This window comes from Polypterus senegalus, chromosome 14 (genome assembly GCF_016835505.1).
Source record: "Polypterus senegalus isolate Bchr_013 chromosome 14, ASM1683550v1, whole genome shotgun sequence".
NCBI lineage: Eukaryota > Metazoa > Chordata > Cladistia > Polypteriformes > Polypteridae > Polypterus > Polypterus senegalus.
In genome coordinates, this window is record NC_053167.1 from 140896965 (window position 1) to 141018860 (window position 121896).

Consider the following 121896-nt stretch of genomic DNA (forward strand, 5'->3'; position numbering starts at 1 on the left):
AAACTGTGGCTCTTTATTGTAGTCGTTATATCGTCACAAGCACCGTGAAAACTATAAAAAAAAATATAAACGTACATTTGTTTAACATTCTACAAAGAAACCGAACAAACGAAACAACATACAATTAATTCCATACCTGCTCTGCTTACCAAGGGGTGCAACAAATCTAAAGGTTGCCATTTCAGAGATAGTGTTTGTCCTCACTGATTCTTCACACTTCTGGTATTGCATGATGTTACGTTCCCTACGTGCGGAATGATTCCACGGTCATTTACACGAGTTATTGGAGTAAGTGTGGTGTAGCGGGTCCACAGCTCAGGTCAAAAAGGCCAGTTTTAAATAGATAATCGCCGCACTCGTGGCTTAGAGACAGGGTGTGGTAGTGTGGCGGGCGGTTCTCGGGTGAATTCAGTGATGTGGGCGGTCCTCGCTTAAGTGCGCAGGTGAGGAATCGTCTGCGTCCATAATTGATGCCGAGAGCTATGGCAGGCCGTTTTAACATTTAATCTGTTTTACATGATATGAGCAGTTACAATGCTGATATTGTTGCTTTTAAATTTATATCAAGCTTTTGAAATTTGATATCACACATTTGAAACTTAATTTCAATAAAGAGAGCTTAAATGCTTCCATAGTATGGCAGGTCACTTTAACATTTAATCCATTGGTCATTTTATGAAATTTGATATCGAAGCTTCTCAAATTTGATATCAAGCTTTTGAAATTTGATATCGAGCTTCTCAAATTTGATATCAAGCAATCAATTTCAAAAGCGTGATATCAAATTTTAAAAACTCGATATCAAATTTCAGCAACTTGATATCAAATTTTAGCAACTTGATATCAAATTTCAAAAGCATGAATCAGATTTCAAAAGCTCAATATCATATTTGAAAAAGTGATATCAAATTTCAAAAGCATGATATTAAATGTTATAAACATGATATCAAAATGAGAAAATATGGTGTGAGAGTTTAAAATGCATATATATTTGCATTTCAGCTGTCATATCAAATTTCAAGAACATTATATCAATTTTCAAAAGCACAATATCAATTTTTAAAATGTTGATATCAAATTTTAAAAGCGTGATATCAAATTTATTAAGTCCATCCATCCATCCATTTCCTAACCCGCTGAATCGAATAGGGTCACGGGGTCTGCTGGAGCCAATCCCAGCCAACACAGGGCACAAGGCAGGAACCAATCCCGGGCAGGGTGCCAACCCACCGCAGGACACACACAAACACACCCACACACCAAGCACACACTAGGGCCAATTCAGAATCGCCAATCCACCTAACTTGCATGTCTTTGGATTGTGGGAGGAAACCCACGCAGACACGGGAAGAACATGCAAACTCCAGGGAGGACCGGAAGTGAACCGGTCTCCTAACTGCGAGGCAGCAGCGCTACCACTGCGCCACCGTGCCGCCATTTATTAAGTCTGATATCTAATTTCAAAGTGCTGATATCAAATTTAAAACTAATGATATTTAAGTTTTGAAAGCACATATCAAATTAAATGTTAAAACGGCTTGCCATAGAGAGCTGCTAATCGCCACACCTCAGCCGTCCCTGTAGTATATAATAGAAAGAGATTGGAGGGAGAAAAAAGCGAAAAACGCTGGTTAAAGTTGAAGAAGGTGGCAGGAAGGAGAAAGCCGGTGCGAGAGCAGACTTGCGTGATTAATAAAGGAAAAAAATGATTTAGATTAACTAAAATAAAACTGAAAAAGTCTGAAAACGAGAACTAAACAAAATCAAAACATAAATGCTAAATGCTACTAGTTTTGTCATTTTAATGTCTTTCACCATACTAGCCTTAAAGCATAATGTACATGTGTGCCAGTATATTTATTAAATAATATTTGAAATCGCTCAGTCATCATAAATTTGGTTAGAACCGAGCATTGATTAGGTGCATTCTGCATCCATCTGCAGATATCACCCTGAACTGCCGGCGTCTTTTGATTTGATGCCCAACCTCTCACGTGGCACCTTTATCAAATGCTCTCTGAAAGTCCACATCAATCATCTCATCTGCTCCTCTCTGGTCGTATCCTTTGTTGTCTCCTCATAGAATTCCAGCCTGTTAGTAAAACCGACCTCCTAACAGAACAAGATACAGAGGACAGAAAGATATGGAAGAAGATGATCGCTGTGGCAACCCCTAATGGGAGCAGCCAAAAGAAGAAGAAGAAGTAAAACACGACCTCCTCTTCTGAACCCAAGCTGACTGTCCTGTCCTTGCCAGGCGTTGCTCAATCTTATCCTTTAATAATTCCTTCCATTAATTTTCCTGTGATGCACGTTAAGCTTACTGGCCTATAGTTGATTGGAGCTGCTTGGGTCACTCTTTTATGTAATAGGATAACATTTGCCATTTTCTAGTCCTTCAGAATCTCTCAGCGCACAGTGACTTCCTAATAATATGTGTCAAGGGTTTCTATCTGCACTCGCCAGCCTCCTTAAGAACTTGAGGGTAAATGTTATCTGGTCCTGGTGATTTGTTTGATTTCAGCTTTTTAATCTGAGCAGCACTTTGCTTTATTTCTAGATAGATAGATAGATAGATACTTTATTAATCCCAAGGGTAAATTCACATAATCCAGCAGCAGTATACTGATACAAAGAAACAATATTAAATTAAATAGTAATAAAATGAAAAAATTAAAATAAAATGAATGTTGCATTTACTCCCGGGTGGAATTGAAGAGTCGCATAGTGTGGGGAGGAACGATCTCTCAGTCTGTCAGTGGAGCAGGACAGTGACAAAAGTCTGTCACTGAAGCTACTCCTCTGCCTGGAGATGACACTGTTCAGTGGATGCAGTGGATTCTTCATGATTGACAGGAGTTTGCTTAATGCCCGTCGCTCTGCCACAGATGTTAAACTGTCCAACTTTAATCCTACAATAGAGCCTGCCTTCTTAACAAGTTTGTCCAGTGAGGCGTCTTTCATCTTTATGCTGCCACCCCAGCACAACACGCATACATTGCATTCCTTTAAATATTTGTGAAGTATGCTGGGCATTTGAAAGGTGCTTTATAAATGAAATGTATTATTATTATTGTTACTATTACGTGCCATGAGTTCAGGTTTGATTACTAGCCTGGTCAGTGTCTGTGTGGAGTCTGCATGTTCTCTCCATTTGTGTATGTGGACTGAGTGAGTGTAACTTCAGTTATTGTTTAACAGCTGGATAGCTGAAGTGTGCCACTCAGTCAGGTCAGGTTGGGGACCCTGCACTGGTACAGCTCATTGCCACCTCAAACACACAATGAAACACCTCTGGATCCTGGTTGGTGATCCCCCCAGGCAGACCCTGGGAAATGACCCTCTATATGCCGCCACCGTGTTCCCATGTTTAATAACGTGCTTTAACTCCTATCATCATGAAAAGATATCACGTATACATCTCAGTATTTTAGTTATTCAGAGAGCTGTAATATCACGAATGTAATGGACTCTGTGTCCTGTCGGGGAAGAAAGCAGAAGCACATAGTGATTCACACACACAGAGCACAAAGAAGATCAAGTACAAAACAAAGCATTTAATGTGCCACTTTAGTTAAAATGGGATTTGAGAAACTAGTTAAACGATTTTAAGATGACGTTTATGATGTTCTACTTTAATGACAAAATAAACTACGTGATTAAAGTGGAAATTTCGAGATTGAAGTTGACATTTCGGCTTTTTCCCCACTGTGTGCCTATTTTTTTTTCCTCTGTACCTAATAAGATTTCATATGACACTCAGACGGTGGGCTACGCCTCAGCCTTTTCACGACTTTGATATCTGACAGCTTCTTTTTTTATTTCGGGCATTGTGCGACTTTGTGAACTTGAGCTTTCGAGTTTCTCCGACACTCTGTCATTCGATCGACTTCTTTTTCTTGTTTATCCCACTGTTTAAACCAACAAATAATACGTTTTTCTTTGCCTCCACTTGGTATTCGTTGAAATTCTTATATTTTCCCCATTGTCTTTTCACAGAAGGATGAGCTTAAGGGCTATTTATATTGATTTGCATATTCATAGAGGCGTAATTCTTGGAGGAATTGGGGGACAGCAGGCTAACACGAGCATTACTTTTCACGCTGACCGGGATTTCAAATTTTACATTTGAAACAACATAGGAATGCTGTACCAAAGTGCTTTACAATAAAAGAAGAAAAACATATAATTAACATAAATAACATAAATAGAAATAAAATAAAAGAACATAAATAAAATTCTGTAAATAAATAGAAGTAATGTTACATAATCATGTGGTATAGCGGGTCCACAGCTCACTGGGCAAAGGCCATTCGTTTTAAATAAATGATCACGGCCTTTCGCTTAGCTTAGGGACGTTATATAGTGGGCAGCGGGACTATCCGTAGGTGGGCGTTTCTCACCTAGTGCACAGGTGAGGAACTGCCCGCATTTGTGATTGTCCCGTGGCTAATGCTGCAGCTGCTGTCGCCCTCGTCATTTTAAAAGAAGCCTTGAGTCAGTTGGGAAAAATGGGAAAAAAAGATCGAGATCAAAAAAGAGAGGAAAAGAGGACGGAGGTTACAGGGCGCGAGGAAGCAGGCGTGTGGTGAGCGCGCGATCGAGCGCCCGAGGGCAGCTGTGAGGAAGCTGGGTGTAGGGCCGTCACCCGGGTGTTTGAGTGGATGTTGCTCCGCTGGCGATCAGGTAGCGAAGTGACCAGTAGAAGGCGACGAGCCGCAGAAGGCCGTGGAAAGGTCGGGAGACTTGGTGGTGGAGTCCCCAATGTGTGCGCCCTGGCCATTGGTGGAAACTAAGTCTCGGGACTGCGATGAGTGCCAGACCGAAGCCAGGGATCGGGAGGTCTCCAGTCTCATGTGTGTGTGTGTAGAAGAGGGCAGCTGCAGAGCGTCTTGCCTGCTGCTAAGCCCAAACGGGATAAGCAGGTGAGACGCTAATAGAAACGATGCACCGGATTTGTTGTTGTTTTAAAGACTGCTTCCATGAGAAGATTTTAACCTCTGGTTTTTAAGGATTGTGTTTTTTTCTATTTATTTATTTTAACCTCCATGTTCTCTTATTGGATTAGTTATTTATTGAATTTGAAACTACTGCACTTTACTGGAACACTGTTTTGATTGTTTCTTTTAATAAAAGCACTGATGCATTTTTTTTTTCCACCCTTGCTCAATTGTTTATTTGCCTCCATTGACTAGCTCACTCGGTTTCATTATCGACGGTGTTGGGTTCAAGTGCTTCCAAAAATCAGATGGGAGTGTGGAGCCAGAACCCACATAGTCACAAATCACAACATCAGTATTACTGAAGGTCACGGAATACAAGTGAATAGAAATGAGTCTTTAATCTTATTTTGAATTGTCGACGACTCCTTAATGTGATGAGGTAAAGAGTCCACAGATGAGGTGCCACAGCTGCCCCTTAGTTTGTCACTTGGTACGAGGGACAACAAGAGACAACTGACCAGAAGATCTCAGCACTCTGGATGGCTGGTGTAAAGCACACAATTCAGATAAATAGGCAGCAGCGAGCCCATGTAAAGATTTAAAAACTAGCAGCAAGATTTGAAAATCAATTTGAAAACTGACAGGCCGCCAGTATAAAGAAGCTAATATTGGAGAAACAGAATCAGACTTTCTTGCCCCAACCAGAAAGCGAGCGGCAGCATTCTGGACCAACTGTGACCTGCGTATCAGAGATTTGTTAATCCCAGAATACAGCGAGTTGCAGTAATCAGGCGAGAGAAGATAAAAGCAGGAGTAACTTTCTCAAGATCCCTAGAAGATAAAAAGGCTCGATCTGACCTAACAGACGAAGCTGGAAAAAGCGACTCTTGACTACAGAATTAAGTTGTTTCTCAAAAGAGAGGTTACTGTCAAAGGTAACACCAAGATTGCGGACTTGAGGTTTGCAAAGACAGAGAAAGAGCTGAGAAGTCCAAGACCAATTTGGGCTTCAGCTTATGGACCTGCTATAAGCACCTCCGTTTTATTTTAATTCAGATCAAGAAAATTATTTTCATCCAGGATCTTAGTTCAGAAAGACAGTTGTGGAGTTGATTCATTGCAGAGTTGCAGACAGGAATATAAACCTGAGAATCATCAGCAGAGCAGTGAAGAGAAATGTGAAATATCCTAAAAATAGGGTGAAGGTATATAGAGAATAAGACAGGACCTAAAATGGATCTCTGAGGAACACCACATTTAGGAGGAGCAGTAGACGACGAAGAGGAATTTAAAGTCACTGAAAAGTGTCTACCAGTTAGATATGACCTGAACCAGTTAAGAGCGCCCATTTAAGCCCAACAAGATGTTCAAGCCGCAACAGCAATGTCTCCTGGTCAATAGTGTCAAAGGCAGAGGACAAGTCAAGGAGGACGAGGACTGCAGAGTCACCTGAGTCAGTAATAATAGAGATGGCATTGAATACTTTCAGGAGGGCCGTCTCAGCACCATGATAACGCCTAAAGCCAGATTGGTAGATCTCAAATAAATTATTGGAGTTAAGGTGATCGACCAATTGATTTATAAATAATTCTTTCTAATATTTTAGCCAGAAATGGCAATTGGGAAATCGGGCAAAAATTGGCTAAAACTCCAGGATCTAATTCTGCCTTTTTTAGACAGGGACGCACCACAGCATGTTTTAAAAAATGAGGGCACAACTCCTCACTAATAGAACCATTGATAATGGCCAGTAAAGCCATTGATAATGGCCAGTAAAGATGGACCCAAAACATCAAGAGGACAGAGAGCTGGTTTAAGGGTGTCAATAGTTCTTTTTAACTGTGAAAGTGAGACAGGATTAAAAGATTCCAATACAATACCATGATTAACAGTAGGAAGTTCATAGCCAGTTGGAAGAATACCACAACAGATTGATCAGTTTTACTGATTTTACTGACTTATTAAAAGTAATTGAGATATCCGAGTGCCACACACCTGTTTTCCAGCGTCCTCATGACCCCACCCATCATGTGTCATTCAGCTCCCACAATTGACAAAATTTGTTTATCCTTAAATGTGTCGTTAAATGACATCCTAGCTTGAGCTGACAGGCAGCTCCTCAGATTTTGTTTGTTGCTTAGTAAGTAGATGATCTGAGATGTCGCCATAGCAGATGTTCAGTATTTAATGTAAATGGAAGGCTTGTACAAATGCGGTATATGCATGGAAGGATCAGGAGAGAGAGCATGTTCAGGGCATTATCTCCCTGGAACGCTAGAGGGCAGCCCACCTGGCTTGCAGCAGAGCCTGGAATTTTAACCCTGCCGCCAAGGGGCACGGGGCGATTTTTCAGCTCTTGGTCGCAGCACTGCTGCTGCCAGAAAAGGTAGTTGAGCACCTGGAGCACATCCGGTGTCTTATAAAGGGAGCCAACGGCTGGTACTACGAGCCAGAGTCGGTGGAAGGAAGACAGGGGATTGGAGAAAAAGGTGAAAATTGTGCTGTGTTTGCTTTGCTTGCGACTTGTGACTGTGCCATGAACATGAGAAAAATAAAATGTGTGTGCTGAAATTGTGGCCCATGTCGGGCTTTGTGCGACAGGAGTGCCCTCTAGTGGCCACAATAAAAAACTTTCATCTCAATTTCTGCTCTTATTGTTACTAACTCACTTCAAGTAGGGACTTCAATAGTATTTTAAAAAAAAATAGCAAAGTAAGAATTCCTTAGGGAAAAAATACACTTTCAAACTTTGGAAAGTGGGAGACGACATGTCGTCTGCATTAGGAGGTATCACAAATGAGATCAGATTATGCCAGCCTTGCTCCCAATGCTTACTGAGATGAGCTCCAGACTCCCTATGATCCTCTTTTGGATAAGCAAGTTTAGTTGTGATCTTCATTTTACGTTTCTTTTAATTAGTTCTTGCCAACTTAGGAATTAGAGTTCAGATTTCTGACAAATTATGTCAGACAAATGTCTCTCAGGCTTTTTTTTTCATTTTTAGCTAACATTCTGTCAAACATCTTTTCCCAATTTAAATTCACTGATGATTTTTTATTTGAAATGAGTTTAAAACAATAAAATTAGCAAAGGAAACAAAAAGGCAAAACAACTCACAAGTTTGGATTGGAGGACTGCCGATCAGTCCGACTTCTTATGTCCTGAGGGCGATCCAAAAACACTCCGATATCCCGCTTTGTGAATCAAAGACATCTGCAAGGACAGACCAACAGAAAAGGTAATTCTCAGAAATTCACATAAGGGTATTAAAATAATTACTTTTGGATCACAACAGCACATCCTGCAACATCCACCTCATGGTCACCGGCAGCCTCGGCCTGTCTTATACGTCAGTGGCAGCAAAGCAGCTTCTCCTTCATTCCTTTGTTTTCGCAAGACTTCCTCACTGCCAAGTACCATCTTATCGAAGTAGCCTTGCCCATGATCACTAACTCTGATAGGTAGATAGACAGATATGAAAGGCACTATATAATAGATAGATGTGAAAAGCTCTATGTAATAGATGTGAAAGGCACTATATAATAGATAGATGTGAAAGGCGCTATATAATAGATAGATAGAGAGATGTGAAAGGCGCTATATAATAGGATAATGAAGGCACTATATAATAGAGAGATAGATGTGAAAGGCGCTATATAATAGACAGATAGATGTGAAAGGCACTATATAATAGATAGATAGATATGAAAAGCACTTTAAAATGATAGATGTGAAAGGCACTATATAATAGATATGAAAAGCACTTTAAAATGGATAGGTAGATAGATGTGAAAGGCACTGCATAATAGATAGATCAATCAATATGAAACACTATATCATAGATAGATTAATTAATATGAAAGGCACTATATGATAGACAGTATCATCACTGGACAGATGCTTTGTTTAGTTTGTCTCCAGCGCTGAGCACCGCAGCACACCAAAGGCCTCTCATAAGGTGTCCTCTTCATATCCTGTGCTAATGGCTGCCAACTTTGTTCCACAGCTTTTTAACTCATGTGAGTCTAAAGCCTTTAGGAAGCTGAACTCTGCTGAATGTTTTCCTGGACACAAAGTGGTAGAGAACCAGTGAAACTTGACTGTGTGGAGCCGCAGGTTCTTTACAAGAACTAAAACCTTTACCAGATGCTCATTGAACTTTGAGCTCACCCTTAGTGCTTGTGCTCCAGTGATGGGCTCATCTTGCAGACTCCCGTCTTTCACGATAGTTCAGGCAGTGCTGCTACCCAGTATCTTTAAGTCCCTAAACCTTACTGGAATGAGGAGATTTAATTCTTCTAAGCTCCACTGCCAGAGTGGGGATGCCATCCATTCCACAAAGTCTCTAGGGAGTTTGTTGTGTTGTTGTGAAGTTAAGCTTCAAAGTTCTGAGATGGCAAATTTATCTGAAGTGTCTCACAGTTCCTGGCTCTGGGTGGTATTCAGAATGATGGACTGATAGATTGATCAGTCAAATCTAGAAGACTAGATGAAAAGGACACTATCTGCATAATTTAAATGAGTAGATGAATCCAAGATGAAGCCTGCAACTCTGGTGAAAGTGGTGGTAGACGCCAAGAGGGATTTGAATAGAAAATACTAATAATTCAAAATTCAGCCAACAGTTTAACATTTAATAGTACAAAACTGTCACATAACTTAAAAGGCTTAGTGGTTGTCTTTGGAATAAATTACAGTTGTGTGGCCGTGTTGGAGGTTATCTACTCACTGCTGAAACAAGGCAGTTAAATCTAAATAAATGGAGAATACATTTTCTGGTGTTAAGCCATCCTTGTGTTATTTGTGCATTTCAAAAGCATTAACGGTGGCGCAGTGGGTAGCGCTGCTGCCTCGCAGTTAGGAGAGCGGGTTGTTTCCGGTCCTCTCGTGGAGTTTGCATGGGTCTCCTCCCACAGTCCAAAGACATGCAGGTTAGGTGCATTGGCGATCCTAAATTGTCTCTAGTGTGTGTGCGTGTGTGTGTGTGCCCTGCTGTGGGCTGGCACCCTGCCCAGGGTTTGTTTCCTGCCTTGCACCCTGTGTTGGCTCCAGCAGACCCCCATGACCCTGTAGTTAGGATATAGCAGGTTGGATGATAGATGGATGTATGGATTCACTTATTAAATAAAAAATATAAGTTTCAATTGAATATAACAATGAGCGTAACACAGATTGCAGAAGAAGGGTTTTGGTCCACCTGTGGACTGGCCTTTCAAACATCCTGTTTATATTTCTTACTGGAGACTCACCAGGTCCTTGGCGTCTTCAATCACAGCAAGATGAGCCCCCATGGAGGAGCAGTTGGATTTACTTTCCTCCCAGGTTGCTTTATTAGTTGATAGATAATAACAGCTTGTATTCAGTCGCATCCATTCCTCAGGACAGCATTTGCTCGAGAGCACTCCTGTAAGTTAGACAGGTAGATATTTTTAGCAGCGTGGATGTCCAATGCTGTTCTTCACCACTAGGTGGCACTGCACAACCGCAGCTGTTTGCATTGTCAAAATTTGACTTCAGTGGATGCAAACGAAAAGGTAAAATAATTATCAGTATGGATATCGTGGAGCCTACCCTGCTAACTGTGTTTAAATAACGTTAAATTGAGTAGAAGCAACTAGAATAATTACAAGAAATACGTTGGCAATCCCAAGTCTCTTGTTGTTTATTTTTATGATCTTTAAAAATGGACAAAGGGAAGCTGATCGAGTAATTAGTCCTTCATGAGAAAATAAATATAATCAGTTTATACGCAGTGGCGGTTTTAGGCATGGGCGAACTGGGCAGCCGCCCGGGGCGCATTTTCATGACACGTGGGGCGGCACACGAACTTGGAGGAAAAAAATCATCTGTGCCGCTAAGCGGTTTCTATTATCTATGATACCTGCGCCGCCCCTGCTGCTGAAGGAGCCGCACAGAAGCTGAGCGAGCGGAGAGGAGAGGGGATGAGGGGCGGTGGGGGGTTGGGGGGGAGGAGGCGCAGAGTACAGTTCACCTCTCCCAAATGAAGCGGACAAGGAGGGGCTAAACTATGTCAGTGACACCTGACTTTCTTACAAATAACGCACATTTCATTCAAAATATTTTAAACACAGACCAATAATTGGCACATTTGTATTTATTTATTTAATTGTGTGAAATGGCTAATAACAATAGGTAATAAAAACGATTATGATGTGGAGGTGAATTGGTTTAGTCTTGACTTCTGGTCGTGAGTGACAGCGTTGGGGGATGATGGGAAATCTGTTGATTGCCGATTACTTAGTAAACACAGCGATGGAGAGAAAAAGGCCAAAGCTGTCAGGTGCCCAATTTAGGAAAAAAAGAAAAGATGATGAGGAGAAACGGGCAAAAGATAAAGGTATGCAACAATATTCTCTCTGTATGATTAAGGTATTCATGTCATTGTGTTAATTAGTGGTATAACGTTAACTCTTACTTTGTTAGCCTTCTTGCTTATGATGCATGCTATGCTTACCTTGCTAAAAAAAAAAAACACAGTAAAAGCCTAATATACAAACCATCACAGAAATTCTAATGGTTTCTATTAAATACCATTGTGAACCATTCACTTTTTCCAGTGAAACTATTACAAAATTCCTTATTGTAGTGTGTTTTGGGCACTTTTCCAATAGGATTTACCATCCCACCCATAGAATCCATCATATACCAGCAGACACTGTTATACTTACCATTAAAACCAATACAATTCCCATTATAACCATTAAATCCATTACATTTTCTGTTATTTTTGGGCAGGGTTCTATTGTTTTTTCAGCAGTGTATACAACACGAGATCTAATTAAATTTAACCACAAAATTATGCTTTGCAACAAAACTGTTGCAAGTACAGTTATTATTTATTTCCATTGTTTGTGTTGGCTACTGTAAATAGCCAGTGTAATTTACATATGTGTAGATAGTGTAAAAGACAAACATTTTCCATTTGCTATAACTCTGTTACGTGTTAACCAAGGAGCTAATTGTTCCTCCCTTAGATTAAATTATATTGTATACATGTTAGGGCATGTTTATTTAAATTTGCAATTTTAAGAGTAATATTGTAGCCAACAGTCTTTTGATGTCAATTTCAACTGTGTCCTGTTTTAGGGCACTTCTAAAATATTTTGGAGCATCCTCTGCCACTTGTCAGGATGAGCCACCTACTAATGAATGTGGAAGCTGTTTTGAAACAAAAAAGGCTTGAGGTCCACAAAGCGCCACTTCTCATATGAATCACATGATGAGCCTTTCAGTGATGCCCTTAGGAAGTTGGAGATTGGATTCTTCAATGTTGTTCTTGATGCAGCCCTGTCAGCCATCGCGGAGAGATTGACCACATTGGAAAATGTGGAAAACAAATTTGGGGTTTTGACAAATTTCCCTAGTCTTGCAGATGAGGAGCTGGCAGAGCAGTGCAATGCACTAGGTACCCCACTGCACTTCGAAGGGCATTCTGATTTGGACAGTAGAGAGCTTTTGCAGGAAATCAAGAACTTCCCTCACCTGCCATCAAAAACCATGAGCCTCCTTGAGCTTATCACTTTCATGCACGATAAGGATCTATCGGAGATCTACCCCAACTTTTGGACTGCTCTCAGGATTGCACTTACCCTGCCAGTGACTGTGGCTCAAGCAGAGAGGAGCTTTTCCAAACTGAAGTTAATCAAGACATAACTGAGGTCAACCTTATGTCTCAGGAACGGCTCACTGGCCTTGCTGTCATAAGCATTAATCATTCAGTAGGGAGCATATCTCATATGATGCCATTATTGATGACTTTGCATCTAGAAAGGCCAGAAATGTCAGATTTTAGTTTCAGTTTGTGTTTTCTCTTCTGCAGTGAAATAATTTAATTTTCTTTAGTGTGATTTATTCTATATTTATTTGTATATTATTCTTAATAATTTAAAATATTTTTTCTTAAATAATATTGGTTTGTACAGAGTATAATTAAGTTATGAGCAGTTTATTTATTTTTTGCAAAAATTGGTCTGTTACGGAATGACGGAATTACTACAATAAAACGTGTGGTGTGTACAAAATGTGTAGTTTTGTCATGTTATTTTTTTTGCCGGAAGGGAGTCTCGCCCGGGAGCAATTTAATGTAGAACCGCCACTGTTTATACAGCATGCATCAGTTGCACGGCTCATAATAACTAGTATAGCACTTAAAGCAGTTGAGATCTTTAAAAAGATGCTGCGACACGAGAAGTGCTGTGTATGTATTCTTTTTTTAAAAAATTCTTGAATCCACTGACTGCAGGCAGAAACCTTATTTTCAAAATGAATGGTCTTCTTATATTTTAGATGAAGTGTGCTCAAATGAGACCATTTCTCAAAACGTATGACCTGTATAACTTACTGTGTGCCAGGAAGACAATTACTGCTGTAGTTGCTAGTAGAAGGCAAATCCCAAATCCCAAAATGAAAATCATTTTTGGCTTCTTCTTATCTAATGAAGGAAAAATAAATAAAGAACAAAATAACACCTTGAATGTCTTATTTTAGTTTTTACTTGAAGTTACATGTCTTGAACCCTTGCTATATTCAGAATTATTACATAAAACCCTGCCATGGGCTCCTAGGTAGAACTGTTCTTAAGGAGAATGCATGGAATTCTGTGTAACCTGCGACGTTTGACTCGGACCCCGTCCTGGGGCTTCACATTCATGTTTACAAAGGAGTGGATGTGCAAATACAAATGAAGGAGCTTTCATAACTGCTTTCTATCCAAAAGAGCTCTGTCTGCCCGTAGTCACTTTCAGAGCAGTAAGCCATAACTGCAGTGCTTGGGGACTCTCATTGTGAAAATGACCGACTGACCTCCTGCTTGGTGACCCCCCTGGGATATGCAGTAATCCATCCATTGTCCAACCCGCTATATCCTAACTGCAGGGTCATGGTGGTCTGTTGGAGTCAATCCCAGCCAACACAGGGTGCAAGGCAGGAAACCAACCCCGGGCTGGGTGCAGCCCACCGCCGAGCACACGCACACACATACACACACCAAGGACAATTTAGAATCGCCAATGTACCTAACCTGAATGTCTTTGGACTGTGGGAGGAAACCCACGCAGACACGGGGAGAACATGCAAACTCCATGCATGGAGGACCTGGGAAGCAAACCCACAGGTCTCCTAACTGTGAGGCAGGAGCGCTACCCTCTGCGCCACTGTGCTGCCATATGCAGTAATATATGGATCAATTTCTCTTTAACTTTTAATGTCTAAATATCATTTATTTATTTAAACACCTTCTGCAAAATGCCAAATTCCCCCCGAGACAAAATAAAGTTTATCTATCTATCTATCTATCTATCTATCTATCTATCTATCTATCTATCTATCTATCTATCTATCTATCTATCTATCTATCTATCTATCTATCTATCTATCTATCTATCTATCTGTCTGTCTGTCTGTCTGTCTGTCTGTCTGTCTGTCTGCCTGCCTGCCTGCCTGCCTGCCTGCAGTGGAGGATTCTACATGTAGCAGTAGCCACCGATTCATTCTTAAAACCATTGGCGCCAGTGCAACAGATCAGTGTCCATTTTGACTTCAGAAAGAAACATTTTATCATTTATTTCTCTGTTGTACCAGATTACAACCTCTGCTGCATTTCCTTGCTTTATTGTTGATGGATTTGTGAATTGTATTTAATGAACTCATTTACATTTTGGAATATCGGTGGCAAGAATTTTTAAAAGGGAATGTTTACTTTGCAATTTTTGTTAGGCCAGGCCAAGATGGCAGCTTTAAAAACAAGAAGAAATAGATATAAAGATCTGAAAACCACTGATGCTCTATTAATGTTTAAGGTCCTCTTTCAAAGGAGATTGAAGATTGAATTTGCATATTTTAAACTAATTAATCAATTAGATGTATTTAGAGAAATCTGGGCTGTAAATGATGTTTTATGTTCCACAGAAAATTAATGTCTAGTACTAAAGTATGAGTAGGAAAACTTTGTTTTAAATGTTGTCGAATTGTGGCTGTTAATTTGACTGCAATTGTGTTATAATTGTTAATAAGGGGCTGTTTAAAATAAAAAAAATATCTATCTATCTTGTAGTGCCCTTCATATCTATCTATCTATCTATCTATCTATCTATCTATCTATCTATCTATCTATCTATCTATCTATCTATCTATCTATTATATAGTGCCTTTCATATCTATCTATCTATCTATCTATCTATCTATCTATCTATCTATCTATCTATCTATCTATCTATCTATCTATCTATCTATCATATAGTGCCTTTCACTTCTATCTATCTATCTATCTATCTATCTATCTATCTATCTATCTATCTATCTATCTATCTATCTATCTATCTATCTATGGAGCAGAAGTTGCAGAATAACAGCATGAAAGAAGTGAGGGATGGGATGAAGATCATCACTGCCTGTATAACATACATACGGGGTGCCGCCATCGAGAGAGATGTGGAGAGAGCAAACCAGATGAACAACTTCTTTAACAGGTCTGACCACCCTAACCCACTCTCACCTCGAGTACTGCACCCTGCACCATCCTTCTGCTGATACCAGCATAGGAGAGAGTTTCCCCTAACCAACAATTCCAATTACAGCAGCCCAGGTGAGCAGAGAGCTGAGGAGACTTCGTGCCAGCAAAGCAGCGGGTCCAGATGTAGTATCGCCATGACTGCTGAAGGCCTGTGCATTGGAACTGGGGAGTCATCTACAGCACATCTTCAACCTGAGCCTGGAACAGGGGAGAGTCCTGAGGCTTTGGAAAACATCTTGCATCACCCCTGTCCCAAAGGTATCACGTCCTAGTGAGCTGAATGACTTCCGGCCTGTCGCTCTGACGTCACATGTGATGAAGACCATGGAGCGGCTGCTGCTTCACCACCTGAGGCCACAGGTCCGCCACGCCTCGACCCTCTGCTGCTTTCTTATAGGGAAGAATTAAAAGCTCACAAAAGAGGCATTACCCCAGATTGTTAGAGATATCAATAATTAAGAGACACGCTCACGTTTCAAGTTGCATTTCCCAGCATGCACGAGAGCACTTATTATGGGATGTTAGCAAAGCAAAGAGATGCACATGTACTACTGTAGTCATTTCCGCATAGAGACACATTTGTCTGTGATATCTAAGAGTCAGTAGTGTCCTGAATTACTAAGAAGTGTGCATTAATGACCAGAGGTGGGTTCATTTGTGTTTTACTTGTATTGTAGTTTTTATGCGTTAAGATGCAAGTTATTTAAGCATACTGCTTAGCGTTTATATGTTAGGAATGTGCCTTAGTGTTATTTACATGCAGCAATATTATTTAATAATAGTTTATGGTATCACATCAATGCACTTTACTATAAGTTTGTTAATATTATTTACTGATACTTGATTGATTTGAATTCCATATTGTCGATAAGCTAGTGCCTAATTTGAATAATACTGCCATCTAGTGGAGTTTGTGTAATTTACCAAGAAGTTTTATGTATTCTTTTTTATTGTAGACCACACATATACACCTGTACTTGAATAGGTATATATGTGTATCTTGAAATAAATAAGGCAATTTCTTTCTGAGCTGCTTTGTGGAATTCTCTGCATCATTTACCAGTGTCGGACCGACTCTATAAGTCCTGAATCCACTACAGTAGTCCTTTGCTACACAGATAGTTACCAGAATTTAACCTCAGAAAGCTCTTGACTAGTAAAGTTCATCCATTGTTCAGCTAATTTCTAGTAAGGTGAACCTAAAGAGACATAAAAGGAGAGGAAAGTGAATCTCAGGTGGCTCCAGTTCTGCCACGACTCAGAAAGGGAAGTGAGCCTTAGCACAGATGGGACTCACTTGTGAGACTGAGACTTTGAACTAATCGACATACTGCATGTAGCAGGAGCTGCAAATCACCAGAGGTGAGACTGTTTGAGGTATCTGAGTGGGCTGCGGTCTGAGCTCTTATTTAAGATGGATTGTCAGTTCTTTTACAACAACTTGTGAGTATTTTGAACCAAAAGGATGTGTAAAATACTAAATAATGGGTGGTGTTGGTTTCTTTCACATATTTAATTAACCGCCTATCTGTTTTCTTAATCACTTTTCACAATCAAACACATCACCAATTTTTTACCTGATGGTCAATGGAAAACCCAAAAATGCCGAAGAAGGAGAAGAAGAAGAAGGGGGAGACGTTTCCGAAGGAAGGAGGAGAGGAGGAAGGTAAAGAGAGTGGAACTGAGGGTAGGAACTTTGAATGTTGGCAGTATGACTGGTAAGGGAGAGAGTTAGCAGATATGATGGAGAGAAGGAAGGTTGATATATTGTGAGACTAAATGGAAGGGGAGTAAGGCCGGGGGGATCAGAGGTGGATTCAAATTGTTCTATCATGGTGTGGATGGGAGGAGAAATGGAGAGGAGTTATTCTGAAGGAACAGCATGTCAAGAGTGTTTTGGAGGTGAAAAGAGTGTCAGACAGAGTGATGATTATGAAGCTGGAAATTGAAGGTGTGATGATGAATGTTGTTAGTGCATATACACCGCAAGTTGGGTGTGCGATGGATGAGAAAGAAGATTTTTGGAGTGAGTTGGATGAAGTGATGAACAGTGTACCCAAGGGACAAAAAGTGGTGATTGTAGCAGATTTCAATGGACATGTTGGTGAAGAGAACAGAGGAGACAAGGAGGTGATGGGTAGGTATGGTGTCAAGGAGAGGAATGAAGAAGGTCAGAGGATAGTGGATTTTGCCAAAAGGATGGACATGGCTGTGGTGAATACGTATTTTAAGAAGAGGGAGGAACATAGGGTGATGTACAAGAGTGGAGGAAGATGCACACAGGTAGATTACATCCTATGCAGAAGAGCTGATCTGAAGGAGATTGAAGACTGCAAAGTGGTGGCAGGGGAAAGTGTAGTTAGCAGCATAGGATGGTGGTCTGTAGGATGACATTGGAGATCAAGAAGAGGAAGAGAGTGAGGGCAGAGCCAAGGATCAAATGGTGGAAGTTGAAAAAGGAAGACTGCAAGGTTGAGTTTAGGGAGAAGGTGAGACAGGCACTGGGTGGTAGTGAAGAGTTACCAGACAGCTGGGAAACTACAGCAGATGTAGTAAGGGTGACAGCAAGAAGGGTGCTTGCGTGACATCTGGACAGAGGAAGGAGGAAAAGGAAACCTGGTGGTGGAATGAGGAAATACAGGAGAGTATACAGAGGAAGAGGATGGCAAAGAAGAAGTGGTATAGTCAGAGTGATGCAGAAAGTAGACAAGAGTACAAGGAGATAAGGCACAAGGTGAAGAGAGAGGAGGTGAAGGCTAAAAAAAAGGCGTATGATGACTTGTATGAGAGGTTGGACACTAAGGAGGGAGAAAAGGACCAATGGGATAGACAGAGGAACCAAGCTGGGAAAGATGAGCAGCAGGTTAGGGTGATAAAGGATAAAGATGGAAACGTACTCACAAGTGAGGAGAGTGTGTTGAGCAGATGGAAAGAGTACTTTGAGAGGCTGATGAATGAAGAGAAGAGAGAGAGAGAAGAGGTTGGATGATGTGGAGATAGTGAATCAGGAAGTGCAACGGATTAGCAAGGAGGAAGTAAGGACAGCTATGAAGAGGATGAAGAATGGAAAGGCCGTTGGTCCAGATGACATACCTGTGGAAGCATGGAGGTGTTTAGGAGAGATGGCAGTGGAGTTTTAACCAGATTGTTTAATGGAATCTTGGAAAGTGAGAGGATGCCTGAGGAGTGGAGAAGAATTGTACTGGTGCCGATATTTAAGAATAAGGGGGATGTGCAGGACTGCAGTAACTACAGGGGGATAAAATTGATGAGCCACAGCATGAAGTTATGGGAAAGAGTAGTGGAAGCTCAGTTAAGAAGTGAGGTGATGATTAGTGAGCAGCAGGATGGTTTCATGCCAAGAAAGAGCACCACAGATGTGATGTTTGCTCTGAGGATGTTGATGGAGAAGTTTAGAGAAGGCCAGAAGGAGTTGCATTGCATCTTTGTGGACCTGGAGAAAGCATATGACAGGTTGACTGAGAGGAGCTGTGGTATTGTATGAGGAAGTCGGGAGTGGCAGAGAAGTACGTAAGAGTTGTACAGGATATGAACGATGGGAGTGTGACCGTGGTGAGGTCTGTGGTAGGAGTGACGGAGGTGGGATTACATCAGGGATCGACTCTGAGACCTTTCTTATGTGCAATGGTGATGGACAGGTTGACAGGTGAGATTAGACAGGAGTCCCCATGGACTGTGATGTTTGTTGATGACATTGTGATCTGTAGAGAGAGTAGGGAGCAGGTTGAGGAGACCCTGGAGAGGTGAAGATAAGAGAGAAGAGAGGAGAGGAAGGAAGGTCAGTAGGACCACCAAGACTGAATACATGTGTGTGAATGAGAGGGAAGTCAGTGGAATGGTGAGGATGAGGGGAGTAGAGTTGGCGAAGGTGGATGAGTTTAAATACTTGGGATCAGCAGTACAGAGTAATGGAGATTGTGGAAGGGAAGTGAAGAAGAGAGTGGAGGCAGGGTGGAGTGGGTGGAGAAGAGTGTCAGGAGTGATCTGTGACAGACGGGTATCAGCAAGAGTCTACAGGATGGTAGTGAGACCAGCTATGTTATATGGGCTGGAGACGATGGCACTGACCAGAAAGTAGGAGACAGAGCTGGAGGTGTCAGAGTTAAAGATGCCAAGATTTGCATTGGGTGTGATGAGGATGGACAGGATTAGAAATGAGGACATTAGAGGGTCAGCTCAAGTTGGACGGTTGGGAGACAAAGTCAGAGAGGTGAGATTGTGTTGGTTTGGACATGTGCAGAGGAGAGATGAGGGGTATACTGGGAGAAGGATGCTAAGGATAGAGCTGGCAGGGAATAGGAAAATAGGAAGGCCTAAGAGAAGTTTTATGGATGTGGTGAGAGAGGACATGCAGGTGATGGGGGCGACAGAGTAAGATGACGAGGACAGAAAAGATATGGAAGAAGATGATCCACTGTGGCAACCCCTAACGGGAGCAGCCAAACAAAGAAGATTTAGCATTTCTTGTCAGTAAACACAAATTATCCATTTTCAAAATGTCTTTGCAGTCTTCTACCTAAAATGGATGGCAATTCTAGGAAAAGTATAACAATTTATGGAAAATTCTCTGGCCATCAATCAAAATGAGACTTTGTTTTAGTTATTTGCTTCTTATTAAAATATTGCATTAGTTTTCTCTTAGAGAAAAAAATCTGAGCATTGCACCGGGTACAGAAGACATTCTTTTCTATGTTAATTAATGTTGACTTATGTTTATTTTTATTGTGTCTTCTATTTCTCTATTCATTTTGTAAAGCACTTTGAGCTACATTTTTGTATGAATATGTGCTATATAAATAAATGTTGATTGATTGATTGATTCTGGTTAGATGGTGACTACTTACTTACTCGTTTCAATGTCACTCGTGTAAAATTAGACAGTTATGAGCTGAGTGCATTTAAAGAGTCTGTGCTTGCATGAGGTAAAAATAAACGTGCATGTGCTGAAAGGTGTGAAAGCCTTACATTACACACTTCCTGTGTTTTTATAGAAACAGTCAAAGGCCATTATCAGTAACTTCTGAGATTTCTGATTGAGCTGTAAGGCAAGCATATAAACTGCGTGAGAACTGCCGTCATCTGAAGACACAGAAGCTGCCGCCTCTTCCTTTATGTTGGGAGACTGTACAGTACAGAGGTACTCATACCAGCAGCTTGCACATTTTTTTAAACTAAGTGTGATATTATACATAGAGAGGACTTTATTTGTCCCCAGGGGGAAATTTAGCTTGTTTACAAAAGCTTTTAAAATAAATAAACACATAAAAGGTCAATAAATAAATGAATACATTTGAACTAAACCTTTAAAGTGTCTAAAATTCACGTAAATTCACCCGAGCTTCACATAGACATCTCTGGTGTAAAGAGCTACCAGGGCTTCAGTTTACGGCCTTATTACTCACTTGCAATTAGTTAATAGGAGATTTATAATTTGCTGTGCAATTGTGCAATTTAATATTTAGCATAACTTAATATAGGAAACACCTACAGTTGTGCTTGAAAGTTTGTGAGCCCTTTAGAATTTTCTATATTTCTGCATAAATACGACCTAAAACATCATCAGATCTTCACTCAAGTCTTAAAAGGAGATAAAGAGAAACCAGATAAACAAATGAGACAAAAATATTATACTCGGTCATTTATTTATTGAGGAAAATAATTGAATATTACATATTTGTGAGTGGCAAAAGTATGTGACCCTTTGCTTTCAGTATCTGCTGTGATCCCCTTTACTAAACGTTTCCGGTAACTTCTGATCATTCCTGCACACCGGCTTGGAGGAATTTTCGCCCATTCCTCCGTACAGAACAGCATCACCTCTGGGATGTTGGTGGGTTTCCTCACATGAACTGCTCACTTCAGGTCCTTCACAACATTTCGATTGGATTAAGGTCAGGACTTTGATTTGGCCATTCCATAACATTCACTTTATTCTTCTTTAACCATTCTTTGGTAGAACGACTTGTGTGCTTAGGGTCGTTGTCTTGCTGCATGACCCACCTTCTCTTGAGATTCACTTCATGGACAGATGTCCTGACATTTTCCTTTAGAATTCTCTGATATCATTCAGAATTCGTTGTTCCATCCATCCTGGCCAGATGCGATGACCCATGCATACCACTTTAGTGATTTTTCGTATTATTTAAATGGGTCAATTTTTAAAAATGTTGTTTTTTAATCCATAAGAATGTCAGTTTAGACGAATGGATCGTTAATTTAGTCTCGTATAAATACTCATCGAGCATAGTGGACCTCCGTTTAACAGGAATACTCCAATCGGGAAGAGAGATATTTTATTCTCATTTCATGATTTTTACTCAGTTAAATAATATTTTTTTTCTTTTACATATTTATAGAATTTCGTGATTCTGACTCCAATAAATAATAATTTTTCTTTTGTACATTTACAGGTTTTACTATTCTGGCCGCAACGGGGGGTTGTGCGCCGAGTAACAATATATTTTAAAAAGTATTTTAAACGTATTTCATTTGTATAAAGGTATGGAGAGTCCTCCGTGTACATTTTGTGTGGTGATTTCAGGTTAAAGAATTATTCGGTATGAGTTTCTGACGCTGAACTTTTTTTTTTTTGGTCATTTGTCATTTTGGCTTGACGACAGATTGTTTTGACTTTGTGGCTTACAAATGCAGTTCACCTTCTTCTTGCTCCTCTTTAAATCCTACGTGCTGTCTACCCAGACAGAACTCACTCACCCCAGTGTATTTTTCAGGCTATGTATTTGTGTGTGAGAGCCTTTGCTGATGGCACATTACTGTTCTGAGGAGACCTGCAAGTACGGAACAGTAAACCTGAACTTGAGTCACTCTCAGGGTTTATGTTTTCTATATTAACAAAATGTATACACTTTATTATTATGATTGCATGAATCTCATTTTGACAAAACAGCTTCTCCGGGGACCCGTGGTTAGTGCTGCTGCCTTGAAGATCGAGCAGTTCGAACGCTTTGTCTGCGCACGGCGACACTCCGCAGGGCTAATCTGTGATCGGCAACTAAAGTCAACGTACACCTCTTTAGGAACGCGAGAGGAACTCTGGAATAAAACACGCAGAAAACGTTCAGTCTCCACGTAGAAGGGGTCAGGCGTGCCATTTGGATATGTTTAATGTTCTTAGGAGTAATTGATATTCTTGTTCGTCACTTCCATAAGAGTTCGTCTGAAGATACTGACGGGAGACTTTACAAAATGTATGGCAGTGATTAGTGAGCGCATGGTAAGAATGCACACTGACTGTAGAGGACATATGTAAATTAGTTTTTCTACGAATCAATCACAAACTAATGAAAACAATCGAAACCTCATGTAACTAAAACACAATGTTTGTGTGTACCATGAGTCTCCATTTTCTTAAATGTGCTGCAGCTTTCAGAAGAGCCTATAGGTTTAGAGCTCGGCCATTACGTTATAGGAATTTATGTCAAAGGGTTATAACGAAAATTACACTAATGCTTTTGATTCTCCTTTTGTTTTTGTTTTTTCTTTAATATATTAAGAAATTCTTTTCAGCAAAAAAAAACACAAATAAAGATAGTAAAGCTTGTCAATCTACACATAGATTTTAAGGAGACCCAATGGAATCCATATAAGAATTGAGATGATATTCATTAGGAGTAACTTTTTCAAGAAATTATTGTCCCTCTTCCTAAAAAGAAAGCATATTTACCAATCAATACATTTTCTTATTGGTTAATTAAACAGAAGCCGTCTTAAAGGTAGATAAAATAATACTGCTTTATATTCTGCAGCCTGCCTAATTTAATTCAGGTTCCCTGGAGCCCATCTGAGCAGGTTTGGGTGAAAAGGAAGAAATAACTCTGAATAAGAGAGCAGTCCACCGTAATGTCCAGTCACACACACACACACACACACACGTGCCTAATTAAGAATTCCAAATTAATGCAACAACATGTATTTTTTGGAAAATCTTCAAAATAAAATTAACAAATTAATTTTTAATATTATTTTTGAAGAAATAAAAAAACAAATGCTTTCATAGGTGTAACACAGAATTCATTTAATTATAATTATTTCATAAAAACATTATAAATGTCATATGAGAGTTCTGTGATTTGACATATAGGGTTACAGTGTCCATATTCTCATATGCACAGAGTCCAGTGAAATTATAATTTACTTGAGCTTATCAACATCCAATGCATTGTGTCTCTCTGCTACCTGGATTAGTAAAAAATATAAAATATGCTATATAATATATAGGTAGATGTGAAAAACGCTACAGTATGTAAATAGATTTATAGGAAAATAGATATGACTGGAACTATATAATAGAGAGTTGTGTAAGTTGCTATATAATAGATAAATAGATACTGTATGACACGCATTGTATACCAGATAGATACATATGAATGGCATTATGTGATGGAGAGATAGAGAAATAGATAGATATATGAAAGGCACTATATAATAGAAAGAAATGAAAGGACTATATAACATAGAAAGAAATGAAAGGCACTATATAATAGATAGAAAGAAAGAAATGTAAGGTACTATATAACATAGATAGATAGAAAGAAATGAAAGGCACTATATAATAGATAGATAAGAGAAATGTAAGGTACTATATAATAGATAGAAAGAAATGAAAGGCACTATATAACATAGAAAGAAATGAAAGGCACTATATAACATAGATAGATAGAAAGAAATGTAAGGTACTATATAATAGATAGAAAGAAATGAAAGGCACTATATAACATAGAAAGAAATGAAAGGCACTATATAATAGATAGAAAGAAATGAAAGGCACTATATAATAGATAGAAAGAAATGAAAGGCACTATATAACATAGAAAGAAATGAAAGGCACTATATAAGAGATAGATAGAAAGAAATGAAAGGCACTATATAACATAGATAGATAGAAAGAAATGAAAGGCTCTGTATAATAGATAGAGATATGAAGGCACTATATGCTAGATCGATAGATGTGTAAGGTGCTCTTTCTTCATTTAATATTCACTGAGAACTTTCTTACGTGATTATATTAATTTTAAGCAAACTGCCTTTGTGAACGTTTCTAATAAATCATTCTCCTGCTAAACCAGCAGGTAGTTTGCCCCGAGTGAACCTTAATGTCAGTGTGACTACGGAGTGACGTAACGTACTTTAAACTGAAATATTTCACGGTATTTACAAGACGAGTTTGTAGATGAACTTCCCGCCCTGAAGGTTTCCAGCCTGATGTCATGTTTTTTATGTTCTTGTTCCCCATTAATGTATAAATCAACCTTAGAAATGAATGGATGAACATTTATAAAAAGTTGGTAGACATCCAAAGCTTTGCGTATTTTTGATGGCTAATTATTCATATTTTTGTTTTTTTTTCATAGTAAATTGTATAACGACATTAAAAATAAAGTCATGTTTTAGTATTAGCAAGTATTTCATGCTAAGCAATTTTATAGATTTTTTATTTTAGGGAAAAAATCAAACTTTTTACTAACCATTAGGGTCAGTTATATTTTAAACTAATGCCATGTCACACATTTCATTGCACAAATTAAAAGATTACTCAGTTAACACAACACAGAATGCAAAAATTTAGAGCAGAAAAAATTGTAATGCCGCTTTTTAAACTGTCTTCTGAGAAAACGTCTGTGTGATGTCATTCTATTATGTTTGTATGTCGTTTTTCATTTCTTGTAATTGCATTTCAAATCAGTGCCCAGACCCAATAAGTGATAAAGATGTCAAAGGGTACCTGGCTGCTGATCTTTGATCCCAGGTCTCCTGCTATTTTGAAAGTTGATCTCCACATAAGTAACTGAATCTTCACATTCTGTGGATGAGTTCATTGTGAGAGTGGCGTGAGAGAAATGTCAAGGAGGTAACCTTCACAACCGGCACTTTAACTACGCAGCTCAGGAAATGCGGTCAGAAACACGCGGAGGTCTTTCTTCATGTCAGAGCTGAATTATCACAGTAGGCTTGCAGCCTGTTGGCAACACACTCACTAAACTACACTTTCCTCACTTGTTCAGATGCTTTATGAATGTTTCTATACAATAAGAGAATTTCACATTGAATTTGTTTTAAGGGAGCACAGTTTTCTTTCTTCATGTTGATAATAAGCTACCTGAAAGGGCAGGCTGAGTTGCGGGACACACACTGAGGACCTTCTGGAGGTCGTAGTGGAGGAGAGGATGAAAACAAAACTGACAGCCATTATGAACAACGCCGCACAACCTCTCTGTGACGCACCAACACGGCCACCTCATTATTGAGCAGAAACGCGACCCTGCCTTTCGTTCCGACAACAATATGCCTACATAGCGCCTCACTGGGACTGGGACTGGTAAGGTAGAGGTCTTCTTCCTTTTTAGTTATTGTGGTGTATATTCACATCATAGTATGAGTGTGTGTTTATTTCATTTATTTATTTACTTACTTACTTATCTGCTGCAGAGGGTGGAAGGATCAGGAGTACCAAAGAAAATTGGGGTGCCAACTGGGACACCCCGTTTAGTGCAATCGCACACAAAACAGATCAAAGACGAGTGTTCGATGGCACAACTGAAAACAGTCGTGATAACTGCTGTTTTACTTTCTCATATACAAATAATAGGGAAAGTATTGTAATCAACCAAAGATTCAATGTCGAGATTTTAATGAATCTCGATGTTTTACACCTTCCTGACTTTCTCGTATACAAAGGATAGGGAAAGTGTTGGAATCATCCAAAACTTCCATTTCGAGATTTTGATGAATCTCGATGTTTCAGACATCCCTGGGTCTGAAAATACCACTTAAGGAATTATGTCTGTCTGTCTGTCTGTGTGTGTCTGTATGTAAACACAATAACTTGAGTACGCTTTCGCTTAGGTGAACCAAATTTTGTGTACAAGTATTAGGTACAAAATGTAGATTTCCATCCACTTTTAGGCTATTTTTACTTTTTATTTATGCGCTGCAGAGTCCGATTTATTCAACTTTACTTTTATAATTATTGATCATTATATTATCAATTTGATTTGATTTGTTGCTGATGGTTCTTTCATGTACATAATATAAAAATAGTATCATTGTCTTGCAGTTTACTCCTCAAATATTCATCCCCATATCTGAGTACACGAGAAAGTCTACGGGCGACCACTTCCTGATTTTTAGCCTTAATGGCTTTATTTATTTATTTATTTTTTAGCATTTTATTGATTTTATTAAAATCAAATAACATTCCTTACAAGAAAGTCAAGTTTAACAAAACTAGGTTCGAAACAAATCAACCCCCACCCATGAGAAAGAGATCTAGACCAACAGAGTAAAAGTAGGAAAAATAAGTAAATAAATAGAATTAAAAAAAAGGAAGAGAACCTGCTTCCTCAATTGTAATGCTTATTCTAAAATGTTATTGATTAGACTCTGCGAGGTTTTGTACAGACCCTTAATGACTTTTCTGCTTCAGGAGGCTCATGCATTCTGTCACCTAAGACTCCATCCTCCATTTAGCCCTCAACTTTATGCCGTCCCGACCTTAAGGGGCGTGTCTGAGTTGACTTCCATGGGTGGTTTCTGTGAGATAGGGAATACAACACAGTTAGCTTTGGCGCCCTCTCATGTCCTGGAGGGTTATTGCATACCTTGTATGAGCCCGGAAGGTGATCATCAGGCACCCCTGAAAAACCACCTGTTTATATATTTTTTTATATAAAGAGCTTTTGTAAAAAGCCAAATTTCATCCTGGGGACAAATAAATGAAGTTCTGTCCATTAGGAGAATGACTCAAACACTGACGCTCTTTAAACAGAGATGGACATTCTTTGAGCTGTTTGTTTTTAAAGGCATTTTGGCTGTTTAGGGGCGTCAGTGAGTTCGCCTATTTGGATTTGAGCAGCAGGATCTGGTACTTTTAGGCAAGATGAAGACTCGTACATCGATTGGAAAAGCATTGACAAGTTATAACTGGACTTGTTGTCCAGAACTGACTCAAGCGCTGCTGTGAGTGGCAGCCTTTCCAGCAGCTCTGTGTATGACTTTATCTTTTTACCTTATTTCTCTATTTTTCTCTATTTCAATGTTAACTCCTACCACTTTCTTTTATGTGGACTCGTTCCCTGGACATTTTTTAGTACTGTGAATTTCCCCTTGGGATTAATAAAGTATCTATCTATCTATCTATCTATCTATCTATCTATCTATATCTATCTATCTATCTATCTATCTATCTATCTATCTATTATATAGTGCCTTTTATCTATCTATCTATCTATCTATTATATTGTGCCTTTACTATCTATCTATCTATTTATTATACAGTGCCTTTAATATCTATCTATCTATCTATCTATTATATTGTGCCTTTAATATCTATCTATCTATCTATCTATTATATAGTGCCTTTAATATCTATCTATCTATCTATCTATCTATCTATCTATTTATCTATCTATCTATCTATTATATAGTGCCTTTAATATCTATCTATCTGTCTATCTATCTGTCTATCTATCTATCTATCTGTCTATCTATCTGTCTATCTATCTATCTGTCTATCTATCTATCTGTGTTGGAGGGGCCCTTTGAATTTTCTTCCGGTCGAACTTTCCAATGTTCTGGCTTTCCATCTGCCAAAAAAGAAGAAGACTTTCCCGAGTGGAGTGGACGTGGCGATACAGGTCTGGTCATTTTCATCAGCAGACTTTTATAGCGGAGGATTTCTGGCAAGTAACCCTGTTTCTCAACTGTTACTTTTAAGTATAAGAACTATATTTTCAAGAAAGCTCTAGAAACATTTAATCATTTTTTGTTGTATATTTAAGATTTACACTACAAAATGCTTGTGTATTTGCACTAGATTTTTAAATAAATGTAAAAAGTACAGCATTGGAATGTGTTATGTTCATAATATTTCTAATAGCATAAAAACAGGTTATGACCAATAAACCATTTTAAATTGTAAAATCTTCAAAAATAGATTTACTTCAATATAAAACAAGAGAATTACACCCAATCACTCTAAATGATTTGCCTCAACTTTAAAATTGTGGGTTCAATAAGCTAAAAATAATTCTATTGGTTCAGATTGAAAATGTTAAGTGTGAATCATTACCTTAATTATTTTAAGCTGAATGGAGGTTATACTTTTTTCAGTGCAGCAGAATCAGACTTTATTGTACGGCGGACTTACAGACTCAGTTCAGATGACTTGAGCCCCCCAGTGATGAGCAAACCTTATTTATCAAAATGTTTACCTTATTCAGTACATGTGACAATCCTACCTGACTCCAATTTCCCGTTACATTGGTTCTGCTCAAATTAGTTCTACTAATTTCCTTGCCTAATGAGTAATCACACTTTATCTTATCCATTATGGCCACCTGTCAGGCCTTCTACTCTCCTTAAACCCGACCATTTCCTGCCACCATTACCTCTAAGTTCTCAGCTCAGGCTCGCCACCTGGATTAGAGGGGGGCTTGCTTATTAGTCCCTCTCATCACACTTGACCTCAAAACATGGAAAACTGGTAGTTTTCCGGCTTGTTAAGAAAAAATTAAGCATACTTGTGATACATTCTTGCTGGATATCATGGCCGGCCTGTACACTGGTACTGTGAGTGCTGTGCAGAGTGGAGGCAGACCCTCTGTGTTTTTTCCAGTTGATTCTGGGGTTCGTCAGCAGTGTGTTCTGCTCCTACTCTGTTCAATGCTTGCATGGATTGGGTGGTGGGCAAGGTCGTGGGGTCCAGTGGCTGTGGGGCATCTGTTGGTGAAGAAATCATCACTGGTCTTGACTTTGCTGACGATGCTGTGATCTTCGCGGAGTCAATGGAGGCTCTGATCGGGGCTCTCAAGAGACTGAGCGAGGAGTCTGACTGTCTGGGCTTGCGATTGTCCCGATAAAAACCAAAGAGCCAGGCCTTTAATGACCTCTTGGGCACGGCCATCAGCAGTGTGTCTGTTTGCAGAGAGAGTGTTGACCTCATCAAGAGGTTTACTGACCCCGGCAGTGACATTCATGTGACTCTGGTGAACCTTTCTTGTGAAGTCAGCAGACACATTGGGAGAGCATGAAGGATCATGAGGTCACTGGAAAGGGGTGTGTGGCGCTCCCAATATCTCTGCAAAAGGACGAAGGTCCCAGTCTTTAGAGTCCTGGTGCTTCCTGTCTTACTATATGGTTGCGAGACACGGATGTTATCCAGTGACCTGAGACGAAGACTGGACTCCTTTGATACTGTGTCTCTCTGGAAAATCCTTGGATCTCGCTGGTATGACTTTGTGTTGCTCATGGAGTCCCGAATGAGGCACATGACCTGCATTGTAAGGGAGTGTCAGTTATGGCACTACGGCCATGTGGCGCATTTCCCCGAGGGTGATCCGACTCGTAAGATCCTCATTGTTGAGGACCCGAGTGGCTGGACCAGGCCAAGGGGTCGCCCACGTAACACTTGGCTGCGGCAGATAGAGGGTCATTTCCGGAGGGTAGGACTGGAGCACGTGTCTGTCTGGTGGGTTGCAAACCGGGATCCTGAGTTGTTTCGCCGTTTAGTGGGTGCATGCTCCTCAATTTGACTTGACTTGACTTGACTGCAGCGGCTTTACTTTCAGTTGCTGTTTGTTTGTGGGCCTTTCTGTCTGAAGTTTAGTCTTCAACAAGTGAAATGCCTGCTCAGTTGGGTTAAGATCAGGTGACTGACTTGGCCATTCAAGAATTTTCCACTTCTTTGCTTTAATAAACTCCTGGGTTGCTTTGGCTGTATATTTTCGGTCATTGTCCATCTGTATAATGAATCAATGTGACGTCATTTCACTGGATTTGAGCAGACAGTATGTCTGTGAACACCTCAGAATTCATTTGGCTGCTTCTGTCCTGTGTCTCCTCATCAATAAACACAAGTGTCCCAGTGCCACTGGTGGCCATGTACGTCCAAGCCATCACACTGCCTGACTCCACCGTGTTTTACAGATGATGTGCTATGCTTTGGATAATGAGCTGTTCCACGCCTTCTCCATATTTTCTTCTTGCCTTCATCATTCTGGTAGAGGTTGATCTTGGTCTTCATCTGTTTTTCCAGAACTCTGCTGGCTTTTTTAGATGTTCTTTAGCAAAGTCCAATCTAGCCTTTCTATTCTTGAGGCTTATGAGTGGCTCACACCTTGCAGTGCACCCTCTGTATTTACTGTCATGCAGTCTTCTCTTTATGGTAGACTTGGATATCGATACGCCGACCAAGCCCTGGAGAGTGTTGTTCACTTGGTTGGCTGTTGTGAAGGGGTTTCTCTTCACCATGGAAATGATTCTGCGATCATCCACCACTGTTGTCTTCCGTGGACATCCAGATCTTTTTGCGTTGTTGAGTTCACCAGTGTTCTCTTTCTTTCTCACGATGTACCAAACTGTAGATTTTGTCACTCGTGATATTGCAGCAATTTCTCAGATGGGTTTTTTCTGTTTTCGCAGCTTAAGGATGGCTTCTGTCACCTGCATGGAGAGCTCCTTTGACCGCATGTTGTCTGTTCACAGCAAAATCTTCCAGATGCGAGCACCACACCTCAAATCAACTCCAGGCCTTTTATCTGCTTAATCGATAAGACATAACGACGGACTTGAACACACCTGCCCATCAAATAGCCTTTGAGTCAATTGTCCAGTTACTTTGGAGCCCCTGAAATGAAGGGATTGTGTTCAAAAATTGCTTTAGTCGCCTCACATTTTTATGCAATCATTTTGTTCAACTCACTGAATTAAAGCTGAAAGTCTGCACTTTAACTCATCTGAGTTGTTTTATTTCAAATTCATTGTGGTGACGAACAGAACTGAAATGAGAAAAGAGTTGTCTCTGTCCAAATATTTATGGACCTGACTGTATTTTAATAGCAATGGTATCCATTTAAAGGCTAAAACTGTAAAAATGTGTATATGTATTGTTCATTTATTAACCTAAATAAATGTTCAGCAGACCAGTGAAATTTTTATTTTTTGGAGGGCATGTGGTTTTGGGCACATCATAATGACTTGAGTGGAAAATTCACTTTCAACACAGAGGTTTGACAGAAGCCACGCGGTGGTTTGAAACTCTTTTATATTTGTAACTAAACAGACCAAAGCGTGAAACTGACTCAGAGGTGTAAGCTGATCAGCCCATCTTGCAATTTCATATAAAACGCAAATGACTGCCATTGCATCAAATGTGTCTTTGGTGGCCTTGTGGATGCTCGTCTTTTTATTTTTAAGCTTCCTGAATTTGTTTTCATTTTATATGTGCATTTGAGAAAACAACAAAATACAACTGAATAACTAAATAAACCAACTTCGGACTTCCTTCGTTCATTGATAGTGACGCAGAGGGTCTAAGATTTATTTTGGTTACTTCGGGATCAAGTGCACTGGAGCGGGCCGTTTATTTTTATTTTTTGTTCCGACTGACTGCCAAAGTGGAAGATCATGACCTTTAAAACTAAGGGGGATTTTTACAAGAAATTGACGGAGATTTCCGTGAAGAAAAACAGGCGCATGGACTCCATTTACAAATAAAGGTACGACCATAAACGGTTTTCAGTTTTAATAAAAAATGGGATCAGACTAAGAAAAAGAAACAATCCAATATTTGAAAACTTCATTTTACCATTAAATAAAACATTCTTTTGTTTTTCTTGTTATGCTTTTGTTGAATAGTCTGTATTAAAATTGATTAAAGAGTCAAAACTAAAAGCTTTTAAAAAAACAACTAAATATTTCAATTAAGGTCAAAATTGAAATCCGTTTTAATTTTTGTACACCACTCTATACTTTCATTTGTACTGAATGAGTGTGAATTGTGGAATTGCAGCGGCAAATTAGAACACATGGAGGGTGAGGAGCAAATGCGCTCTCTATCGCTATAAACATAAAACGTTCTTTCTTCGCCAAATATGCGCCTTACCTGTGTGTGTAAAGCAGCGTTTCTCAACCTTTAAGTATTTGTGTTCCAAGTTTTCATAACAGTTTTAATCGTGCCCCCCCTAACGTTTTTTTGAAACCCTAATAAAATTTATCCCTATATTTTTTGCTGCCGATACACCGCTACAAGATTAAAATTTCCCTACAAATAGTGAAATTGTGCCACAGCTAGCAACACTGCCCACCTCTTCTTATTTTTCGCGCTTTTACGGAAAGTTTCAATTTTTGCAGAATTTACTAGGGATGCACCTGCGAGTATAGGTGTGAACTTCGTCTCGCTGAGGCCATATTTCAGCCTGGTTGTTTGACTTAAGTACTCGATAGTGTTCGTAGCAACTCAAATATTTGTTGTAAAACCAAAAATTTTTAAGCTCACCACCATAGATAAATTTTTAATTGGGCGCAAACAAGCATCGGAAAATTGTGAAGCATCAACAAGCGTGGAGAAGAGCGTCGTTCCGAAGGTTACATCAAGAAAATATACTGAAAAGTATTTAAATCTAATTCTATATTTATTTTCTAGTATCAGAGTGTAGTTGAAGTTCATTTTTTTTGGTTTCAATAGATGTATTTTTCATATTTTCGATTCTTGTTTTCTGTTTTTCACATCTTCACGCCCCCTTTTTTGTTACTTCAGGGGTGCACCCCACCGGTGTAAAGAATGCTGGTGAGATATGAAACATAACCGGTAGTCAACGTGCCAATTGAATAGTGAATAAGTTACTCTTTTGGGTTCATATATTTGTAAATCTGGCTCTGAAGGAGTCAGCGCCTCACCAGCCATGAACCTCACCGCACGTCACTGCCCTGAGGCCATTTAAAGCTTTGCAGGTTATTAGTAGAATTTCACTTTCAGTCCTGTCAGACACAGGGTGCCAGTGGTGGCAAAGCAGCATGGCTATGATGAACTCGCTGTTGCTGTCCCGTGTTCTCTCTTTCACCACCTTTGGGGTTCTTGGTTTTTGGACTTTTGTTCACTTTGATTCCCTTTTGTGCTCTTCGGGGCTTTATGGTGTAAGAAAACAAGACTTTTTTTCTACAAAAATCCTGTGTTTGCCCTTTTTGGCAGTAACTCCCCCCCAACTGGACATCATTGGAAATGTTTTTAGGACTGTAGGGACTCTTTAGTACTTTGGGTCTACGTGACAACACAGATAGAACATACAACATACTGTGCCTGTGTCTCGTGTCATTTTCACTGCACGGGCTTTGAATACAAGGCGCCATATCCCTGCAGTCCTTGTGCAGCACAAGGTGACGTTTTCAGGAACCTTTCGCAATGCCTTTATTTATTAAATTTTGTCTGAAACATTCCTCCATACTCTTTATAAAATGTCCCTTTTCAATTTACCTTTTAAAGGTATTACATAGTAGTACTAGGGTGTTGTACCGTGTCAGTTATAATGGATGCAATGAGAAGTCAAGCAAAATGACCCCTTTTATTGGCTACAATTAGGTCCATAAATATCTCGACAGAGACAACTTTTTTCTCATTTTGGTTCTGTACATCACCACAATGGAATTTAAATGAAACAACTCCGATGCAGTTGAAGTGCAGACTTTCAGCTTTAATTCAGTGGGATGAACAAAACAACTGCATAAAAACGTGAGGCAACTAAAGTATTCCTTCATTTCAGGGGCTCAAAAGTAACTGGACAAATTAAATAACTGGAAATCAAATGTTCATTTCTAATACTTGGTTGAAAACCCTTTGCTGGCAATGCCAGCCTGAAGTCTTGAACTCCTGGACATCACCAGATGCTGGGTTTCCTCCTTTTTAATGCTCTGCCAGGCCTTTACTTTCAGTTGCTGTTTGTTTGTGGGCCTTTCTGTCTGAAGTTTAGTCTTCAACAAGTGAAATGCCTGCTCAGTTGGGTTACGATCAGGTGACTGACTTGGCCATTCAAGAATTTTCCACTTCTTTGCTTTAATAAATTCCTGGGTTGCAAAGCATACAATTATACAACTCAAAATTATATATCGAGCACATCTGTCTCGACTAAAACTCTCCAAAATGTTTCCAGGGCATGATCCAACCTGCGAACGTTGCAACCAAGCCCCAGCCTCACTAGGTCACATGTTCTGGGCCTGCTCCAAATTAACATTATTCTGGACAAAAATTTTTAATTACCTCTCAGACAGTCTTGGACTCACAATCCCTCCTAACCCATTATCAGCTGTGTTTGGGGTTCTTCCAGAGGGTCTTAAAGTGGAGAAAGACAAACAAACTGTGATTGCATTCACTACACTGTTGGCACGCAGACTTATTCTGATAAACTGGAAGAACCCAAACTCTCCTCTTTTAAGTCAGTGGGAAACTGATGTGTTATATTATTTAAAATTGGAAAAAATCAAATACTCAGTTAGAGGATCTGTGCAGACGTTTTTCAAAACATGGCAGGATCTAATCAGTAATATTTTGAAATGATTTCATAAAGCACATAGAATTTGTTGATTTAGGTATTTTTAAAAGCCTTAAATTTTACACCGTTTGGCTTGCTCTCTCTCTCAAGGGTGGGGATCGATCTGTTCTTAGCATAATTCTTTTTTTTTTTTTTGTTAAAACTTGATTGCTATGTATTGATTGTAATAAAATTAATAAATAAATAAAAAAAAAAAAAGATCAGGTGACTGACTTGGCCATTCAAGAATTTTCCACTTCTTTGCTTTAATAAACTCCTGGGTTGCTTTGGCTGTATGTTTTGGGTCATTGTCCATCTGTATCATGAATCAATGTGACGTCATTTCACTGGATTTGAGCAGACAGTATGTCTCTGAAGACCTCAGAATTCATTTGGCTGCTTCTGTCCTGTGTCACATCATCAATAAACACGAGTGTCCCAGTGCCACTGGCGGCCATCACACTGCCTGACTCCACTGTGTTTTACAGATGATGTGCTATGCTTTGGATAATGAGCTGTTCCACGCCTTCTCCATACTTTCTTCTTGCCTTCATCATTCTGGTGGAGGTTGATCTTGGTTTCATCTGTTTGTCCAGAACTCTGCTGGCTTTTTTAGATGTTCTTTAGCAAAGTCCAATCTAGCCTTTCTATTCTTGAGGCTTATGAGTGGCTGGCACCTTGCAGTGCACCCTCTGTGTTTACTGTCATGCAGTCTTCTCTTTATGGTAGACTTGGATATCGATACGCCGACCAAGCCCTGGAGAGTGTTGTTCACTTGGCTGGCTGTTGTGAAGGGGTTTCTCTTCACCATGGAAATGATTCTGCGATCATCCACCACTGTTGTCTTCCGTTGACGTCCAGGTCTTGTTGCGTTGCTGAGTTCACCAGTGCTCTCTTTCTTTCTCACGATGTACCAAACTGTAGATTTTGTCACTCGTGATATTGTAGCAATTTCTCAGATGAGTTTTTTCTGTTTTCGCAGCTTAAGGATGGCTTCTGTCACCTGCATGGAGAGCTCCTTTGACCGCATGTTGTCTGTTCACAGCAAAATCTTCACATGCGAGCACCACACCTCAAATCAACTGCAGGCCTTTTATCTGCTTAATTAATAAGACATAACGACAGACTTGAACACACCTGCCCATCAAATAGCCTTTGAGTCAATTGTCCAGTTACTTTTGAGCCCTTGAAATGAAGGGATTGTGTTCAATAAATACTTTAGTTGCCTCACATTTTTATGCAATCATTTTGTTCACCTCACTGAATTAAAGCTGAAAGTCTGCACTTCAACTGCATCTGAGTTGTTTTATTTCAAATTCATTGTGGTGACGTACAGAACTGAAATTAGAAAAGAGTTATCTCTGTCCAAATATTTATGGACCGAACTGTAACTAAAAAGATTACAATATGCAGGTTTTCGAGACAACTTAGGCCCTTTCTTCTTCTTGCCTGAAGGGGGCGCCTGAGTTGCCTCGAAAGCCTGCATATTGTAATCTTTTTAGTTAGCCAATAAAAAGGGTCATTTTGCCTGACTTCTCTCATATTACATATAAAAGTGTAACAGTAATAAAAACTGAACAGGAAAATGAATCTAAAGTATCGACAAACTAACAAACAATAGAAAGTACAACTAAAATTGAAACATCATAAGCCATAAACTCTGGATACCCCACCAAGCCTGCTTGTCTCACTTAACTGGTGCCATGCCTTGCCAGCTTGCCCACACCGTACACCAACATACTGTAAGAGCTTCGCCTTATAATGTCAGGGACTGATCACTAACTGTGTGTCACCTGCATTAGAAACTCCTTAATAAAGTAAGTCAAGTCAACTTCATTTATAAAGCCCCTATAAAAAAAACACAAACGTGTTTACCAAAGTGATGTACAGTAAATAATAGTATTAATAGAAAGACAATAAATGACATATAGCATAACAGAAAAACATTCCATAATTACTGTCAACATATATAAAAATACAAACCAACAACCCCTTAAATCTGAATTTTAATTTTAATCTGACCTCTTGGGCACGGCCATCAGCAGTGTGTCTGTCTGCTTAGAGAGTGTCGACCTCGTCTCTCTCTCAGGGGTGGGGATCAATCTGTTCTTAACTCAATTTTTCTTTTTGTAAAAACTTGATTGCTTTGTATGGATTATAATAAAATTAATTTAAAAAAAATAAAAAAAAAATGACACCCTAATTAGCTGATGATGTCCATAACTGTACTTTTAATAGACTGCCCTCTTGTGGCCTGTGATTCCATTGAACACTCCAGGCCTTACCTTTGTACCTTCGGTGCCTTGTCTATCTATTTATCATATATTGCCTTTCATATCTATCTATCTATCTATCTATCTGTTATATAGTGCCTTCCATATCTATCTATCTATCTATCTATACAATACAATACAATTTATTTTTATATATCCCAAAATCACACAAGAAGTGTCACAATAGGCTTTAACAGGCCCTGCCTTTTGACAGCCACCCAGCCTTGACCCTCTAAGAAGACAAGGAAGAACTTCCAAAAATAAACCCTTGTAGGGAAAAACTAATGGAAGAAACCTCCGGAAAGACAGTTCAAAGAGAGACTCCTTTCCAGGTAGTATGTGTGTGCAGTGCGTGTCAAAAAAGGGGAGAACACAAGTAATATTCAATACAATATAATAGTGCAATAGAAATATTACAGGTACCGAGCAGAATTCAACTTCTTCTTCTTTCGGCTGCTCCCATTAGGGGTCGCCACAGCAGATCATCTTCTTCCCTATCTTAAAAGATTTCAATAGTAGATTTATATTACATAATACAATTTGGATTTGTTCAGAGAGACCTCGGCCATCAAGCTGCCACCCCTATTGGCCATTCCACAGCTGAGTCAGTGCTGGGCCAGCCAATCTTATCTATCTATCTATCTATCTATCTATCTATCTATCTATCTATCTATCTATCTATCTATTTATCTATTATATAGTGCCTTATCTATCTATCTATCTATCTATCTATCTATCTATCTATCTATCTATCTATCTATCTATCTATCTATCTATCTATCTATCTATCTATCTAATATTATAGTGCCTATCTATCTATCTTTTGTATTATTTTATGTTTTGAAAAACTATTTTCCTACTTCTTGATTTTTCTCTACTACTTCAAATTATTCCTACCGACTGTTTTCTTATCGGCATCTACATTTTGATGAAGAGACTTGAGTGAGTAAATGACACACGTTCCACTTATTTTATTTCTCCAGTGAACAACAACACCAACTGACACTTCGTGTAAAAGTAACTCTTGGAATCTGCACAATAAAAGTCTGAACTCAGCCAAGCATTCAGCACTCAGTTATTTTGACGCCTCATTTAATACTTCATTGCGACTTAATTTATTTTCCTCTCGGTCTCCTTGCCAAAATAGTTGCAATCATTAAGCGGTCATGTTACAGATTGTTCTTTAATTTACTGTTTGCGACATCTTGGCCAAGTTCCGTCTCCCCGCTCTGACCTTTTCTCGCCAAACCCCCCAGCAAACATCACAACTACGTACGGCATTTAAAGTGAATTACAAAGCACCGCATGTGTATGTCCCTTTTTTAACTTGGGGTTTCATCGGTCATGCTGTGTGTGACGAACCTGATTCTACTCCAGTTTATTTTTCAGTACCTACCGGGCTACCCGTAGTCGTGAAGCTGCTTTTAAGGGCTTTAGCTATGCTATTTATTTCACGATTTGTTTTCGGTATTAACAGACGTGAACGACCAGACAGACGAGACGCAGGTGTCTGTAGCGCCGCGCTGCGGGGAATAAACAAACTGCAGCGCTCCACCCGCGTTTGTCCCGACGGATGCAGGCTTAACGACCCCTGTAACGGACACTTCTTTTCTCACTCTCTCTGACACTCACGTTCGTTTATTATCTTGTCGTAATGTGGGCCGTACAACCAGTTGCGGGTGTAAACCTCTGGACGAGACTCCGCATAGTTGGATTACTTTTAATCTCGTTAGGGGTCAGGATTCGTCCATTTTTAAATCAGATTTCATTGCGTTGCATGGAGACCCATATTGTTCTCCACCCCTCCCCATTGGGTTCGTGCAAACCCGACGTCACAGGCTGTGCCCGATCCACGTCTGCTGCACAAAGTCCGTCCGTCCTCATCAAGTTAAAGGCAGCCTGACAGCCCAGCGGTGCGCATTTCAGTCCGAAATGTCGGTTTGGTGGCTGTGGGAGCAGCTGGACGCCTGGAGCGCCCTCATCTTCATCGTGGTGCTGTTGTTTGTCTCCGATTACCTGAAGCACAGGGATGGCAAAAACTTTCCACCGGGTCCTTTCTGGGTGCCGTTTGTGGGCGACTTGTTCAAAATGGCTTCAGATCACCCGCATCTCTACATGGCAAAGGTAAGTCTGAACCTCTAACTCCAAATGATGTGCGAGCGCGCATGGGTTAAAAGAACATGAGTACAATTTAAAAACGCCACTAACATCATGGCATGTCGCCCATTACAACATCTCTTGTTTCTGATTTAAATTATCCTGACCATGGAAAAATGGGGCATATCAATATGTAGCCACAATAGCCCACCCGAAAAACTCCGACATGTGGCACTCGGAGAAGCGCGGGCTTTGCAAGTTGAGATCCTGGCATATGCCACCCGAGCCAATTGGCAATCAGCCAGCACTTATACGTGACGCGTTGCAAATCCAAGAAGAATAAGCGGCGCCAATGGAGTACTGGGAGTCGGAAACGAAAGTAAACCTGTCTGCTGGAGTACAGCAACTGTGAGAAGTAGCAAAGCTAACAAATGAAAAGTGTGCCAGTTGTAACAAAGGGCGTCAGCAAGCGCTTTCCGCTGCATTTCCGTCTCATCCAGTCCAGGGGCATCGTTTTTAAAACTTGAAGTGGTTTTCTCAAAAAACGGCAAAATTAAGCTTAAAAATAAACAGAATCTCGTTTTAAATCATAATCATCATGTAAGTGCGCGCCCGTGAACGCACCTCCATGCTAATTCAAACTTGTACATATGCAATCGCGATGATGCAGAAGCTCATTGGTTAGTAGAGCAACCACCTGACGCATCGATACCTCGCCCCCTGCATTGACGAGTATCTGGTCGTGATGGACGATACTGCTCATTTTCTTTGATCCGATACCGGGTGGCCGGCGTTGCCAATACCGATCCCAAAACTGATTCAGCCAGAGTGATGTCTTGCAAGAATGGTTAGTTGCTCTTCTGTAAAAACTTTCAGTATCTGTGAACATCAAAAAGTCACATTTCAAAGACTTTGCATTAGATAGTGCCAAATATTGGACTTCTTTGTCTGCAAGAACTGAACACGTTTAATAATTTATATTAATAAGCAAGCAATCTGTGGAACAACAATAAGCATTAGGATTCATTTTTTCCCCGAAAAATAAAACATGTTAAAAAAAATTTTTTTACTGTAAAACGTGCAAAGTATGCAGTCAGAAGTGTAAAAAAGTATGATCATGATGCGAGCGTCACTTTCGGATACATCAGACTTACTTTCTGTTCAACTGTCTGTTTCAATTTCAGTGACTGAAGACGATTCTCTTCGTCAGTATGTGAATTTCCCCTTGGGATTCATAAAGTATCTATCTATCTATCTATCTATCTATCTATCTATCTATCTATCTATCTATCTATCTATCATTACTGCTGATGAGAGGCTCCTCGACATCACTGTTCATATTACTGTCAAGAGCGCGCAACACACGTTATTATTACTATGCACGCCTACCGGTGAGAGGAGAAGACGCCGCTATACCGTTGCCTGGGTAACGCTCGGAACTTCTGCTTTTAGTACTGTTTTTACAGCCCATGTGACACTTGGGTCTAATGTTAGGGAATGGGATCTTCTTCTTCTTTTGGCTGCTCCCCTTAGGGGTCGTCACAGTGGATCATCTATTTCCATATCTTTCTGTCCTCATCATCTGGTTCTGTTACACCCGTCACCAGCATGTCTTCTCTCACCACATCCACAAACCTTCGCTTAGGCCTTCCTCTTCCCTGGCAGCTCTATCCTTAGCCCCTTAGCCCCCTTCTCCCAATATACCCAGCATCTCTCCTCTGCACATGTCCAAACCAACGCAATCTCACCTCTCTGACTTTGTCTCCCAACCATCCAACTTGAGCTGACCGTCTAATGTCCTCATTTCTAATCCTGCCCATCCTCATTACACCCAATGCAAATCTTAGCATCTTTAACTCTGTCACCTCCAGCTCTGCTTCCTTTGCCACCGTCTCTAACCCATATAACACAGCTGGTCTCACTACTGTCCTGTAGACCTTCCCTTTCACTCTTGCTGGTATCCGTCTGTCACAAATCACTTCTGACACTCTCTTCCACCGTGCCTGCACTCTCTTTTTCACTTCTCTTCCACATTCTCCATTACTCTGTACATCCACCTTCACCAACTCTACTCCCTCATCCTCACCATTCCACTGACCTCCCTCTCATTCACACACATGTATTCTGTCATGGTGATCCTACTGACTTTCATTCCTCTCCTCTCTAGAGCAGATCTCCACCTCTCCAGGGTCTCCTCAACCTGCTCCCTACTATCTCTAGAGATCACAATGTCATCAGCAAACATCACAGTCCACGGGGACTCCTGTCTGATCTCATCTGTCAGCCTCTCCATCACCACTGCAAATGAGAAAAGGCACAAAGCCGATCCCCGATGTGTTCCCACCTGTAATAAAATGCATTGCATTTGTCATTCCAACAGATGGCACCTCACAAATATTTGTGGAAATACATTTTGTTACCACTAGTGCTTGCGATGTGCCATCTGTTGGAATGACAAATGCAACACATTTTATTACTATATTCATTGCAAAATACATTCCAATAGAAGGGGCACTGCAAACTGTAATGATGAGGTCTATATTGATTACTTAAACATCAACCCATCTTAGACGAGTAGCACAACTAGTAAGTATTTAAGTATATATAGAGTATATATAAGTATATTTAAGTATATATATATATATATATATATAGCTCAGAAATAAAAACTACTTTATGATACGTAATCCATTCTCTGCCTTTGTGGATCTCCAACTACTAAACTATATATATATATATATATATATATATATATATATATAATGGTTAGTTTATGGGATACACAAGTGACAACCAATGGGGGGAACACGGACGTATTTATGGAAGTAGGAATGCTGGGTAAAGATGATGCAAAGGATCTTGGGGAGGTGGTGATGTTATCTGCAAGGGACCAGAGGTGACTAATGAACCTGGGAGTGGCCCGGGCGCCTGGATAGAGATTTGGAGAAGAATTCAAGGTGCCATGTTCTTTGGTTGCTCATCTTTCCTGTTAAAATAAAGAGAGAGTGATTAGCACACTGTCCCAGTCCCCTGTCTTGCGGTTTTGCACGGCTCGTCAGGTTCTTTAGCTGCTCCCTAGATGCTCGTGTGTGACATTATATACAGTGCGTATAGAAAAGAATCCCCCCCTTGAAATATTCCCATTTTTTTTGCTTTACAGTCTTAAATGAAAACACACACAAAAAATATTTCTTCCCCACTTTACTTACTCAATGCCACCTCTAACATCCATATTTCAAAGGGGGGGATTCTTTTCTATACCCACTGTGTGTATATATATATTATGTGTGTATGTGTGTATATATATTGTGGAGCCGACCCGGACATGTTGTTTGTCACCACCACACATATTTTATTTACAAATATTTACAATAAATGGTCACTAAGACCCAGTCCAAAATAGTGCACAAACCCCAACACACAGTCCTGGCCACAAAATGCCTTCTTCTCAGGTCGCCTCCACTCTCTCTTCTGCCTCGTCCTTCTTCCACCCGACTCCAGCCTTGAATGAAGGGAGACGGCCCCTTTTATATGCTCCCGGATGAGCTCCAGGTGGTTCCCGACACTCCCCCGTTGGCCACACCCCAGCGTGGCGGAAGTGCCGGCTGTTCTCCCGGCAGCTATCCGGGCGCCCTTTTAATTCTTCCCCCCCCAGCACTTCCTGGTGTGGCGGAAGTGCTGAGGTAACAGGTCCCCAAGGCATTGGGGCACCTCCTGGTGGTGACCACGGGCCCCTACAGGGTGGGGCTTCCATGCCCTCAACCCGTGGCCCCCAAAGCAACCAGGATGGCGACCCCCACGTGATCCAGGGTGGGCACAGACCCACATCCGGTCCCTTACGGTGTCATGGCCGGGTCGTTGCCCCTGGCATCCCCGACAATATATATATATATATATATATATATATAGAGAGAGAGAGAGTATATATATATATATATATATATATATATATATATATTACAGTTGGAAAATGGATTGATGGATATATATAATGTTATATATATATATATATATATACTGTATAATATTGTTATGTGTATATATACAGTGGACCCTTGACTTGCAAACTAAATTTGTTCGTGAGGGCTCGTTGTAACTCAAGTTCATTGTAAGTCAAGACTATTTTTCCCATACAAAATAATGGAAATACCCATAATGTGTTCTGAACCTCCCACAGCAACACTTACTTAACCTTTTCATAATAAAAAAGGGTTGTATAATGTGCATAATTTACCAAAAACCCCAATAATTTTTCTAATGTACTAACCAAAAAGTTATAAAAAGTGCCTAGCCTACCAGAAACAACAATTTCATACTGTACTCACCATTTAATTTGACATCTCTGGCTTGCAGGAAGGGAAGAAGAGGAGAATGAAATGGAAGGTGGTTATTATTTGGAAGGAGAGCCCCCATCCATAAGAACATCAGGACTCTGGCTCTCTGGTGTCCTTTCTCTCCTTGAGAGAGGCTGTAGCCCACTAGGCTCACTAGGTCTCAACCTTTTCGAAAATAAAAACTGGTCTAAGGTTGTCTGTTTCTGTCTTTTCTTAAACACAGTTCTATAGCATGACATGACTTTGTCATTAAGCAAGTTAATGCAATGATTAACATTTTTCACTGTCTGGGTGGGTCTTCTCTACAAATGTTTGTAGCTCTGTCCAATTTTTCAGGATGTCCTTTATTTCAGACTAGCAAAATACCCGCGCTTCGCAGCGGAGAAGTAGTGTGTTAAAGAAGCAATGAAAAAGAAAAGGAAACATTTTGAAAATAACGTAACATGATTGTAAATGTTATTGTTTTGTCACTGTTGTGAGTGATGAGTGTTGTTGTCATTTATATATATATATATATATATATATATATATGTGAAGGCTGGCCCCGCACAGACAGACGGACATCATATTTTGCTCCACACACTATTTATTTACAGTATTTACAAGTTCAGTGCACTCACGCAACCCCAGTGCCTCTGCACCGATTTCCCCCAAAGTCCAGGGCCCACAGTCTCTGTGCCTTTGTCCTGGCCGCCTCCCGTCCTCGCTCTCCAGCTCCGTCTGCTTCCTCCCGACTTCCACCAATCACTGGAGGAGGCGGCCCCTAAATAATGCCCCGGATGAGCCCCAGGTGCTTCCTCCATCCTTGGCCACGCCCCAGCGTGGCGGAAGTGTCGGCTGCCTTCCTGGCCGCCTCTCGGCGCCACACAATGTCTTCCCCGGCACTTCCTGGTGTGGCGGAAGTGTCGGGTTCCCGGATAATCAGGCACCGGGCGCCGCCTGGCGGTGGCCACGGGTCCCTACAGGGCTGGGCTTCAAAGCCCTGTACCCAGGCCCCTTGCCTAACCATGACGGACGCCCCACTCTGTCTGGAGGAGGCACTCGCCCTCCTCCGGTCCTCCAAGCGTCCCGCCGGGCTCCTGCCCCACCGCAACCGCACGGGATAAACCGGCATCGGGGCGCCGCCTGGCGGTGACCACGGGCCCCTACCGGGAAGGGCTTCCATGCCCTCAACCCGTGGCCCCCAACAGAACCAGGACGGACGCCCCCTCGCGGTCTGGAGGAGGCACAAGCCCTCCTCACGTCCTCCTGGGCGTCCCGGCCGGGCTCCAGCCCCGGCCGGGGGCCACAGTGCCCCACCGCTAGCGAGGACACGTGGGTCCGAACGACACAACCCGAAAGGGCAGCACGTCCCCAGCGAGGGTCCTACTATGTCCCCAGGGTCCAACACGGCACCCTGGGACATCTGTCTTCGGCACCCTCGCCGGCCGCAAACGCCCCTGTGGTCTGCGCGCCTCGCCCCGCTGTTCCCCAGCGGGTCACCGTAGTCCTCCCGGCGTGGAGCACTCCAGCGAGCGCCCGTTCCAGGCGGGCAGGTCCCGCCGACGCCGGCCTCAGCGCTCGTCGGGGCTTCGGCCTGTAAAATAAAGAAAAGAGGGCCAGAAGCACAGCCAGGACACTCATCCCGAGCGCCCGGTCTCCGTATCGACCGTGCTCTGCCCCCCTCCGACAGCCCCCAACTTGCCTGCTGAAGTCCGCCGCAGGTTCCATGCCCGTCCGCTCGTCCGCGGCACGCTCGCAGGCGGCTCGCCCAGCCGCCCAGGGATCTCCTCTGCCCGCACAGCGACGGCCCTTCTCGGACGCGCACCCAGCGCCGCGTCCTCCTATCGGAGGAACCGGCATTCACCCTTCGGTTCCTCCTTCTTTTCTTGGGCGCTGGCGGTCTGGGTCTGAGCACAGCGAAAGCTCAAATCCAGCCCGCTCTGCGTCCAGGCAGAGCGACGGGAGACAGTTGCAGGCTTGGGGCGCAGGGCGCTAGGACCCCGGGCACTCAGCAGCCCCGATCCTACGCGCCCCTGCATATTCGAGCTCCTCGCCTTGCTAGCTGTCTGCACCACGGCGTCTGCTGTCGGGGAGGTTGCTTACTTGGAGCTGATCGTCCGTAAGCGGTCACAGCCATGTTCGCAAACCTCCCGCTTGCTTTACGGGACGGTACTACTCACCACCCCGCCGTGTTCTGCCGGCCTCCGGTTCCAGCGCCCCCGATCCTCCGTCTCACTCGGTGTCAGTCCCGACGCGACCGCCTTCTCCATCAGCTGCTCACACTGCGCGGCGAGAACACGTAGCAGCTCCTCTAAAGACGGCTTGGCGGGCCGAAGGGACTCCTCCGACGCACGCCGAGCCGCTGGTGGAAAGAGAGAGACAGACGTCGGTGGGCTTACCTGTCCATCAGCTCCACGCGACGCCTGCCTCCTCTGGGCCACTCCCTCTGGCCCTATCGGGTCCTTCTCCAACACGAGACTGGCATTCCTTGGGCCCGCCTCTATCCAATCATCGGCGGGCACGCAAGACACACCGCCAATCCCGCGCCTGTCAGCGGCGGGACCTCCGCCCGCGGCCAACTTGCCTCCGCTGCTCGAGTGCGGAGACGTGCCTCTCGCCAGCGTTGTAACTGCGGGCGATCCCTTGAGCCGCAGCGGCTCGAATCCGCAGCCTCTTCGCTGCCTCCGTCGCCGCGCTGCCGACAGCCCGTGGCCGCGTGCCTCGCCACGGGCGCGGATCCGCTCGTCCCTCCCTGCTGAAACAAAGGTAAGTCCGACCCGAAGGGCCGATAATTGCAGGGCAGGGTACTCACCTCCCGAATCCCGTCATGCCGAGGCCCCCGCCTCGGTGTGGCCTTCAGTGAAGCAACGCCGGCCTGGCTGTCCGTCCTGACAGCGCGACTGGAGCCCGCTGCGCTTCGGCGATGACGACTTCTCCTCCGCACCCGGGGAAAGCAATCCCGCTGACCGGTGGCGGTTTCTGGTCGAACGCCTCCGCGGTTGTGCCGGCAGGCGCTCCAGCTGCCAGTGTGTGGGTCCGCTGCTGCGCCGGGCCGTTCACAAAATATTTATACAGACGGGGTCCCCCCCTTTTAGCAGGGGGTTGGCCCCACGTTGGGCGCCATTGTGAAGGCTGGCCCCGGCACAGACAGACGGACAGCATATTTTGCTCCACACACTATTTATTTACAGTATTTACAAGTTCAGTGCACTCACGCAACCCCAGTGCCTCTGCACCGATTTCCCCAAAGTCCAGGGCCCACAGTCTCTGTGCCTTTGTCCTGGCCGCCTCCTGTCCTCGCTCTCCAGCTCAGTCTGCTTCCTCCCGACTTCCACCCATGACTGGAGGGAGGCGGCCCCTTAAATAATGCCCCGGATGAGCCCCAGGTGCTTCCTCCATCCTTGGCCACGCCCCAGCGTGGCGGAAGTGTCGGCTGCCTTCCTGGCCGCTCTCCGGGCGCCACACAATGTCTTCCCCCCGGCACTTCCTGGTGTGGCGGAAGTGTCGGGTTCCCGGGATAATCAGGCACCGGGGCGCCGCCTGGCGGTGGCCACGGGTCCCTACAGGGCTGGGCTTCAAAGCCCTGTACCCGAGGCCCCTTGCCTAACCATGACGGACGCCCCCACTCTGTCTGGAGGAGGCACTCGCCCTCCTCCGGTCCTCCAAGGCGTCCCGGCCGGGCTCCTGCCCCGACCGGCAACCGCGACGGGATAAACCGGTATCGGCGCCGCCTGGCGGTGACCACGGGCCCCTACCGGGAAGGGCTTCCATGCCCTCAACCCGTGGCCCCCAACAGAACCAGGACGGACCCCTCGGTCTGGAGGAGGCACAAGCCCCCTCACGTCCTCCTGGGCGTCCCGGCCGGGCTCCAGCCCCGGCCGGGGGCCACAATATATATATATATATATATATATATTTACACACACATATATACACACAAATACATATATATATACATACATACACACACACATATATAAACATATATATACATATACATACATATCTACATATATACACACACAGCTATTTGGTATCAGTGCAATACGCTGTTTGTTAAAACGGATGACACCGCTCTTACGTGCAAGTCTGCGTGGATATTATGAACTATCGTATTTGTTCAAGTTCTATTTAAATTTTAAATAGAAGGAATTTTTATTTAGTCGACAGAAATATCTTTGGTAGGAATGGTAAAACAGACAGGAATATTATTCCTGAATAAATCAACTCAAACCTTAAACAACTTATAATATTTTGCTCTCCATAAAAATATATCCTGTCTAAATTATACAAGTTAGAAATAAAGTAAACATTAAAAGAACAAACATTCAAATTTCTTTACTCTTATGTAATTTTATATATAAAAAATAAACTTAGATTTTAAATATCCCAAAAGATTTTGCTCTCCATAAAAATATATCCTGTCAAAATTATACAAATTCAAATATGAACATGCTGCATAACAAAACCTAGAAATATAAATAAAATGTGTTCCTTTCAGCAATAACAAATCAAATCATTCAGTTGTCTTTGCTCATATGTCATTTTAGAGCTGGACGCCTGGCATCTTTTTGGCCACAGGTTCGTTTCTGTTTGGTGTGAGGTTCTGTGTTGTGGAGATTCTCAGGATGGATTGCAGGTGCTCATCAGTGAGGCGACTCCTGTGTGCTGTTTTGTTAGTCTTTATCACTGAGAAGAGCTTCTCACACAGATATGTGCTACCAAACATGCACAAGGTTCGAGCCGCATGTAGACGGACTTTTTTTGTTCTTCAAAGTCACCAAAGCGCCGTGCAAACTCAGTGCGCTCGCAGTTTATCAGCAAAGTGCGTTTTGGGAACACCGTAGTGACGACTTGGTTTAACATTACTTGGCAACAGGGAAAGTGGGGCAAGTGGTTGTGTCTCCCATAAAAGCAGCTTCAATTGAAATCACTTTGTGATTGTGCACGGTAAAACGTCCGCTGAAGTGTCAGATTCTTATTTAATTATTCTGCTTTCTGTATCTTCTGCATTGCATTCAGGTCTTTCAGGTTACCCTGATGTTTTGTTCATAGTGCCGTCTTAGATTAAATTCTGTAATTACAGCCACATTAGCTCCACAAATGAGACACACGGGTTCAGTAAACATATACTCAGCCTCCCATCGGTTTTTAAAGGCTCTATTTTCAGAATCAACTTTTCTCTTCAGCATCGTGTGAGCTAGCTTCGCAATAACTTGATTAACTCGGTAAGTGTTGGCAAGGCAGCTGAAGCGCTGCATTATGGGATCTGTAGTTTATTGTGTTACCAGCGCTTCATATACCGGGCTTTAATAACAATAATACAGTATATAAAATGATCTCGGGGCGGATATAATTACACGCGGGCGGATGTGGCCCTGCCCCTTGAGTTTGACACATATGGACTAAATAGAACTTGAAAAGATATATTTTTCAAATGTGATCGCGCAATTCAGATAGAGTTGACGCCGCACTACAGCCTGCATGCCTCAATAAGTCATCCTCCCTCGCTCTTACTTTTTACCGTTCATCTAATGAATACACTGAGTATGGCTTTACCAAAACAATCATTGATGGCGAATAAAGTATCCATTATTCGAGTATGTAGATCGGGATATATATATATATATATATATATATATATATATATATATATATATATATATATATATATATATATATATACCATATACGTATATCATGAGAGAAGTAGTGTGTTAAAAAGCTAGAAAAGAAAAGGGAACATTTTAAAAATAACGTAACATGACTGTCAATATACAGTATTTGTTTTGTGAGTGTTACTGAGTGTTGCTGTCATCAAGGATTTGATTATCATTATTTCTTTCAATCAGGTTCGTATTTGTAGGATGTGTTGTGTTCAAGTTACATTCCGTGTTTGTCAATCGTTGTAAAGATGACAGGTTTCATTCATCGATTCGTTTCTTACTGCATCAATAAACAGCTCGTCTTCTTCTTTATCTGAGACCTGACACACTGCATGCACGGTTTTTTACACTGTCTTCCTTTAGCGGGACATTGACTTTTTCCAACGTGTGCTTTGTTTCCGCAGTAGTTGGATTTATGAATATGCTTGTATGTATGAGACGCTTCATATTTTTGCTGCCTTTTCAATTGTGTAATTCGGTTTTGTTCAGCTCTTTGGAACTGTTGCTTTTATCTGTGCACTGCGTCAGTTCACGTGAGCCACTCGGTGTACATGCATCGAAGTTTCCCAGCTGTGCTGGTGCCATCTCCTGCTATGTCCATGGCTGTATTTAATGTTACCTTAGTCCTGGCACTTAAAACTTTCTCTCGCAGTTTTGCTGAGTTTGTGTCAAACACCACCCTGACCATCTCATCTTCCTCTCCATAAGCACAGTCCTTCACCCGTGAATATTTACCCGTGGCAGTTTGCTATTGGATTGCCGCTGACGGACGGCCTTATATGGGCAGGCACTAAATTACAAGCGCCAGCGCAGCCTGTCTATGAACTTAATTTAAAGTGTAGGTTTACATCGTGCTTTGTTTCAGTAGCAGAACTCATGAATATGGTTGTATATGTCACTTTCGCTTCGCTTCTTATTGTTTCCCTGCCTTCTCAATTATATAATGCATGTTTTCTTCAGCGCTTTTTGAGGTCTTCCTGGTTTTCTATGTACTGCATGATTACGTGGGAGGCGTGATGATGTCACACGAAACTCCGCCCCCACGGCGTTGAAGCTCATCTCCATTACAGTAAATGGAGAAAAACAGCTTCCAGTTATGACCATTACGCGTAGAATTTCGATATAAAACCTGCCCAACTTTTGTAAGGAAGCTGTAAGGAATGAACCTGCCAAATTTCAGCCTTCCACCCACACGGGAAGTTGGAGAATTAGTGATGAGTCAGTGAGTGAGTGAGTGAGTCAGTGAGTGAGTGAGTGAGTGAGTGAGGGCTTTGCCTTTTATTAGTATAGAAGAGGAAATTAACTGCACTGATTGTTGATCCTCCCCCTCCTCTTCACAAAGTTCCTCAGCTATCATTCCCTGTTGCTCAGCCAGAAGTTGCTGAAGATCCTCTGTAGACAATTCCTCTGAGTGTTCCTCCACCAGTTCCTCAACATCACCACTGTCTACCTGCAAGCCTATGGACTCAGCTATAGTGACAGTGTCATCAACCACAGGGCTCCTCTACAAAGCCTTCATAGTCTCTCTCCTCTATAATTTTAGGCCACACTTTCTTCCAGGCGAGATCGGTCACACAAATGCCACTCTCATATTTCTGCACAATTTCCTTCTTCGTTTCGATTGTGAGTGCTTTCTTTACCTTTGTTACCGTCTCTTCCTTCCTTAGCTTCTTTTCTAGCTTTTTTGGGGCCATTTTGATAGCAACTATCAAAATAAATTATATAAATCACTGCACTGACCAAAGTTATGTCCACAAACACACATATCTGGGCTCCAAAAGACGCTTCCGAACGCTCTCAGTTGTTTGTTTACAATCGCACAAGCAGATACAGGTGACCGCATTCGCGTCGTAATTCCTGACGTTGGTCGTAATTTAAAACAAAAATTTGAATTTTTGGTCAAGAATTTTTGATCATAAACCAAGTTGTTCACGTCAGGCCGGTCGTATATCGAGGTTTATATAATTTTTATATTATATAGGTGCTGTATAGTATTTGATTTTATTTTCTTATCAACAACAACAACATTTATTTCTATAGCACATTTTCATACAAAAAGTAGCTCAAAGTGCTTTACATAATGAAGAAAAGAAAAATAAAAGACAAAATAAGAAATTAAAATAAGACAACATTAGTTAACATAGAAAAGGAGTAAGGTCCGATAGCCAGGGTGGACAGAAAAAACTCCAGACGGCTAGAGAAAAAAAATAAAATCTGCAGGTATTCCAGACCATGAGACCACCCAGTCCCCTCTGGGCATTCTACCTAACATAAATGAAACAGTCCTCTTTGGATTTAGGGTTCTCACGGAAGGACTTGATGTTGATGGTCATGCAGACTTCTGGCTTTTAATCCATCCATCATTGTTGGAACATCACGGTGTTTTGAGTAGATGGTGGTGGCGCAAGCGGAAAAGATTTCCGGAAAAGGAAACAGAAGAGAGAGTAGAGGTTAGTACAGATTTAGAGCCACCATGAATAGTTATTATGATGAGTTGGAGATACAGAGTATCAGGATTAAATTACAGTGAAGTTATGAGAAGGCCATGTTAAAGTAATGTGTTTTCAGCAGTTTTATAAACTGCTCTACTGTATTAGCCTGCCGATTGGCAGGCTATTCCAGATTTTAGGTCCATAACAGCAGAAGGCCGCCTCACCACTTCTTTTAAGTTTAATATAATATGTAGCGAAAGTGAGAGAAGAGCATGTAATTGAGGAGTTTACCTTTTATTTCTATTCAGCTTACAGAAAAGTACGGAAATGTCTACAGCCTGCGATCTGGAGGAAGTAAAATCGTGATTGTCAACGGGTACAAAATAGCTAAGGAGGCTCTGCTGACACAAGGGTATGCCTTGACTGGCTGGCCACAAGCTGCTGCTTATGACAGGATCTACAAAATACCCGGTACTCATCTGTATAAATATATTTACATACAGTATTGTAGAAGGAGGACAGGCATCCCGCCTGAGAAAGGGGATAATTTTGTACCCAGATGGGAAGCCAGAGAGGAACAACAGTCCGAATGGTCGGCAGAACATGAATATAACTTTGTGTCCAGCTAGTATCCAGTAATGGAAGGACCAGCTATAGTTGGGAGTCAGGAGCAGTTCAATCCCCCATATGTCAGGTCATGGGAACCCAGTCAGGACAACTGCAGGGGATCTTGGGATATGGAGTCTAGCAGCGAAACCCTGTCAGAGTCTCTGTGTTCCAGTAGAGGGTGTTGTCAGGGGAAGGTAGGGGCTTCCCAGGAGACACTGCTGGGTCGGGCGTAAAAGGAAGTCCACTGCCTCACGTGAATGTGTCAGAGTCAGGAGGCAGCAGGCAACACATAACAGGAGGACTAGAGGAGGAAGTCTTGTGTATTATTGTATCATTATGGCTGATCTTTGGAGAGAGGATTGTGGATAATTGTGTGATTGTTTGAATAAGGTGTTCTTTATTTTAACTCGAAAGTGTGTTGGGCATTACTGTGTCTTGTCTTGGGGCTCAGTGGCTCCCCCTGCAGGTTAACGTTTACATAAGCCTGGGTCACCTGATTAGCTTTTGCATTTTTATTAGTAATGGTTAAGTAGAACCCTGAATGTTGATCAATATTTCCAAACGTGAATGTGAGACCTGGACAACGAGCTGACCATACGAGAGCACTTTGCATATTTGCTTGTATAACGAACCTTGAAGGATGAAAACCTTACAGATGGGTGAAGTCCACCACTGCGGTGAACATCTTTAACAAACAATTTGCACAGGTGTCCCAACTGCTGTGGATTACTTAAAAACCCTCTGTCCTGAATTATACTGCCACCCAGTTTCACCCTACTGGACCACTCATTCATACTTAATAGCTTTTGTAGTTGTGTCCCGTTTGGGATATTTGTATTTTAGGTGTTCGATGTCTCATGGAGGTCCTATTTGGGATCTCAGCTCTTTAATGGGTTGCTCTTTTACAATTCCCTCCACGGATGGTCTAACCTTTGTAACACAGTCGGTGTGGTCATCTGCCTCTTGGTCTTCGTCGTTTGTCTTTTGTATCCTTTTGGTTTGTGATACTTTGGTTGTTCGGCTTTTGAAAATGTTCTCAGATTTTTAGCACTCTATTCATTTTGCAATAGTAATGTGCCCTTTGTGATATTGGCACTGAATGTGGTCTCACATTATTTGAGTTCTTCATCTCAAAATTATCGGCCCTTTCATATGTTGACACTTTGTTGTATCATCCGATCCATCATCTGCCCTTGGCAGTGCCAGTTCTGTAGAATTCTGCCCAGCTTTGGGTTATCTGTCATATGCTTTAGTGCCCTGGTATTCAACATCACCACCATTTGGTGACATTTTGTGACAGAACCTTTGCTTGTCTAAGCTTGTCCTGTCAAAAATTTAGAATTATTCCAAGTTGATCTCTGTTTTCTTTGGCTCCCCAGTAATACTGTTTTAGCGATGTGACGTCATGCCCACACATTGCAAGTTGGATGCATTCCTCCTCTTATCTCTGAACACCCAGTCACCCCAAAAAACACCCCCAAAATCCTTTGGGTTCTAAGATGCATTTATATTCCTGTAGGCCTGACATTAAGTAACGGGTACCCCTGGAAAGAGCACAGGAGGTTCACTTTGACCGCACTCAGAAACTTTGGAGTTGGAAAGAAGAGCTTAGAGTCCATCATCATGGAGGAGGCCAAGTTCTTTGTAGAAGCCTTTGAGCAAGAGAGAGGTGAGTAATCTGAAAGACGAGTAAACACACGGCTCCCAGATTGGAAGCAGTGACCAGTTACTGTGTGGAGAGCTTGGTGAGCGTTGCTTTAACAGAAAGGGCTGCCATGGCTCTCCACAACTGTTAATGAAGGCAGCATTACTGACAGAACTGCTGCTGCATGTCTACTGCAGAGTTGTGACGTTTAGGGGAAACGTGTTAATGAGAAGCAGACATTGACAATCGTCATGCTTTACTGTCTTTGATTTCTCAGGCCAGCCATTTAATCCTCATAATACGATTAACAACGCCATCTCCAACATCATCTGCTTGATAGTCCTTGGTCATCGATTTGAGTACAGCAACAGCCACTACCGAGAGATACAGCACCTGATCAACAGAGGCGTTGTTTTGGAAGGAAGTTGGTGGGCTTGGGTAAGAGAATATTATACACTTGAACATTTCACGAATGTGCAGTGTCTCATTCAGCCATTGACTTATGTTTCACTTTAATTATATAATAATACCACGCATATTCTGTCTAGACGAGCATCTGAAGAACTGGTAGGTCACAAATTTCAAAACTCAGAAGCTCTAGGGGCAAAGAAATAGGACAAGATGGCCCGGTCTCATTAACACTTTTATGTTTCTACGTGAAACAGCGCTCTAAGATAAATAGATACGGGTCTCCCGAGAGAAATTTGAATTTTTACAGAAGTTGCTTAGATAGCGTCACACATGCTTGCCACAGGGTCACCCTCCGAGCTCCACTGCTCAAAAAAATTAAAGGAACACTTTGAAAACACATCAGATCTCAAAGGGGAAAAAAAACATCCTGCTGGTTATCTCTACTGATATGGTAAGGTGTTAGGAACGAAAGGATGGAAATGAAAATGATCAACCTACAGAGAGAGGGCTGAATTCAAAGACCCCTGAAAATCAAAGGGAAAAAATGATGCAGTGGCAGGCAGGCGAGTCCATTTTGCCAAAATTTCATTGCAGCAACTCCAAGTCATACTCAGTAGTTTGTATCCTTCTGACCCCCACCCCCTACATTTTATTATGAATACCTGACTACGTCCTAATGAGACGACGGATGGTGTCCTGGGGATCTCCAACCAGATCTAGACCAGGGCGTCACTGAGCTCCTGAATAGGCTGAGGCGTTGGATGGACTGAAACATAATGTCCCACCCAGAGGTGTTCTGTTGGATTGAGGTCAGGTGAGTGAGCGTTGCAGGGGCCAGTCAATGGGATCAATTCCTTTATCCTCTCGCTACATGAGACAAGGCATTGTCATGTACCAGGAGGAACCCAGGAGCCACTGCACCAGCAGATGGTCTGACAATGGGTTTACAGATTTCATCCCGATAGGCTCTGTAGGCTCTGCCATTGCTCATCCTGTTCCACTTTGCCCAAAGGAGCAGATAAGGACCTTCTACAAGGCGCCTTGTACAACTCTCCTACAGTAACTGCCTGTCTGTCTGTCTCCTGAATCTCCTCCATGCCCTTGCAACTTTTCTGGGAGACACAGCAGACCTTTTGGCAATGCCATGTATTGATGTGCCTGCCATCCTGGAGAAGTTGGACTAGTTGTGCCAACTCTGTAGGGGCCAGGTATGGCCTCATGCTACCAGTAGTGATGCTGACCGTAGCCAAATGCAAAATGAGTGACAAAATGTCAGTGGCCTCCCTCCACCTGTTAAACCATTCATTCCTGTTTTGGGGGTCGTCTCATTGTCGCCCCCCCTCTAGTGCACCACAGCAGCTGAAACTGATTAACAAGCCCCTCTGCTACTTCAATGACCAGATCAATAGCACAGAAGTTTCATTAATGTGATGCTATATTCTGATTAAAAAATGTTCCTTTAATTGTTTTGAGCAGTGTATATATATATATATGTATATATATATATATATATATATATATATATATATATATATATATATATATATATATATATATATATATATATATATATATATATATATATATATATATATGTAATGTATACACATATTTATGGGGTGCCAAACAGGCAATTGCAATGATTTTCGGAATATAAAAAGTCAGCGTTGGAATATATAAAGTCAAAACTTGAATATGTAAAGTAATTCCTGAATATATAAAGTCAGCAATGGAATATATAAAGTCAGTGTCGGAATATATAAAGTCATTCCTGAATATATAAAGTCAAAGCCTGATTATATAAAGTCAGCGTTGGAATATATAACCTCATTCCTAAATATATAAATATAAAGTCAGATTATATTGATATTGATTGAAACGACTCAGGAACATTTTTAGTAAACTCAATGAGTTCTTAATACAACGTAATGAAATAAGTTAACAAAAACGTCTTCAGAAAAATATAAAAAAAAAACCCACTGTTCAGTTTATTCATTCAAAATGATGTATGTGCCTGGCATTCTGAACACTATATTAATTTATTCTTTTTGTATGGGCGCATTTTTGGACGAACCTCACAAGCCCGATCAACTATGAGTGGCTTCTGCCGAAGATTACCTTTCACTAGTAAGAGTGAAATGACAAGCATGGAAATTTTATATATTCGGGAATGATTTTATATATTCAGATGCTGACTTTATATATTCGGGAGCGACTTTATGTATCACCCTGCCCAGGATTGGTTCCTGTCTTGTTCCCTGTGTTGGCTGGGATTGGCTCCAGCAGACCCCCGTGACCCTGTGTTCAGATTCAACGGGTTGGAAAATGGATGGATGGATGGACTTTATATATTGCGACGTTGACTTTATATATTCAGGAATGACTTTATATATTTGGGAAATACTTTAGATATTCAAGTTTTGACTGTATATATTCCGACACTGACTTTATATATTCCATTGCTGACTTTATATATATTCAAGAAATTTCTTTATTTATTCAAGTTTTGACTTTATATATTCTGACGCTGATTTTATATATTCGGGAGTGACTTTATATATTCTGATGCTGACTTTATATATTCATGTTTTGACTGTATATATTCCGACACTGACTTTATATATTCCATTGCTGACTTTATATATATTCAAGAATTACTTTATTTATTCAAGTTTTGACTTTATATATTCAGGAATGACTTTATATATTCTGCCGCTGACATTATACTGTACAATCAGATTTTGGTTTTATATATTCAGAACCTTGACTTCCTATATTCCGAAAATCATTATATTTGCCTGTTTGGCACCCCATAATATCTATGTATGTATATATATATATATATATATATATATTATATTGTGGACTATGGCCGCCAGTCATCCCGCCAATACCCCAGGCCGCCAGGTGGAGCCCTCCCTGCAGCATGGAGGTGCCCCGAATGCCAGCAGGGAATTATGGACATTGGATTTTTCATCCAGAGACCTGCTGGATACCAAAGGGGGCCCTAGAAGGCACTGCAGGGAGGAGAAGCGAGACTTTTGCATAAAACCCGGAAGTGCGTCATAGTCACATGAACAAAGAGTCCGACATACTTCCGGGATGAAAAGAAGACTTTGGATCTGACCTGGAAGTGCTAGGAAGTCACATGAAGTAAGGGTTCAGAAGCACTTCTGGGTCACGTACTATAAAGGACTGTGGGAAATCCCAGACGGCGAGCTGAGCTGGGTGGAAGGGTGGCAACACGTCTGGGAGTGGAGGATTGTGTATTATTGAGTATTGATTGTTTATTATATGAGTATTGTGGAGAGGAGGGTGCTTTGTGCACTGTTTATTAATAATAAAGTCGATTATTAGACCTGGTGTCTGGCGTTCAGTCCGAGGGTTCAAGGGGACGCCAGTGCCCCCTAGCTGTCACTATATATATATAAACATATATACATATGTATCAGGAGTTTGCGTCAGTTTCCCAGGAGATCCATCTGGCAGGAAGCTCTTGCCAAAAATGATGCCTGCTTCCGGGAAGCCTGGGCTTTAATGGAGAGTGAACCAGAAAGGGTGGAGTCAGTTGCCCTTGCTTGGAGATTTCTCAGGACTGTGGGTAGAAAAGGAGATGTCAATGTTAGTGACAGCGCCCCCTCTCTTCCTTAGGTGTACTAACGTACCTTGACAGAGCCTGTAAGGAGTTGTCACCACTGCTGCAGAAATTCTCATAATTCCCAAAAAACAATTGTAGAAATCGCCCGATAAGGGAATGTGATTCCTACACTTCATAACCTGAGAGGGAAGTGGACGATATTTGAAGGATAAAATAGCATTACCATATTCGGTCCTTGGCCCCTCTTGTCCCCTATGCAAGCCCTTAAGTAACTGGCAAAAAATCACACGCAAAAGAAAGTGGGACCGATAAATAAATTAAATGTTTGCTGTTTACATTTACTTGCCCAGTGCCTGAGTGCTCACTAGTGAACCCCTTCCCCAGACGCCCTCTCCAGCGGCTAAATCCTAACCACCGGTTTGACACAGACAATAAAAAATAAAAATAAAAAAAACTGTTCTCAGAGAAAGCAAAAAGAAAGATTTAAGTCCACATATAAGAAGGAAAACCCTGCAGTTCAGTTCCTACCGTATGGCATGTGGAAACACAACAGTCCTCTGGCGAAACGGCTCCTCCGCTGACTATCACGAAGAAACGCACTCATGGATCCGACTCACCAGACCAGGCCAGTACTTGGCCTCTTCTCTGGGGTTCGTCACCTGATTATTTCTTCAGGGTGGCCACCCACAAATAGCAGACGTTCCTTGGTGATGTAAGATCCTGAATGATTCTTAGAGCGTAGATAGTCGCCTCCTTGCCTTCACCCTTTTCCTTCCTTTTTTTTTTTCCCCCTTCCTTGATCCACCATTTCCCCTTAAAAAGAAAAAGTTTCCTGCCGAAACATCCTTTTCCCCTCTCATTTGTTATGGAAACATGGCGCTGGTAACAGGCAGCTGGAATATTTACCGGGCGGGATCCTCCCAGCTGTGGGTCATCCTCAAAAGTGCCTGAAGGGCTATTTGCAGACACCCTCCCAGCCACATTATAAAGTGACGGACAGTCCAGAAGTGACGGACAGTCCAGAAGTTAGACAATAATGAAAAAAAAAGGAGAAAACAATCCCATACTTGGCCCACTGTCGCTATGACAAAACAAAGCTGCAATGTCCAGCCGTATCAGTCCTGCCCAGAATGTATGAATTATAAAAGGACTCTTACACAACTGTTTACTGACAAGTAAAATTATCCCAATAAGAAGTTAAATCTCCTCTTTTTTTTCCTTTTAGGTTTACAATGCATTTCCCAGGATGATGAGGTACTTACCAGGGCATCACAACGAGCTTTTCTCAAGCTATGGAAAAGTTCAGGATTTTTTGAGAGAAGAAATCAGAAAGCATAAGAAGGACTTGGACCCGACTTCCCCTCGCGATTACATTGACGCGTACCTCGTGGAAATTGAGAAGGTCAGTTTTCTGCCACGTGTACCTCTGCCAGAATGACATTAGATGAAAGCATGGAAACTAAGAAAGCTCGAACTTCAGGAATAACGGCAAAAAGCGAGGCGAGTGGCAGCAATGCAGTGTAGTACCTTCAGTGCCCCCCAATAATGTTTAAGACAAACACCCCTTTTTTCTTGATTTCCCCTCTCCGCTGTGCAGTTTAAAGTTACAAATCAAACAAGTCCAACGTCATTAAAGTGCAAACATTTCGATGTCACAACACATTTTCTACAGGGTCCCCCCATTTCAGGGCACCATGTGTGTGACAATTGGCATCCCAGGTGTTTGTGATTCCTCAGGTGGGTTTCATGGCTTCATAAGAACCCTCGGCTTTCTTCTACTCATTGGAGTCTGTAGGTGACATTGTTCATCATGAGGACCAGAGAGGTGTCAATGGGTAGCGGGTATAACGGCGCCAAAATTCACACCGCTGCAAGGATGATGATTTGTATATTTTCTCGGTGGGGACCCAAGGAATACAACCAGCCTTAGTCCGACTCCCACCCCTCACACACACACAGAGACACGTAACTACAGGGCTTGAACAATAATCCAAATGAGTATATTAATAAAAAATATAAATCAAACTAAACATTAAACCAAACCAACTGCCACAGCTACCCGATCTGCGATAACAGAAGTAACTCGATACGGAAAGAACACCAAAGACGATAAACTAGTCCAACAAACGACAAAGTCCATAACACAGTCCAATATGCAGCGGCAACAGATGCGGCGAAATGAAGGAGACAATGACAATCCACAAAAACAGCTGGCTGTAAGTAATGTAGAGACAGTCCTACCGGTATCCCTGACGCAACGAGAGGTGCTGAGATTTGGGAGCGCACCCTCTGACGAAGCACTGTGATAAGTCCGACTCAATGCTCGCACAACAGGTAGGCAGGCACAAGACAGTCCACATACCCATACAGAGACAATGATCCAGGAAAAGACGATAATCCACAGGTGACGGTGCAGCTGACAAGACAAATATGTAAACTCAGACACTTTTACTGCATTTCCGACTTCCTTTTAAATCTCCCGCTGACCGGTCGTGTCCCCATCTGTCCCCGTACTCTCCTCGGATGTCCAATCGGTGCCACAGTGGGGACTTCCGGGAGCTTAAGTTCTAAAGTCATGTAGCCACAATGAGGCTGAAAAACAAAAATCAAACCATCGGAGACATCGGTAAAACCTTAAAATGACCGAAATCAACTGTCTGGAATATCACAAAGAAGAAAGAACACACTGGTGAACTCAGTAATCACAAAGGGACTGGTGGGCAGGGGCAGACTGGCCATTAGGGCATTTGGGCAATTCCTGGCGGGCCGTGGACTCTGGTCTGCTCATGGGCCGGCCGTTTCATGAAATAAATTTTATGTATTGGTTAATGTTTGACATTTAAAATTCATTTTCTAAACTACTAAACATTATCTGCCCGGTACTGCGATTTCTAAAGTCCTATATAATATACCGTATGACATCATCAAGTTATTTTAGTTGTCAGTACACAACATTGCAACGAAAAATTTCAATACCGCTACATTTCGGTTAGCATATACATTATTGCAATTTATTTTATCTCATATCTAGTATTTCAATTCTCTGGTACTAATAATTAGTTTAGATTATGTAATATGCATTTTATTCTTCTCTGGTTGTCGGTGTGAGTGATAATTAGTGGTTTTCAGCTGTGATTATTAGTATCTATATATATAATTCACTAAGGCAAGACAACCATGGAAAGCACGCCGGAAGGGGCGTGGATTCACTGAGCCGCCGACAAGTAAGACACCTATGGCACACGCAGGAAGGAGCCACGCCCACCAACTCCTGGCACCTCCGAGCCACGTTGACTGTTCATAGAGGCATGTAGTGAATGGGAAGTTGGGATCATTTTACCGACTCGGACCTTTGAGTCTCGTTCAGCAAAATGAACAAATCTTTTTTTGAGTCATTTCGTTCAATTCTCTTTCCGGCTCAGACTGCATAGGTTAAGCTTATGGGGCTGTCACGTGAAGAACGAACTACTCAAACCCGAAGACTCGTGAGATGAACTAATCAATTCTGTTTCCGGCTCAGACTGAGTTGGTTAAGCTTATGGGGCTGTCACGTGATGAGCGAGCGACTCGAAAAACCGAAAACTCGAAACAGGTGAATCAATTCCAATACAGAAACTATAGGAAGTTGCAAATGCATCATGCGCGACTGAACAAATCACTCCCACGAGACAACTCGTTCTTCCCGAGTCACATTAAAGATTCACTCAAAATGAACAAATCGTTCAAGAACGACCCATCAATAGAAGCATGTTTCTCATGGAGGTGAATCGCCAAATGCAGCATGTAAAACGGTTTGCGAGGGGTATCTCATGGGATCCTTAAAACAATCCTTTACAACTGAGGTTAAAACACAATGAAGTAAGCAGTCTTTAAAAAACGAGTTTTCAGTTACGACGCTGTGTGTTGGATCGTTCCGTGCATTGTTATAATGTTGCTTTTCTTGCTGATTTATTACATTACCGATTTTTCAAATGTTAATTTTCTCCCTGTGCTTAAAAATCATTAAAACCGGCCTGATTATGTGGCATATGGTACGCCGTGGGTTGGCTAGTGATGAAACTTATACCAATAAAAGGCAAAGCCCTCACTGACTCATATATATATATATATATATATGACAGCAACACTCATCACTCACAACAGTGACAAAACAATTACATTGACGATCATGTTACGTTATTTTCAAAATGTTTCCTTTTCTTTTTCATAACTTCTTTAACACACTACTTCTCTTTGACGGTATTTTGCTAGTGTATATATATATCCTGATCTACATACTCTCAAATAGACAAGCCCACTGCATTAATGTGTGGCTAGCCTCTAGCGCCCGAGGTTGGTTCGAGAGGAGTACACTGAGTATATCTGTAGCGCTTCCTGATTCATTTTACCCTCGCATCCCCTTGGTTTGAGGCGTATAAAAAAATATCACGGTTAGCAGAAAGACAGAATCACCAATTGAGCTTTATGAATAATGGATACAAAGCGCCTTCCTAGGACTGATCGGAGGCAAATTTCATTTCAAAAGACTACCCGGCGGAAGCCTTGATAAAAGCGTGGTATTGTGCAAACTGTCCAAATACGAGCCTCATTGAAAGAAATTATAATCAAATCCTTGATGACAGCAACACTCATAACGGTCACAAAACTATTACATTCACAATCATGTTACGTTATTTTTAAAATGTTTCCTTTTCTTAGCACAAGCACAGCTGAGAAGCTTCGATGCATGTACTCCATAGCGCTAAAAAATAACGCATTTAATCACACTTTCAATTCCAAGCAAAGGGGAACTTCTGTCAATGCACGATTTCCTGGTACATCGATTACATTTATACACACATCAGAGCTACAAAAATGTTAGAGTCGGAATAAAGCGCGTTCCTACGACTGATCGGAGGAAAATTTCATTTCAAAAAGCTACCTGAGCGAAGCCTTGATAAAAGCGTGGTTTTGTGTACACTGAAAAGCAAGCAAAATTAGATGAATTACAGAAAGCGAACTTTGTGGCTCTTACTGGGGATCATTGGACTTCCGTGACCGTTAGTAATTCTAATTACATCTAATTACAAAATGTTCAATGATCACACTGTTTTAGCCTAATGTACAAAATAATTTTGGCTAAGGTTACTCAGAGTTTAAAGATTAAGTTGGTCAAATTACCTTTTATGTTTCTGACTTATTTTTTTAAGAAGAAAAACTGCACTTTATGTTGAAATTTTTGTTATTATTATTTAAAGACAATACAATTCTGAAAATGTACGTAAAGTACTTAAAATACCACTTTATTTTTAAGTCTGCCCAATTTTAGCCAGGGATGATATTTTTGTTTCTGTTTTGAATTGAAATGCAGTTTAAAAGCATTTTTTTTTCAGAAATTAAAAGAGCTTCAGTTTACAATATTCATGTCCATGTCTATTATTTGATTCTGTAAGCCCACTAAAACCCTTTTAAATTAAAAAAAAAAATTGCGATTTGGGGCAAATTTTCATGTGTGATTACATACGATTAATCAAGATTAATTATTACACAGCCTCTAATTAATTAGATTAATTTTTTTAATTGAGTCCGACCCCTAATATAAATATGTAGATATATATATGTAGATTTGTATATATATATATATATATACAGTATATATTTGTATATGTGTATATATATGTATACATCCATCCATCCATCCATTTCCTAACCCGCTGAATCCGAATACAGGGTCACGGGGGTCTGCTGGAGCCAATCCCAGCCAACACAGGGCACAAGGCAGGGAACCAATCCTGGGCAGGGTGCCAACCCACCGCAGGACACACACAAACACACCCACACTAGGGCCAATTCAGAATCGCCAATCCACCTAACCAGCATGTCTTTGGATTGTGGGAGGAAACCGTGCCGGAGGAAACCCACGCAGACACGGGAGAACATGCAAACTCCACACAGGGAGGACCTGGGAAGCGAACCTGGGTCCCCTAACTGCGAGGCAGCAGCGCTACCACTGCGCCACCGTGCCGCCCTATATGTATACAGTATATCTATATATGTGTATATATATATATATATATATATATCTATATCTATCTATCTATCTATCTATATATATATGCCAGCAACACTCATAACACTCACAAATCAATTACATTGACAATTATGTTACGTTATTTTCAAAATGTTTCCTTTTCTTTTTCATTACTTCTTTAACACACTACTTCTCCGCTGTGAAGCGCGGGTATTTTGCTAGTAAAGTTATAAAGCCAGGATAGGAATTTTTCATATTAGGTTGGAACCTTTCTAGTATATTGTTATGTTAATGGAACATTTCTGTCATCTGAGGTTTTCATTATCATTTATTTCATTGTAAATGAGCAGCTACCAGCCTACTAGTATTCTGGAAAAATTCCAACCTGGATTCAGATCCTGTTACAGCACTGAAACAGCCTTGTTAAAGGTTAACAATAACCTCGTCTGAACTACTGACGCTGGAGATTCTGCCATTCTTGTACTGCTGCATCTCCCCTTAGCTTTTGATACAGTGGATCACGCGATTCTTATATTCCACCTTAAACAGTATGTAGGCATCCAAAGTAATGCCCTAAAAGGCTTTAAATCTTATCTAAGGAATAAGAGCTTTTCTGTTGTCTTGGATGAGTTCTCATCCTCTTTAGTACCCCCTTTACTTGCAAGGTTCAGCAGGGGTCCAGCCTTGGACCCCTTCTCTTTTTGATCTACATTTTACCTTTTGTTAAGTAGTATGGCTTCTCCTTTCACTGCTATGCTGACAGTGCTTATATCTGTTTGCCACTAAAATCAAACCGCAGTGAGACAATAAAGACCCTCCATATGAGCTTGAATGCTATTAAAACCTGGAGGGCAATGAATTTTCTTAAACTAAATGATAATAAAACTGAAATTGTGGTGCTCAAATGCTCAGAAACCTTGCATGTCCCTGATGTTGCTCTTGGACCCCTTACCATACATCATAAAGCTTCATTTAGGAGCCTAGGCGTGATTTCGACAGCTCGTTCAAACTCGACAAACAGAAAAATTTGGTGGTCAAATGTTCCAGCTGAGACATTTAGCCGACGTAAAGGCTTTCCTTTCTTTTAGTGATCTTGATGAGGCCATCCATGCTTTTCTAACATCTCGTTTGGACTATTGCAAATCTTTGTAGGTACTGTTGGTATTGATCAGACCTTGTTATGATGCCTACAACTTGTCCAGAACGCTGCTGCTCGCTTACTGACTGGCTCTCATAAGCGTACCCATATTTCACCAATGCTGGCCTCAATCCATTGGCTTCCAGTTTGTTTCGGAACCGATTCTAAAATTCTGCGACATGATTTTAAATGTTTGAATGGAGCAGCTCCATCTTACCTCTCAAAATGTCTTTACTTGTATGTGCCAACAAGGGCACTGTGGTCCGCTTACTCTTAGTTGTGCTGAGGTCGAGGATGATGCAAAAGGGGGGATCAGGTTTTGTGGTGGCTGCACTGGAATGGCTTGCCTTAGTATATTAGGGCTGTCCCATCACTGGCCATTTTTAAGTCATCATTAAAGTCTTATCTCTTCTTGCTGCCATTTGAACCCGATATTATATTTGTATATGTGGACTCATGTATTTTCATGATTATAGATATGTACAGTGGTGTGAAAAACTATTTGCCCCCTTCCCGATTTCTTATTCTTTTGCATGTTTGTCACACAAAATGTTTCTGATCATCAAACACATTTAACCATTAGTCAAATATAACACAAGTAAACACAAAATGCAGTTTTTAAATGATGGTTTTTATTATTTAGGGAGAAAACAAATCCAAACCTACATGGCCCTGTGTGAAAAAGTAATTGCCCCTGAACCTAATAACTGGTTGGGCCACCCTTAGCAGCAATAACTGCAATCAAGCGTTTGCAATAACTTGCAATGAGTCTCTTACAGCGCTCTGGAGGAATTTTGGCCCACTCATCTTTGCAGAATTGTTGTAATTCAGCTTTATTTGAGGGTTTTCTAGCATGAAGCGCCTTTTTAAGGTCATGCCATAGCATCTCAATTGGATTCAGGTCAGGACTTTGACTAGGCCACTCCAAAGTCTTCATTTTGTTTTTCTTCAGCCATTCAGAGGTGGATTTGCTGGTGTGTTTTGGGTCATTGTCCTGTTGCAGCACCCAAGATCGCTTCAGCTTGAGTTGACAAACAGATGGCGGACATTCTCCTTCAGGATTTTTGGTAGACAGTAGAATTCATGGTTCCATCTATCACAGCAAGCCTTCCAGGTCCTGAAGCAGCAAAACAACCCCAGACCATCACACTACCACCACCATATTTTACTGTTGGTATGATGTTCTTTTCTGAAATGCTGTGTTCCTTTTACGCCAGATGTAACGGGACATTTGCCTTCCAAAAGTTCAACTTTTGTCTCATCAGTCCACAAGGTATTTTCCCAAAAGTCTTGGCAATCATTGAGATGTTTCTTAGCAAAATTGAGACGAGCCCTAATGTTCTTTTGCTTAACAGTGGTTTGCGTCTTGGAAATCTGCCATGCAGGCCGTTTTGCCCAGTCTCTTTCTTATGGTGGAGTCGTGAACACTGACCTTAATTGAGGCAAGTGAGGCCTGCAGTTCTTTAGACGTTGTCCTGGGGTCTTTGTGACCTCTCGGATGAGTCGTCTCTGCGCTCTTGGGGTAATTTTGGTCGGCCGGCCACTCCTGGGAAGGTTCACCACTGTTCCATGTTTTTGCCATTTGTGGATAATGGCTCTCACTGTGGTTCGCTGGAGTCCCAAAGCTTTAGAAATGGCTTTATAACCTTTACCAGACTGATAGATCTCAATTACTTCTGTTCTCATTTGTTCCTGAATTTCTTTGGATCTTGGCATGATGTCTAGCTTTTGAGGTGCTTTTGGTCTACTTCTCTGTGTCAGGCAGCTCCTATTTAAGTGATTTCTTGATTGAAACAGGTGTGGCAGTAATCAGGCCTGGGGGTGGCTACGGAAATTGAACTCAGGTGTGATACACCACAGTTAGGTGATTTTTGAACAAGGGGGCAATTACTTTTTCACACAGGGCCATGTAGGTTTGGATTTTTTCTCCTAAATAATAAAACCATCATTTAAAAACTGCATTTTGTGTTTACTTGTGTTATATTTGACTAATGGTTAAATGTGTTTGATGATCAGAAACATTTTGTGTGACAAACATGCAAAAGAATAAGAAATCAGGAAGGGGGCAAATAGTTTTTCACACCCCTGTATGTATGGGTGTAGTTATTTTGACTTTATCTTTTATGTAATGGTGGGTTATGCTTGAAGTATTATGAAAGCTAGGGGGTGCCACTGATTCCCAAACTCCAACCACGACACACAAACACAGTCACGGGTTCAAATACAGGAGCTGTTTATTACAAATACCTTGTTCAGCTATATATGCATCATCTCGTCTTCTTTCTTTCTCTATTGCACTTCTACTCCTTCAAGATGAGCATTTCCTTCCTTCCTCCCAGCTTTGACTTGCCTGGACGATGCACTGCAGTCTCTTTTATTGAGGATCTAGGAGTACTTATGGTGCCAGGGCCCATATGGACGTACCCAAATAGTAGGTAGTGTAAGTCCCTGCAGAACCCCCTAGTGGCACCCATGGACCCCAGAAGGGCTGCTCTACTGGACTACAAATCCTAGCATTCCTTGTGGGTGTTTGAATGGGCACTGACAGCCAGGTGCTGCCACCTAGTGTCTCGGGGAGAATAAATCAGAAAATTGCTCTCCCCTGTCATTCCTTTTAATGACGTCCTTGGCAGGTAAGGATTACAAACCAATTACTATTGGGATGCTGGTCCCAGCATGGCATGTTGTCCCTCATAGTATACATTGTATATATTTTAACTGCTTCTTTTACCCTTTTTGTACAGCACTTTGACTGCTGTAAATTTGCTATAAAAAATAGGGTTAGGTTAGTGAAGACTGATCCCATAAGGGATATATCCTGGCACAATGATTTAAGTATTAAAACTAATTTTAACCAATTATAAACACAACCGATGAGATCTCTAATAATGCATATATTGTTTATCTAGAGCAGGGGTCTCCAACACGTCGCTCGTGAGTTACCGGTAGCTCGCAACCCCTTTCCAAGTACCTCGCCAAAGGGTTAATGAATCCTACATAATTGTTGAAAACTTGATTAGCCAAATTAGGGGTGGGCGATCTTTCCAAAAAATCATATCACGATCCTTTTAACACAAAATCATGATCCACAATTTTCTTTTCAATGTGGCGTACACTTAAGAGAATATCTGGACTCAAACTCATTAAGACCTAAATAACACTTTATTTGAAATATCAAACAAAGTTGAATTCAATTGTTCTCTCGTTCGCTAGCCAAACGGAGTTAAAGAACACGCCCTCAAGCTAGCGAGTGAGTAAGGAAGGCTCCTCCCTCGGCCCGCTGTGTGTTTATCGGATTTGCGCAAATAAATCGTTACCGCAGGCGAACTCTGATACATAGCGAAATGAGAGAAGTCACAAAATCAACCGGAATGTTCAAGCAAATTATAGAAAAATTCTCGATCTAAATCCGTTAAGTAGTTCTCGCGTGAAACGCAGACAGACAGACATACAGAGAGACACTGGATTTTATATCTCTCTTTTATAAAAAAAATCTTGACAGGGAGACTAGGGAGATGAGACGTGATCTTCTCGGAATACAATTTGACGTCCCGCGAGAGACACTTTAACGTCATGAGAGCAGAGGTGGGTAGTAACGAGTTACAGTACATTTACTCCGTTGCAGTTACTTGAGTAACTTTTTTTAAAAAAATTGTACTTCTAAGAGTAGTTTTACTGCACCATACTTTTTACTTTTACTTGAGTACATTTGTGAAGAAGAAACGTTACTCTTACTCCGCTACATTGGGCAACACTCGAATCGTTACTTTTTTTCCATTATATACTACGTTATATTTTTGCCTGAGAGAAGCTTCCAGTGGATCTACTGCATGACTTTTTCACAATCAGACGTAGCCATGAAGTCACATGACCGCACACACACTGTGGCAGCATAGACACTTCCTGGCTGCTGTGTCTGTGTATAGGAGAGCGGCAGATCCCGCTACAATAAAAAACCGCGTTGTACCTGTTTCAAGCTGAATAAAGATGTCGTCGCTAAAGTATTGAGACTCAGCTTCGTGTTTTGGGGTGCAAGATGGGGACTCACACATCACAACACACACACAATGCTGTAGTAAACAGCATATGCTCGTACAGATGTTGACTATATGAGTGTGGCACGCCGACTGATGATTGTCCACAATCCCGAGTGAGAGAGAGTAGATCCATCAGCTCAGTTGTGATCACATGACGCTTAACAGACAAAGCGTATATGGACTACTCGTATTACAAGACCTCGCTCGTTCATCAAGTCAAAATTTATTAAAAATTTTAGCTCGTCTTGCAAAACACTCGCAATCCAAGTTACTCGCAATCCAAGGTTCCACTGTACATGAAAAATGAGAGCCAACTCCTGCTGAAGCGTAGCCATCACTTCACTGAGTGAAGAACACGCACGTGTTAACCAAACAGGCACAGACACAGACAGTCGAGGTAAAATGAGACTTCCTGTACGTGCACAGGGTGCCTTGATCTGATGTTATTTTCTATCAGCTGTGCTATTTGGATGGCGAGTGAATATACAGTATTAGACTGTCAGTGTACAGTCAGGAGATCTCGTCACTGTAAGTAGTCTGCACTGTTCAGACACACATGTCACCTACTGGAGGTATCGGCTTCAAAAGCTTTGTTGTGAAAAACGGAGATTTGGAACTTTGTGTTATTTGTGCTTCTTTATTTTGAAAGATGTGATTTATTTTTACTCATTTTTTTATTTTATTATTTGGAAATAGCAGAATTTGCACATTATTTTATATTTTTGTCTGTCTTAATACATTTCTAAAAAATAAATCATTTATTATGTGATCAAACAGTTACTCAGTACTTGAGTAGTCTTTTCACCAAACACGTTTTTACTCTTACTTGAGTCATTTTTTGGATGACTACTTTTTACTTCTACTTATGTAATATTATTTTGAAGTTACGCTACTCTTGCTTGAGTACAAATTTTGGCTACTCTACCCACCTCTGCATTCGAGACAAGGCAGTGAGACAACATTTAAAACAAGTTCACGGACATCTAACCTAGCAGTTGTTGGAATGCTTTCGGCAGACACGCTTCATGCGCTCCCAGCTCCTAAAACAACGACAAGCGACAAGCAGAACACGCAGCTCGCCAGCAGCAGGAGCAGCAAGCCAGCAGGTGATCCGACCGCTTCTCCTTAGCGTGCGTTCCGCCCCCCCTCCTTCACAATGTGAGCGGCAGAGATGCGAAGTGGCAAAAGGACAGCTGCTGTACCGGCTTTTAAATGATGGACGTGCAGCTCTACAAGCAGAAAATGCAGCTCGCCAACAGCAGCAGCAGCAGAAAGACAGCAGCTGAGCCGATGGCATCTCCTTAGTGTGTGTTCAGCCAACCCCCCCTTCACAACACGATCAGCATTATACATCCTGCGAGAAAGAGGTTTAACCACGCCTGGGGCTGGAAATAAAGGACAAGTATTGTTTTTACAAAAGTTTTAAAGTAAAAGTGAAAATAATGCATATGTAACAATTCCCATGAACATCTATCTATCTATCTATCTATCATTATATAGTGCCTTTCACTCTATCTATCTATCTATCATTATATAGTGCCTTTCACTCTATCTAATAATAGATAATGGTAAAGATAATGGCTCTCACTGTGGTTCGCTACAGTCCCAAAGCTTTAGAAATGGCTTTATAACCTTTACCAGACTGATAGATCTCAATTACTTCTGTTCTCATTTGTTCCTGAATTTCTTTGGATCTTGGCATGATGTCTAGCTTTTGAGGTGCTTTTGGTCTACTTCTCTGTGTCAGGCAGCTCCTATTTAAGTGATTTCTTGATTGAAACAGGTGTGGCAGTAATCAGGCCTGGGGGTGGCTACGGAAATTGAACTCAGGTGTGATACACCACAGTTAGGTGATTTTTTAACAAGGGGGCAATTACTTTTTCACACAGGGCCATGTAGGTTTGGATTTTTTTCTCCTAAATAATAAAAACCATCATTTAAAAACTGCATTTTGTGTTTACTTGTGTTATATTTGACTAATGGTTAAATGTGTTTGATGATCAGAAACATTTTGTGTGACAAACATGCAAAAGAATAAGAAATCAGGAAGGGGGCAAATAGTTTTTCACACCACTGTATATATTTGTGGATATATATACATATATATACTGTATATATGTGTGTATATGTATATATATGTTTATGTGTGTGTGTATATATATGTATATATATATATATATATATATATATATATATATATATATATATATATGACAGCAACAATCATGACAATGACAATGTCAATCATGTTATGTTATTATTAAAATGTTTCCTTTTCTTTTTCATTACTTCTTTAACACACTACTTCTCCGCTGTGAGGAGCGGGTATTTTGCTATATATATATATATATGAATGACCTCCAAAGAGTGGGGAGACTTTTGATAACATGAACGTGTCTGCAAAAAGTGGGGTCTCCTGCCCTGCAAAAGTCGAGCAGCCGGCGCGTGCATAGCTGTGCCGGCCTTTGAGATGCTGACTGCGCTTCTGCCTTAAGTCAAAGTGAGCACTTTTAATTTTTTTCATACTCTCGCTGAGCTATAGCCCAGACAAATGCAAACACGGGAAACTAATATTAAGGCGATTCACACTTTCTTTTGCACGACGATTATAAGGTCGTCAGCTCGGATTATGAAGACACGCACAGGAGTGGAGGACTGACAGTGCCATCACAGCCGATTAATGGCAGGGACGTCTCACCAGTCTACACAAGACCCACCGCAACTGGTGCTCATATCGTCAGCAAAGACGTCTCTCTACACTGTATAAAAGAAAAAGGCAACTTTCCTTTCTTTACACCTTTTTTCCTTTTATCCCAAACCAAAGCCTTTCTCTCTTAACACTGCAAAGGACACAAAACTAATTTTCTTTAATTGCTGGTAATGCTGGTAAGGCACATTACCAGAGGCAGAAATTTGGACGTTCACATAGAAAATGTCATTTCTATACCACAGCCATCGTGTAGCGCCTTTCAAAAGGGATCAACTACCGAGAGATGATCCAAATACATTTTATCTGCTGATAGTATTACTTACCTGTTGTGTTACACAGTCTTTAAAATGTAGTTAACCCAAAACCACTCCAGTAGGGCTCAATGTACCTGTACTTCTTAAAACGTTAATGTTTTACTGTTTAATAACTTATAGACTACATTGTATTATTTTTCCCTTCCACTCAGTGACCAAAGCTATACACACACATATATACACATACATATATATACACATATATACTGTATACCTGTATGTATGTTTGTATGTATTTGTATATATATATATATATATATATACACACACACCTATCTACATTATATATATATACACACACACACACATATATATATAATTTGTGTGTGTGTATGTATGTATGTATGTGTGTGTATATATGATGTAGATATGTATATATATATATATATATATGTGTGTGTATATGTAGATATGTATATATGTATATAGATATGAAGATATGTATGTGTGTATATATATGTATATATGTAGACTCAAACCGATTATGACAGCAGCAATCCAAGCTGTGAGAAAACAGTAAAAAGGAGTTGTGTCAGACGTCGTGGTACATTTTCTGATGCAGCTAGACCAGGGGTCCTCAGTCACGGTCCTGGAGAGCCGCAGTGGCTGCAGGTTTTTGCTCCAACCCAGTTGCTTAATAAAAAGCACTTATTGCTAAAGTAACACTTCTGCTTCACTTTAGTGATTTTGAGCCCTTATTGCTTAATTTTGTCTTAAACAGCTATTTGAATTGCTCCTTATTATCAATGACATGCAAATGACAAGAGAGAGCAGCATTTCTCCATTTAGCTTATTTACATTTACACCTGTGTGTATTTATCTGCACTATTGGGTTTAATTAAATACTTGGAAGAAAAATGAAGAGAAAAAAGTGAAGGACTGAGAATTACTCGTCCATTTTAGCCTTCAAATCATTTGCATGATAGAAAGGGAAAGAAAATCTAGGATATGAGAATGACCTGACATACCAGAGTTAATTTAATTTCATAGCTTGTTAGTGCTTTATTGGCAAGAATTGCTTTCTAATTAAGCAACCAGGTCAGAACAAAAACCTGCAGCCACTGCGGCTCTCCAGGACTGGGATTGAAGACCCCTGAGCTAGACGGAAACAATTTCGTGACGCTGCCAACAAATACACAAAACAATTACTTTGACAATCATGTTACGTTATTTTCAAAATGTTTCCTTTTTCTTTTTCTTTACTTCTTTAACACACTACTTCTCCGCTGCGAAGCGTGAGTATTTTGCTAGTATATATACTAATAAAAGGCAAAGCCCTCACTCACTCACTCACTCACTCACTGACTCACTGACTCATCACTAATTCTCCAACTTCCCGTGTGGGTGGAAGGCTGAAATTTGGCAGGTTCATTCCTTACAGCTTCCTTACAAAAGTTGGGCAGGTTTTATATCGAAATTCTACGTAATGGTCATAACTGGAAGCAGTTTTCTCCATTTACTGTAATGGAGATGAGCTTCAACGCCGTGGGGGGAGTTTAGTGTGACATCATCAAGCCTCCCGTAATCCACGCAGTACATAGAAAACCAGGAAGACCTCAAAAGCGCTGAAGAAAACATGCATTATATAATTGAGAAGGCAGCGAAACAATAAGAAGCGGCAGTGACATATACAACCATATTCATGAGTTCTGCTACTTGAAACAAAGCCGATGTAAACCTACACTTTAAATTAAGTTCATAGACAGGCTGCGCTGGCGTTTGTAATTTAGTGCCTGCCCATATAAGGCCGTCCGTCAGCGGCAATCAATAGCAAACTGCCACGGGTAAATATTCACGGGTGAAGGACTGTGCTTATGGAGAGGAAGATGAGATGGTCAGGGTGGTGTTTGACACAAACTCAGCGAAACTGCGAGAGAAGTTTTAAGTGCCAGGACTAAGGTAACATTAAATACAGTCATGGACATCGCACGAGATGGCACCAGCACAGCTGGGAACCTTCGATGCATGTACACCGAGTGGCTCCGTGAACTGGCAGTGCACAGATAAAAGCAACAGTTCCAAAAGAGCTGAACAAAAACGAATTACACAATTGAAAAGGCAGCAAAAATATGAGCGTCTGATACATACAAGCATATTCATAAATCCAACTACTGCGGAAACAAAGCACACGCTGGAAAAAGTCAATGTCCGCTAAAGGAAGACAGTGTAAAAAACCCGTGCATGCAGTGTGTCAGGTCTCAGATAAAGAAGAAGGCGAGCTGTTTATTGATGCAGTAAGAAGCGAATCGATGAATGAAACCTGTCATCTTTACAGCGATTGACAAACACGGAATGTAACTTGAACACAACACATCCTACAAATACGAACCTGATTGAAAGAAATAATGATAATCAAATCCTTGATGACAGCAACACTCAGTAACACTCACAAAACAAATACTGTATATTGACAGTCATATTCGTTATTTTTAAAATGTTCCCTTTTCTTTTTCTAGCTTTTTAACACACTACTTCTCCGCCATATGCGGTATATATATATATGTATATATATATATATATATATATATATATATATATATATATATCTACATACTCGAATAATGGATACTTTATTAGCCATCAATGATTGTTTTGGTAAAGCCATACTCAGTGTATTCATTAGATGAGCGGTAAAAAGTAAGAGGCGAGGAGGATGACTTATTGAGGCATGCAGGCTGTAGTCTTGGCGTCAACTCTATCTGAATTGCGATCACATTTGAAAAAATATATCTTTTCAAGTTCTATTTAGTCCATATGTGTCAAACTCAAGGGCCCGGGCCACATCCGGCCCGGCGTGTAATTATATCCGGCCCGAGATCATTTTATATACTGTATTATTGTTATTAAAGCCGGGTATATGAAGCGCTGGTAACACAATAAACTACAGATCCCATAATGCAGCGCTTCAGCTGCCTTGCCGAACACTTACGCGTTAATCAAGTCTACTTATGATGCTGCAAGTTATTGCGAAGCTAGCTCACCGCGATGCTGAAGAGAAAAGTTGATTCTGAAAATAGAGCCTTTAAAACCGATGGGAGGCTGAGTATATGTTTACTGAACCCGTGTGTCTCATTTGTGGAGCTAATGTGGCTGTAATTACAGAATTTAATCTAAGGCGGCACTATGAGACAAAACATCAGGGTAACCTGAATGCAATGCAGAAGATACAGAAAGCAGAAGAATTAAATAAGAATCTGACACTTCAGCGGACGTTTAACCGTGCACAATCACAAAGTGATTTCAATTGAGGCTGCTTTTATGGGAGACACAACCACTTGCCCCACTTTCCCTGTTGCCAAGTAATGTTAAACCAAGTCGTCACTACGGTGTTCCCAAATAGCACTTTGCTGATAAACTGGCGCACTGAGTTTGCACGCGCTTTGGTGACTTTGAAGAACAAAAAGTCCGTCTACATGCGGCTCGAACCTTGTGCATGTTTGGTAGCACATATCTGTGTGAGAAGCTCTTCTCAGTGATAAAGACTAACAAAACAGCACACAGGAGTCGCCTCACTGATGAGCACCTGCAATCCATCCTGAGAATCTCCACAACACAGAACCTCACACCAAACAGAAACGAACCTGTGCCCAAAAAGATGCCAGGCGTCCAGCTCTAAAATGACATATGAGCAAAGACAACTGAATGATTTGATTTGTTATTGCTGAAAGGAACACATTTTATTTATATTTCCAGGTTTTGTTATGCAGCATGTTCATATTTGAATTTGTATAATTTTGACAGGATATATTTTTATGGAGAGCAAAATCTTTTGGGATATTTAAAATCTAAGTTTATTTTTATATAAAATTACATAAGAGTAAAAGAAATTTGAATGTTTGTTCTTTTAACGTTTACTTTATTTCTAACTTGTATAATTTAGACAGGATATATTTTTATGGAGAGCAAAATATTATAAGTTGTTTAAGGTTTGAGTTGATTTATTCACGAATAATATTCCTGTCTGTTTTTACCATTCCTACCAAAGATATTTCTGTCGACTAAATAAAAATTCCTTCTATTTAAAATTTAAATAGAACTTGAACAAATACGATAGTTCATAATATCCACGCAGACTTGCGTAAGAGCGGGTCATCCGTTTTAACAAGCAGCGTATTGCACTGATCTGAAATAGCTGTGTGTATATATATATGTATATATATATATATATATGTGTGTGTATATATATATATATATGTATTATGTGTGTATATATGTGTGTGTATGTATGTATGTGTGTGTATATATGTATGTATATATATGTATATACGTATATATATATATATATATATATATATATATGACAACAACACTCATCACTCACAACAGTGACAAAACAATTACATTGACAATCATGTTACGTTATTTTCAAAATGTTTCCTTTTCTTTTTCATTGCTTCTTTAACACACTACTTCTCATTTCTGAAGCCTTGAGTACTAGTCTATTATATAGTGCCTCTCATGTTTGTCTATCTATCATATAGTGACTTTCATATCTATCCATCTATTAAACTATCTATCTATCTATTATAGAGTACCTCTTATGTCTGTCTATCTATCTAATATATAGACAATTCCCCTCTCCTTCTCCTTCCTGACTGATTCTTCTTTAATTTTGTGTTTTGCTAGTGTCCTTTTCACTACTGGTAGCATGAGATGGTACCTGCAGCCCATTCAAGTAGCACAGGTAGTCCAGCTCCTCCAGGATGGTACATCCATACGTGCCATCACAAGAAGGTTTGCTGTGTGTCCTGGTACATGGAGTAGGTACTAGGAGATGGGCCATTACATGAGGAGAGCTGCACAGGGCTGTAGAAGGGCATCAACCCAGCAACTGGTGCCAACCGGTATCTGTTGCTTTGTGTGAGGAGGAACAAGAGGAAGCCCTGCCAGAGTCTGGCAAAATGACCTGCAGCTGGCTACTGGTGTGAATGTTTCTGACCAAACTGTTACAAATAGGCTCCATGTGGGTGGCATGAGGGTCCGACATCCTCTAGTAGGACTTGTGCTCACAGCCTATCACCATGCTGCTTGATTGGCATTTGCCAGAGAATGCCACAATTAGCAGTTCCACCATTGGTGCCCCACTCTCTTCACAGATGACAGCAGGTTCACACTGAGCACATGTGGCAAACATGAAAGAGTCTGGAGATGCCGTGGTGGACGTTATACAGCCTGCAACATCATCCAGCATGATAGGTTTGGAGGGGGCCTGGGATGGTCTAGGGAGGCATATCCTTGGAGGGTTGCACAATAGTACCCTGACTTATGATATATCTCTCTCTTATAGTACCTTTTATCTACTTAGCTCATAGAAAGATAGATAGATATGAAAGGCACTATGTAATAGATAGATAGATAGATATACAGTATAGATAGATAGATATGAAAGGCACTATATGATAGATAGATTGATAGATAGATATGAAAGGCACTATGTAATAGATAGATAGATAGATAGATAGATAGATAGATAGGCACTATGTAATAGATAGATAGATAGATATACAGTATAGATAGATAGATATGAAAGGCACTATATGATAGATAGATTGATAGATAGATATGAAAGGCACTATATGATAGATAGATAGACAGATAGATATACAGTATAGATAGATATGAAAGGCACTATATGATAGACTAGCAAAATACCAGGCTCGCTGGCGGAGAGTAGTGTTTAAAGAAGCAATGAAAAAGAAAAGGAAACATTTTGAAAATAACGTAACATGATTGTCAATGTAATTGTTTTGTCACTGTTGTGAGTGATGAGTGTTGTTGTCATATATATACAGTATATATTAGCAGTTGGAGATCCACAAAGGGAGAAAATGAATCACGTATCATAAAGTAGTTTTTATTCCTGAGCTTTCAACCCCTACCAGGGGTCTTCATCAGAGGATAATGCTTAGACTTACAAGAATCAAAGGCAATATATAGCAATACCTTACAGGGGGAGGAGGGGTGAGGTTGTTGGGAGTAAAGTCTTGTTTATTAAGAATAAGTTCTTCTTAAGTTTGTATATGCTGGATTTATGTCCAAGTGTCTGTTGATGGCGTTCTCATTTGATAACCAGGATTCAGCCAGCTCTCTAGCACTTTTATTATTGGCTTTAAATTTTACTTGTACATCGTCCCAATTAAATGTATGTCTGTAAGGTATTGCTATATATTGCCTTTGATTCTTGTAAGTCTAAGCATTATATTTTATATTATTGCCTGCCTATGGTAAAGTCATCCCTGATGGAGGATCACAGGAATCATGGGAAAGAGAGGTCCTTTCATCGAGACAATGTTTCAGCGTGGCATGGCCAAATGGAGATGCAGCTAGATGGATGAGGTCTCCAGGACTCTAAAAATATCGAAACCTAATTATGTCATATCATCTACTGTTAAACCGTAATTCTAAAATTTTTATTATGCTGTCTTAAGGAATTGTTCTGTTGTGTATATTGTATTGTATTGACCCCCTACTTTTGACACCTACTGCACGCCCAACCTACCTGGAAAGGGGTCTCTCTTTGAACTGCCTTTCCCGAGGTTTCTTCCATTTTCCCTACAAGGTTTTTATTGGGAGTTTTTCCTTGTCTTCTCAGAGAGTCAAGGCTGGGGGGCTGTCAAAAGGCAGGGCCTGTTAAAGCCCATTGCGGCACTTCCTGTGTGATTTTGGGCTATACAAAAATAAACTGTATTGTATTGTATTGTGTTTAGTCGACAGAAATATCTTTGGTAGGAATGGTTAAAACAGACAGGAATATTATTCGTGAATAAATCAACTCAAACCTTAAATAACTTAAAAGAACAAACATTCAAATTTCTTTACTCTTATGTAATTTTATATAAAAAATAAACTTAGATTTTAAATATCCCAAAAGATTTTGCTCTCCATAAAAATATATCCTGTCAAAATTATACAAATTTAAATATGAACATGCTGCATAACAAAACCTGGAAATATAAATAAAATGTGTTCTTTTCAGCAATAACAAATCAAATCATTCAGTTGTCTTTGCTCAGATGTCATTTTAGAGCTGGACGCCTGGCATCTTTTTTTGGCCACAGGTTCGTTTCTGTTTGCTGTGAGGTTCTGTGTTGTGGAGATTCTCAGGATGGATTGCAGGTGCTCATCAGTGAGGCGACTCCTGTGTGCTGTTTTGTTAGTCTTTATCACTGAGAAGAGCTTCTCACACAGATATGTGCTACCAAACATGCACAAGGTTCGAGCCGCATGTAGACTGACTTTTTTTGTTTGACACATATGGACTAAATAGAACTTGAAGATATATTTTTTCAAATGTGATCGCGCAATTCAGATAGAGTTGACGCGCACTACAGCCTGCATGCCTCAATTAGTCATCCTCCCCTCGCTCTTACTTTTTTACCGTTCATCTAATGAATACACTGAGTATGGCTTTACCAAAACAATCATTGATGGCGAATAAAGTATCCATTATTCGAGTATGTAGATCCGGATATATATATATACATATATAAATACCAGCGTATCAGCGAGAAGTAGTGTGTTAAAAAGCTAGAAAAGAAAAGGGAACATTTTAAAAATAACGTAACATGACTGTCAATATACAGTATTTGTTTTGTGAGTGTTACTGAGTGTTGCTGTCATCAATGATTTGATTATCATTATTTCTTTCAATCAGGTTCGTATTTGTAGGATGTGTTGTGTTCAAGTTACATTCCGTGTTTGTCAATCGTTGTAAAGATGACAGGTTTCATTCATCGATTCGTTTCTTACTGCATCAATAAACAGCTCGTCTTCTTCTTTATCTGAGACCTGACACACTGCATGCACTGGTTTTTTACACTGTCTTCTTTTAGCGGGACATTGACTTTTTCCACCGTGTGCTTTGTTTCCGCAGTAGCTGGATTTATGAATATGCTTATCAGGCGCTTCATATTTTTGCTGCCTTTTCAATTGTGTAATTCGGTTTTGTTCAGCTCTTTGGAACTGTTGCTTTTATCTGTGCACTCGTCAGTTCACGTGAGCCGCTCGGTGTACATGCATCGAAGGTTCCCAGCTGTGCTGGTGCCATCTCGTGCTATGTCCATGGCTGTATTTAATGTTACCTTAGTCCTGGCACTTAAAACTTTCTCTCGCAGTTTCGCTGAGTTTGTGTCAAACACCACCCTGACCATCTCATCTTCCTCTCCATAAGCACAGTCCTTCACCCGTGAATATTTACCCGTGGCAGTTTGCTATTGGATTGCGCTGACGGACGGCCTTATATGGGCAGGCACTAAATTACAAACGCCAGCGCAGCCTGTCTATGAACTTAATTTAAAGTGTAGGTTTACATCGTGCTTTGTTTCAAGTAGCAGAACTCATGAATATGGTTGTATATGTCACTCGCTTCTTATTGTTTCGCTGCCTTCTCAATTATATAATGCATGTTTTCTTCAGCGCTCTTTGGAGGTCTTCCTGGTTTTCTATGTACTGCGTGATTACGTGGGAGGCGTGATGATGTCACACGAAACTCCGCCCCCACGGCGTTGAAGCTCATCTCCATTTCAGTAAATGGAGAAAAACTGCTTCCAGTTATGACCATTACGCGTAGAATTTCGATATAAAACCTGCCCAACTTTTGTAAGGAAGCTGTAAGGAATGAACCTGCCAAATTTCAGCCTTCCACCCACACGGGAAGTTGGAGAATTAGTGATGAGTGAGTGAGTGAGTGAGTGAGTGAGGGCTTTGCCTTTTATTAGTATAGATAGATAGATAGATAGATATGAAAGGCACTATATGATAGATAGATAGACAGATAGATAGATATACAGTATAGATAGATAGATATGAAAGGCACTATATAATAGATAGTGTCACACACGTGCGAGTAGGAGGCAACTAAAGGGCCTGAGTAATTGTAATAAAGCAAATAAAATGTTTTTCAACGTCTTTAAAGAAGGATAATAAAAGAAGAGCATTTATCAATTAAAACACATGAGCTGTTTGTCGACATACTTGTATAGCATTTCAGGTGCTAAAAATCAATGCCATCCCGTTGTGAGAAGAATCAGTCTCCAGACATTATAAAGGTTTGGGGCAGCCACCCATATATTATATCCCGTTGCAAAATTTGAAATTATTGAACAGAGATGTTCACAAGACTGAGTCCAAAACAGAACTGAATACTTGGAGGTAAGATGGCGGTTTTAAGGGCTGGGGGAGGAAATGATGTCATCTATGCAGGAGCCAGAAGTGACATCATCAGAGGTGCCACAGACAGAAGTGACGTCATCAGGGGTGCCGGGACCTGGCGAGATTTCCCGGGAATGGTCTGCAAGAGAGAGACAGTCAGCACACTCTGCCACCCCCTGGTCTGGTGTAGTATTACATTTACTCAGGCCCTTTAGCTGTCTCCTACTCGCACGTGTGTGACAACGTGTAGGTTGAACCAAAATGATGAACAAAAACAGAAACAGGTGAGTAGAATAAAACTGGGGCAGAAATGGCCAAACTAAAAGGGTGAATCTGCCATAGATGTGGCGTTTTAACCCACAAATTGTAAGCCATGCATGATAAAGGGGAGCATGGAGAAAAGGCACAAGGTGGTCACCATAAGTCATCAAGGTCTCCCAGCAAGCAGACAGCTCTTTCTAGATATGCTTTCCAAGTTCTTCTGCAGAAGCACAAACAAACAGGCAAGCTATGAACACAGTGGCCGGCCATCGAAACAGCAAACTAGAAATACATTCAACTTACTTCCCTTCTAAGATATCTGGCACCACTAATATCACAGAAACCACCGGAGCCCTAGTACCTCCATCAATAGTCTAGGGAAGACTTATAGAAAGTGTCCTTCATAGAAGAGTTGTATCCAAAAAAGTCGTTCCTCAGATGTGGAAATAAAGTTAAATGGCTCACCTGCACAGAAAACCAGAAGAATTTGAGGGCAAAAAACTGAGGTGTTCTTGACTAAGGGGTCCAGATTTAAAAATGACGTCTCAAATAAAAGTCAGTTTGTCTGCTGAAGTGCTGAAGAACGATACAGGGATGCAGCACGGTGGAGATTCCCCACAGGTTAGGGGCTGCATTTCCAGAAACAGAGTACAGTCATCCCTCACCTATCGCGGTGGTTACATTCAGAGCCCCCCCATCCCCCCCCCGCGAAGTAACAACCTATATTTTTTTTATTATTTATGTATATTTTAAGGCTTTATAAACCCTTCCCACACTCTTATAAACAGTTCCTATGCTCTTAAACACTTTCTACACTCTTAAACCTACGTAATTTTAACAACATATAAAATTCTATATGGGTACTCACCAGTGAAGTATACTACAACTTGATATCGTGAACCGAAGATTTGTTGATCCCGTAATGGCGGCTTACAGCCGCATAGCTTTTACCTTCCTTTAACATGTCGAGAAGTTCCCCCTTTTCTTTGATGGTATACATCTTCCTCTGGCGCTTGGGTTCACTGCCAGAAGCCTTAGAAGACGCAAAACGTTTGGGTAGCATCGTAGGGCTTGAAATAAATTCAGTCTTTTACGAAAATTTCACAAAAGCACAACACCGCAGAGCAACGCTACGCGCAGCGATCAGACGTCGATGTGAAATGGACAAGGCGAGATGCTGAACGCATGGCCACAGTGCGGGAGAACAAACAGATGCTACGGTCACTGAGCCAATCATTGCTCAGTGCTCTGGTTGGTCGCTTCCCATACATCAGCCAATAGCAGAATCCCGCGATACAGAGAAAAATCTTTTTATTTTTATTTATTTACCTTTATTTAACCAGGCAAAACAGATTAAGAACATGTTTCTTATTTACAACTGTGGCCTGGAAAGGGCAATGCCTTAAGAGGGAAATATGGATGGTGGAGTGGGTTAAGAAAAAATAAAAAATAAAACATATTAAGAAAGATACATATATACAATATAAACTAAATTACAAAAAATGTCATAAAAATATTATATAAACAATAAGGACATTGAAGCAACAATGAGTAGAGCAGCAGTGAATTGGAGCAGCTAGCCTAAGTAACAGCGACACACATCTTTATAATAAGCTGAAATCCGTGATTGGAAAACTGATTTAGGAATGAAATGATTCAGTTTTAACATTTTCTGCAGGTCATTCCAGTCTCTAGCAGCAGCGTTCTGAAAAGACGACAGGCCAAGTACAGAAGTAGCCTTAGGAACTGTCAGCAGAATCAGATTAGCAGAACGAGTATTATACACAGAAGAAGAAAAGTGTAACAATACCTGTAAGTAAGAAGGGGAAAAACCAAGGAGAGTTTTGTAAATAATCATAAGCCAATGGACTTTACAGCGGGTGTACAATGAAGACCAGTTGAGAGAAGAATACAGGGTACAATGATGGGTTTTGAAAGGAGCATTTGTTATAAACCGGATGGCAGAGTGATAAAGAACGTCGAGCTTCTGAAGCAGGCCTTTGGATGCTGATCTGTAAATAACATCACCATAGTCAAACATGGGAAGGATTGTCATTTGAACCAAAGTTTTCCTAGCAGATGATGTAAATGCAGAACGCATTCTATAAAGGAACCCAAGTTTTAATTTGATCCTAGACTTCAGATTGTCAATGTGTTTTGAGAAAGACAGAGTATTATCCAGCCAAATTCCCAGATATTTATATTCAGTAATCTGGTCCAGTGGTGTCCCGTCAAGGGAACAAATACCTGGAGAGCTTGATGGAATATGACCTTTTACCGAACCACATAAGTTTAGTTTTGGAAATATTTAACTGGAGGTGCAAATTAGAAAGAGTCAGTTGCAAACTATTAAAACTAAGTTGAAGTTGCTGCAAGACTGTAGCAGGGGAAGAACCTGTAGAGTAAAGAATTGTGTCATCAGCGTAAAGATGGATAGATGAATCTGTGACCGAATTAGCGACAGTATTAATATAAATAGAAAAAAGTGTAGGTCCAAGTATTGATCCCTGCGGGACACCATTGGTGACTGGGAGAGGCTGGGAAAGGAGTAGCTCAGATTTCACAGACTGCACTCTATCAGTAAGATAATTGGAAAACCAAGACAAGGATTTGTCAGAGATACCTGTGTCATGAAGCCTATCAATAAGACGCTTATGATTGACAGAGTCAAAGGCCTTGGCCAGGTCAATGAAAATAGCAGCACAGTACAATTTAGAATCCAAAGCAGAATAGATATCATTTAAGACTTTAAGAGTAGCTGTTATACACCCAAACCCAGTTCTAAATCCTGATTGAACAGGTGATAAGATGTTGTGTGCTTCCAAATAATCAGTGAGTTGACCATTTACGAGTTTTTCCAAAACCTTGGAGATACATGGCAAGACAGAAATAGGCCTGTAACAGTTGGGATCTGACCGGTCACCACCCTTAAAGAGAGGGAACACTAACGCTGACTTCCAAGCACAGAAATTTGCCCTGTACATATAGATAAATTGAATATATCTGTGATGGGAGCAACGATAATGGAAGCAGCCAATTTAAAAAAGACAGGATCCACCTCATCAGACCCAGCAGATTTATTGGAGTCCAGCCTGAGCAATTCATCCAGAACCTCTTCCTCCGAAAAAGCCCGCAAGGTGAAACTGTGAGAGGAGGAAGGAAGTATTGTAAGATGAGGGAGAGTTGGAGAAGATGCAGTAAAACAATTAGTAGAATTTATAGAAGATGAAGCGGAATTTGAAAATTCAGGGGTTAGACCAGAAGTTATAAAGTGCTTATTGAGGAGCTCCAACATACACTTCTTGTCTGATACTACAATGTTCTCTAAGTAGAGTGAAGGAGGTAGTTTACAAGATGGTTTATTTTCCATCTCCTTTACCGCATTCCAGAATTTATTAGGGTCAGAGCTACTAAGAGAAAACTGCTTCTTAAAATAGTCTGTTTTAGCCTTGCGAACAGCTTGTAAGGATTTATTTCTGAGTTGCTTAAAAACCAAAATATCTGCTGGGGATCTAGAGTGTCGTGCCTTGCGCCAGAGAATATTTTTTTGTTGTAAAAGCATAGTAAGCTCCGGGGTAAACCAAGGACTATGTCGATCCTTTACTCTAAGTTTTTTCATCGGAGCATGTTTATCAACAATAGCCCTGAAAAGCATATAAAATAAATGCCAAGCCTCATCTACTGTTGGAACCAGCCTGATTCCTGACCAGTTAACATCAGCCATATCGTGTAGAAAAGCTTGGTGATTAAAGTTTTTAAAAACACGTTTGCAACAGAATTGAGTTGGTTTCTTGATGGAGCAACCATTTCGAACACATGCAGTAAAACAGTGATCACTGATATCAGAACAAAATACCCCAGAGTTATACTTGTGAGGAGAATTAGTTAAAATAATGTCAATCAGCGTAGCCTTGTCTATAGATTTGGAGTCATACCTAGTGGGAAGCAGATAATTTGATGCAAGTTTAATGCATCGAATTGTTGAATGACTTTATCGGGTGGTTTGGTCATATCCCAATTTAAATCACCAAGAAGCACGAATTCAGTTTTGATCAAGGGCACCAACACACTAGACAATGTGGTTAAGGTACAGGCCGGGGCTGATGGAGGGCGATAACACCCAGCCACTGACAGAGTGAAGTTGTTAGTGAATTCAATGTTTAAAACAAGCAAATCAAATTGCTTGGGAACTGTCTTGGATAAGGCAATTGAGCACTTAAGATGTTCTTTGATATAAATTGTCATGCCACCACCTTTGGAGGACCTGTCCTGTTTAAATAAATTGTAGCCAGGTAAATTTAAATCAGGATAAGAAATAGAGTTTTTTAACCAGGTTTCAGTGATTACTAGAAATTCAGGGTTTGAGCTCTCTACCCAAATCTTTAAGTTAGCCATCTTTGATAGGAGGCTTCTCGAGTTTATATGAAGAAACCCCAGGCTCTTTCTGGCACAGAAGTCGCTAAAGGACAGGTCGTTTAAGGCTGGGTCAGGACCAGGATTAACGTGCACGTTGCCTGAAATTATGAGTAAAAGGACGATTAGAGCCCGGTCTAGAGCTTTTAAAAGACCACATTGTCGGTTCTTAACCCTTGATCTTTGCACGCGAGATGGTAACTCAGCAGACAGACACAAAATTCTCATAAAATAACAGGAGTACAACCACTGAGGAACAAAGTGCCGGGAAGAGAACATACCTTGTGTTGATACAAACAAATCAGTATTTCTCGATACTGATGGGCTGAAATGAACAGGAGTAGTGACGGAGTAACACATAAATAACTCATTAGGTATATTCTGATCATAAAAGTAAGAGATTAAATTTAGTGTGATGCTAGAGGAGCATAAAAACAATAAAAATGGTAAAAAGTGCATTGTTCTTGCCGTTTAGTAAAAAGCAGCCGGAGACCCAGAGAGCCAGCAGCCGGAAAGCTGGAAAGCTAGCAGCCGGAAAGCTGGAAAGCTAGCAGCCGGAAAACCAGAAAGCCCGCAGCCAAAAAGCCAGAGAGCTAACAGCCGGAAAGCTGGAAAGCTTGCAGCCAGAAAGCCAGAGAGCCAGCAGCCGGAAAGCCAGAGAGCTAGCAGCCAGAGAGCCAGAGAGCTAGCAGCCGGAAAGCCAGAGAGCCAGCAGCCGGAAAGCTGGAAAGCCTGCAGCCGAAGAGCCAAAGCAAGCCCGCAGCTGAAGAGCCAGAGGCCGCAGGACCGCGGCAATACAGGTCTGTTGCCGAGGAATCTGCAAATTTGCCGTGCCACAGAAACCGCAATCAGAGTCCACCACAGCCAGAGAGCTAGCAACCGGAGAGCCAGAGAGCCAGCAGCCGGAGAGCCAGAGAGCCAGCAGCCGGAGAGCCAGCAGCCGGAAAGCTGGAAAGCCTGCAGCCGGAGAGCCAAAGCAAGCCCGCAGCCGGAGAGCCAGAGGCCGCAGGACCGCAACGATACAGGTCCGTTGCCGAGGAATCTCAATCGTCGCGTTCAGGGAAGCTATACAAATCTGCAATACAAAATTAGGTACAAATTCTAGGGCCCTTTTTCATATGCATTTTAAAAAACCCGCGATACAGTGAAGCCGCAAAAGGTGAACCCTGATATGGCGTGGGACGACTGCATATGATGTGATCAAAATTGGTGGCCAGACACTCTGCTGAGAAGTACAGGCAGCTCCTTGTATCCATTATGCAATAGCATCGCTAGTTGAGTTTTATTGGTTGGTTTCTTAAAGTCAGTCAGTCAGTCAGTGTCCAACCCACTATATCCTAAAACGTTATTTATTTTTTTAGTTTTTTATTCTGACCCATTAAATGTGAATTCATTACCTGTAACTTGTGGGTGGAGTCTCAGGAGGCGGGGCCATCGTGACATCACCACTGCTGGGTACTCCTGCTGCCTTTTTATTTCTAGCCAGAATAAAAACTCAGCAGTGGAGTATTGAGTTTAATGGAGTCAGCTGTTTGAGTGTTGTATTGCTTGATTTTTTTGCTATTATTTGGATTCTTTTTTGCTTGTTTGTTGGATTGACTTCTGGATTTATGTTTTGCATCTTGTTTCCCTCAGAATTCCATTTTTTCCCTATTTGTTCTACTAAATTCTTCATTTGTATACATTTATCATTGCCCTTATTGTCTACAAGCCAGAGGTTTACGGTCAGCTTCTCTCTTGTAGGGCATTTTGAAATATTTTTGGTCCATTTGGTGCTCCGGTTTCCTCCCACAGTCCAAAGGCATGCAGGTTAGATACATTGGTGATCCTAAATTGTCCGTAGTGTGTGGGTAGGTGTGTGTGTGTGCCCTGCCTGGGATTTGTTCCTGTCTTGCGCAATCTGTTGGCTGGCATTGGCTGAAAACATCTAAACAGCGCACACCAACTGACAGAGAGAGGACATGGGAAGCTATGGGAAGGAACAAGTGGAGGCAACTCAGGCAGGGTAATAAAAGGTGCTGGTGTGTCCCCCTTTGTTTGGTGGAAGTCAAAATATGGTCAGAGGCTACCATCTGCTATTTAGAGTTTCCCTGTGTTAGCAAAGAATGAATCCCATATTTGGAAAGTGCGTGTTATTTTCTTGGACTGAAATTAAAGCTCTGGTAACTGTGCTGCACATTAGAGCTCATCTTCAGATGGATGAAAGACATCGCTCCTGCCATACATAGGAAACATGCCTATTGAAGTCGCCGGAGCTGACTGCAGGAACTCACTTGGCCAGGAGCTTTACTTTGAAAATTTTATGATTGTGAGTTTCCAGCCAAAACTACTTTTTAGTGTTTTTGCTTTGTGACCCAATCCCCCTCTCCTGTCAGAACTTATTTCACTTTTATTGCAAAAAATACAATCTACACAAAGAACGTGAAAACAAATCAAAACTGTCTGCTTTGACTGCACTTGCCGCTAGTGTATCTGAAGCTGATTTCCCCAATTTGCATGTAAACTTGATGTTAGTACGTTGTTCAAACTGTGACATCTAACTCTGTCATTTTAAAGAACACTACACGCCGAAACCAATCCAGACCTGTTGTAACTGGTCTACAGACGTACAGACGTGCTGCTCTCCGCTATACAACAATGTATGCGTAATCTGATCTCTCACTTTCCTACTATATCACAATTCTGGGTCATTTTTGACTGCCCCTCGTAGATATATACTGTATATATATATATATATATATATATATATATATATATATACAGTATATATACTGCTCAAAAGAATTAAAGGAACACTTTTTAATCAGAGTATAGCATAAAGTCAATGAAACTTCTGGGATATTAATCTGGTCAGTTAAGTAGCAGAGGGGGTTGTTAATCAGTTTCAGCTGCTGTGGTGTTAATGAAATTAATAACAGATGCACTAGAGGGGCAACAATGAGATGACCCCCAAAACAGGAATGGTTTCACAGGTGGAGGCCACTGACATTTTTCCCTCCTCATCTTTTCTGACTGTTTCTTCACTAGTTTTGCATTTGGCTACAGTCAGTGTCACTAGTGGTAGCATGAGGCGATACCTGGACCCTACAGAGGTTGCACAGGTAGTCCAACTTCTCCAAGATGGCACATCAATGTGTGTCATTGCCAGAAGGTTTGCTGTGTCTCCCAGCACAGTCTCAAGGGCATGGAGGAGATTCCAGGAGACAGGCAGTTAGTCTAGCAGAGCTGGACAGGACCATAGAAGGTCCATAACCCATCAGCAGGACTGGTATCTGCTCCTTTGGACAAGTACAAACAGGATAAGCACTACCAGAGCCCTACAAAATGACCTCCAGCAGGCCACTGGTGTGAATGTCTCTGACCAAACAATCAGAAACAGACTTCTTGAGGGTGGTGTGAGGGCCCAACATCCTCTAGTGGGCCCTGTGCTCACAACCCAGCGCAGTGGAGCTCAATTGGCATTTACCATAGAATACCAGAATTGTCAGGTCCACCAATGGCACCCTGTGTTTTTCACAGATGAGAGTAGGTTCACCCTGAGCACATGTGACAGACGTTGAAGGGTCTGCAGAAGCCATGGAGAATGTTATGCTGTCTGTAACATCATTCGGCATGACCAGTTTGGTGGTGGGTCAGTGATGGTCTGGAGAGGCATATCCATGGAGTGACGCACAGACTTCTACAAGCTAGACAAAGACACCTTGACTGCCATTAGGTATCAGGATGAAATCCTTGGACCCATTGTCAGACCCTACGCTGGTGCAGTAGGTCCTGGTTTCCTCCTAATGCACGACAATGCCCGGCCTCATGTGGCAAGAGTATGCAGGCAGTACCTGGAGGATGAAGGAATTGAAACAATTGAATGGCCTTCACGATCCCCTGACTTAAACCCAATAGAACATCTGTGGGACATTATGTTTCGGTCCATTAGGCGCCGCCAGGTTGCTCCTCAGACTGTACAACAGCTCAGGGATGCCCTCATACAGATCTGGGAGGAAATGCCACAAGACACCATCCGTCGTCTCATTAGGAGCATGCCCCGACGTTGTCAAGCGTGCATACAAGCTCGTGGGGGCCACACAAGATACTGAAAAGCATTTTGAGTAGCAGAAAGTTTTTGAAAAAACTGGACTAGCCTGCCACATCTTCATTTCACTCTGATTTTAGGGTGTCTACACAAGACATTGCCCTGTCGTTATTTGTATAGATATCCAACTTCATATTGAGATCTGATGTATCTAATGTGTTTCTTTAAAATGTTCCTTTAATTTTTGTGAGCAGTGTATATATATATATATATATATATATATATATATATATATATATATATATATATATATATATATATATATATATATATATATATATATATATATACATATATTGTAAAGGATAGCCTGGCCACAGACAGACACGACACCAGAATGTCCAAACATACACACACGCTTTATTTACACTATTTTCACACTATTTACACCCTTTGCTCAGTCCTTGTTCCTTCGGCCGCCTCTACTCCTCTCTCTCAAGCTCCGTCCTCTTCCGCCTGACTCCGGCTCCCTGAATGGAGTGAGGCGGCCCCTTTTATCTTGCCCAGGATGTGCTCCAGGTGCACGATGACAAACTTCCGGTGGCACTCCCCAGTGTGGTGGAAGATAGATAGATGTGAAATGTACTATATAATAGATAGATAGATAGATAGATAGATAGATAGATACTTTATTAATCCAAGGGAAAAATTCCCATACTCCAGCAGCAACATACTAATAAAAAACAATATTAAATTAAAGAGTGATACATTTATACATATATATTGTAGAAGATCCACCCGGCTACAGACAGACACTGAGATACAACAATGTCCAACAGCACACACTTTTTATTTGCAGTTCTCCTGCACACACAACATACTGCACCAACCGGCCACAGTGTTCAGTCGTGTCCTTTTCTGCTCTTATCTGACCGCCTCCACTCCTCTCCCACAAGCGCTCTGTCCACTGCCTCCCGACTCTGGCTCCCGAATGGAGTGAGGCGGCCTTCTTTATACTGCACCCTGAAGTGCTCCAGGTTTCTCCTGATTGACATCTGGCAGCACTTCCGGGTGTGGCAGAAGTGCTGCATGCCAAGCTCCAATTCCGTGGCCCCGATGTAAACCAAGGGGGCTGCCCTCTTGTGTACTGCTGGTAATATGTCCATTTCCCCTTTCTTCTCTCAAAAGGGCATCCTATCCGGGCAAGATCCCCATTCACCCATCACTGTATATATTTATATATACAGTAAATAGTAAGAAAGAACACAGACAACTGTGAAGTGTTGGGGCACCCATAAGAAAACGCCATATAATTTATACAAAAAGCACGTTATAAACACGTTGAAAAGAAAAGAAAACATCTTTACTGATGTGAATCTCCAAATAGACTAGTTCAAGATGACAGAGGGACTACCAGCAGGAAGAGGTGGCTGCAGACAGGCGGACACCAGAAATGACATCAAGGGTGGCAAAGCCATCAGTCTTCTGGTCTGCAGAGGGAGGAGAAGATAAGGTGTTAGTCAACAGAATCCTCTTGTGTTCTGGCAGGAAATTACCATTATCCAAGCCTTTAAGCTGCCCTCAATGTGCATGTGTGTGCCTGTATATCCAACCATCCATCCATTATCCAACCCGCTATATCCTAACTACAGGGTCACGGTGTTCTGCTGGAGCCAATCCCAGCCAACACAGGGCACCAGGCAGGAAACAAACCCTGGGCAGGGTGGCAGCCCACTGCAGGGCACACACCCCAAGCACACACTAGTGACAATCTAGGATCACCAATGCACCAAACGAGCATGTCTTTGGACTGTGGGAGGAAACCAAAGCACCCAGAGGAAACCCATGCAGACACGGGATTGTCTATATATATATACTAGCGACTGGGAGCCGATCGAATTGGACTACAAATTCTACGTTTGTGAAATCCATACTTTCTCTGCAAAGAATTATTTGTTTTTTTAAGTCCTTGAAATGATTTTGTTATCATGGCACTGATTTGTGCTTAAAATAGACCTTTTCCTTTTTGTAATGAAGAGCTTCCTGTTTAAACAGGGCTGCAAGACGTGAACTCAGCTCTTTGGCGCACATCATTTGATTTTCTCAGAGAAATAATTATGTTGGCATGGTCATTTTAGATCTGAGATCGGCTAAAATTTAAACGATGACCGTTGTTGATACCCAGCTGTCATTACTCAGTTTGCCAATAGATGTCAGAAGGACGGATGCCAAAACCGAACTGCCCAAAGATAGATTTCTATGGACCAAGCAAATGGCGATACGTTCTAAATTACTTACGGTTCCGGAGCTGTCGAAGGGTTTAAGTCAGTCAACGATGTTAGTCTTGGAAAGTACGCCTCACCAAACCAACGTTCTAAAAACCAACCGAACTTACTGTTATCTGCTTGAACTAACACCGACTTACTATACTCGCCGCCCAGCGCTTCACTGAAGCATTCGAACATTCTTAGTCAATCATGTGACACTGCGTCCGCGTTTGCCACGTTATGTGCTAACTACAGAGGCAGAGTCCTATTGGATGGTTCTAACTTGTATTGAGCCGAGGTATTGACGCAAACACCATACATACTGATAGTATCAAATTATATATATATATATTTATATATAAATATATATATTTCAATTTCAATTCTTTATTGCCATGTACAATGAAATGCTTGCTTGCATGTGCCCCTGCAAACAGTGAATATAGACAAAAAAAAACCCACACACAATAAATAAATTTATATAAATAAGTAAATAAATAAAGAAAGAATCCTAGGAATAAATAGAGACAGTGGCAGAAGTATATGTGCAGGTAGCAGTGGAGGTGACACACATATATATATATTGTGGCGGATGGCCGGGACACCTCCACACTGGGAGGATCGGGAGAGCAAGTGTGGCCAGAGCGTTAACTTCCCCGGAGTGCTAGATGGCAGTCCTCCTGGATTGCAGCGGTGCCTAGGGCTCAGCAGGCCTCCATGGGAGTTGGAGTTTGGTATAGCCCTGTTGGGTTCTGTGGGCACTGCCAGGGGTTGCTACAGAAACTACTATGCCCCCGGAAGTGCGGCCGGAAGTAGGTCATCAAACACCTGGAACACTTCCGGGCGCCTTATATAAGGGGCCAGCAGACACTACTCCAAGTCGGGAGGAGGAAGACGAAGCTTGACCGGGAGGAGTAGAGGAAACAAAAGAGAGAGACAACGAGAGGAAGAAAGAGAGAAGAAAAGGAAAGTAAAGAAAAGAGAGTGTTGTGCTTGAAACTGTGTTGTTGTGCTTGTGGGAGACGGAAGATGTCTGTCTGTGCTGGGTTGGGGCTGCGGTGCCCACCTTAGAGGTCCACAATATATACGAGGGACATTCAAAAAGTTTCCGCACTTTTAGATTTTTGTTGGAAAGGGTGAACAAAAACAACAACATTTATTTATATAGCACATTTTCATACAAAAAAAATGTAGCTCAAAGTGCTTTACAAAATGAAGAATAGAAAAATAGAAGACACAATAAAAATAAACATAAGTCAACATTAATTAACATAGAATAAGTAAGGTCCGATGGCCAGGGTGGACAGAAAAACAAAAAAACTCCAAAAGCTGGAGAAAAAAAAAAAATCTTTAGGGATTCCAGACCATGAGACCGCCTGACCAGTCCCCTCTGGACAATCTACCTCACATAAATGAAGCAGTCCTCTTTGTATTTAGGGTTCTCACGGAAGGACTTGATGATGATGGTCACGTAGACTTCTGGCTTTCAGTCCATCAATGTTGGAGCATCATGATGCTTTGAGTAGGTGGTGGTGGCGCAGGCCGCCACCACAAAAAACTGGAAAAGAAACAGAAGAGATAAGTGAAGGCGGGAGGAGCAGCAATCGGTCATGTCTGAGAGTGTCATGTGACTTAGAAAATTGCATCGCAAAGGAAGGTGACTATGCAGAAAAGTGATGTAATTTGTTTTTGAAATTTGTAATAAATTAATTAAAATAAATTTGTTAAAAAAAGTGAAGAACATATACTAGGGGGCTCTGCCCTCTGCTCGCTTCGCTCCTCAACCCCAGGGTTTAGATAACTGGATATACAATTTAAAGTGATTGTTATTTTAGTGTATGAATTATTCCCCTGAGGGTGCTTGTGCCGCGCTCCATGATATGCATGTCACGCCGTCGTTCATTTAAAAGCCTGTACAGCAGTTGTCCTTTAAGCCAGCTGCTGCTTTAAAGCTTCAATATCTACATACTTCTGACATATCACCTATGTCCATATAGTCGATCTCATTTTGCTGTTCCGTTATTTCAGAGTAATAATTTTCATTTGTTTGTGCTAATGCGACCTTTATTATCTGTTTTTTTGATACTTTCGAATTTCCCTACTTTCATATTCTCTAACTTGTTCTGCATGTGTATCGTGCCGAAGTTTTTGAACGTCATTATGAAGTCTTTTATTTCTGACCCTGATTTGAACTAGGAGCTTTTCAATTACAATTGGTCCGAGCTGATTATTACTTTATTTATTTCCTGAATTTGCACATAGATTATTATTGTTCTCTTGTGCATCCTTTTTTGCCTTCTTTTTCCTCCAACGCTTTCGTGTTTCTTTTCGACGCGCTGCCCTTTCTTCTCCACTTAGTCATTCACGTGCCATCTAGAACGTATAACATTTTTAAGAGCTTGTAGCCCATGAAGTGTGTCTGCCGAAAGCATTCCAACAACTGCGAGGTTAGATGTCCGTGAACTTGTTTTAAATTGTTTGTAAGCTGGGCAAAAGTCACCGTCTCACGGGTCTAGCTTTACTAAGGTTGTAATGTCTAGTCTCGTGTGACGTCAAAGTGTCCCCCCTCCCCGAAATGATCACATCTCAACCCCAAATTTTTTGTATATAATAGATAGATATTGTAATAAGGCGTTAAATTGCGCCCAACCCGGCACAGACTCACACGTAAAAACACAACCAAGACTTTATTTTCTTCACCTGTGGGGCACGTCTTCCCCGTGAACCCCACAGGCACAACACTATGGTCCAAAATGCACAAGCACAAATCCACAACACTCCTGGCACCACCACTCCTCCCGTCAAACTTCATCCTCCTCCTCCCGACTCTGGCCTCTGAGTGGTGGTTGCTGGCCCCTTTTATAGCCCACCTGGAAGTGCTCCAGGTGCTTGATCACCTGTTTCCGGTTGCACTTCCAGGTGGTGCTGAAGACTCATCCAGTTGGGCCCAGGGATCCATGCAGCACCCCCTGGCAGCCACCCCAGATCCAAACGGGGCTGTGGAGAACTCATTCTCCCATGGGGTCCTGTGGGAAGCTGAGGCACCACCGTCAGCCAGGGAGGCTGCCACCAAGCGTCCCGGGGGCGGTATTGAGCTGCCCATGGTTGCTCCCCTGGAACATAGGTCAAAGGGGCATCCCGGCTGAGCAGGGAACCGGCCGTCTGCCACAATATATATATGTATACACCTTTGTTTTAGTAAAAATTTCAATCTCTAACAAATATATTCCCTTGGAGTGTACGCCCCCCACTGGATACACCAGATAAGGAGTAGCACAATGTCCCTGCTGCTATCACACATCTGCTGCCACACATACACATGCCTGTGTTGCGTATTACTGGTTTTCGTTGGGTTTCCCAGTTTCCACCCACATCCCACTGACGAATGCAAATGTCAATATCTTTCTTTAGAAATCGATCTTCATTCCTTTCAGCAGCGTTTCTCAACCTTTAAGTATTTGCGACCCGAGTTTTCATAACAGTTTTAATCGTGCCCCCCTAACGTTTTTGTGAAACCCTAATAAAATTTATTCCTATATTTTTTGCTGCCGGTACACCACTACAAGTTTAAAATTTCCATACGAATAGCGAAATTACGCCACATATGGCAACACTGCTTCTTATTTCTCTCGCTTTCACGAAAGTTTCATTCTTTGCCGAATTTACTAGAGATGCACCTGCTATTATAAATGTGAACTTCGTCTCGCCGAGGCCATATTTCAGTCTGGTTGTTTGACTTAAGTACTCGATAGTGTTCGTAGCAACTCGAATATACGTTGTAAAAACCAAACATTTTTAAGCTCACCACCATGGATACATTTTTAATTGGGCGCAAACGAGCATCGGACAATTGTGAAGCATCAACAAGCGCGGAGAAGAGCGTCGTTCCGAAGGTTAAATCAAGAAAATATTCTGAAGAGTATTTAAATCTATATTTATTTTTTTAATATCAGAATGTAGTTTAAGTTCATTTGTTTTGGTTTCAAGAGATGTATTTTTCATATTTTCGATTCTTGTTTTCTTTTTTTCACATCTTCACGCCCCCTTTTTTGTTACTTTTACGCCCCACAGGCTGAAAACCGCCGCCTTGTAGGGTTTTTCCTGCTTCGTGCCCAATGCTGCCTGCACAGCGTCTCAGTAAAGCTGTTCATGGATGGATAAATGTATAAATTAAATTTCCGATGCTTTATCTGCTTGACGGGATGAGTGTGACCTGCGTAAAGTACAAATGATCCCCTTGTGATATGTCGCTCTCGGTTCTTTTTCATACCAGAGAAGGTCCAAGCTGAGATTGACAGTGTATTGGGCCAAACTCATCTGCCATCGATGGAAGACAAAGTCAAGATGCCGTACACCGAGGCAGTCATTCATGAGATCCAGAGGATGGGCGACATTGTCCCTCTGAACCTTTTTAAAATGGCAGTGGAGGACATGACAATTGGGGGATACGCAATTCCAAAGGTGATGTCATAAAATAATTAAATCAAATACTCTGTAGACTAAAATTTTAATTCACTCGGGTTGCATTTGTTTTTCTGGGCCCACTGACCATTGAGGCTGCTAGGAAGTTGAGCATTTGTTAATAAATGGCCTAACAATGGATGTGTTTCTAGTTCATATTTTACTACCACTATCATTTAGAATATTTAAAACGGCATTTCTTCTGCACCTCAACAAGAAACAATATTCACATTAAAACATCAACATACTTCTGGATAAAACTGTATTTGTACTCTTACACGTTCTTTTGCACTCATTGTTTTTTGGTGTCATGTGAAGTGACTACTGTTTTTGTCTTCAGGATACGGCCGTGATCATTAATCTGAACTCGATTCTCAAAGACAAGAGCGAGTGGGAGACCCCCAACACTTTTAATCCTGGCCACTTTCTCACCTCTGATAGGAAGTTCCAGCAAAGGGAGGCCTTTATGCCTTTTTCTGCTGGTAATGTAAATTTTATTTTTGCAATCGTTAAATGGAGATGGGGCTTTCGGTTTTGTTTTGCAAATAAGAATAACCTCCTTGTGTTTCTTAATTTTGTGTGCTTACCAGGGTCTTCTTGGACATATATTGTCTGAATGACTGATGGAAGTCTTGTTTGTGAACAATGTCTGGCTGTTTGTAAACCCTTACTGTATATGTTAGTCAGGGGTTCCCAATCTTTTCTACGCCCCACATTACCTACAAAAGTAATATCACATCTGAAGATGAAGAAGTCAAATTTCTCACTTTAGAAGCACAGATTGAACCACATACAGTACTGCGGGTGAACAAACTGAATTAGAAAAATAAGCTTTTAACCTAAAATTGCATAAAATTTAAACATAAATTGAGCAAGTTACTTTTATAAATCTCCATAATCTTGGAAATGTGTTCCCTGTGAAGCTTAGACACTCAATTGACAATCCAGGGATTGAACTATCCTGCAAAGCATCAAGCACTGCGAGGAAATGACACACATTAGATAGATAGATAGATAGATGGATGAAAGGCACTATATGATAGATAGATAGATAGATGGATAAAGGCAATATAAAATCAGATAGATAGATAGATAGATACTTTATTAATTCCCATACTCCAGCAGCAGCATACTGATAAAAACAATAAATTAAAGAGTGATAACAATGCAAGTATAACAGACAATAACTTTATATAATGTTAACGTTTACCCGCCCGGGTGGAACTGAAGTGTCGCATAGTGTGGGGTCTCTTCAGTCTGTCAGTGGAGCAGGATGGTGACAGCAGTCTGTCGCTGAAGCTGCTCCTCTGTCTGGAGATGATCCTGTTTACATTAGAACATTAGAACAATCTAAACGAGAACAGGCCATTCAACCCAACCCAGTCGTATCCACTTAATTCTTCTAACATAACATCAAGTTGAGTTTTCAAAGTCCCTAAATTCCTATTGTCTACCACACTAGTTGGTCATTTATTCCTAGTGTCTGTAGTTCTCACTGCGAAAAATAACTTCCTAAAGGTTGTGTGAAATTTACCCTTAACAAGTTTCCAACTGTGTCCCCGTGTTCTTGATGAACTCATTTTAAAATACAAGTCTCGATCCACTGGACTAATTCCCTTCATCATTTTAAACACTTCAGTCATGTCTCCTCTTAATCCTCTTTTGCTTAAACTGAAAAGGCCCAACTCTTTAACTCTTTCTTTATAATTCATCCCCTGTAGCCCCGGAATCAGCCCAGTCGCTCTTCTCTGGACCTTCTCTAGTGCTGTTATGTCCTTTTAGTAGCCTGGAGACCAAAACTGCACCCAGTACTCCAGATGAGGCCTCACCAGTGTGTTATAAAGCCTGAGAAGAACCTCCTGTGACTTGTACTCCGCACATCAAGGCGCTATATAACCTGACATTCTGTTAGCCTTCTTCATGGCTTCTCAACACTGTCTGTGACGAGTCTACTATGACTCCTAAATCCTTCTCATAAGGTGTACTCTCGATTTTCAGATTTCCCATTGTGTATTCAAACCTAACCTTAAATTTACTGACATTAAATTTCATCTGCCCAACCCTATGTGCTGTCCAAGCCCCTCTAATGATTCAACAGATTCTTGATTATCTGCTATCGCCTATCTTGGTATCATCTGCAAACTTAACCAGCTTGTTATTTATATTCCTATCCAAATAACTTATAAATATTAAAAATAGCTGCGGCCCTAGCACTGACCTGTGTGAAACACCACTATTAACATCGGCCAGTTCTGATGAGGTTCCTCACACCATCACCCTCTGCTTCCTGTGTCTGAGCCAATTCTGCACCCATCTAAAAACATCACCCTGAACTCCCACTTCTTTTAACTTGATGCCCAACCTCTCATGTGGCACCTCATCAAATGATTTCTGAAAGTCCAGATAAATAATCTCATAAGCTCCACTTTGATTGTATCATTTTGTTGCAACCTCATAGAATTCCAGCATGTTAGTAAAACATGACCTCCCTCTTCTGAACCCATGTTGACTGTTCAGAATAACTCCTGTACTTGTCATGTGCTGTTCAATCTTATTCTTTATCATTCCTTCCATTAATCTTTCTGTGATGTACATTAAGCATACTGGCCTATAGTTGCTTGGATCTGCCCGGTCACCCTTTATACGTAACGGGATAATATTTGCCATTTTCCAGTGTTCTGGACTCACCCCAGTGTACAGTGACTTCCTAAAAATACGTCTCAATGGTTTATATCTGTACTTGCTAGCCTCCTAAAGCACTCCATGATAAATATTGTCGAGTCCTGGAGATTTATTTGAATTCAGCGTATTTAATCTCAGCAGCTCTTCTCCATCTACAATTTCCAAATCCCTCAGTATCTCCTTAGTAGTCCCTGTTACTGCTCTAAGGTTATCCACTTGCTCACCTCAGAAATATGAAAGTTTAGAGTGCCCAATATTCCCTCTTTACTAATCCTGATGCACTTCACCTCCTCCTTGACTGTTCTTTTAATACTAAAATATTGAAAGTATTTATTTCTTTGGGACGTCTTTTGTCTTATCTGCTATATTCCTCTCCAAATGTCTTTTAGCTTCCCTAAAATCTTTCTTAATGGTTGCCCTCATGTTCTCAAATGCCTTACGATTCACTTTGGAGTTATTAGTCTTATATGTCTTATTCATCTGTTTTTTTTCCTTTGCAGCTTCTTTTTTAACCCACAACGGAGATTTTTAAAATTTCAGAATAATTCCAAATTGAGGTCTATACCTGTCCTGTATTACATGGAAAACATTTTTAAACCTGTTCCACTGCTCCTCGACTGTCTCCACATTTAAAAGGTTATCCCTGATTATCCTGCTTAGACTTTGACGCATCTGCCCAAAATTAGCCCTACCAAAGTTAAATTTAACAGTTTTAGTCTTTGCATCTGCAGTCTTACAAAACACTGAGAACTGTATTATATTATGGTCACTTGACGTTAGTGGCTCAATCACCTCTACTCCCTCAGGTCTACCCTGATTATCACAAAACACTTTTTCAATGTTCGAGAGGTTTTCGGGACTTGAGTGAAGCAAAAGGTGCCCGCAAACCACTTAGCAATGAAACCCAATTGATGAGCTTTGTTCCTCCCCACCGATAACACCTGCGCTGCAGGCCAAAAACAGTTAATATCGATGCCCTACTGTCAGGACCACCAGCAGAAGAGATGAGCTGAGTGTGAGCAGCCGGTGTTGCATCCAATTCAGTCCCCCTTTGCCTCCCACCCTACCAGAAATGTCCATTAAATCTCAAAATCAGTGATGTTTTGCGATCAGGGCTTGCACAGAATTCAATACTAGACCTCAACCTTTTTTACAGAAGAATGCAAGGTCCAAATTCCATTCTCTTAATAAACGTTATTTGCCTTTAAGAACGCCGCACCCACGGCAAGGAAACCACAAGAACGTGCATTTTTGCACACCATTCACATTTGTGTGCGCAATGCTTGATTCTTTTCATGTCACAGAACAGGAGCTCCAACTACAAATGATGGCACACTGCACTCCACAAGAAAGTCTGACAACACGCCTAACTCAAAATTAGCAAAACACGATGCAGCCTTCCTCTTCATCGCACCCCTTGAAATGCCATTTCTCACCCCAGGTTAGAGTTAAGGCCCACATAAAGATTTACTTACTAGCCACATCTGAATTACAATCTAAATCTATAAAAATCATTATTACTGAATTATTATTATTATTATTATTTTATTTTTTTCAGGAAAGCGATCCTGTCTGGGAGAACCACTGGCAAGAATTGAGCTCTTTCTCTTTTTTACAAGTCTCCTGCAAAGGTTCACCTTTTGTGCCCCTGAAGGGACAAACCTGACACAGGATTCTATAAGAGGCTTAACACGTGCGCCTGTGCCACACAAAATCTGTGCCATCCCTCGTCATCCAGCTGCTTGAGATTGGCTTTCTTGCGATCTGTTTGAACATCAAAATGCTTTTACGAGAATCTACTTTTCTTCCTTTTTACATATTCATACATATGCAAGCTGGATTATCTAATTTCTTACTTATTTAATGTCATATTAAAGTGATTTAAATTAGTTTGTCAACTGCAGTCTAACACTGAATGTCAGCAGAGTGACAGCCCACCACCAGACGTATTGAGGCGTCGGCAGTTATCAGTTGATTCAGCAGATGCGGGTTGGGATTTGCTTCACTGGGCCTACTTTACCAGCATTTCTTTCTTTCATTATCTTAATTCTGAATCTATATGTACGGTGTCCATTTTAGGACATCCTCCTCTCTCAGAGAAAACTCCATCATTCCTACTACCTCCGACAAAATATTCCTCCTCCCTGCAAGGAATCCCCCGTCACCCCTTCTCCCTTTCAGTCAATAAGCCTTAAAAACAGGTGTAAAGATACTGACAACAAGCTATGCAAACCCACCAAGACATGGAGTCGTTTAAATCAAGGCGCTGCGCTACCTTCTTCCAGATCGGCCTTAAGGCGTTCGTATTTTTCCAAAGCAGTTCTGGCCTCCATCGGCATCTGTAGCTGAGTCGAAAAACACCATCCCATACTATTAGTTAACGATTAACACGTTTCTATATGTATTGTAAGTATACAATATAACTAATAATATGTTGCGCTTATTTATGTCTTGTACCGAAATTTTCGCGCATTTAACGGCTGAAATCCGACGTGGTTTGTGCCTTTCTGAATGAAAAAAGTTTGCGTTTAACTTTTTAATAAAAGATGCGCTTTTAAGCCTGGGAAATCACCTCGTAAATGCACACGTTTTAATGCACACGTGTTAATATGTATGCTTACACAGTATTAAAAGACACTCAACAACATCATTTACCTTCGTTCCGACGTTTGAGTCGTGCTGTAAATTCTTACTGTAAATATAATTGACAAATGATTCGGTAAATGAACTTGTGAAGAAGGTGGAGCTGGAGTATTACGTCACTTCATTAACGAAAATGCCGAGAGGGGCGGGGGAGTGTGGGGGTTGACGGAGAGCTGAGGGTGGATGACGGAAAACTGACATCGGAGAACTGAGAGCGGACGGAGGTGGAAGGAGGGAGGAGGGGTGACGGGGGATTCCTCGCAGGGAGGAGGAATATTTTGTCGGATGTAGTAGGAATGATGGAGTTTCCTCGGAGGGTGGAGGACGTCCTAAAATGGACACTGTATATATGGACGGTAGACTGTTACGTTCCTTCAATTTACAAAAATGCGCAGTCAGGGAAATCAGATTTGAATTTGTTTCCAATTGCTTGATCAGTTTAGAAAAGCTTCCTCTCTCTTGTTATTATACTATCCAATTACGTGATAATTAACACATCGATTGCTTAGCCAAACTGCTTCTTTAGTGAGTGAAAGTTAGACCGGAGTTATACTTCACGCGACGCGACGCATGCTGCAGCGGACGCTCCTGCCACGCAAGTGTTGTACTGTTTATACTTGCGCATGTAATTTACGTAAATCTGGAGGAATCCACCAGGTGGCAGTGCGAGATATTATCGTGGTGAGAACATGTTCGGCTTCTCTGTGTTGTGAATTGCTAGAACACACATTAAATTCCGATGACACCTTACAGCAATATCTCTGACAAAGGATGTTAATTGATTAAATCCATCAATCCAGAGATGTGTCCATTCCAGCAAGCATTGGGTACGAGTGACAAACAATCCCTGGACGAAGCCTCAGCTCATCGCAAGGTGAATACAAACACTCACGTACACTCGCGTCATTTTAGCGGCACCAGATTCCCAAATCTGCATATCTTTGGAAGGAAACGGAGCACAATGTGGACTACAAGCAGGAAATACCAGCAACATAACTCCCTGCGAGACAGCAGTGCTATCGCTCCGCCACCGTGTCACCCCCATGTGTGTAATTATTAACGATATTCATTATTTAAACAAAATTATTGTAAAATGTAACATACACACTTTAATGCATTTCATAATGAAAGTGATTTCAAGTATAAATCTAAAGATTCTAAATGTGCAGAGAGTTGGAATATCAGACATTTAATGTTTTCTGTGTGGTGATCTATTGCTGCTTGGCTCTGCTGTCAGGTTCAAGAAGCTCGTAGCGATTAAAAACTGGGATGACGTTAACGACCGTCTGCTTTAATGATAAAGTAAACTACGAGGTTAAAGTGGACATTTCGAGATTAAAGCCGAAATTTCCACTTTAATCACAAAATACACGTTTTCACCGTGTCCTTTATTTTTTTCTCGGTGACTCAAATACAGCGCTATACGTTATGTTGCTGTTGTGAAGTTGCAGAAAAAAAAGACGGCACAAAAGATGGTATGTGAGACTTTTAAAATGTATCGTGTCATTAAGATGGGGAATATGCAACGCTTGAATATAAAAGCACCATAAATGCATCTGTATGTTGGCATTTTGCTTCACCACATTGAACCATTCATCAAACAGCGAAGCACTCACATCGATCCCCGTAGGATCTGCATAGAGGCTTTCTGTCACATGCAGATAGTAAACAGAGACTCTGACGTCACGTTCCGACTTTTAGCACACTGTGCACCCCGACTTTTTGCTGGTACTGCAACTCGCAAGCGCTGCGTCGCGCCTGCTCAGCTAATTTCTCTGGGCGCCATACGCGTTCTGAGCGTGAAGTATAAACTGGCCCTTACCCTTATTATTTGACCAGTTTACCTTCATAATGTAATGACTCAGCAGTAATGGCAAGGAAAAAAAATTATAAAGAAAACTCAGTACGTCACCCACATAGGAATCAAATATAAAGTTAAATCAAAGTAATAGGTCCTGGCACATGTCTGAAAAGAGAAAGAGAAAAATAACAATTATTGTCAATTTTAACAAAATAGATATTGTCAATTATTGTAAGCCTTTCGGGCTTAGTTCACTCACGTAATCTATCATTATGAGACTAAGTGCCTGCCTAAAATTAACTAACTGCTAAAGAGCAAACAAAGAACTAGAAAGTGAAAGGCACACCAGGCTGGAACAAAATACAGCAAATGGGGATCACAATAAAATGTGTGAATAAAAACCAAGAAGGAAAAAGAAATAAAATGCCACAAATAGAAAAATATGCTTCAAAATATCTGCATTTTTTAATTAGTGAAGTCAATGGAAGAACACCAATTAGACAAAACAATATGACGAACAAATAAAAAATAAAATGTAAGCAGCAGCACAAAAATGCATTTTATCAGATTATACAACAGATAAAAATGTATTGCGTTTATCAAAGTCAAGTTAGACTTTATTTGTAAAGCACATTTACAAAAGCTGAAACTGACCCAAAGTACAGTACAAAAAAGGGTAAAAGAAGTAGTTCAAATATATATATACTAGCAAAATACTGCGCTCGCAGCGGCGAAGTACTGCATTAAAATTTTTATTAAGAAGAAAATTAAACCTTTTTAAACTGAGGGAAAATATGCCAATAATTATTTGTTAAGGATCTCTTTGTATACCACGTTGTCAGTTCGGCCCTCCGGTTGTAATATGACCAAGCTGTGCGCTGAGCTTACTCTTGAGCATGTAACGTACAGTTGGCGATGTGAACGGTAATCTTGTCTCAAATCTCACAGCTTGGATTGCTGCTGTCATAATCGGTTTGAGTTTCATGGTTTGTTTCAATTACGACAGTATTTGCAGGACTTGTGTTGAAGAGACATTCGCCATCTGTCAAGTGTTGTAAGCACACAACCGGTTTCATCGATAACTTCACATCCAGCTTTTGAGAGTTTAAACATTCATAAACATCAAATCGTCACCTGTCAATCTAAGATGTTTAAGAGGCATTGGCGGTTGTCGTAAGGTGTAAAATATTTGGCCATTTGGGTACACTTGAAAGCGACAACTGAACAATTCAGCGGCAGCCAACAACTCACATGCAGAACCATAGGTGAAGGGATTAAGTATTTCACTCTTCTAGTGCTCCTGTGTAGTCTAATTATCTCCTGTACCGTCATCAGTCCACACCTTGAACCTGTCCAGTCATTCAATACATAAGACACAATGTTCCTCCGGATATCAAGAGTGAGCCTGATATGGCCGTGCAATATGTAATACAGAGAATGGAAAAGGCAGGCGCCATCTCCGGGCATGGAAACCACTCGGTAAGTGACAGTTCTTTGATCGATGGTGATCACCTCGATAGACATGGTAATGGGGGTACGGTTGGAATGATAAAGGAAATGGGTACCTGAACAATGTAAAGTAAGTCTAAAATACCTACACAATAACTATAATCACAATAAACGAACAATAAAACAGTGGAGAGTCAGTGGATTAAATAAAAAGGCTGTAGTTATCAGTAGGGAGAAGTGAATCCCGTGGCGAAGCAAGGAAGGGAATGTAGAGCCTGGAGCAATGGACGGTCTTATATAGGCAGGCAGCCAACAATGTGGGAGGCGTTGGGATGGGGGACCCAACGTCGCCTCACACGGTGACCGAGCTGCAGGCTATGGACGTATGTATGTATGTAAGTAGGATTCAGTTAGTGTTGGGAACCCATGTACCAATTTTCTTGAAGATGGAGTAAGTAAGTAAGTATAAAAGACTGTTGGAAAGTTCAATATGGCGGCCGACAGTGGCATCATACCACCAAAATAAGTAAGTACATTGGTTTCGGTTAGTGCAGGGAAGCCGGCTATCAAATTTCGGGAAAATCGGGCCATAAATAAGAAAGTTCAACATGGCGGACGTTGTTGACCGTTATGACCATTACGCGTAGAATTTCGAAATGAAACCTGCTTAACTTTTTTCAAAATGTAAGTAAGCTTTAAGGAATGAGCCTGCCAAATTTCAGCCTTCTACCTACACGGAAGTTGGAGAATTAGTGACGTTGGAAAGTTCAATATGGTGGCTGACAGTGGTGTCATACCAACAAAATAAGTACGCATCGGTTTCGTTTTGGTTTAATATGGCGGCCGACAGTGGCATCATACCACCGAAATAAGTACCAAATTTCAGCCTTCTACCTACATGGGAAGTGGAGAATTAGTGACATTGAAAAGTTCAATATGGCGGCTGACAGTGGCGTCATACCACCGAAATAAGTACGTACATTGGTTTCGGTTAGCGCAGGGAAGCCGCCTACCAAATTGCATGAAGAAGGGGCCATGAATAAGAAAGTTTAATATGGCGGTCGTTGTTGACCGTTATGACCATTACGCGTAGAATTTCAAAATGAAACCTACTTAACTTTTGTAATTAAGCTGTAAGGAATGGGCCTGCCAAATTTCAGCCTTCTATCTACACGGGAAGTTGGAGAATTAGTGACTTTGGAAAATTCAATATGGCGGCCGACAGTGGCGTCATACCACCGAAATAAGTACTGCATATTGGTTTTGGTTAGCGCAGGGAAGCCACCTACCAAATTTCGTGAAGATGGAGTCAGCCTTCTACCTACACGGGAAGTTGAAAAATTGGAGACGTTGGAAAGTTCAATATGGCGGCCGACAGTGGCGTCATACCATCGAAATAAGTAAGTACATCGGTTTCAGTTAGCGCAGGGAAGCCGCCTACCAAATTTCGTGAAGATGGGGCCATAAATAAGAAAATTCAACATGGCGGACGTTGTTGACCATTATCGACCGTTATGACCGTTACGTGTAGAATTTCGAAATGAAACCTGCTTAACTTTTGTAAGTAAGCTGTAAGGAATGAGCCTGCCAAATTTCAGCCTTCTATCTACACGGGAAGTTGGAGAATTAGTGATGAGTGAGTGAGTGAGTCAGTGAGTGAGTCAGTGAGTCAGTGAGTCAGTGAGTGCTTTGCCTTTTATTAGTATAGATATGAACGCATCTTAAAACTGCAGGCATAACCAACGGTTATGTAAAAGATAAACTCCAAATCCCCACACCCTTGCATACATATTTATAATTTAAGAAGTCAATCATGAGTCTAACAAATACGAACACAATGTCAGCCTCTTGCAGGGCCACATGGCAGTGAGGAGAGATAAAACTTTAAAGATTATTTAAAAATGGGCAATGTTGGGACAGCCCTAATATAACAAGCCAAGCCATTCCAAATTTAACTGCTAAAGCCGATCCCTCCCATTGCTTCAGTCTTGACCTCGGCACAACTAAGGCCATCTGGCAAGCAGACCACAGTGCTTTTGTTGGCACATACAAGTGAAGATGTTCCAAGAGGTAAGATGGAGCTGCTCCATTCAAATTTTTCAAAACATCCATCCATCCATTTTCCAACCCACTGAATCCGAACACAGGGTCACGGGGGTCTGCTGGAGCCAATCCCAGCCAACACAGGGCACAAGGCAGAAACCAATCCTGGGCAGGGTCCAACCCACTGCAGGACACACCCACATACCAAGCACACACTAGGGCCAGTTTTTTTTTTTAGAATCGCCAATCCACCTAACCTGCATGTCTTTGGACTGTGGGAGGAAACCGGAGCGCCCGGAGGAAACCCACAAAGTCATAGAATTTTAAATTGATTCTGAAACAATCTGGAAGCCAATGGAGTGAGGCCAGTATTGGTGAAATATGGCTATGCTTATGAGAGCCGGTCAATAAGTGAGCAGCACCGTTCTGGACTAGCTGTAGGCATCGTAACAAGGCCTGATCAACACCTCCATACAAAGAACTGCAATACTCCAAACGAGATGTTATAAAAGCATGGATGGCCTTGTCAAGATCACTAAAAGAAAGAAAAGCCTTTACCTTGGCTGAAAGTCTCAGCTGGAAGTCGCTGTGTTTAACCACCAAATGTATCTGTTTGTCGAGTTTCAACGAGCTGTCAGAAATCACTCCTAAGTTCCTAACTGAAGCTTTATGACGTATGGCAAGGGGTCAAAGAACAACATCAGGGACAATTAAGGTTTCTGAGCTTCAGAATACCACAGTCTCAGAGTTTGCGCAAAATGCAGCTGCCGGTATTTTCATGAAGCCTTTAATTGAATTGTTTTTAAATGTTGACCCGACCAAATTTAGCTCCAGGCTTAGTACAATACTGATTTAAGGATAAAGTGCATTATACAGTATATATTGTGACTGGGTGAATAGAGCGAGGTAAGCCATAAGGAATGTTGGGGCACCAGCTGGGAAACCCCATTTAACTGACACCAAATGAAAAACATCAAAAGAAATAGAGGTCTTGGCACAAGATGGGGTCAGCTCTAATCAGCCAAATAAGACATCACCTTCTGGGGACCACCTGATTTTATGTTGTCCAAGGCAGAAAGGGACAGAGCCACCTCTGGGTGTCATGGGCAGGGCCTTGGGCATCTTGGAACTAGAGGGAAAGACAAGATACAGATAATGCCAGCGCCCTCTCTCATGTGCCACGCTGACATGTGTAACTATTTATATATATTGTAATAACAAAATCAAAGCCATTATAAAGGTTCGTTAAAAGTGAAGGTGACTTACTTACGCATCACTGGACTCGATGTACCACACTGCTGTGTTACAGTAACAGTACAGTTACTGTTCTTTCAAATTTTTACAAGATGTTCAGGTATTGGTGATAACAGAAAATACTTTTAAGTTCCTTTTATTAATGTAAAAAACACCGACTAGTTTTTTTAAGGCAATCAGTGAATTTATGACCCATGTATACTGTAATCAGATCTAAACAAATCCCTGCAGGAACGCAGACTGCAAGCCTTAAACTATGCAGTTTTCTGAACTAATGATTCGTTTTATCGTTATTCTGGCAACTCTGGTTTGTGTTTTGTTTTGTTTGTTTTTATGAGTGCCGCCATTTTGTGACTCGTAATGTGTTTTGTCGTCATGCTGCACCTTTTTGAGATGTGGCGAGCAGTGTCTCCTTATCTGAGAATTGGATCAACTGTTCAAGATTTCAAGAATCTTTAGAGACAGTGAAGAAATCAATTTAATGTGAGGACTTCTAGCAATGATTTCAGTTTAGCCTTTTGGTTTTGATGTAGAGCTCTGATGGGTTCTTCTGGTTAATTTGGACTCTGTCCTTTGGTTGTGAGTACTTATTGATTCATATTATCATTATTGTCTTTAGTCATTAATAAAAAAGACATTTTACCGTTTTTGTCACTGTTTTGTTTTTCTTTGTGTTTTTTTTTTTGTTTTGTTTTCTTTATGGGCCTTGTTATTTTAAGATGCCATTGTTACAATGCAGACGAATTAGAATAATTGATGCGACAATATAAAAAGTGTCAATTCAGACACATCTTTATCAGAGTTTGTGGATACTCCAGTAAAAAAGAACCGTCATGCCTGCATTACGTTTACTACAGTAATCCCTCGTTATATCGTGCTTTGACTTTCGCGCCTTCACTCTATCGCGGATTTTATATGTAAGCATATCTAAATATTCGCGGGTTCTGCGGACAATGGGTCTTTTTACTTCCGGTACATGCTTCCTCAGTTGGTTTGCCCAGTTGATTTCATACAAGGGACGCTATTGGCGGATGGCTGAGAAGCTAACCAATCAGAGCACGTAGTTAAGTTCCTGTGTGCTGAATGACTCAGCGACGAAGTGCTGAATTCGATTCCGCTGCGTTAACCAGGAAGTGTCGTCTCGCTCATTCAGCATCAACGTGTTTCGCTGTGTAAAGAGTTCACTTTTGTGTTTATCTTTGTACGTAGTCAAGCCCTTCATTATGGCTCCAAACGATCTGCTCCTGCTACTGCTTCAGGGGCCGTGCCCAAGCGCCAATGGAAGATGTTAACGATTGCCGAAAAGGTAAATGTTTTGTATATGTTGAAGGAAGAGAACAGCTACACCGCTGTAGGACGCCATTACGGCATCAATGAGGCTACAATTCTTTTTATTTATAAAAGAGGAAAAGAATATAAGATCTACAGCCGCAGTGTCCTTTTAACCAGGGAGCAAAACGAGTTGTAAGTGGACGTAATAAGGCAGTAGCCTGGATGGAATCTGCTTTAGGGATTTGGATTGAAGAAGAACAACGGCGGTGCTACACAGTCGCCTGAAGACGCTCCTTTAGAAGAGCTGTAACGCTCTTCTTTGTTGTGCAGAAAAATTTAATTCATCGTTATCGGACAAGTCGTCGTGTCATTGTTGGTGAGTAAGCATAATTAATTTTCTACTAACAGTACTTTAGTGTCGCTGTACACACATTTACTGTATACAATTTTTCTTGCATTGTACGTATTTATTGCTGGTGTCCTGTCTATCGTAATGGCTATAACATATGTGATATCGGAGATGCTCAATATCTTTTAAATAATATTTAGGTTTTACTGTATTTAAACAGTGTGTTTACATACATAATTTCAACTAATCTTACCTAATATCTAAGAGAATACAAAGGGATTATGCTGTATAACTGTGCGGGGAATATTTATAAACAGTGTGGGAGAGTTTCTAAGGGCTTAAAATATATAAAAATAACCATACGAACATATGGTTTCTACTTCATGATTTTCGTTATCGCTGGGGTTCTGGAACACAACCTCCGAATCGAGGAGGGATTACTGTATTCTGAATTTCTGGTTTTTGAGTTTTGCTTTGATTTTTGTTTTCTCTATGATATCCTGATTAATAATTTGGCTTAACTCAATGATAACTAAAGATAATTTTTCTGGTTTCAGTTCTCCACTCATCTCACATTTCCTCTCCAAGCTATCGATTTAAACCTCGGTAGCCTTTCCAATAAGGCCTAACGCTCTGGCTTGTTCCTTGGCAAAGATTCATTTTGAACCCCTTAGCATTTTTTCATCTCCTTGTTGCTCATTGCTCTCCAACAAATTTGGGCACCTGTTTTCTGCCCAACATCATAACAACAAAGTGCTTAGGTCTTCTTCAAAGCAGGAGGCGCAAAGTCAGTATTCCTACGGTGTATAAAGTGTTACAAAAAGGTACGTCTAACAACAACATTTGTTTATATAGCACATTTTCATATAAAAAATGTAGCTCAAAGTGCTTTACATACTGAAGAAAAGAAAAATAAAAGACAAAATAAGAAATTAAAATAAGACATTAGTTAACATAGAAAAGGAGTAAGGTCCGATGGCCAGGGTGGACAAAAAAAACAGAAAAAAACTCCAGATGGCTGGAGAAAATACAAAATCTGCAGGAGTTCCAGGCCACGAGACCACCCAGTCCCCTCTGGGCATTCTACCTACTGTATAATAAATGAAATAGTCCTCTTTGTATTAAGGGTTCTCACAGAGTCACTTGATATTGATGGTCATACAGAGTTCTGGCTTTTAATCTATCCATCATTGTTGGAACATCACGGTGCTTTGAGTAGATGGCGGTGGCACGGAAAAGGAAACAGAAGAGAGAGTAGAGGTTAGTACAGATTTTAGAGCCACCATGAATAGTTATTATAAAGAGTTGGAGATATAGAGTATCAGGATTTTGATTACAGTGACGTTATGAGAAGGCCATGCTACAGTAATGTGTTTTCAGAAGTTTTTTAACGTGCTCCACCGTATCAGCCCGGTGAATTCCTATTGGCAGGCTATTCCAGATTTTAGGTGCTTAACAACAGAAGGCCGCCCACCTCACCACTTTTAAGCTTTGTTCTTAGAATTCTAAACAGACACTCATTTGAGGATCTGAGGGTTTGGAATATAAGGTGTCAGACATTCCAATATATAAGACGGAGCAGATTGTTTAAGGCTTTATAAACCATAAGCAGAATTTTAAAGTCAATCCTGAATGACACAGGTAACCAGTGTAGTGACATCAAAACTGGAGAGATGTGCTCGGATTTTCTATTCCTAGTTGCATTCTGCACTTGTTGCAAACAATTGATGTCTTTTTTGGGTAGTCCTGAGAGGAGTGCGTTACAGTAATCTAGTCGACTGAAAACAAACACGTGAACTAATTTCTCAGCATCTTTCAGTGATATAAGAGGTCTAACTTTAGCTATGTTTCTTAAGTGAAAAAATGCTGTCCTAGTGATCTGATTAATATGCGATTAAAATTCAGATTGAAATTCCGTCTTGACTTTTAATCCTAATGTATCCAGTTTATTTCTAATAGCCTCATTGTATCCATTATTGCTAATCACTAAGATTTCAGTTTTCTCTTTATTTAACTTGAGAAAGTTACTATTCATCCATTCTGAGATACCAGTCAGACATTGTGTTAGTGAATCGAGAGAGTCGGGGTCATCAGGTGCTATTGATAAGTACAGCTGTGTGTCGTCAGCATAGCTGTGGTAGCTCACGTTGTGCCCTGAGATAATCTGACCTAACGGAAGCATGTAGATTGAGAAGAGCAGCGGACCCAGGATAGAGCCTTGTGGAACACCATATTGGATATCATGTGTCTTTGAGTTGTAATTCCCACAACTAACAAAGAATTTTCTCACTGCCAGGTAGGATTCAAACCAATTTAAGACCCTGCCAGAGAGGCCCACCCATTGACTAAGACAATTTCTAAGAATATTATGATCAATGGTGTCAAATGCGGCACTCAGATCTAAGAGGATGAGAACAGATTAATGGCCTCTGTCTGCATTCACCCACAACGTCTAAGGTGTATAAAACAACATGAGAATTAAATGTGGACAAATGAAATGTTCAAAAGGATGCTCTTTTTACACTGCACATCCAATGCAGAATGGTCAAGTTATACCCCACCACCACAGTGGTATAGAGACTCTGAACGAGTAACGTATTGCTGACGTTCAAAAGTTTTGTGAGTTATAGATGAGGACATACTTATTGTTGATGACATTGAATGCTGGTACAAGTTTATTTCTTTCCAGTTCCATTCATAGTCTAATAATCTGTACGTAACTAACCGAGCTGTAGGGTTGACTATCAGGTGGCATCATGGTAGGCCTTTTCTTTAAAACTAGAAAAAATGATTCTCTGTGTTCCAAATGACCGAAGTTACAAATGCATCCAGTTTTTTGAAGACAAATTTGTTGATATATATTAGAAAACACTGAAAAAATGTTTATTTTAATAAATAACTACATCATAACTAATGTGAGGTGAAGACCAGGGGCCTCCTGTATAAACAGTGCATACGCACAAAAATGTTGTGTAAGAACGCTTCCACGTTCAGATCGCGATGTATAAAACCTAAACTTGGCATATAGCCACGCACATTTCCACGGTAGCTCATACCCTGTCGTACGTAAGTTCTGCTCTCGGTTTTGCAGACTTGCGGCACCCAGCGTCAAAGCAGTACTACTGTTCCAGTGTGGTTTCCCTTTCTTTGTTAGATCCACATCCCTGACGCAGCTTTATAAATACACTGAAATTAACTGCATATTGTTTATTAGTTTAATGCACCTGATTGTAATGAACCTGTAACAATATAATGGTCCACAGAATGGCCAAACTTTTCCAAATACCATAACTGTTTAGCATTGTTACTCTCACTGCACCTTCTTCTTCTTTTTCAGCTGCTCCAGTTAGGGGTTGCCACAGCGGATCATCTTTTTCCATATTACTCTCACTGCACCACTTGGAGTTTTAATATCACTGTATTTGAGCGTGGAATCACAGCTCTACAGCAGCTGATTGGAAAGAGAATCGGTATACAGCATTAAGCACATGCTGCCTCAGCCATGCTGTCTATTTGAACTGCTCTCATACGACAAACGCTTCAGAGCCTTTCCTGTACGGACCTCGCGATTCACAAACAGTTTCATCCCAAGAACTCTAAACTCACTTAATCAGTCCATCAGTTGCTCCTTGTAGAACTGTTAGGACTTATAAGTACAATCACCTCACTGTAAACTTGTAATACAGTTATAATATTGCACAACCTGAGCCACTTTATAAAGCGCGTATTTACATATGATGACAATATCATTTTTAAGATAAAATAAAGCAAAATATGTTTATTATATTATACAGATAAAACTTTAACTTCATTTAAATAATCTATTGTTAATAATTAAACATGTGAGGACACGGTGCTGCAGCGCTAGCAAGTCACTTGCGCTCCATTCACGGTTTGTTCCTGCCTCGCGCTGTATTCTTGCTGGTGCTGGCGCGACACTGGAAGGATAGACAGATAGAATAATTAAACACGTACTACGAAGATATTTCAATGTTCCTTAAAAGTTTTGAAGAATCGGCGTTCTAAGCTTACAGATGGCTTAACGTCAATTACAGAGCTTGTTGTATGGCGATTGGGTATTTCGAGAAAGAAAAGTAAGGACAGGAATTGGAGGTTAGTATGTTTGAAAGATACAATACTGCTGCAATAAAGTATTTCATTGAAGGTCGCGCACAGCGTAGCAAGCATCTTGCGTGAGACGTGAACAATCACTGCTCCACCGTGTTCACATGTTTAATAGCATGCTTTAACTCCTATCATCATGAAAATGACATCACGTATACATCTCAGTATTTTAATTATTCAGAGAGCGGTAATATCACAAATGTAATGGATTCTGAGTTCTGACGGTGGAAGAGAAAGCCCAGAAGCATGTAGTGATTCACACACACAGAGCACATAGAAGATCAAATACAAAACAAAGCATTTAACGTGCTACTTTAGTTACAATGGGATTTGAGAAACTAGTAAATTAAACGATGTCTAATAGTGTGTGTAAACTGTGTGCCTATTTTTTTTCTCTGTACCCTAATAAGCTTTCATATGAGACTCAGACAGTGGGCTACAACTCCCCTTTTCACGGCAACTTTGATATCTGACAACTTTTTTATTTCGGGCACTGTGCGTCTTTGTAAACTTGAGCTTTCGAGTCTCTCCAACACTCTGTGTCACCCAATCAACGTCATTTTGTTGTTCATATCACTGTTTAAAGTATAGTACGTTTTTCTTTGCCTCCACTTGGTGTTTACTGAAATTCTTCTATTTTCCCCCCGTGCTTTTGCCGTTGCCTTTTCACAGAACGCTGAGCTTAAGGACTATTTATATTGATTTGCATATTCAAAGAGGCGTAATTGTGGGAGGAGTTGGGGTGGGGCAGCAGGTGCGTGCACATGCGTTACTTTTCACGCTGGCCAGGATTTATGGAGCGGAAGAACATGGAAGCTGACGTTTGCACAAATTTATGCATCTGGATTTTTTTGCGCGTAAGCACATTTCCGCTTTTGCCCGCGCGCCATGTTATAGTGTGAATTCTACGCATGCCGTTATGCATGAGGCCTCAGATAATGACTGTCCTGGATTGGCAGATCTTCCATTTTTAAAAATTATAAATGCTTATATTTTTATTACATTTATCTTTCAATCAAACAAGATTAATTTAATTGACTGAACAGTTACAGGAGCAATTAATTTCAAAGCATCTTCCATTCCTGACTTGTGCCAGTAATATATCACTTTAAAACATATGTTTTGACATTATGCCTCAGGCCGCTTTGATTATTTTATCACTGATCAGAGACTTTGAGCAAAGTCATCCATCAGACAGACAGACAGCCTATCACTTGGAAACAGAGATGTGTAAAAAGATCAGAATCTTTGACATCCAGCCAATCATAGTCATGTAATATCACGTGTCACAAAGCCCCATGTGGAATATTAACATAAATATGGCTTGCCCAATAGATAAAAAACAGCAACAGCAAAAAGGAAAAGAGAGGCTGATGATGATGCCAGAAGAGGAGACCGAGATTTGTGTATGTCAGCCAAAGCATCTTATGAATAACACCAATCGCTAAATTAAAAGCCGCCCGAGGATAACATCCAATCCTTGACATTTTCTGTAAGGTTTTTCTAAAGACTATATCCAGAATCTTTCTATCAATTATATTTTCTATCATAACTTGTTCTATTTGGTATTATTATTTGTTAATAAATACCATTTCACTTTTAAATTTTCTTTATTTTGTTCTTGTATCTAGAGCAGTGCTTCCCAAACTTAGTCCTGGGGACCCACTGTGGCTACAGGTTTTTGTTCCAACCAACTTCTGTTTTTAATTGGACTCTTAGCCTAATGAAGTGAGCTGTTATTTACCAGTTTCTGTGTTTTGGAGTCATTGGAGAATAATAAAATGTACTAAGCACTTATAAGGGAATAGTTTTTTTTTTTGTTTGTTTGTTTTTTTAAACAATTTTCATCCTGATTTTCATTCTGTTTTTCCAGACGTTCTGATTGTTTAATTTATTTACTAATTAAAGGGTCTGACACTAAAGTTATTGCAGCCTTTCATCATTCAGCATTGTTTACCTGGCTGTCAGTTCTGTTTGTTTTAATTATCATTATTAGGATACAAAGGAGGGTGGAAACTGCACAAAAAAAAAAAAAATAAAGAAAACAATAGGCCAACAAGAAAGAGAGGTAAGCGTGTAAAGCAAAACTTGAAATATTTCTAAATGTCTTATAAAGGTAAAACTCATACTGCTATGCTTTTCTAAAGGCAGAATAAGAGAAGAGAACAATTAGATCAATTATTATAACTAATTGTGAATTTGGCTGGAATAAAAACCTGCAGCCACAGTGGGTCTTCAGGACCAAGTTTGGGGACCCCTGAACTAGAGTAACTGAACTAATAAATTGAATATTAAGACACCTGCATGATGAATTTTCTTAAGTGTTACTTGCTCACAAGGGTCCTTATGTTTAACACTGTACATAGAATTTACACTAAAACATGGCGCAAGGACAAAACTAGAAATGTGTGTAGGCACAAAAACATTCTGATGCATAATACTGTGCATACGCCAAGTCCCATGCACTTCCCCTTCATAAATCCCAATGAACGTGAAACGTAATGCACGTGCACGTGGCTACAGACCCACCCCAAGTCCTCCCAGAATTTTGCTTTTTTGAATTTGCAAATCAATATAAATAGCCAGTTCCAATTCCATAAGTATTTTGTTAAAAGATAACGGCAAAGGAATGTGGAAAAAAGAAGAATTTCAGTGAATGCGAAGTGGGGAAAGGAAAAACATACTTTTTGTTGGCTTAAGCAGTGGTATAAGCAATAAAAGGAAGTGAATTGGAGTAAAACAGCGCAGAGGAGACACTTGCAAGTTCAAGTTCAGAACGTCACACAGTGCCTGAAATAAAACAGAAGTGGTCAAATATCAAAATCAACGAGAAAGGACGAGTTGGAGCCCACCGTCTGTTTATTATGTTTCAAACAATATTACACAAGATGATCCCTGTGCCAAGGACACAAATCCATGCAGTGATTGTGCTGCTGTGCTCAGCACATCTTTGGGCTCTGGCTGCATGCATACGTCTGCCACGGAAACCACCGGGCGACCATCTGGCTGTGTGTGCTGACAGACAATGTTCTGGAGCCACAAAATGCAATAGTGGATGCTGTAAGTGTGATGTGGCCAATGAACTAAGGAATATAAGGACTGAACTATGTGATTTGGACCTCAAATTAAATGAATAGGTTAAATACTGCATCTGATTACCTGTTTTTACATTCTGCTAAATACATTCAAACAAAGCAGTAAAGCTGTCTTACTTGGCTGATCATTTGATAGATAGATAGATAGATAGATAGATAGATAGATAGATAGATAGATAGATAGATAGATAGATAGATACTTTATTAATCCCAAGGGGAAATTAATATACTCCAGCAGCAGCATACTGATAAAAACCAATATTAAATTAAAGAGTGATAAAAATGCAGGTAAAACAGACAATAACTTTGTATAATTTGGTTGGTCAGGTTCATCATACCACATCTCTTCAGGTGCAGGCAAACCACAATTGTGTGGCACATTATGTAGTATGCTACATACTTGCACAATGTGACACACTTTTTGTGCAGGATAGAGCAGCACATTAATAGAGTGGAAATGCTTTCTATTTACTTAAGTAAATCATTCTCCTTTATAGTGCAGTGTCAATGGACTCGATTCTCTGCTCTTTACGTGGCCCTTTGAGGTGACTTAAAGGACTGCTTGCCTTTTGTGGCACTAATTGGAAGAAGCTCCTGCAACTGTGCTGAGCTACCATTTTTATAGAATCTCCTGCTATAGAAGATGTAATGTCAGCTCATTCTTTTGGTGATTCATTTGTGGCTGATGTAACTTGTCCAGTGCTGTTGCAATCACAATGTGTGTGCACCTGGCCGCTCCGATTACATTTGGAAAACTGGGACGTTAGTGCGAATTTCATTTTGGTGTTTGCCAGTTCAACCACAGTGTAAAGAAGTCTTATATATCTGGATGAAAAGTGAATAATACCATCCTGTACAGCTGGCATGACGTGACTCGGTGATGACTGTGAAATACCCGATCGGTCAGCAAGTTCGGCCAAAAACCCGAGAATGAACAGAACTTGCAAAGGAGCAGGTAGAGCACAAGTCCTCAAAGTCTGCCTTTGTAAAGCTGGTGCCAGTTCAGCACACAGCGCCAAGAAGAGAGCTCTTGGAAATCGAAACCTACTTAGACATCTGTAATTGCGCACTCTCTTCTAATTCTTCCATTTCTTCTAACAATTCTAAAGCAGTTTTGGTAGTTGGAATAGTTTGGCCATTCCGTACACTCTTATATTGTTACAGAATGATTACCATCAAATGCCTTAAATTTGTAAACGATATGCAATTAAATTTGGTACATTTGATACAGCCCATATCATGGATGTGAATCTAGGAAACAAAGACCACAGAAACAGTAGCGCTGCTTTGATGCTGGGTGCCGCCCGTTTTCAAAGCTGAGCAGAAAAGTGCGTACGCCTGGTGGGAGGCTGCTGAGAAAATGTGCGTGACTTCACGCCGAGTTTAGCTTTTATACATCTCGATGTGAGCGTGGAAATGGGTATAAACAACTTTTTTGTGCGTATGCACTGTTACTCATGAGGCCCAAGATTACGAAGGCTAGCTGGTAAAAGCAGGGCATGTTGTGTGGTTGGTAAATGGCATATAAACAAAAGGTTCACACTTTTAATTGTGTCGTGAGTACACCTGCATGTTTGTCAGTGCTGGAGACAGTAAGTTGTCAAGTAGAGATTCCTATAGAATACCGTGTGATGTGTTGTCTAAATTAGGATATCTATGGATGAATGTGAGGTGGTTCTAAATAGAATATTGTGGGTCATGTGACAATTAGGCTTTCACCTGAGACTTTGTCTTTAGGATCCCTATGTGTGTGTATGTGTGTTAATCTTAAGGTGTGAGAGTAGACCAACATAGTAAGGAAGTCCCACAGAGAGATAATACAGGGTGAGCCAAAACGAAGTACCACATTTTTCAAGGTAATTGCGCGAGGTAAAGGCAGCCAAGGTTTCCATTAATTGCCGATCCCTTGTAGTTTTCAGTTGGCAACATGCCTTGGTCTGGTGCACACTGTTCTTTTGCTGTCGAAGCGTTCTTCAAAAACAATTAATCCATCATCACTATGCAACGCGCCTTACAAACGCACTTTAGCATTCCTCCTAATGGTGAAGTCCCAAATCGGAAAACGATTCTTCAGTGGGTGGCTAAATTTAGGCAGACAGGTACAACAATGAACAGGAAATCTCCAGGACGTCCTTAGACTGTACGAACACCTGAGAACATCCAAGCTGTAAGGGCATCCATTTTGCAGTCTCCTAGACGTTCAGCGTGCTTCTGCCTTAGGCATTTCCAACACGTCTTTGAGGAGGATTTTGCATGAGGACCTTAATTTCCATCCGCACGAAATGATGGGAGTGTAGGAACTCACCGAGAGAGGCTGGGAGAGCCGTAGAGAGTTGTGCGTAAACATTCTGCAAAGCATTCATCGAGATGCCATCGTCATGCAAAGCAGAATGACAAAGACACATTTCCAGACCCCCCAACCCTGCACAGTTGAATGGTTTGGCATGTAAATAAGCAAGACTTTCTAGAGAACTTATTGCGACCCCAACTGGAAGAAATGGATGTGATGGATGACTGGTTTCAAGGATTGAGCAACAGCTCATACCTTTGTGATCTTACTCCCTGCTTTATTCTTGTAGGGCTATCTCAAGTCTACACACACACCAACCTGCCTCACACTATTCATCGACCTGACAAAATCGCAACATGTGAGCGTGTTACAGTTTGGTGCGCCGTTGTGGAGTTTGGCATTGTAGGCCCTTACTATTTTCAGGAGGGGTGTGCAACGGTCACTGTCGTGTCAGAACAATAAATTGAAATGCTAGAGAACTTATTGCGACCCCAACTGGAAGAAATGGATGTGATGGATGACTGGTTTCAACAGGATTGAGCAACAGCTCATACGGTGCAGACATCCATGCACATGCATGGCGATGTCGGGTGGCCTGATCTTACTCCCTGCGATTTATTCTTGTAGGGCTATCTCAAGTCTAAGGTACACACACACCAACCTCAAAACCTTGAAGTCCTCAAGGACACTATTCGCCACAAAATCGCAGCTCTTCCCCTTGAAATGGCCGAATGAGTCCTGCGAGCGTTCAGAATTTGTCTCAAAGAGCGTATCGCTAATGATGGCCACCACCTTGAAGACATCATTTTTAAAACACAGTGAAAAAAAGGCTATTTTGATTGCGGCTGGAAGGGGGTGGTGTCAGTTCCCGTCACTGGGTGACCTGTAGGGTGACAAAAGAGATGACAATGTTAGCGAATGTGCTCTTGGGGGTATCCCTTAACTCTAATAAACCTGTAAGGTGATCCTCTAATGCACGTGTGTGACAGTAGTTATCATGAGGGGGACAAAGCCGTGTCCTTTTACTTTCCTTCATTTTGTTCTTAAACTGTACAGCTTAGTACAGTTTGCAGAATTTTTCAGGTTTATCTTGGCTTTATATTGCACTTCAGCAATTCCACATTTGTTATCCAAATCCCTCAGGATAAAGTCTATTTAGAGAAAGAGTCCAGAGTACAAAAATAAAATCACAGCTGTTCACCAGGCCGAGCCAGCTCTATCTTAAATGTAAAAAACAAATACTAATGAGCAATTTTAAAACCCCAAGGAAGGGCAGCCAATGCAGTACTGCCCACTCAAGTTCAAGTTTATCATCACTTATACAGAATAAAGTGAAATGACCAACACACAACATTTTTCCACAAATGTAATATGTCCAAACACTTTCTAAAGGCTGCAGTAGGCAGGCATCCTGCCCGGAGTTTGTTCCTGCCTTGCACCCTGTGTTGGCTGGGATTAGGCTCCAGCAGACCCCCGTGACCCTGTTGTTAGGATATAGTGGGTTGGATAATTGATGGATGGATAATATAATATAATATAATAGAATAGAATAGAATAGAAGGGGCAGCACAGTGGTGCAGTGGTAGCACTGATGCCTTGCAATATAAGGAGACCTGGGTTTGCTTCCCGGGTCCCCCTTGCGTGGAGTTTGCATGTTCTTTCCGTGTCTCTTTGGGTTTCCTCCCACAGTCCAAAGACATGCAGGTTAGGTGCATTGGCGATCCTAAATTGTCCCTAGTGTGTGTGCTAGGTGTGTGTATGCACCCTGTGGTGGGCTGGCGCCCTGCCCGTTGTTTGTTTCTGCCTTGCACCCTTTGTTGGCTGGGATTGGCTCCAGCAGACCCCCGTGACCCTGTGTTAGGACATAGCAGGTTGAACAATGACTGACTGGCTTTGTAAATGCAGATAAAATCATTCATGTCAAGCGTGACAGTTTCACACATCTGTACTTTTCTTGCTTTCATAAACAGCACTGCCAAAAGAGTCAGCTGCAGAAAAACATTCCCACTCACGCTGCCCACTGCCTACTTAGTGGAATTTGTGGCTCAAGCCAAATTTCTCAATTAGTAGTCTCAGAATTGTACGTCGAATGGCACTGCATCAGTTGGAGGTCAATACGTTTAGAGGGCAAAAGATAGTCAAGAGGTGTTTGCTTCATTCTCATATTGGATCTAACAAGGATGGGTAGACACTCGTCATAACTTGAGGTGTGGGCTCTGGCAAAGTAAACGTAACCAGACAAAG

General features: G+C 41.1%; 1 protein-coding gene across 1 annotated transcript; it reads left to right on the top strand.

Moving 5' to 3' along the window:
- Positions 1–38980: 38980 nt before the first annotated feature.
- Positions 38981–101077, top strand: LOC120514353 (cytochrome P450 2J2-like). Its single transcript, XM_039734670.1, has 12 exons — positions 38981–39211; positions 51907–52069; positions 53727–53876; positions 54130–54290; positions 59087–59263; positions 83160–83214; positions 86377–86919; positions 91110–91123; positions 93824–93845; positions 96462–96649; positions 96990–97131; positions 100890–101077. The coding sequence occupies exons 1-12, from the start codon at positions 39020–39022 to the stop codon at positions 101075–101077; spliced, it is 1995 nt and encodes a 664-aa protein (XP_039590604.1). The 5' UTR covers positions 38981–39019.
- The last annotated feature ends 20819 nt before the right edge of the window (positions 101078–121896 follow it).

Bases quoted from the DNA above. Each gene is read 5' to 3' on its own strand.
- LOC120514353 (XM_039734670.1), top strand. From the start codon at position 39,020: ATGTCGGTTTGGTGGCTGTGGGAGCAGCTGGACGCCTGGAGCGCCCTC. The intron at 52,070-53,726 runs GTACTCATCTGT...ATATTCCTGTAG, and splicing joins CAGGATCTACAAAATACCCG to GCCTGACATTAAGTAACGGG. The intron at 59,264-83,159 runs GTCAGTTTTCTG...CATTTTCTGCAG, and splicing joins ACCTCGTGGAAATTGAGAAG to GTCATTCCAGTCTCTAGCAG.